Source organism: Lygodium microphyllum, chromosome 28 (assembly GCF_053477565.2).
Source record: "Lygodium microphyllum isolate KBCC chromosome 28, Lygodium_microphyllum_v1.1.10, whole genome shotgun sequence".
NCBI classification, from domain to species: Eukaryota; Viridiplantae; Streptophyta; class Polypodiopsida; order Schizaeales; family Lygodiaceae; genus Lygodium; species Lygodium microphyllum.
This window is the reverse complement of record NC_141162.1, coordinates 64,390,805-64,534,983: the sequence shown is the minus strand read 5'-3', so window position 1 is coordinate 64,534,983 and position 144,179 is coordinate 64,390,805.

Below are 144,179 nucleotides of genomic sequence, written 5' to 3'. Positions count from 1 at the left end.
TCCTGTTAGTTGTGAGACAGTTAGAGAAGCCTACTAAAATAATGATGGAAATAGACAAAACCCTAAATATCTGAAAGACAATATATGAATATACGGAGGTGTGTAAAAGGGAATTCTAATCCCTATAAAAATAGAAATGGAAAGAAGGAAAAATCCTTAAGCTATTGTTTATCGCCTTGCGAAGGCCTGGTAGGTTCCTGGGGACGAGTCAGACCTAGGCCCGATGCCTTGTCTTCCTAGGGGTGGCATCTAGCTAAAAAAGCAAAGAATATAAGAAGGTTGGAGTGAAAATAAAAGTGAGCATTAGAAAAGGATTTAGTGTCACCTTGCGAAGGCCTGATAGGTTCATGGGGGACGAGTCAGACCCAGGGCCGGACCCGGGGCCGATACCTTGTCTTCCTAGGGGTGGCATCTAGCTGAAAAAGCAAAGAATATAAGAAGGTTGGAGTGAAAATAAAAGTGAGCATTAGAAAAGGATTAAGTGTCGCCTTGCGTGGGCTTGGTAGGTTCTTGGGTATCGAGACAGGACCTAAGGCCGATGCCTTCTTACAGGATTACTCGAACTGAAGTAGACTTATCATTGCACTTGATTCAAAGAGAATGGGAGACGGAGGGGAGTGCAGTACATCAACCCTCCTTCCCATAAGGCAAAATCCCATTCTAGCCTCCTAAAACAATGCAAGTTGGTTCTACTTAACAACTAGTTGGCCAAATTATCATATTCCTATTTCTATCGCCGATTTAGGAAAGCTCCCAGCTAATTGGGACCACCCTACCATTGGATGGACCCGTCGGGGGTCATGCCCACCCACTTTCCTTTGGTGACGGTATCATCTTAAGTTTTTAATTACCTACAGAACATTTAATAAAACATATACAACCAACTTCCTTAATTAGTCCCTTAAATCAAAGGTTCCTTCATGTAATTTATTTCACAGACACACATATAATTCAAACAATCTTTGAATAAAACAAACTTCTTTATTATATTCAAAGTTTATTACAAATTCTATCCTTCCCTTTTTGTGAAAGTTTTACAAAATTCCTTGAGGGTATTCTGCCCACCAAGTTTCCATCCTTGTAACTAGTATTTAGGATTCCAGGATCCCATCCTGGTCACTCATGAAGGATCTCATCAGATTCTAGGAGTAATGTAGGATTTACGGCCAGAGCCCCCTGGCACCGACATCTCCTACTGTCAAGGCTATGCCTACGGATAGACCTCTTGCTACACATTGCCGATTTAAGCCTCTTAAAGTGATAACCATGACCCCCTTTGAGTAGGCTCTCACAGCTAGCCTGGGGGTAGCATGACCTTTTCTTTATCTTGGTTTGTCACATTGTTGATTTAAGCCTCTTAAAGTGATAACCATGACCCCCCTTTGAGTAGGCTCTCATAGCTAGCCTGGGGGTAGCATGACCTTTTCTTTATCTTGGTTTGTCAATGTATTTAATCAAATACCTAGATTTTAGCAAACACAAACAATCCAAACATATATCAAATGAAGCAATAACATCCACACCATCGTGCAATTCACAGCTTTACATAGCCAAGGTAGACCTCAGCCTAAGGTAACCTTACAACCTAATGAGGATTCTCCTCCCCAATGAGAAATGTTAAATACATTTCTTTCAACTTGTTTAGGCAAGGCATGAATCCCCCTTTTATGCTATCTTACCCAACATAAACAAAATTCCTTAAAGAAATATATTGTGCCAATAACTTAACAAGACGATTTACAAGACCTTTAAATAAAGTTGCTCTTTTTAAGCGTTAGTCAACACTAAACATTGTTGTGTTTGACCATAACTATATCAAGTGCACATAAAGACATATGTGCAATAACCTCTGGCAATTATTTTGAACATGATTCCATGATTTAGAATCTCAATCAATCTAATTACAATTCATAGTGATTAATCACTTATGTGTGTACTAGTATGCTTTCTAGATGAAGCTGTTAATTCGTGTAAGTGTAGAATATAGAAGCCAATATTTTATGTAAATAATTCTTACATGGATGTTATCCATGCAATCTAACAAGTAGCTCTCGTAGCATTTGATGCAATGGTGAATATTTTATGTAAAAATTTGACATAAACCCTATTAATTTATGTGGCGAAATAATAACCTGATAGCAAACAACCTGGTTTGGCACGACAATATTGGGAAGTTTGTCTTTGCTCACGTTTGCGTTTGTCAACCCGATGTTCCATTGGTAGTGGCAACTCCGACAACCTCACGCACTCATGTATCTCTGGAAATCCCCGTTCTTTGACCGGTTGTAGTGGTTCTCATAGTCTTTCCACCCCATCACTTTAGAGCTATCGTCCGCGCGAGTGTGTTTGAGGGATAGGGAAGGTAGAATGAATTGGAGATGGGGGGAGAGCGTGAGAGAAGATGGCTTAGACGAAGTTTGTGAGAGGGGGAGGTTGAGCTAATTCTCTTCCTCTCTAATTCTCTTACTAACTCTCTCTTTCTGCAGCCTCTCGGGGTGACTCCCTCTCTCTCTCTATCATTCCAACTTTCTTGAGCAACCCCTTGGGGTCTCTTGTGTCTCCCAACTAAGTAGAGGGCATGCTTTTTTATAGGGTGAAGGAGGAAGTGCAAGTTGCCTCTCCCTTCCCCTCTCTTTCTGCCCTTCTTTATGCGAAGACAACTCCTCCACTCAAAGTGGGGAGCTTCTTTCTCTCCTTTTTCATTTATTATTTTACTTTTTTAAATTAAAAGGAAAAGAAGAGGCCTGAGGTTGTCAACGCTTGCTTATGGGGATTAAAGGACATATTTTTATGCAAAGAGACTTTTTAAGATTTCCTGAGAAAAATTCCTGAGAAAGGAAATTTATGGTGATGATAAGGATGACAATGACGATGAGAAAGATGATGATGAGGATGCCATTGATGAAGATGATGATGACGATGGCATGGATTATGAAATGGTTGGTCTGATTTTCGGGTCTGATTTTTGACAGCTCAGTCATCTTCTTTTTCTTCTTTTAAATGTTAGTACTTAATTTTTGGTTAATTTTATTAAGGTTAGTTTCTAATTGTTAGTTTTTTTGTTAGTTATTAGCTTTTAGACTTAGTTAGTAATTAACTTACTAACTTAACTAAATCTTAACTAACTTACTAACGTATAGGCTAACTCAACTAACTAGGTTATAACTAACCTTACTCACTAGCTTATCCTCCCTACTAACATTACTAACTAACTTTTATTACATGAAAATATTACAGAGATCGAGCACCATAGTGTGTCAATGTAGAACACCCAAAATGCCTAGATGTCGATCGCAAAAACTCCACATCTACAATGTCTTTAAAGTGCACCATCTGATCCACATGAATCTGCATGAAAATCTGTTGCATCTCCTTATCTGTGTACTATCGGCTCATCCTCCTCTTTGAATTATCTCTTGCAACCTATATAACAAAAAATAGATATTAGAACATTCAATATAAAAGTGAAAGTGAATAATGATAATGACATGTATCTATGAATTTCTAATAAAAGATTCGAAATAAAGTATCAATATAAGCGAATAGTTAATGACTTTGACAATAAGTGAACATAAATATGATTGATCCTACGGCTCCATAACAAGAAAATATGATTGATCCTACGGCTCCATAACAAGATCTTGGCATAGCTTGGCATACATTGGAAGGTCTGTGCAAAGGTTTCCACAAAAAGAAGAATATATTTCACTCTCAAAGAAAATTTTTACACCTGTCTCGTCCGTTGGGTTGCACGTGCTTGTCTTCTCCACATGCCACAAGCCCTCCTCATCCTCCACTTCCTACAATGACTCCCTGACCTACAGATTCTCCATATCCATGCTAGGGACATTGGCTTCATCATACACTCGAGTCATCTGAGGTGTTATAGGCATAACATACTACCAAGGTGGTTGTAGGTTAGGGTAGAAGATCATCCGTTTGGGATCAATTAAAAACTTGTCACAAGTAAAAGGTATTTATGGCCTTTATTCTATGGAATTTGCCCCCGTCATCGCAAAAAGCGTCGTTATTGGCGACAACATAGAACAATCGATATTAGCATCATTATCAGCATCGCTATTTGCGTCGGTATCACCGATGCAAATAACAACGCTGATAACGATGCTTTGTGACACTAATAACAACGCTGATAATGATGCATGCAGTAAATATGAGACGCTATAATAGTGATGGTAACAGGGGAAAAAATTTGTGCCGCACTATGTGCTTTATTTGGGCCATACAAAATAGTTTCATAAATGTGTACAATGCTCATGTAAATAAAGACAAAGTGTACTTAAATCATAACACTGATACATGAAATAAATACATGATCACATGATGAAAGCGACTGGTACAATCATGGCAAGATATCACTACTACATAGAAAATGTCTACATAGATTACGTGACCAAAAAAGAAGGGTGTGTGAGCTCCAGGGATCCAAGGGCGAGCTATAGATCATCGCCATCCGAAACCTTGTCCTGCTCCACAAAGGAGTATCGAATGGACTCTGCAAAAAAAGAAACAACTACACATCAGTTCACTATACAATAATGCATTCTAATTAAACATGGTAACTATGGACAATAAAGATGAGTGACTTACAGGGCCGTCGCGTCTATACAATCGGTCGATCAATGTAGTGAGACCGTGCCTCTCTGCATATCGAGTCTCAAGGCCGGTCGAGTTGCGATTTGTAATGGAGTGTTGTAAAGAAAACAAAATACAACTGTTAGAAATACGATTGTCAGTATAAAGGATATTGCAAAAAAATAAGCAACCAAAACAAAAGAAAAACTTACAAAGTCCTCCAAATATGTCTTGTGACCGCCACTTCCAAGATGATAGACCACTCCGGCCTCTAGTCCTGCCCTCACCGCCTCCCACTGATGTCTCCAACGTCCTAGAGAATCTGTAGCCTCCTCCCTGAGTCGGCGCCAGCCGTCTACGTCTAGCCACTCATGCTTTGCAGCCCCACTCTTGAGTGCCTTGTGTGCGTCCGATCATGTATGTGACATATATGCATGCATGCAGTCCATCATCCAGCCCGTAGAAAACCTATCTGTTGAGGTTGTATCGAAAACTCCTCATGCAAGGATGCTACTATGTAGTCCTTGCTCCCCTCCCGTATGTTCTTCCAATGATCCAATACGTTGTGCCGAAAAACTTATTGGCACAACTCTCTCATGCGAGCCATCACCCTCCTCCCCTCATCATTCATGATGATGGCTCCTAACCTATCATCTATAAGGTAGGCATACCCCTCTGGGGTATGCCTAATATGGGTCTTCTCCCACCTGCGACCACGCTCCTATGCATGTCTAGGAGACCCCTGTACATCTGGAGTACCGACCGAGGTAGTATCTATTGGAGTAGCACCCATAGGGGTGCCACCTACGGACGGCTGAGTGAAAGCCAGAGTGAGAGGAGTAGAGGTCCCCACAGGTGTGACAAATCCCAAAGGTGATGCAACTCCAGCAGAACGACGAGGCGGAGACACCGCGTCCGTGCCTCCACAACAACCACCTGAGCTACGCTCTCTGAAACCACCATGAGAGTGAAGAGTAGTACCTGTATCCCGAGCCGACCACGGGCTCACTACATCCGAATCTCTACAGTATCCCCCTGAATCACTTCCTCCGTCTGGCCCAAGTTTGGAGCGTCGACCTCGTCTGCTCGAAACTGAACCATCATATCGCGCCAAAGTAGATCTAATAGAGCGACCTGACGGTGTCCTAGACAACTCCTGGTCCGCCATGTCTCTGAATCTCACCATCTGATCTGGAGACATGCGTGTGAAGATCTCCTGCAGCTCCTCATCGCTCATCCCTCGACTCATCCTGATGATCTAATTTTCCACTAAGGTCACCTACACAGGCAAAAAATGATGTTTGCATAATCAATTTAAATCATCCAAAGCACGGTAATATAAATCTTAAAAAAATGATCTTACTTAAAATGCATATCTTATGTACCCTTATAAGCGATTCGTCAATGAATTGAGTAGGCGGATGCTCCAAATATGAAGTATCCTATGGTCCCATATCAATCTCCTGTGGAAGCTCAATAGACATGTCACCACAAAAGGATGAGTCCACCTCATTCTTAAAGAATTCTTGGACTCCTATATTTCCATCATTGTTACCCAATGCTGGCTCCTCTACATGCTCCAAGCTTTTGGTGGCCTCCACCCCTTGCAATATCGACCCCTCTATTTGCATATTGTCCTCATCTATGCTTGGAACATCGCTTTTGATCATACACTCTCCCAGTTCGGGGAGCTGAAGGTATAACATACTGCCATCGAGATTGTCAGGGGTTTGGATAGAAGATTACCTGTTCACAATAACGTACAAGAGAGATTTAACTATTGTGACATGCACCATGTCGTAATACAATTAAAAAACAAATGAGTTCATGCACATGTTCACAATGGGCCAGCAACACAAAGGTGTCGTGTAAATCCGTCCATCTTTTTTCAGAATCTATTTCGAGAAATCCAGATGGACCTCATCGACCTGATCAACTAGGTCACACTCACATCGCTCCACTTGTATTTTGATTGCACACTTAGGAGTGCAAGCAGTGTCTTCAGGCAAGATACTCGGCACCCATCATATAATGGTATGGATACTTCCTCTCTAAGGGGACCAGAAGTCTCGACATCCATGGGAATCAATGCAATGATCATTGCCTCCATCTCAAGCTCCAAGATTTAAGTCTCGAAGGCTATCTATCTCCTCTGGTATTGATGGTATAGATTGGGTAGTACCTTCCAAGTGGTGTATTGGCTCAGGCACTCTATCCATCGCATGCCCACGAACTCTTCTAATTGGCCGCAAAGGGTGCACTCCTCCTTGGGACAAGACGTCACCTCCTTGGATAGAAAATTTGCCAGCCACACCCAATCTTTTTGTATATGGTATTCAATTAGCTTTTGAATACAATGCATGATTGATATTAACTTTTCTTACCATTTGCTCAAAATCCAAGATCGCCTAATCAATGATCTCAAATTGAGACTCGCCAAAGTGACGTATGTGTTCTACAGACAATCGACGTTTTCGTCTAATTGCCAGCTTACATTGAGAACAAGGACATGGGACATGCTGATTAAGATATGCCTCGCGATCTTGAACATCACGACCTTCATCATTTTCCATTTTGTCTACGTTATGACAAACAGTTTGTTTTTGTTATCATTCTTTTGTTCTTTCCTAAATTGTTTGAGAAGGGATTTCTTCTCTTGTAACTCAACAAAAATTAATGTATGTAAAGTCTCCACCCACCAACCCACAAATTAATGTATGTAAAGTCTCCACCCACCCACCCACAAATTAACGTATATCGGAGTGTTTCCCGTCTCGTGGTATTGCATCGGACCTCACCACCACTCTCTCTTTGTTTTTTATCCATTCATTATCTCCTCTCCTTCCATCTCTCTCTCTTTTTCTCTTTCTTTATTATGATCTATATTTATTCCCTCTCTCTCGTTCCTTCTTTATTTTTCTCTTCCTCCCCCTCTCTCATTTCCTTTAACAAAAAATATCTCTCTCTCTACTACAACAATAACAACAACAACTACTACTACTACCATTACTACTACTACTACAACAACAAACAAGAAAACCACTACTACTACTACAACCACGACTACGACGACTACCACTACCACTACCACTACCACTATAATAAACAAGAAAAGAAGAAAACACAACAACAACAACAACAACTACTACTACTACTACTACTACTACTACTACTACGACTACAATAACAATAAACAAGAAAAGAAGAAAAAACTACTACTACTACAACAAAAAACAAGAAAACTAAACAACAATAAATAAGAAAAAAAAACTATATATCCCTACATTAATGTCAAAATAGAGTGGTGGCAGGTGCTCTTCTTGTGATATTGGTTTCTATTTTAATAGGATTCACAAGAGACAGAGGTAATTATAGGTAGTAAGGAAGGCGGGGTCAGGACATGCTGCAAACTCATCTAGGAAGTGAGTGATGGAAGGCTAGAGGTCTTGAGCTCCAAAAATGAGGTACTCTTCAGGACAACTAGAGGCATTGATATTATAGATCAAAGGGAAGTCATAGCTGCCATGCTTCCCTTGGTCAAAATCCACCCCATGGCACCTCAAGTAAGCCATGTATGTGGGGTCATCCCTTTCATATGGTAGCATGTTGGCAAAAGCTATCCATGCCTCAAATTTATTGTCCCAAATTCTTTGGCGCCATTTAGGTTGGGCTTCATAGCCTTTGACCTTTCTAGGCTCTTTCGTGACCTTATCCTCCTAGTACCTCATAGGCTCTCTTCTCCATAATGTGGGTTTTCTTGTCCTCTCATCCAGCCGCCACTTTCCCAATCTCTTCACAACCTAAATGGCTCCTTTAACCACTGAAGGGGGTAGCACTCGATTTAGGGAAATAGGGTAGAAGAATTTGAGTTCAAATGGTGTGCCCCCTTCTCCCACTACTCCTAATGGTTTAATTCCAATGCTCAATTGATTTGTAGTTGTTCCTCGACTTGCGACATCTGTACCTCGAGCATGTCTTGTTGCTTGGCATTAAATTTTCTCCTTGTGAAGTTAGCCAACTCTTTGTGTTTTCTTTTGGCCTAAATGCTTCTTTCTACAATGGCTAGATCTTCTTCTTGGCCTTTTCTTCTATTCCAGTAGGTGGTCAGGAAGGGGGGGTGGTGGGCTCTCTTTTGCAACCTACCCTTTGGGGTCATCAAGCATCTCCCAATCTAGGCCTTCCTCTATTGGTGGTTCCACTTGGGTGGTTGTGGTTATTGTTGCTACTGTTCTTGGCCTCCAACTCCCACTTGCTCTAAGTCTTCTCTAGAGAGCCCTGCCTGTAGCAGAATCTACCTTTGTTTCTCTAGAATTGGTCTTGAGCTGGTTCTAGGGGTGTGTTCTTGGAGCCCATACTTTATGGCTCTTCTTATGATTTCCAACTTCTTCTTTAGGCCTTCTATGCTGTCCTCATCTCTTTCCTAAGTTACGTGAAGCATAGTATATAAGAAGACCTAATGTTGGATCTCTAGCCCCACCTCCGTTGCTTTGGCTCTTGCCTCTACCATGATCCATCCACTTCCTGCTAGAGCGAGGCATTCGGCTAGATATCCAACCCTTCCAATATTTCTCTCTTCCTAGGCTTTGGCCTTATCCTCCATCCTTCCTTTTGATTGTCACCCAGCTCTCTTGATAACATTGCCATCACTTGTTCTTGTTCTTGTTCTTTCTAGGTGTCAAGCATTTTTTCTTTGTCTTGTTTATGGCAAGCCAACTCTCTTTTTAGTCTTTCCTACTCTTGGAGAGTCTCAAGGAGTTGGTTCTCCACCTCTAGCAACTTTTTGGTTGACTCCTTATCCTTTTGGGCCTTAACCTCCTGCAATTCCTTGAATAGTAGTTCTTTTTTGCTTCTCTATTTACGTATTGTGCATGTGCTTGAGTCTTCACTCTTTTTAGTTCCTCTGTGAGCTCATCAATGGTGGTCTTTAGTTGATCAAGGTCCTCTTCCATGTCCTTTTGTCCTTGTAGGAGGCTTGAAAAATCTATTTCCAAGCTTGTTTCTTCCTCTTTCTCCAACAGGAGCTTCTTGGCTTGCCCTAACTAGAGTTTTTGTGTGTCTTCTTCTTCTTTTCTCACCTCCATCTCCTTCTTTTCTTCTAACATCTTCTTCAAGTCATTCAGCTACCTTCTAATATATATTCACTTGCTTTATCTTCTTGAGATGATAGACAACGAATGCCTCTTTTTCAATCTCTAGTTCTATCATAGCGATCTTTCTTTCCTCTTTCATATTTTCCAATTGTCCTTGGATCTCCTACACATATTCATTGTAATTATTTGCTGGTGGCAAGGCTAGCGGCATGGATGTCGTTGATATTTCCACTTTGGGCTTCTTTGGGTCCTCAGCCTCTCCTATGGCCAGTCTCTTTGTCCCTAATGTAGGAGCTCCACCACTAGGGATTGGTCCTAGCTACTTTGAGCTCAACAAGTACTACACCCACACCACCACATTGCTTTGGTCCACTTGGACTCTTGAGGTCTCTTGAATGGCAACAGGTGTGACAATCAAGGCTAGAGATGGTGGGTGCAACGGGGCCTTTCCCTTGCCCAACATGATAGATTCTTGAGCCCTATCTTTTTGCAATGATGCTTGATCGTGGTTCTTCTCTTGGGTTCCTCTATGTTAGCTATCATGGGGGCAAGAGGCCTCCTCAATTGATAGCCTCATGGCTAGGGCTAGCTTCTCATCATCTTCTTTTTTCAACCTCTCCTCCTTCTCCTCTAACTACTTCCTCTTTCTTTTCTCCTCTACTTTTTGTGATTCTTCTTCAATCTTCTTTAGCTGCTCATTCTCTTCCTCCTACTTCTTTCTTTGCTCATCCTCCAGCTTCTTCAACTCTTCTAGCTACTTCCTCTTTCTTGTAGCTTGCTTAGGTTCTTCTCTTTACACTCTTGCTGCTTCCCCATCTCCTAGGTTTCTTGTGGAGAAGGAGATTGGAGTCTACACCTATAGTGGTGAACGAGATGGTGATTCATGGGCAAGGGAGCACTCTGGAGTCTCTTCCACTACTTCAGGTTTTTCCAAGTCTCCAATGGCCTCCTAAATAATCATGGTAAGTACACCTTTAAATCCTATGCTTGAGGCCTTTCCTGATGGTTTCTTATCTGCTTTCCCTGCTCTGGAAGTTGGGGACTACTCGCCTAATGGTCTTGGATTTTGGCTTGTGACTTTACTAAAGCTTTAATGGTTTTCCACACATAGAAATTCCAATTCACTTCATTTAAGGACCTGGCCACGAGGCTCTCTAGCAATGGCACTCCAATTCTACTCATTAAAGCATTGTGCCTCTGACTGGAGAACAGAGCATGGATTGTCTTTGCCTGCAACTCAGGGTCTAGGATGTTGGCTTCCATTATTGGTGCAGACTAGGTCCTTGTCCATTCCTAGCATGCTGTAGACATCCCTTTTAGGCCACATCTCAAAATTTTTGGCCAAATCTAGTGCTCTTTCCACCAATTCGAGGCTCAGTTCAACTTTGACCATGCATGTTTCTTCTCCTTATTTGTAAAATAGCTAATTCTCATAGCAAGTAAAATAACTGGAAATATAAGAAATACACCATATGTACCAAGAAACCATAGCCAAGGTGGCTAGGCATGAAATTATATTTCCATGGAAGACTGAGAATCATAGATGAATGCTGCAACATGAATACTCACATCATGCCAAGGTGGAACATGGTATGCACCCCATGATCTTGGTGGCTAAGAGTATGCACCCTCTTAGATTGTGGGAGGAAGGAAACCTCAAATCTTGTATTCTTCAAAATGGCAAAAGATCCTTCACATGTTACATCTCCACCTTTTATACTTAACCTTAGGCTAAGGCATTTATGCTTTATTACAAGCCATCTCGGCCTAAAGGATCTTTGTCCTCAAAGTTGGAATTGGGATAATTTACAAGGAAATATTACAAGGATAGATTTGTAAGTAATGGATTCATGCTAAAATGAAACTCCAACTTGAAGAACATCTCATATGTCAATGAAGTACATGTATGAAATCTAAGCATACTGCTGGAAACTATCCAAAACAGGCTATTGCACAAGAATGGCCATAACTTGAAGAAGAAATGTCTAATCTCAAATTTCATACTTTTAATGGGCTACATGACGGAAAGACTGTTCTCGCTTTTATCAATCAGTTTGATGATTATTTCCATGAAGAATAGTATGCTGAAAAAGACAAACTCAAGTGTGTCACTAACCATTTAGTGGACAAAGCATCCTTATGGTGGACTATTGTCCGTAAGAGTATTGATTATCATACTACTTGGGAGGCTTTTCAAAAGAAATTTTTACATAATTTTCTTCCACCTCAATTCCATGAAAAAGCAATCAAACAGTGGTATCTTCTGCAACAAAGAGTTCATGAGCCTATTTCGCACACACTGAGCATTTTTCAAACGCCTTATTGCAAGTTCGAATGCTTGAAGATGTATCTAAGGCGATCCACAAGCGCAAGTTTATGTTTGGTTTGCTTTGTCACTTTTATACGGAGGTGAACATGTTCAAGCCAATGGCTCTCGAGGATGCGATTTCTTTGGCCCATGATGCTGAAGACAAAATTCGTGGACGAGAGAAGCAACCACAACAATTTCCAACTAACGGTAACCTCAACACAAAGCAATTCAATTCTAACTTTCGAAGATTCAATCAAAATCTCTTTGTTCTATCCTCTTTTTGTAAGTCTTAGACACGATCCCTCCTTTACCATCAAATACAAATTCAAATCCTAAGCTATCTTTCTAGCCAAATTCTAAAATACCTAAACTCCCAGCTATTACCAATAATGTTTCCAAAGCCAAACCCATAGTCTGCTACAAGTGCCATCAACTTAGACATTTAGCGATGAATTGTCAATCCAAAAAGCCAATTGTGCATATCAACTACTTGGGAGAAATTGAAGATGAAGACCATGAAGAAATGTCAAATTTCACAGAAGACGATGACGATATCAGTGCTACTTCAGATACTTTACCAGGTATGCCAAATCCTCATTCTTTATTAACGATGAAATGTCTTGTGCATGGTAAAAAAAAGATTGTGTTGCATGATGATGGGAGCACACATGATTTTATTTCTGCAAAATTGGTAAAAGAATTGAATTTACATATTGTTTCAACTCATGATCGCATCAAGGCTGCATTCTTAGGCACTAGACACAATGGTACATAAGAAGTTCATGATTTAGAAATTAAAATTGGCGATTATGTTGAGCACATAAATTTCTTAGTTGTGCCTTTGCAATCTAGTGACATTATTTTAGGAATGCCTTGGCGCCATAAATATAATCCCGATATAGATTATTCTACGCATTCAATGAAGATTTATTCTAATGGGAAACAAATCACATTATATGGTACACATACTTTAGATAATTTTCTATTGCTTAGTCAAACACAGGCTAAACGTGCATTAAGAAAAGGTAGCAAATCATACTTAGTATGGGTGAATGAAATTGAAGCTAAGAAAAACTATATGTATCCTAGGCACGCATAATTTCTTTCACAATTTAAAGATTTTTTTGCTGCTGACTTACCACCTGGTTTACCATCTACACGTCCTAAAGATCATAAAATAGACTTAATTCCTAGTTCACAATCACCATGTAAAGCACCTTAAAGACATAATCAAATTGAACAGAAAGAAATTCAAACCCAAGTTGAAGAATTGTTAGCCCGATGACTCATTAGATCCAGTAGTTCTCATTTTGGTGCACATATCCTATTAGTTTAAAATAAAAATAATACTTATAGGATGGTCGTTGATTATCGTGTCCTAAATAATATCACTATCAAGAATAGATATCCGATTCCTAGGGTAGATGGCCACATGGATAAACTACAAGGGGCCACAATATTTAGCAAGATAGATCTTAAATTTGGATATCACCAAGTACGATTGGATACACCTAATATTTTCAAAGCTGCATTTAGAACTCAATTTGGTCATTATAAAGACCTTCTTATGCCTTTTGGTTTAACTAATGCACCAGTCACATTTAGTCGTATGATGAATCACATATTTTTGAAGCATCAGCATTATGTAATTGTTTTCTTTGATGACATATTGGTTTTCAGTAAGAATGAGAACGAGAATTATGAACATTTATCTTTGATTTTCAAATTGTTGAAAGAGAATCAATTATATGCTAATCTTGAAAAGAGTGAATTTTTCCAAACCCAAATTGAATACTTAGGAGATATTGTTTCTTCTGATGGTATTAAAGTTGATCCTAAAAAGATAGAAGCAATTTTGAATTGGCCAATACCTAAAAATGTACATGAATTACGTTCTTTCTTAGGTCTTACTAGCTTTTATAGAAAATTTGTGAGAAATTTTTCATTGCTTGCATTGCCTTTGATAAAATTACTAAAGAAAGATATTGTGTATCATTGGTCTGATAATCGGAAAAAGTATTTTGAATTATTGAAACATGCCTTAGCACATGCCCCTGTATTGCAATTACCTAACTTTAATAGACCAATCTTCCTAGTAGTCATTGATGCTAGTGGATCTGGAATAGGAGCTATCCCTATGCAAGATTCACATCCCATAGCCTACTTTAGCTGCAAACTTAAACCATCTGAACTCAAGTATTCTACATATGATAAGGAATTGCTAGCTATAGTACCAGCTTTACGCCAATGGAAACACTATTTAATGGGATCTAAATTCATGATCAAACTAACCAACAAAGTATCAAACATCTGCTTAGTCAATCACAAATCTCTGGCCGTCATATTAAATGGGCCGCTTTCATTCAAAGTTTTCATCCCCTTATCCAATATCAACCTGGAAAAGAGAATGTTGTTGCCGATGCCTTAAGTAGAAGACCAAGTATCCATGATATCTCTGTTATATCTTTTGATTCCCTTATCCCTATGAAAGACACCTATGACCAAGACCCCAATTTTCAAGCTGATTGGAATAAATTAGTTGCAAATAACTGGATTCCAACAGATTCATTGTCTTATTCTGAAGGATTTATGTTTTATGAGAAAAGGTTGTGTGTAACTGTTACATTTAGATCATTTGTGTTGCACGAAATTCATTGTCCCCCATATCAAGGCCATAGAGGTATTATTTCTACTTTGCGTATATATTGCTTGAAGATTTTTATTGGCCATAGATGGAATCTGATGTTTCTAACTTTGTATCTGAGTGTTTAATTTGTCAAAGAGTTAAGTGACACTATGGTAAGCAATATGGTTTGTTAATGCCTTTACCAATTCCTGAACGACCATGGGAACATATTTCAATGGATTTTATAACTGGTTTGCCTAACACCCAAGCTAATCATGATATGATTTGGACTATTGTATATCGATTTAGAGAATAAGCATATTTCATTCCATACAAGAAAACATTAACTGCATCTCAAGCTGCACAATTTCACTAACCATGGTTTTCCAAAAGTTATTATTTCTGACCGTGATTCTAGATTTTGCAATAATTTTTGGACTACATTATTTGCTAATTTAGGTACAAAAATTGATTTCTCATCTGCATTTCATCCTGAAACAAATGGGCAAATAGAAGCTACTAATAGTACAATTTTAGATCTTTTGCATGCATACACAATTTCAAAATCACAAACATGGGATACACACTTGCATTTACTTCAATTTACATATAATAATACACCACATACAGCTACACAGAAAGCACATTTTTAAGTCATTTATGGACATAGATTGCCTGCACTTGTTACATCACTGTCAAACAAAGTTAAAGATGCTGATGATATTGCCAATATGCATGCTACTATTTTTGCTGAAGTCAAGGATATGATTGCGAAAGACCAGCAATCATACACCAACAAGCTAACAAGAAAACAAAAGCTATGAGTTTCACAGTTGATGATTATGTTTGGTTACGCATTGAAAAGAAAAGATTACAAAGTGTTGAGAAATACCCTGTTGTTAAGTTAGCCCTTAGATTTTATGGACCTTTCAAGATCATTCACAAAATCAATGACAATGCATTTAAATTAGAACTACCCCAAAACTGGAAAATCCACAATACTTTTCATGTAAGTTTGTTACGACCTTTTAGAGGCCAATTACATGTTTACCTTGTCTATGAAAACCCTCCTTTGTTAGAAGAAGAAACTGAAATCCTTGAACCTCAAACTATTCTAGACACTGACTTTATGACCACTAGAATTGGCCATAGATACTCTAGATATTTGGTTAAGTTTAAAAATCATCCTATTGAAGAGGCCCAATGGATGCACGCCCGTGACCTAAGTGCTTACCCCTCAGTGCTCGCTCCACATTGAGCTAATAGCAATTGAGGACAATTGCTATCCCACCCTGGGGGTATGATGCCAAGAGGCATATTCCACGGTGGATTCCGTGAGTTTTTATTTCACTGTGGATTCCATGAGGTTTTGCAGTGGATTTCTAAAACTATATTTATTTGTCGGCACCACTCGTACACAAGATGGATTCCTTGTGCAAGAAGTTGACAAAAATGCCTGTCCTTTTCGGGTATCATGTGAATTTAATGTGCATGTGGGTGATTCAATGGCGGGTGATTCTGCAAAATACATATTTAAATTAATGGACGTTTATGAGTTTAGAGTGCACTCGTATTAAATTAAGGTTAGGACATAGTTCCCACCTATTTATTTGTTTTGTAGCAGAAGATTGCTGAAGTGTGTTTTCCTTGGATAGTCATAGGAAAGAAAGGCATATAATTGCATTGTTTCAACTACATGTGAGATATTACTCAAATGTGATGTCATATTTGATGAGTTAGTATCTTGGTATGGTGCTAAGCAAGCTATAGTATATGATGACACTTCACAAGGCACGTATGCTAAAAATGGACAGCAAGGCAATTATTCTATCAATGGACCTATTCAACATGCCAGGCACATTTTCTCTTCGTGAGATCCGCCATTACCAAAAGACCATGCACCTCCTGATACCAAAGGCTCCATTCCAGAAGCTAGGGTGGGAGATTTTGAACAGCATACTGATTACAAACAATAGGACGTGCTTCCTAAATGGATCACACTCGCAACAACCCGATCACTGGACTTTCCAAGCTCTCCATGCACAATAGGAAACTTGGACGATAATAAGACTCATCCTTACGGATTACGAGAATCGTTCTATGGATGGGATTTGTATCTCAGTTGAAATTTTAGTATAGAGTTTACTTCTCCAGGAGATTTTCCGAAATTGTTTTCATGTCAGTGCATAAATTACGTAAAGGAACATGTGACTAATGGGTTAATTAAGGAAGCTACTTGAATGTGTTGCCACTAATGTGCCATTAGGTAAGTAGAAAACTAAAACTATCAAGGGAAGCAGGTGGACGGGGAACCTCGACGGGCTCATCCTATGGTAGGGCGGTCCCAGAGAACTGGGAGGCTTCTCAACATTCAAACCACGATGACGTATTGACTTAGTTAATGTAGGGTAAAACCATGGCTTGTATCGTTTTAGGGGACCAGAATGGGACTTTGCCTTGCGGGTAGAGAGGTCACGCGATGCATCCCTCTCATTTTCCATTCTTTTTTAACCAAGTGTGATATGAGTCCGCCTCGATTTAGATACTCTGCACAAAGTAGATCGTCTGAAGAACGACGCTAGAAGGCTGTAGTATGACTTGACCATTAGAAACCCAGAAAGATTTAGGTCAATCTTCATAGGGTTGGCCAATACGCTTCCTTGAGAAGTAGGCTCGAGATTCACTATTCGATAAACCCCATGACATTTTGTTGGAGTGCGAGGTAGCGTCTTCTTGTTCAAACTCTTGATGGACTACCAAAATGAGTCGCGACCCAGGCACATTACAATTTAATCATAATGTCAACAATATGCTTTGAGAAGCTACCTTGTAATTGGATCTATGTTTTTAGCTCAGGTTTGGTTGTAGATTGTAAGGAGCTTAGTTTTGGGTTATCTTTCTGGTAGACCTTCAAGTATTTGATAGTAGTGACCTGCAAAATGGAGCTAAATTTTTCTTGGCTCTAGTTGTACTTGGTGCGATGCACTATCTTCTGTGTATTTCATGATTTCGTAATGCCAAATCCGATATGTGATATTCTATTTTGACCATGATTTGCATTGTGCATATTTTTCATTTTCTAATTTTGAAAGTAGTTTCATTGAGGATAAATTCAATGCGCAATCACGCACATGTCAATGATCAGCTGCACATGGGCCGATGCACTATATCTTTACTGAATTTAGCGGTTTGGCAATACTATATCCAATATGTGATATTCCATTTCACCCATGACTTATTTTCTGTGAATTTTTAAGTTTCCAATGATTCATGTATCTTTTCTTTGATAATACATTTAACATGAAGTTGCACACACTTCGGGGTGAGTTTTTCTATTACCAGTGAAGTATAATCCAGTTAATGCATTTTCAAAAAATGATTGAACTATCAAGTTTATAAATCAAAATCTGGCAAAACTTGACCCACATGCCGGCATCATAAATACCATAATGTGTCCACATGTTCCTTTTGTTGAGATATCGAGATCCACTCGTGATATGCCAGGGTGACCGTTGTGCATTTATGTCACCGACTTGTTAGCTGCAGATGCGGTTGGTACACCGCCCATGAATAATAGCTAGATGACAGCTATTCTTATCTACTCTAGTTCGTGGCTCAGTTAGTATGCCACCTTAGTTAGTTGAGTTTGGTTTGAGACCCATATATAGGGTTCTTCTATTTCTATGTACTAGAGTTCTTTTTGGCTTACACAACTAAGAAGAGGAAAACTGTTTTCAGCCTCCACCTTTGTGTGTACTCCCCCATTGTGTAAGTGAGAAAGCTACAAGTGAGACTCCTTCCTTCTCTCCCACAATCTTGACATGGTATCAGAGCCTTGTTTATGGTAAGGAGCTCAAGAAAGCAAACCAAGTTCGTGGTGTTCTGGTAAGAGGACCAGTGTTGCTTTCATTTTTCTATTTTGGGAGCAAGTCTCTACAGGTAGCACAGCCAGAAAGTGCAAGAGTGTATTGTCTCAGATTGAGACGCCCTTCACGGTGTAGCAAGAGGGCAGTATATGTTGCGAGTAAGGGCTTTAGCCCTTGGTTGCTCTGTTTTTTTTATTTGAGGCCATTTCGGGGCCTGTTTTGGAGGCGGAAGTTTTCTGCACGCACTCAGGAAAAGGCCCTGTTTTATACTGTGTGACCACTGTTCTACAGGTCGGTGAGAAGTTACCGTAGAAATTGCATCGTATGCCTGTCCGCAGAGATATTGGGAGTTACAGAATCATCCTTGTTGCCTGTTGATGCAAAATCGTCACTAGGAAGTGACTGTGTGGTTAAATACCACTTTCGTCACTTTTGCAGATTTGCACTTGTGAGGCTGAAGCTGTGTTTTTTACAGTGATAGAATTTTTTGCAGTGTTCTGTAATGGTGTCTGATTCTCTTTCACAGATTATCACTGAAAAGCTTGACAAGAACAACTTTCAAGCATGGAAGTTTAGAATGACGAATTTCCTTATGGAAAAGGATATTGGGAATTTGTTGCAGGAAATGAAGAAGAACCAGTTCTTCCTGATGTTCCCAATCAATAGCAAATGCAGGAATTTAAAGGATGACATGAGAGAGCCAGAAAAGTTATGTACTGGCTGTCTATCAGTATTTCAGACTCTATGATTGTGCATATTCAGGATGCAAGTACGCCAAAGGAGGCATGGGATACTTTGTCGAAAATGTATAGCACAAATACGCAAGCCAGGAAAATGCAACTGAAGCAAGAGTTGCACAATGTGCAAAGAGAAAGTATGAGCATCAATGACTACCACATGAAGGCCGAGTATGAGCGTCAATGACTACCAAGTAGAGGCGCCAAGGCTAGCAGCCTCTTTCCTCTTGTTGTATCTGGGTCTTCTGTAGACCATGTTTTGGCAGTGGGCTTTATCCCACATATATCACTTTGGCATGCCCGTTTGGGGGCATATGTCTTTGAAGGGAATGAAAATGTTATCTAGTTTGCAGTATCTTCTGCCTTTGGACTATGCACGTTTTGACTCGTGTGATCATTGTCTTTATGGTAAGCAGAATAAGTCTACGCATAAGAAATCGGGTAGGCCATGCATGAGTGAGCCCTTGGCTTTGGTGCATTGAGATGTTTGTGGGCCCATGCAGTGTATATCTATGGGTGGCGCGAAGTACTTTGTTACCTTCATTGATGATTTTTCTAGGAAAGTGTGGGCTTATCCCATAAAGCAAAAGTCCGATGTCTTGGCAATCTTTCAGCGTTGGCTTGTTCTTGTTGAGAATCAGACTGGGTATAGGCTGAAATGCCTTAGGAATGACAATGGGGGAGAATACGTCTCACGTTCTTTTGAGCAATTTTGTGATGACAGGGGTATTAAGCGTCAGCTGACCGCCCCTTACACCCCACCCCAGAATGGTTTGGCTGAGCGCATGAACAAGACTATTCAGGAGCGTGTCCGCTCTATGCTTAGCCATGCAGGTCTACCACAGAGCTTTTGGGCTGAGGCAGTTAGTATGGCAGTGCATGTCATAAACCGATCGCCTTCAAGTGGATTAAATTTCCAGGTTGCAGAGGAAGTTTGGGCTGGTAAGTCACCCTCTTATGCGCATCTCCGTGTCTTTGGATGTGAGACATTCTGCCATGTGCCGAAGGACAAGAGGAGTAAGTTGGATCCAAAGAGCATTAAATGCATCTTTCTTGGTTATGGTGATTCAGGAGAGATGGGCTATCGCCTATGGGATCCGCAGGCGTGGAAAATAGTACACAGCCATGATGTAGTCTTCCAGGAAGACAAGATGCATAGGCAGCCTGAGAAGGTGGCTGAAATTTGCAGAGTGATCTTTCAGGAGGAGCCTAGAGCTCCTGCACAGCCAGTTGACAACCTACAGCTGCAGCAGATACTCATGGTCAAGGTGTTGGCCAGGCAACTAAGTAGGCAACAGAGCTTGCAGTGAGATGATCTGCTAGAGACAGACGTCCACTTGATAGATTTCAGTCCAATATGCATTATATTTTGGTTACAGATGCAGGAGAGCCTTTCACTTATGATGAGGCTATGCGCCTGGGTAACAGTCACTCCTGGGAGAGGGCTATGCATTCTGAGATCGACTCCTTGCATAAGAATGAGACTTGGGATTTGGTTGCCTTGCCTAAGGGCAAGAAGGCTTTGCCATGCAAGTGGGTGTACAAGTTGAAAAGTACCCCTGGACACCTCAAGCCGGCATACAAGGCTAGACTGGTAGCAAAGGGTTTTAAGCAGGAGCATGGTGTAGACTTTGATAAAGTCTTTTCTCCTGTGGTTAAGATGACCACCCTGCACTTCGTCTTGGCTTTGGTTGCTCAGCTTGACTTAGATCTATATCAGATGGATGTCAAGACGGCTTTCTTACATGGGGACTTGCATGATGAGATCTATATGGAGCAGCCTAAGGGCTTTGCAGAATCTGGCAGGGAGCACCTAGTGTGCAAGTTGAAGAAAAGTCTTTATGGCTTGAAGCAGGCACCTAGGGAATGGTATAATAAGTTTGATGCCATTATGCAGTCACAGGGCTACAGCAGGAGTGCTATGGATCCGTGTCTTTACATGAAGAAAGCCCGTGATGGTTCATTGCTTATTTTGGTACTCTATGTGGATGATATGCTGATAGCAGGGAAAGCTCATGATGAGCTAGATGCTCTTAAATCTCAGCTGAAAAAGATCTTTGAGATGAACGATTTGGGACAGGCCTCTCACATCCTTGGTATGCGCATTAGACGCAACAGGCATTAGGGACTCCTCTACTTGTCACAGAGGGAGTATATTCATAAAGTCCTTGAGTGCTTCTGCATGCAGGACGTAAAGCCTATTGGCCGTCCATTGCCTTCTTATGTGAAGGTATCACAGGCCGATTGTCCGCAGACAGATGAGCAGAGGGCCGAGATGGCCCAGATCCCTTATGCTTCAGCCGTGGGCAGTTTGATGTATGCCATGATAGCCACTCGTCCAGATATTGCCTTTGCAGTTGGTGTTGTGGCACGCTATATGGCTACACCTGGCAAGAAACATTGGGATGCCGTGAAGGGTATCATGAGGTACCTGAAGGGCACAACAGATATGTGTATTTGCTATGGCAGCCAGCATACAAGGGTCGTGGGGTACACTGACTCCGATTACACAAGACATGCAGATAGTAGGAAGTCCACTTCTGGCTATGTATTCACCTATGCTGGAGGTGCTGTCTCTTGGATGTCCTGGGTTCAGAAGTGTACGGCTTTGTCTACCACTGAGGCCGAGTATGTTGCAGCCCACTGAGGCTTGCAAGGAGGCCATATGGCTAGGCCGTCTAGTTGCTGACCTTGGGATTGATGCTATACCTACACTGCATTCGGATTCTATGAGTGCCATTCAGTTGGCTAAGAATCTGGTCTTCCATGCGAAGACGAAAAACATTGAGGTGAGGTATCACTTCATACGTGGTGTCGTGGAGGACAAGTCTGTTGACCTTGTCAAGATCTCCACTGATGAGAATCCTACAGATCTGCTCACGAAAAGCCTCGCTACTCAGTGCTTTGCCTTCCTCAGGAGATTGATGGGCATTGGATGAGATGTTGCCTTTTCTCATCCCTTGTACCTATGTACAATTGTACTATCTTTTTTTCTTTTTTTCTCTCTCACTGGGGCAGACTCGCCTTTAAGTGGGAGCTTGTTGGGGTAAAGGTGCCTCCGCCGTGCCGCCCCGTGTATTACTACACTGACAGTACCCGCCACTACACACTACAGGTGGCGGGAGCCCGTCACGTCACTTTATTCTTTACATTCATTTTAGTGACTAGTAAATAAAGGAAGGCCCAGTCACACATTGTGACTATTGGAGTTCCCATTTCTTGTCTCTCTCTTTCTTGCTCTTGCTCTCCCGCCATAGCTTGTGTGCAAGCTTCGATCCTTCTCACCTTTCAATACCCCACAACAAAATGGAATTGCAGAAAGAAAAAACAGGCATATTGGAGAGGTATCTCGTGCCATGCTCAATGAAAAAGACCTGCCAGATTTTTACTGGGCTGAGGCAGTTGCTACAGCAGTCTACATAATGAACAGGACTTCCACTGCAGCAATACATGGCATGACTCCAGAGGAGAGGTATACTAGTAGGAAACCAGATATTTCTCATTTGAAAATTTTTGGTTGCATTGCCTATGTTCATGTGCCAGATGAGTTGAGATCCAAGTTGGATCCAAAAGCTGAGAAGTGCATCTTTATTGGTTACTCTCTGCAGCAGAAAGGGTATAGATGCTATAACCCTTCTACTCGTAAATTTATAGTGAGCAGAGATGTTTTTGATGAGATGAGGAGCTGGTATAAATGAGTAAATGTGATTGATAATGTAGATGCACAAAATGGTAATGCTGCACAGAATTCACAGCAGCAGTCTCACAAGATATTAGTGGACCTGGAGTGTCCTCTAGCAGTGGTTCACATTCTTCGCCATGGACAGGCAGATTGAGATCAGGAGAATCTTCTCAAAGCAATGCAGATAGTGGTATGCAGGTATCACGAAAAGGAAAAGAGAAGGTAGATCAGCCCATGTTTGATGTGAATGCAGGTCACTCTTATGTGGATGGTGAATCCAGTGGCTCAGAACAGAGCATTGATGATGAGTTGGATATTCCTTCTATTGTTACACCTAGAGTAAGGAAGACCAAGGATGTTTTGAGAGCATCTGGAAGTGAGCCTACTTTGCACAGGTCTACCAGAGCTACGTATCCTATGGATAGGCTGAAATATGATGGATTTACAGCCATTCACTATGCCTATATAGTCAAAGTGATACAGGAACCAGAACCCACTTCTTTTGAGCAAGCCATGGGAAAAAAAAAATGGGAGAAAGCCATGGATGAAGAAATGGATGCTTTGGAAGCAAATGCTACATGGGAATTAGTACCTTTGCCTAGAGATAAGGATGCAATTGGTTGTAAGTGGGTTTATAAGGTGAAGCACAATGCAGATGGTTCTGTGAACAGATACAAGGCAAGATTAGTAGTCAAGGGGTATGCACAAACGTATGGTATTGATTATGAGGAAACATTCAGTCCGGTTGCAAGGATGGCAACCGTAAGAGCAGTCATTGCTATGGCTGCATCAAAGGGATGGTCTTTATATCAGATGGATGTAAAGAATGCCTTCTTGCATGGTGATTTGCAAGAAGAGGTTTATATGGAGCAGCCACCAGGTTATGTGCATGCTATTCATCCTGAGTTTGTTTGCAGGTTGAAGAAAGCCTTGTATGGCTTGAAGCAAGCACCTAGAGCATGGTCTGACAAGATAGGACAGTATCTTGTCACTATTGGCTTTCAGATTTCCAAGCCAGATTTCTCACTTTATGTGAGAAAAACAGAGAAAGGTATTATACTGCTTGTCATTTATGTTGATGATTTGATTATCACAAGTGATAGTGATGAAGATATCCTTCATGTGAAAATGCTATTGAAGCAGAAGTTTGAGATGGATTTAGGAGAGCTGCGTTATTTCTTGGGCATTGAGGTGATTAGATCACCAAGTGGGATATGGCTCTTGCAGAGGCAGTATGGATTGGACATGCTGTCCAAATATGGGATGACAGGCTGTAAGCCTATTTTAGTTCCTTTGGAGTAGAATGTGAAGTTGAGCGCAGATGCAGGTGAGCTTCTTGAAGATCCTACTATGTACAGACACATAGTAGGAAGTTTGATTTATATGACTATTACCAGGCCAGATTTGAGCTATGCTATTGGATTGGTAAGTCAGTTTATGCAGGCTCCAAGGAAACTGCATTTGGATGCGGCTAGACGCATACTCAGGTATGTGAAGTCCACATTGCAGTATGGACTATTTTATGAGACTGGGGTTCAGATACAGTTGCATGGATACACTGATGCTAATTGGGGCTGGTAGTATTTCTGATAGAGACGATCTACCAGTGGATATGTGTTCTCTTTTGGAAGTGCTGCAGTCACTTGGAGCAGTAAGAAACGGCCTACAGTTTCCTTGTCGAGCACAGAGGCTGAGTATAGGGGTGCAGCAATGGCTGCATGTGAGGTAGCTTGGTTGCATAAGCTAGTTTATGATATGCATCAGCCTACAGATGGGCCAGTTGTCATTTATTGTGACAACATGAGTACTATATATTTGGCAAATAACCCAGTCTATCATGCTAGAACAAAGCACATTGAGGTGCATTATCACTATGTGCGGGAGAGGATTTTACCAGGCTTATTGATCTAGTTTATGTCAGCACAGAGGATCAGGTAGCTGACATATTTACGAAGGCATTTCGCGCAGAGAACTACGCAAGTTCAGAGACCTGCTTAGTGTGCAGGAATTGGGATTGAGCTCGAGGGGGAGTGTTGAGATATCGAGCTCCACTCGTGATATACCAGGGTGACCGTTGTGCATTTATGTCACCGACTTGTTAGCTGCAGATGCGGTTGGTACACCACTCATGAATAATAGCTAGATGACAGCTATCCTTATCTACTCTATTTCATGGCTCAGTTAGTATGCCACCTTAGTTAGTTGAGTTTGGTTTGAGACCCATATATAGGGTTCTTCTATTTCTATGTACTAGAGTTCTTTTTGGCTTATATAACTAAGAAGAGGAAAACTGTTTTCAGCCTCCACCTTTGTGTGTATTTCCCCATTGTGTAAGTGAGAAAGCTACAAGTGAGACTCCTTCCTTCTCTCCCACAAACTTGACACCTTTCAGGACACTTCTTAGCAGTCCATCGGAAAGAAGGTCTAGAAAGCTCCGCCTGGCACTCCCATGGAATGTCACGGGGTTTGTGATCTAGGACTTTCCGCGTCTACCACGTAGCGGAAGTATTCTGGCCATTCCCACTTAGGAACCTGAATCACGGTTTTCCCTAATGGTCATTTCTTAAACGGCAACTAGCGTCGAACCCTGAGCGAACAACTTTATGCAAAAACGCCGAAGCAGAAGCGGATTCACGCTGCACTTGGTTCAAGGAGAATGGAAAACGAGAGGGATGAAAAGCTTGACTTCTCTGCCATAAGGCATAGCCCCATTCCGTTCCCCTAAAACAGCGTAAACCGGGATTATTATAACCTAGAGTCTAGGTCAGCACCTTTGATATTTATTTCCTTTGAGACAATCTTCTTGCTGTCCATTATGATTGACAAAAGTTCCCGGCCAACCGGGACCACCCATCCGTAGGACGACAGTCCCATGGCCACATCCACTGCACTTTCCTCAAGTTGTTTTAGTTGTCTAATTACCTACCACAATTAGTTGGACATGCATCAAGCAGCTTCCTTAGTTAGCCCGTTAGGCATCGATTCCTTAATGTAATCATAGCACTTGACATAGAAAAACAGTGTCAAACAAGTTCTTTTTCAACAGTTTATCATATTTATCTTTGGAATACATTTATAAAGTCCAACCCGCAGGCTTGTCCATAATCTGCCCAAAGGCTATCCAGCAATCCACAGGGATTACTAATCCAAGATTCCGCTCGTAGACTAATATGCGGGCCTCGAGATCCAATCCCAGTCACGTTGGCCTCTTGTGCAGGGCCCAAAAGGCGAGGGATTTACGGCCAAAGTCCCCCTGGCACCCAAGCGTCCTCCTGCTCCAAGTAGCACTCAACGGAGAGACCTCACACGGCGGGTTCGGTCTACCTTCCCGGTGTAACAACCCCCTTGGTTAGGGTCAGGCAGATAGTCGGGGGTCACTGAGGCTACCTCTCCCTTCAGGCCTTCAACCTGAAGCATTAGATATCTTTTCAACCTTTAGTTCCTTAGGCAAACAAAGTAAATAGTGCTCTCTAAACTGTTACAAGCACAATCATTTCCAGTGGTTGTTATTTGGCCAACTACTAAGGAGTGAATCCTTCTCTCTGAATGCATCTAGCATTCGATTCCGGGATCAATTGTGACTTGGCAAGATCCCCAAGGTTTTGTTTGTTAACCCTTATGTCCTTGGGTTAGGGTTGCCCTATTAACCCAACTTAACCAATACCTTAAGTTCTATTAACAAAAAATATGTTGCTCCAAATTATTGATTGGTCCTTTGCTTCCAAGAAAATATCTAATCCTCTTATCTTGATTACTTTTTCCAAGAAAGGTACTATATCAGGATGACTACTCATCCTCTTGCAAGATAAACTTGCGCAAGAATCTGCCAATCTCATTCCGAGGAATTGGTCATTCTCTTGTGGTCAAACCACAAGATCATGGGACGTTGCAACTTTTTGCACAAGAGTTGCATCTAATTTATGAGACTATTTTACCCATCGAACGGTGTCTTCTAATCACGGAATCGTGATTAGATAGGAAACAAGGTTTAAGGTGTCTTCATATCCAATCCACTTCCGATTGCACTAGGCCAATATCTTCGGTCCTAGGGTTCCACTCAATCCGAGTTTCGTCTTATTAACGAGCAATCCTTAGGGTAGAAACCCTAAGTCGTTTCTTGCAAATACGTCCTATTGTCCCTACATTTCATGAATGTGGTCAGGACTTAGGGTATGAGAGTTTCGACTTGGCAATAAGTGCGTCTAGGTCAAGTCCTTAACATGCTAAACCCTAGTTAGCACTTGGAGTATATTGTATCGATTTAACCATCCGAAGCGATTCCTTTGCGGTTTAGGTGTATAGGGTAAACCAATTTACTTGTCTATTTCTAAAGATATAGTCTTGATCAAAGAGGGGAAAAACTAGTTGCATTATGATACTATTCTTGTAAGCACACGATTCATTGCCTACATATGATTAGATTTAAAACCCTAGCTTTTCTGGTTAAGATCAAAGCGTATGTTAAGTTATGGCATAATTTCCATTGATGCATTCACGATTCATGCTGCGAAGCTTTTAGGGTTTTATGTTAAAACGAACCATGCAGCCTTTCCCTAACTTCATTTCTGAATGAAATATTCCTACGCTGAATGAGCATTACACAACCTTTCCCTAACTACTTACATAGTTGATTGAGATTTATGCCAATTGACTAGAGTTTAACCTACTTCATGCAGCCCTAGAATCATTTCCATGCCTTGCAAATTCCTACGGTTGTTAGCAATCTTCTTTAATGGATCATTACTAAGGAAGATTCGTCTAATAATGTGACATGCGATTTAATCTTTCCATGCATAGTCGAAGGTGTACTACAATAATTCCGACTTTGTAATGATAATCATTGTTGTTCTAGATTCGCTACTTTGCAATGCATAGAAGCCACTTGCTAAAAATGCATAACATCTTTCGTTCATTCCCTTTTTTTTTTTAAATACAGTTGACCAATCTTAATTCATGAGTTATTTCCTTTAAAATAGCCAATGTATTTCAATCAAAAAAGTGCATCCTAATTCCATAAATTATCCATGCATAATTGCAATATTTCGACGTAAACCAAAATTAGGAAGAAAACCTGGACTTGTGGGTTCGGTAAAATATCCACATGAATGTTAGGAGATGATCCTCCTGTGGTTGCGCCTTGTGCCTTTTTAGGGGCCATCGTGAATTCGACCTTCTTGCCTTGGCCGCAGTCTTATGATCTTGGCCCATTTGCCTCATACGCGAAATTCCCTTTGCGGTATGACTTCCTTAACCAAGGCACCGTCTTGCGGAATTTGGGCTTTGGAAGACCTTATAGGCTTCCTCCTCGAAGCTCAGAGGAAAGAAAAGTTATCTTTAGGAGGGTTCAAAAGAGAAGGGCCTTTTAACCGGCTAGAAAAATAGGCTTGTGAGAGTTGCAATAGGAAGGATGGTTTTAAATCCGACGGCTAGAGTGAACTTAATGAGAACCAATGGAAAAGAGGGTTTAAAACCTACTAATATGGCTTGTATGGGAATGCGATGGGAGACTTTAACGGACTTGTGTGGGAATCCACGGGAAGGGTTCACAACCGGGGTAAAAATGGATTTTGGGGGATGCAAGGGGAAAGGCCTTAATTCTCGAGGGAGGCAAGGGGAAGGGCTTAGTTCCCGGGGGTAAAAACCCATTGTGTAAGAATGCAATGGAAAACGGGGCTTAGAGAGCCCCCTTAGAAGCTTCCCAAGAAGCTTCTGGGGGCGTGATGAAAGACCACGTGGACGAAGAGAAAGGCCAGCCGATTTGGCAGCTGGCGGCATGTAGCTGGCTTATGACGATGGCAGTGGCGGCCTCCGGCTTCAGGCGATGGCTTCACGAGCCCAGGCGGCAGCTTCACGAGCCCAGGCAACAGCAGCGTAGCTCCTCCACCCACTCTAGCTATGATACCTCCTTCAGCTCCCTCTCCTTCACGATAATGGCGACCTGTACTTCCTCCTCCTCACGACTACCTCTTCACGCTCAGAATCTACCACCCTCCCCTCCTCACGACTACCTTAGAGGGGGGTTTATATAGTTGAAGGGAGAGAGGACCTCCCCCCCCCACGTGGCCTGTTGCATGGCCCTATCCCCCCCACGTCCACCAGCAAGAGTGCTTACGTATCCGCGCCTCACTCCCTCTCCTCCAGCATGGCCTTCGGCTAGGGGAAAAAGAAGGGATAATATAATATAAAAAGAATTTGAAATTTTTCTAATCCCCACATTATCCTTTTAACATCCTCCCAAGAGGAGGTTCACATGTAGATATGCGGGTTTTTAAACCTTGGTCTTGTTTGGCCAGTGGAGAGTCATGATACGTCATGTACCGTGTCGGTAACTTCAATGCCGAAATTGTCATTTGCTTGAGTCTCACGCGGGCTAGTAATATTTTTTAATAGAAATATTACAAATACTCATGGATATTAGAAAATTGGCCCCATCGAAAGCCTCTGGGACAGTTGTCTAGAGGCTTGCATCTGGGGTCTTGAATTTGGGGATTCAAGGCGCCAGACGCTAGCCTCCGAATAGGTCTCCTAGAGGCTTTTGATGGGGTCTTTTTTTGCATAGGTGATATGTCCTAGAGGAGTCCACATGTAAAATTTCACATCAATCGGATCACTGGTCATATTTTTCCAAAGCCTGAATACATTAATTCAAGTTTAAGGGTTTTAAAAAGTTTGGATATAAGTTTAAAGTTTCACCTCATTTTACACATTTCACTTTTGAGCTTTGAGCATAGGCTCAGAGACACCCCCCTAGAAATCTGATGCATAGGGCACCTCCCCCAGCTCCACCACCACCATGCCAGCATTGCAAGCATTAATGGAGGCCCGACACATTTTCTCTTCGTGAGATCTGCCATTACCAAAAGACCATTAACCTCCTGATACCAAAGGCTCCATTCCAAAAGCTGGTGTGGGAGATTATGGACAGCATACTGATTACAAACAATAGGAGGCGCTTCCTAAATGGATCACACTCGCAACAACCCGATTGCTGGACTTTCCAAGTCCTCCATGCACTATAGGAAAGTTGGAGGATAATAAGACTCATCCTTACAGATTGCGAGAATCGTCCTATGGATGGGATTTGTTTCTCGGTTGAAATTTTAATATAGAGTTTACTTTTCCAATAATTTTTTCTAAATTGTTTTCATGTTAGTGCATAAAGTACGTAAAGGAACATGTGAGTAATGGGTTAATTAAGAAAGCTGCTTGAATGTGTTGCCACTAATGTGCCATTAGGTAAGTAGAAAACTAAATCTATCAAGGGAAGCAGGTGGACAGGGAACCCCGACGGGCTCGTTCTATGGCAGGGTGGTCCCAAAGAACTGGGAGGTTTCTCAACATTCAAACCACGATGATGTATTGACCTTAGTTAATGTAGAGTAGAACCATGGCTTGTATCGTTTTAGGGGACTGGAATGGGACTTTGCTCTGAGGGTAGAGATGTCGAGCAATGCACCCCTCTCATTTCCCATTCTTTTTGAACCAAGTGTGATATGAGTCCGCCTCAATTTAGATGCTCTGGACAAAGTAGATCGTCTAAAGGCCGATGCTAGAAGGTTGTAGCATGACTTGACCATTAGAAACTTAGAAAACTTCAGGTCAATCCTCATAGGGTTGGCCAATACACTTTCTTGCGGAGTAGAATAAAGATTCATTATTTGACAAACCCTATGACTTTCCGTTGGCCGAGTGCGAGGTAGCATCTTCTTGATCAAACTCCCAATGGACTACCAAAACATGTTGCAACCCAAGCACGTTACAATTTAATCATAATGTCAACAATATTCTTTCAGAAGCTACCTTGTAATTGCATCTATGTTTTTAGCTCAAGTTTGGTTGTAGATTGTAAGGAGCTTAGTTTTGGGTTATCTTTCTGGTAGACCTTCAAGTATTTGATAGTAGTGACCTGCAAAATGGAGCTAAATTTTTCTTGGCTCTAGTTGTACTTGGTGCGATGCACTATCTACTGTGTATTTCATGATTTCGTAATGCCAAATCCGATATGTGATATTCTATTTTGACCATGATTTGCATTGTGCGTATTTTCGAGTTTCTAATTTTGAAAGTAGTTTCATTGAGGATAAATTCAATGCGCAATCACGCACATGTCAATGATCAGCTGCACATGGGCCGATGCACTATATCTTTACTGAATTTAGCGGTTTGGCAACACTATATCCAATATGTGATATTCCATTTCACCCATGACTTATTTTCTGTGAATTTTTAAGTTTCCAATGATTCACGTAGTTTTTTTTTACAACACATTTAATATGCAGTTGCCCATACTCAGTGGTGAGTTTTTCTATTATCAATGAAGTATAATCCAGTTAATGCATTCTTAAAAACTGATTGGACAGTTAATTTTATAAATCAAAATCTGGCAAAACTTGATCCACATGCGGGCATCATAAATACTCATGGATATTAGAAAATTGGCCCCATCAGAAGCCTCTAGGACAATTGTCCAGAGGCTCGCATCTGGGCCCTTGAATTTAAGGATTCAAGGTGCCAGACACTAGCCTCCGAACAGGTGTTCTAGAGACTTCTAATGGGGTCTTTTTTTTGCATAGGTGATGTGTCCTAGAGGAGTCCACATGTAAAATTTCACATCAATTGGATCACTGTTCATATTTCTCCAAAGCCTGAATACATTAATTCAAGTTTAAGGGTTTTAAAAAGTTTTGATATAAGTTTAAAGTTTCACCTCATTTTACACATTTCACTTTTGAGCTTTGAGCATAGGCTCAGAGACACCCCCCTAGATATCTAATGCATAGAGCACCTCCCCCAGCTCCACCACCACCATGCCAGCATTGCCAGCATTGATGGAGGCCAGGCATATTTTCTCTTCGTGAGATCCGCCATTACCAAAAGACCATGCACCTACTGATACCAAAGGCTCCATTCTAGAAGCTCATGTGGGAGATTATGGATAGCATACTGATTACAAACAACAGGAGGCACTTCCTGAATGGATCACATCCGCAACAACCCGATCGCTGGACTTTCCAAGTCCTCCATGCACTATAGGAAACTTGGAGGATAATAAGACATCCTTACGGATTGCGAGAATCGTCCTATGGATGGGATTTGTATCTCAGTTGAAATTTAATATAGGGTTTACTTTTCCAAGAAAATTTCCTGAATTGTTTTCATGTTTGTGGATAAATTACATAAAGGAACATGTGACTAACGGGTTAATTAAGAAAGATGCTTGAATGTGTTGGCACTAATGTGCCATTAGGTAAGTAGAAAACTAAAGCTATGAAGGGAAGTAGGTGGACGGGAAACCCCGACATGCTCGTCCTATGCTAGGGTGGTCCGAGACAACTGGGAGGCTTCTCAACATTCAATTCATGATGACGTATTGACCTTAGTTAATGTAGGATCGAACCATGCCTTGTATTGTTCTAGGGGACCAGAATGGGACTTTGCTCTGAGGGTAGAGAGGTCGAGCGATGCACCCCTCTCATTTCCCATTCTTTTTTAACCAAGTGCGATATGAGTCCACCTCGGTTTAGATGTTTTGCACAAAGTAGATCGTCTGAAGGCCGATGCTAGAAGGTTGTAGCATGACTTGACCATTAGAAACCTAGAAAGATTCAGGTCAATCCTCACAGGGTTGGCCAATATGCTTTGTTGTAGAGTAGACTCGAGATTCATTATCCGACAAACCCTATGACTTTCCATTGAAGTGCCAGGCAGCGTCTTCTTGATCAAACTCCCAATGGACTACCAAAACATGTCACGACCCAAGCACGTTACAATTTAATCATAATGTCAAAAATATGCTTTAAGAAGCTACCTTGTAATTGGATCTATGTTTTTAGCTCAGGTTTGGTTGTAGATTGTAAGGAGCTTAGTTTTGGGTTATCTTTCTAGTAGACCTTCAAGTATTTGATAGTAGTGACCTGCAAAATGGAGCTAAATTTTTATTGGCTCTAGTTGTACTTGGTGGGATGCACTCTCTACTATGTATTTCATGGTTTCGTAATGCCAGATCTGATATGTGATATTCTATTTTGACCATGATTTGCATTGTGCGTATTTTCCAGTTTCTAATTTTGAAAGTAGTTTCATTGAGGATAAATTCAATGTGCAATCACGCACACGTCAATGATCAGTTGCACATGGGCCGATGCAGTATCTCTTTACTGTATTTAACGGTTTGGCAACACTATATCCAATATGTGATATTCCATTTGACCCATGACTTATTTTTTGTGAATTTTTATGTTTCCAATGATTCACGTAGTTTTTTTTTACAACACATTTAATATGCAGTTGCGCACACTCCGTGGTGAATTTTTCTATTATCAATGAAGTATTATCCAATTAATGCTTTTTTGAAAAATGATTGAACTGTCAATTTTATAACTCGAAATCTAGCAAAACTTGACCCACATGTCGGCATCATAAATACTCATGGATATTAGAAAATTGGCCCCATCAGAACCCTCTACGATAGTTGTCCAGAGGTTCGCATCTGCGACCTTGAATTTTGGGATTCAAGGCCCCAAATGCTAGCCTCCGAACAGTTGTTCTAGAGGCTTGTGATGGGGTCTTTTTTTTGCATAGGTGATGTGTCCTAGAGGAGTCCACATGTAAAATTTCACATCAATCAAATCACTTGTCATATTTTTCCAAAGCCTGAATACATTAATTCAAGTTTAAGGGTTTTAAAAAGTCTGGCTATAAGTTTAAAGTTTCATCTCATTTTACACATTTCACTTTTGAGCTTTGAGCATAGGCTGAGAGACACCCCCCTAGAAATCTGATGCATAGGCCACCTCCCCCAGCTCCACCACCACTATGCTAGCATTGCAAGCATCAATGAAGGCCATGCACATTTTCCCTTCGTGAGATCCGCCATTACCAAAAGACCATCAAGGGAAGCAGGTGGACGGGGAGCCCCAACGGCTCGTCCTATGGCAGGGTGGTCCAAGAGAACTGGGAGGCTTCTCAACATTCAAACCACGATCACGTATTGACCTTAGTTATTGTAGGGTAGAACCATACCTTGTATCATTTTAGGGGACCGGAATGGGACTTTGCCCTGTGGGTAGAGAGGTCAAGCGATGCATCCCTCTCATTTCCCATTCTTTTTGAACCAAGTGCGATATGAGTCCGCCTTGGTTTAGATGCTCTGCACAAAGTAGATCGTCTGAAGACCGATGCTAGAAGGTTGTAGCATGACTTGAACATTAGAAACCCAAAAAGATTCAGGTCAATCCTCACAGGGTTGGCCAATACGCTTCCTTTTGCGGAGTAGACTTGAGATTAACTATCCGACAAACCCTGTGAAATTCCATTGGAGTGTCAGGCAACGTCTTCTTGATCAAGAACTTCCAAAACGTGTCGTGACCCAAGCACGTTACAATTTAATCATAATGTCAACAATATGCTTTGAGAAGGTACCTTGTAATTGGATCTATGTTTTTAGCTCAGGTTTGGTTGTAGATTGTAAGGAGCTTAGTTTTGGGTTATCTTTCTGGTAGACCTTCAAGTATTTGATAGTAGTGACCTGCAAAATGAAGCTAAACGTTTTTTGGCTCTAGTTCTACTTGGTGCGATGCACTATCTACTGTGTATTTCATGGTTTTGTAATGCCAAATCCGATATGTGATATTCTATTTTGACCATGATTTGCATTGTGCATATTTTTGAGTTTTTAATTTTGAAAGTTGTTTCGTTGAGGATAAATTCAATGTGTAATCACGCACACGTCAATGATCAGTTGCACATGGGCCGTTGCACTATATCTTTACTGTATTTAGCAGTTTGACAACACTACATCCAATATGTGATATTCCATTTGACTCATGACTTATTTTTTGTCAATTTTTAAGTTTCCAATGATTCATGTAGTTTTTTTATGACAACACATTTATTATGCAGTTGCGCACACTCCGTGGTGAGTTTTTCTATTATCAGTGAAGTATAATCTAGTTAATGCATTTTCAAGAAATAATTGAACTGTCAATTTCATAAATCAAAATCTGGCAAAACTTCATGCAGACATCATAAATACTCATGGATATTAAAAAATTGGCCCCATAAGAAGCCTCTAGGACACTTCTCCAGAGGCTCATGCTATAAGTTTAAAGTTTCACCTCATTTTACACATTTCACTTTTGAGCTTTGCACATAGGCCCAGATACACCCCCTAGAAATTTGATGCATAGGCCACCTCCCCCAGCTCCACCACCACCACGCCAGCATTGCAAGTATTGATGGAGGCCAAGCAGATTTTCTCTTTGTGTGAGATCCACCATTACCAAAAGATCATGCACCACTTGATACCAAAGGCTGCATTCCAGAAGCTGGTGTGGGAGATTATGGATAGTATACTGATTACAAACAACAGGAGGCACTTCCTAAGTGGATTACACTCACAACAAACCGATCACTGGACTTTCCAAGCCCTCCATGCACTATAGGAAACTTGGAGGATAATAAGACTCATCCTTACAGATTGCGAGAATCATCCTATGGATGGGATTTGTATCTCAGTTGAAATTTTAATACATGGTATACTTTTTCAAAAAAAAATCCTAAATTGTTTTCATGTTAGTGCATAAATTACGTAAAGGAACATGTGACTAACAGGTTAATTAAGGAAGTTGCTTGAATGTGTTGCCACTAATGTGCCATTAGGTAAGTAGAGAAATAAAGCTATCAAAGGAAGCAGGTGGACGGGGAACCTCGACGAGCTCATCCTATGGCAGGGTGATCCCAGAGAAATGGGAGGCTTCTCAACATTCAAACCACGATGATGGATTGACCTTAGTTAATGTAGGGTAGAACCATGGCTTGTATCGTTTTAGGGGACCGGAATGAGACTTTGCTCTGAGGATAGAGAGGTCGAGCGATGCATCCCTCTCATTTCCCATTCAATTTTGAACCAAGGGCGATATGAGTCTACCTCAGTTTAGATTCTCTGCACAAAGTCGATCGCGTCTGAAGACCGACGCTAGAAGGCTGTAGCATGACTTGACCATTACAAACCTAGAAAGCTTCAGGTCAATCCTCACAGGGTTGGCCAATATGCTTCCTTGCAGAGTAGACTCGAGATTCACTATCCAACAAACCCTATGACTTTCCATTGGAGTGCGAGGCAAAGTCTTCTTGATCAAACTGACGATGGACTACCAAAACATGTCGCGACCTAGGCACGTTACAATTTAATCATAATGTCAACAATATGCTTTCAAAAGCTACCTTGTAATTGGATCTATGTTTTTAGCTCAGGTTTGGTTGTAGATTGTAAGGAGCTTAGTTTTGGGTTTCCTTTCTGGTAGACCTTCAAGTATTTGATAGTAGTGACCTCCAAAATGGAGCTAAATTTTTCTTGGCTCTAGTTGTACTTGGTGGGATGCACTATCTACTATGTATTTCATGGTTTCGTAATGCCAAATCTGATATGTGATATTCTATTTTGACCATGATTTGCATTGTGCGTATTTTCAAGTTTCTAATTTTGAAAGTAGTTTCGTTGAAAATAAATTCAATGCACAATCACGCACATGTCAATGATCAGTTGCACATGGGCCAATGCACTATATCGTCACAGTATTTAGCGGTTTGGCAACACTATATCCAATATGTGATATTCCATTTGACCCATGACTTATTTTTGTCAATTTTTAAGTTTCCAATCATTCACATAGTTTTTTTTAGAACACATTTAATATGCAGTTGCGCACACTCCGTGGTGAGTTTTTCTATTATCACTGAAGTATAATCCAGTTAATACATTTTTAAAAAATGATTGCACTGTCAATTTTATAGATCAAAATGTGACAAAACTTGAACCACATGCCGACATCATAAATACTCATGGATATTAGAAAATTGGCCCCATCAGAAGCCTCTAGGAAAGTTGTCCAAAGGCTCGCATCTAGGGCCTTGAATTTGGGGATTCAAGGCCCCAGATGCCAACCTTCAAATAGGTGTCCTATAGGCTTCCGATGGGGCCTTTTTTTTGCATAGGTGATGTGTCCTAGAGGAGTCCACATGTAAAATTTCACATCAATCGGATAACTCATCATATTTTTCCAAAGCCTGAATACATTAATTCAAGTTTAAGGGTTTTAAAAAGTTTGGCTATAAGTTTAAAGTTTCATCTCATTTTACACATTTCACTTTTGAGCTTTGAGCATAGGCCTAGAGACACCACCCTAGAAATCTGATGCATAGGCCACCTCCCCAGCTCCACCACCACCATGCCAGCATTGCAAGAATTGATGGAGGCCAAACACATTTTCTCTTCGTGAGATCCGCTATTACCAAAAGACCATGCACCTCCTAATATCAAAGGCTCCATTCCAAAAGGTGGTGTGGGAGATTATGGACAACATACTCATTACAAACAACAGGAGGCACTTCCTAAATGGATCACACTTGCAACAACCCAATCGCTAGACTTTCCAAGCCCTACATGCACTATAGGAAACTTGGAGGATAATAAGACTCATCCTTACGGATTGCGAGAATCGTCCTATGGATGGGATTTGTATCTTAGTTGAAATTTTAATATAAAGTTTACTTTTTAAAGAAATTTTCCTAAATTGTTTTCATGTCAATGCATAAATTACATAAAGGAATATGTGAGTAATGGGTTAATTAAGGAATCTTCTTGAATGTGTTGCCACAAATGTTCCATTAGGTAAGTAGAAAACTAAAGCTATCAAGGAAAGCAGGTGGACAGGAAATCCCAACGGGGTCGTCCTATGGTAGGGTGGTCCCAAAGACTTGGGAGGCTTCTCAACATTCAAAGCATGATGACATATTGATCTTAGTTAATGTAGGGCAGTACCATGGCTTGTATCATTTTAGGGGACCAGACTGGGACTTTGCCCTGCGGGTAGAGAGGTCAAGCAATGCATCCCTCTCATTTTCCATTCTTTTTGAGCCAAGTGTGATATGAGTGTGCCTCGGTTTAGAGGCTTTCCACAAAGTAGATGTCGTCTGAAGATCGAAAGGAGAAGGCTGTAGTATGACTTGACCATTAGAAACCCAGAAAGATTCAGGTCAATCCTCACAGGGTTGGCCAATAAGCGTCGTTGCAGAGTAGACTCGAGAGACTCAAGATTCACTATTCGACATGTCAAGATTGTGGGAGAGAAGGAAGGAGTCTCACTTGTAGCTTTCTTGCTTGCACAATGGGGGAATACACACAGAGGTGGAGCCTGAAAACAATTTTCCTCTTCTTAGTTGTGTAAGCCAAAAAGAACTCTAGTAAAAGGAAATAGAAGAACCCTATATATGGGTCTCAAAACCAAAATCAACTAACTAAGATGGCATACTAACTGAGCCACGAACAGAGTAGATAAGGATAGCTATCATGTAGCTATTATTCATGGGCGGTGTACCAACTGCATCTGCAACTGACAAGTCGGTAACATAAATGCATAACGGTCACCCTGGCATATCACGAGTGGAGCTCGATATCTCAACACTCCCCCTTGAGCTCAATCCCAATTCCTGCACACCAAGCAGGTCTCTGAACTTGCGCAGCTTCTCTGCACCCAATGCCTTCATAAATATGTCAGCTACCTGATCCTCTGTGCTGACATAAACTAGATCAATAAGACCTAGTAAAACCCTCTCCCGCACATAGTGATAATGCACCTCAATGTACTTTGTTCTAGCATGATAGACTGGGTTATTTGCCAAGTGTATACTACTCATGTTGTCACAATAAATGACAATTGGCCCATCTGTAGGCTGATGCATATCATAAAGTAGCTTATGCAACCAAGCTACCTCACATGCAGCCATTGCTGCACCCCTGTACTCAGCCTCTGTGCTGGACAAGGCAACTGTAGGCTGTTTCTTGCTGCTCCAAGTGACTGCAGCACTCCCAAAAGAGAACACATATCCACTAGTAGATCGTCTATCAGAAATGCTACCAGCCCAATTAGCATCAGTGTATCCATGCAACTGTATCTGAACCCCAGTCTCATAAAATAGTCCATACTGCAATGTGGACTTCACATACCTGAGTATGCGTCTAGCCACATCCAAATGCGGTTTCCTTGGAGCCTGCATAAACTGACTTACCAATCCAACAGCATAGCTCAAATCTAGCCTGGTAATAGTCATATAAATCAAGCTTCCTACTATGCGTCTGTACATAGTAGGGTCTTCCAGAAGCTCACCTGCATCTGTGCTCAGCTTCACATTCTGCTCCAAAGGAACTGAAATAGGCTTACAGCCTGTCATCCCATATTTGGACAGCATGTCCAATCCATACTGTCTCTGCAAGAGTTGTATCCCACTTGGTGATCTAATCACCTCAATGCCCAAGAAATAACGCAGCTCTCCCAAATCCTTCATCTCAAACTTTCACATGAAGGATATCTTCATCACTGTCACCTGTCATAATCAAATCATCAACATAAATGACAAGTAGCATAATACCTTTCTCTGTTTTTCTCACATAAAGTGAGAAATCTGCCTTGGAAATCTGAAAGCCAATAGTGACAAGATACTGTTCTATCTTGTCAGACCATGCTCTAGGTGCTTGCTTCAAGCCATACAAGGCTTTCTTCAACCTGCAAACAAACTCAGGATAAACAACATGCAAATAACCTGGTGGCTGCTCCATATAGACCTCTTCTTGCAAATCACCATGCAAGAAGGCATTCTTTACATCCATCTGATGTAAAGACCATCCCTTTGATGTAGCCATAGTAATGACTGCTCTTACGGTTGCCATCCTTGCAATCGGACTGAATGTTTCTTCATAGTCAATGCCATATGTTTGTGCATACCCCTTGACTACTAATCTTGCCTTGTATCTATTCACAGAACCATCTGCATTGTGCTTCACCTTATAAACCCACTTACAGCCAATTGCATTCTTACCTTTAGGCAAAGGTACCAATTCCCATGTAGCATTTGCTTCCAAGGCATCCATTTCTTCATCCATGGCTTTCTCTCATTTTTCTTTTCCCATGGCTTGCTCAAAAGAAGTGGGTTCTGGTTCCTGTATCACTTTGACTATATATGCATAGTGAATGGTTGTAAATCCATCATATTTCAGCCTATCCACAGGATACCTAGCTCTGGTAGACCTGCGCAAAGTAGGTTCACTCCCAGGTGCTCTCAAAACATCCCTGGTCTTCCTTACTCCAGGTGTAACAATAGAAGGAATACCCAACTCATCATCAATGCTCTGTTCTGAGCCACTGGATTCACCATCCACATAAGAGTGACCTGCATTCACATCAAACATGGGCTGATCAACCTTCTCTTTTCCTTTTCGTGATACCTGCATACCACTATCTGCATTGCTTTGAGAAGATTCTCCTGATCTCAATCTGCATGTCCATGGCGAAGAATGTGAACCAGTGCTAGAGGACGCTCCAGGTCCACTAATATTTTGTGACTGCTGCTGTGAATTCTGTGCAGCATTACCATTTTGTGCATCTACATCATCAATCACATTTACTGGTTTATACCAGCTACTCATCTCATCAAAAACAACATCTCTGCTCACTGTAAACTTACAAGTAGAAGGGTTATAGCATCTATACCCTTTTTGCTGCAGAGAGTAACCAATAAAGATGCACTTCTCAGCTTTTGGATCCAACTTGGATCTCAACTCATCTGGCACATGTACATAGGCAATGCAACAAAAAAATTTCAAATGAGAAATATCTGGTTTCCTATCAGTATACCTCTCCTCTGGAGTCATCCCATGTATTGCTGCAGTGGGAGTCCTATTCATTATATAGACTGCTGTAGCAACTGCTTCAGCCCAGTAAAAATCTGGCAAGTCTTTTTCGTTGAGCATGGCACGAGATACCTCTCCAATATGCCTGTTTTTCCTTTCTGCAATTCCATTTTGTTGTGGGGTATGACTGCATGAATATTGCTGCTTTATGCCATGCTCCTGCAGGAACCTTGCAAACTCATTTGAGAGGTACTCTCCCCCTCCATCTGACCTTAGGCATTTTATTTGCAGGCATGTTTCTTTTTCAACCATAGCTTTAAGAGTTTTGAAATGCCCAAAAACTTCACTTTTCTTTTTCATAAAATACACCCAAAATTTCCTGCTATAGTCATCAATAAAAGTGACAAAATAATGACAGCCTCCAAAAGATGCAGCTTTAGTAGTCCACACATCAGAGTGGATTAATTCCAATGGGTTCTCACTCTCTCGAATATGTCTAGGAAATGGTTTCCTTGCCTGTTTTCCGAATTGGCAGGCTGCACATACCTTATGCATTTCTGCAACCTTGAATTTAGGCAATCCTGCAACAATATTTTGGGCCTGCATTAATTTAAGTCGCTGTACATTAACATGACCAATGCGTTTATGCCAGATATCAATATCTGCAACTACACCGGTCCCATGTGCAAACATTGCTGCACTCAATTCAGACATGTCTGCATCCAACGTAAACATTCTGCCCTTCTTCTTTCCTTTTGCTATCAAGTGACCTTTATTTTTCATATCCTCAACAAAGCATCCATGAGGATTAAATCTGACCTGCAAGCCTTGCTCAACCATTTGACCAACAGAAACCAGATTCTTGGTGATATTCGGGACATGAAATACATCGGACATGTATTTCTTTTTCCCATCCTGCATAGAAAAGGAATTTTTCCAATCTGCACAATAGGATGTGCAGTATCATCACCAGTCTCCACAAATCCTGGTTTTTCCATTTTCCTTGCATCCTCCATCCATTCTGCATGACCTGTCATGTGGTTTGATGCACCTGAGTCAACATACCACACATCGTTGCTTTCTTCTGTACTTGTCACAGAATTGTTCATGTGCTGCACCATAAACAAATGCTCATTTCTGTCATCACCCCGTCTACTAGAAGATGCATAATTCCCTTGTTGCAGTTTTCCATTCATTATGTCATTCTGCTTTTTATAGCAGTCTTTAGCCATATGACCCATTTTACCACAGTAGTAGCATTCAACATTACTGTTTGCATTTTGGCCTCTTTGCCATCCACCACGACCTCTTTGGCTCCCCCTGCCTCTAGAGTTACCACGTCCTCCTCCATAGGACTGGTTTTCTTGAGTTTGCTGCATATTCTGATTTCTACCACGGCCTCCAGATCGGCCTCCTCTACCTCTGCCTCTACCTCTTCCAGCATTTGAGTAGAAGACAGCTTCTTTTAAAGTTCCTCCTGAAGAAGATGCACCACCATTTCTCTGCTCCTCAGAAATTAGAAGAGCAATCAACTCCTCAAAATCAGGAAATCTTTCACGGACGGAAATGGATGTTCGGATTTGTGCATAATCCTTTCCTAGACCATTCAAGGTCACAGAAACTAAATCATCATCTTCCACTGGCGACCCAATGGAAGCAAGTGCATCTGCAATCTTCTTCACCTTCATGTGGTAGTCATTGATGCTCATATTTTCTCTTTGCACATTATGCAACTCTTGCTTGAGCTGCATTTTCCTGGCTTGCGTATTTGTGCTATACATTTTTGACAAAGTATCCCATGCCTCCTTTGGCGTACTTGCATCCTGAATATGCACAATCATAGAGTCTGAAATACTGATAGACAGCCAGTACATAACTTTCCTGGCTCTCTCATGCCATGCTTTAAATGCCTGCATTTGCTGTTGATTGGGAACATCAGGAAGAACTGGTTCTTCTTCATTTCCTGCAACAAATTCCCAATATCCTTTTCCCATAAGGAAATTCGTCATTCTAAACTTCCATGCTTGGAAGTTGTTCTTGTCAAGCTTTTCAGTGACAATCTGTGAAAGAGAATCAGACGCCATTACAGAACACTACAAAAAATTCTGTCACTGCAAAGAACACAGCTTCAGCCTCACAAGGGCAAATCTGCAAAACTGGCGAAAGTGGTATTTGACCACACAGTCACTTCCTAGTAACGATTTTGCATATACAGGAACCAAGGATGATTCTGTAACTCCCAATGTCTCTGCACACGAGCATACGATGCAATATCTGTGGTAACTTTTCACCGACCTGTAGAACAGTGGTCGCACAGCATAAAACAAGGCTTTTTTCTGAGTGCGTGCAGAAAACTTCCGCCTCCAAAACAGGCCCCGAAATGGCCTCAAATCAAAAAAACAGGGTTACCATGGGCTAAAGCCCTCTCCCACAGCATATACTGCCCTCTTGCTTCACCGCGAAGGGCGTCTCAACCTGAGACAATGCACTCTTGCAATTTCCGGCTGTGCTACCTGCAGAGATCTGCTCTCAAAACAGAAAATGAAAGCAACACTACTCCTCTTACCAGAACACCGTGAGCTTGGCTTGCTTTCTTGAGCTCCTTATCACGAACAAGGCTCTGATACCATGTCAAGATTGTGGGAGAGAAGGAAGAAGTCTCACTTGTAGCTTTCTTGCTTGCACAATGGGGGAATACACACAGAGGTGGAGGCTGAAAACAGTTTTCCTCTTCTTAGTTGTGTAAGCCAAAAAGAACTCTAGTACAAGGAAATAGAAGAACCCTATATATGGGTCTCAAAACCAAACTCAACTAACTAAGGTGGCATACTAACTGAGCCACGAACTAGAGTAGATAAGGATAGCTATCATGTAGCTATTATTCATGGGCGGTGTACCAACCGCATCTGCAACTGACAAGTCGGTGACATAAATGCACAACGGTCACCCTGGCATATCACGAGTGGAGCTCGATATCTCAACACGACAAACCCCGTGACATTCCGTTGAAGTGTGAGGCAACGTCTTCTTGATCAGACTACCGATGGACTACCAAAACATGTCGCGACCCAGGTGTTAAGATTCAGAGACAGAGACAAGAGTGAAGAGACAACTGTCAGAGCAAAGTGCTCTCTCTCATTTCTTTTCATTATCTCTTGACTACTAACATAACATAAGTGTATACAATAGTACTAAGGTCCGTAGGACACTGCATAACTCAAATCTAGCCTAGTGATGGTTAAGTAGATCAGACTTCCAACCATCTGCCTGTACATAGTCACATCCTGAATTTCAGCTCCAGTGCTAATGTCCAACTTGACATTCTGATCAAGGGGTGTATCCAATGGTTTGCATTCAACCATGCCATACTTTTTCAGCATTTCCATGGCATAATGTTTCTGCATCAGCCATAAACCATTTTCGGCCTTGATTACCTCAATACCCAAAAAGTACTTCAATTCACCTAAATCTTTCATGTCAAATTCAGATTTCAGCATCTGCATAACATGCTCTATCCCCAAATCATCGTCACTTGTGATTATCAGGTCATCAACATAGATGACCAGCACTACCAAGCCTTTGTCTGTCTTTTTCGTAAACAAACTGTGATCAGCCCTACCAACAACAAATCCCAATCTCTGCAAGTAGTTACTGATCCTAGCATGCCAAGCTCTCGGAGCGTGCTTCAGCCCGTACAATGCCTTTTTTAGCCTGCATACATAATGCTGAAAATCAAGGTGAACATACCCTTCTGGCTGAACCATATAGACATCCTCTGCTACGTCACCATTAAGAAATGAATTCTTAATATTCATCTACTGCAATTTCCACCCTCTAGCAGTAGCCAAAGCAATCACAGTGCATATGGTTGCCATCTTAGCAACAGAGCTGAATGTTTCCTCATAATCAAGTCCATACTCTTGGGCATACCCCTTAGCAACCAGCCTAGCTTTGTACCTTTCCACATTGCCATCCGACTTGCATTTGATTTCGTAGACCCATTTGCAGCCAATGGTCTTTTTTCCTTCAGACAGTGGCACAAGATCCCATGTCTTATTTTTAGGCAAGGCATTCATTTCTTCATCCATAGTTGCACACCAGTTCTCATCTTCCACTGCTTCAGCATATGTACCTGGTTCTTTGATCTCCATCACTTTTGTCATGTAAGCATAATGCTTTGCAGAGTAGCCACTGTATGTCAACTTGTCAACAGGGTATCTGACCCTCTATGAGCATCTAGGCTGTGGTGCACTGCTCGATTCTCCCCTCTCATGAGGCGGAACGTACCTGCTCTGCCTTGTGCTAGGTGTATAGACAATCAGAATACCAAGTTCACTGTCTAAAGTGTCATCAGACTCATATCCAGAAGTCATTCTATGAGGTGTCATCATACCAGATGCATCCTCAATAACTTTCTCTTTTCCTTTGCTGTCCAAGACATCATATCTCCCCCTCACTGATATACTGGTGTCAGTGGACGGTGAGCTCCTTAATCTCCCTATCCATGGGGATACTGTCTGACTACTAGGTCCTGTCATAGCAGTGCTTTGCTGCAAATCAACTATAGATACATGAGTGGAAGGCATATCCGATGGCACTGTAGCTGGTGATACATACCATGAACCCATCTCATCAAAAATAACATCCCTGCTTACCAAAGTCTCCGTGGTAGAGGGATCATAGCATTTGTATGCCTTCTTCTCCTGCGAATATCCAATGAAAACACACTTATGCGCTTTTGGATGTAGCTTCTTCCTTTTCTCATCTGGAATGTGCACATAAGCAAGGAAGCCAAAGACTTTCATGTGACTTACATCCGATTTATAGCCATATAGCTTCTCAAACGGTGTCATCTCATGAATACCTGCAGTGGGAGTCCGATTAAAGATATACATGGCTGTCATAACAGCCTTAGCCCAATAATAGAGCGGCATCTTCTTCTCATTCATCATGGCACGAGTAGCTTCCATCAACATTCTATTCTTTCTTTTAGCTACCCCATTCTGTCAAGGAGTGTAGCTGCAGGTAAGCTGCCTGCATACGCCATTTTTAGCCAAAAAATTATCAAACTCATTTGATACATACTTCCCACCACTTTCTGATCTCAAGCAAGAGATATAGCAATCAAATTCCTTTTGAACCTGCTTTTTAAACTGTTCAAAAATAGCAAACACCTCATCCTTTGTTTTCAGGATATACACCCAAGTATAGTGATTGTAATCATCAATGAATGTCACATAATACTTTGAGCCTCCCATAGATGCATTATGGGCTAGCCCCCAAACATCAGAGTGCACTAACTAAAATGGACGTGTACTCTGCCTTACATGCCTGACAAATGGCAACCTGGATTTCTTACCAAACTAGCAAGCATCGCATACATGACCAATATCTGAATATTGAGACTTGGGTAAACCTGTAACAAGCTGTTTTTTCTGCATAATTTGCAGCCTTTGCAAGTTCACATGCCCCACTCTCTTGTGCCAAATTTCCAAATCTCTGATAGTGCCAGAACCATGGGCAAACATAGGTGAATTTAGCTCTGGCAATGTATCATCAAGAGTAAACATTCTGTCATTCCTGTGACCGCAAGCTATCAACTTGCATCCATTGCAAAACTCTTCAATAAAATAGCCATGCTTATTGAATCTAATTTGCAAGTTCTGCTTCATCATCTGACCCCGACAGACAGTAAGTTCTTCGTAATCGAGGGAACATGCAATATATCATGCAAATTTTTCTTTCTGCCATCGTGAACCACAAGAGGCACTTTGCCTTTATGTTCAATGCTATGCTGCGTGTCATCACCTGTACAGACATAGCCATGTTTTTCAGCCACCATATCAGTGAACCAATCACCGTGAGGGGTCATGTGGTTTGATGCCCCTAAATCAATGTACCAAACTACATCATCAGCTCATTTTTCAGCAGCCCTGTCTTTTACATACCGCATGGCAAAAAATCTATCTCTTGAAGTATCATCTGCCTGACTAGACTTAGCAAAATGTCCATGTTGTTTGCCTTTTTGATTGCCCTGCTTCTTCCAACAGTCCTTGGCAATATGCCCATACTTCCTGCAGTAATGACAATCCTTATTCTTGTTCGGATTTTCAGATGGACGCTACTGTTGCCAGGAGCCTCTACCTCTAGGGCTAGATCTCCCCCTACCTCTAAAGTTCCCACCACCTCTTGCATTCGATACCTGCTGGTTGTTATTGCCATAGGATGCATTCTGCTGGCCTCCTCTACCAGATCCATAGCCTCTACCACGGTTGCCACGACCGCGCTGATTGGAATAGAAAACTGCATCCTTGTTTTTAGAACTGCTAGATCCTGTAGCCAAGCCAAGCTTAACCTCTTCATGGATAAGCAATGCAACCAGATCATTGAAATCATGCATTTCAGCCCGCACAGACACAGAAGTGTCAAAAGTCTTATACTCAAGCCCCAAGCCATTCAAAGTCACAGCAACCATGTCTTCATCTTCAACCTGTGAACCAATGGATGCTAGCTGATCTGCAATGGTCTTAACCTCCGTGACATAATCCTGTATAGATCTGCTCTTTCTCTCCATGTTGTTGAACTTCTGCTTCAACTGTATCTTCTTGGCACTTGTGGTTGTGCCATAGTACTTGACCAAAATGTCCCATGCATTCTTAGGAGAGCTGCAGTTCATTATCTGCATTACCATGGCATCTGATATATATAGAGACACCCAGTGCAACACCCTATGAGCTCATTCTGTCCAAGCTCGGTGTAATCATCTTTGATCAGCCGTAGATCTATCTGGGAGCTCAGGTTCACCTTCTGCTCTAGTCACCAACTCCCAGTAGCCTTTCCCTATTAAGAAGTTCTCCATGTGGAACTTCCATATGGCATAATTGTTACTGTCAAGATTTTCCCCCACTATCTGGGTTATGTTGTCAGTCCTTTCTGCATTAGCCATATTGTACCAGATAGTATCTAGTCACTGCTTGACTTCCTACAAGCCAACAAGTCACTCTGACCAACTTCAGTCCTTGACTATTTATGACAATTTTTTGCAGCTATTCTCTGCAAAAAACGATGGAATTTCAGCCCTTTACAACCTCAAAAACATCCACAAACTTGTGGTATAACCGGTAGGTACATCAGTCAGTACATAGACTTTGCAGGTATTGTAACTCTGTGTCATGCAAGTTTACTGCAGTGAAGAGAATACACAGTCTGAAACCTGTAATTTTTCAGTAACCAGCTGTGATTTTACTGTCAAAAACCACTTTAAAACATGTCATACATGCTCCAAACTTTCAAACATTTTCTAGTATATGTAGGCAATTAGACATAGTCATACGGGCACAAAACAATGCATATCCAGTAACTACAAGTGACATAAATCTACTCACAGATTGTTTATAGCCAATAAACTGTCAAACCAAGATGTATTTCAGCCCAAGAGATCCTCAAGCCACTTCATACATATGCCACTGTGTATACAAGTCAATACATGACCAAACAAGCATCCGCAGACACTCTATCTGTAAGAGGCAATGTCATTCAATGCATTCACTGTTTATGACCATCCAATACCCTGTGAATACATTTTTTTTCAGATTCAAATTTCAATTTTTAAGAGCCTTCAATGCTCATATCAATGCTTATAGCATTCAACAGTCATATCCCATACCATACAACTCCCAGTAGGTAACAAAAGGCATGTACTTCTTCAAGGCAATGACTATATGATGATGACAATTTTATGACAGTTTTCAGCCTATCATAAAATTTCAGATCTGAATATTTTATCAGTAAAATGCAACCCAAATGCATCAACCTCAGTACATATGCTTCCTGAATGAACCCTCACTTCAGTAGAGCTCAAAATGCTCATCAAATGGCTTCAAATCTTCAGGAGGACTCTAGTGTATGCCGCCCTGTTCAGTGACAATTTCCAGCCAAGTAAATACTCCCAAATCTGAGTATTTTTGTAAACAACCTTCAGTTTTCAAGCATAATATACAATACATATGTTTACATAGCATATATGTGCTCCAATAGGTCCTTTTGAGCATGCCAAGGAGCTCAAAGCTTTTGCCAATATGTTGCATATGCTATGTACACTCTATATACAGCCGTTCAGGCTTCTATTCTAGGTTTGTAATTAGTTTTCAGAACTCCAAGATGAGCTCATGCTCATGTACCAGCATGCCATGGTGATGAAGTGCCTTCCAAAGAATACAACCAAGTTGTAGATGACTTTAGTACTGATCATTACCTTCACAAGAAGCCATGGGGATCCATTATGTCAGCTGGCGCAATCACGCAGATTGCCCAGGAGTATACAGCAATAGCATTTGATCTTCATACTGATTAATGCCCTCTCTAATGTGATCAATGGCACCTCCAGATGCTCCAGACAAGAGCCAGACAATCCTCAACCAATACTTGAGCCAAATGGAGACCTGAATAAACCAATGCATACTTCAGAAAGACAAGGGCAGACAGCCCTTCTTCTCTTTTCAACCTTGGCAGGTCAATCTTCAGATCTTCTTCCTGCACGCACTCCATAGAGCCCAGTCATGGGTGCTCTGATACCATGTTAAGATTCAGAGATAGAGACAAGAGTGAAGAGACAACCGTCATAGCAGAGTGCTCTCTCTCATTTATTTTCATTATCTCTTGACTACTAACATAACATAAGTGTATACAATAGTACTAAGGTCTATAGGACCATTCACACTGGGTCTAAGACCACCGACTTATTTAATGTTCCACACTTGCTGATACAGCTGGACACATCTAATGTCGGTCATACATACTGACAGGAGAATAATGGGAGCTTGATATTCTAACACCAGGCATGTTAAAATTTAATCATAATGTCAACAATATGATTTGAGAAGCTACCTTGTAATTGCATCTATGTTTTTAGCTCAGGTTTGGTTGTAGATTGTAAGGAGCTTAGTTTTGGGTTATCTTTCTAATAGACCTTCAAGTATTTGATAGTAGTGACCTACAAAATGGAGCTAAATTTTTCTTGGCTCTAGTTGTACTTGGTGCAATGCACTCTCTACTGTGTACTTCATGGTCTCATACTTCCAAATCCGATATGTGATATTCTATTTTGACCATGATTTGCATTGTGCGTATTTTCCAATTTCTAATTTTCAAAGTAGTTTTGTTGAGGATAAATTCAATGCGCAATCAGGCACACGTCAATAATTAGTTGCACATGGGCCGATGCACTATATCTTTACTATATTTAGTGGTTTGGCAACACTATATCCAATATGTGATATTCCATTTGACCCATGACTTATTTTTTGTCAATTTTTAAGTTTCCAATGATTCACATAGTTTTTTTTTAACAACACATTTAATATGCAGTTGCACGCACTCCGTGGTGAGTTTTTCTATTATCAATGAAGTATAATTGAGTTAATGCATTTTTAAAAAATGATTGAACTGTCAATTTTATAAATCAAAATCTGGCAAAACTTCATGCCAGCATCATAAATACTCATGGATATTAAAAAATTGGCGCCATCAGAAGCCTCTAGGCCCCACATGCTAGCCTTCAAACAGATGTCCCGGAGGCTTCTGATGGGGTCTTTTTTTTGCATAGTTGATGTGTCCTAAAGAAGTCCACATGTAAACTTTCACATCAATTGGATCACTGTCATATTTTTTCAAAGCCTGAATACATTAATTCAAGTTTAAGGGTTTTAAAAAGTTTGGCTATAAGTTTAAAATTTCACCTCATTTTACACATTTCACTTTTGAGCTTTGAGCATAGGCCCAGAGACACCCCCCTAAAAATTTGATGCATAGGCCACCTCTTCCAGCTCCACCACCACCATGCCAGCACCGCAAGCATCGATGGAGGCGAGGCACATTTTCTCTTCGTGAGATCCGCCATTACCAAAAGACCATGCACCACCTGATACCAAAGGCTCTGTTCCAGAAGTTGGTGTGGGAGATTATGGACAACATACTGATTACAAACAACAGGAGATGCTTCCTAAATGGATCACACTCGCAACAACCCGATTGTTGGACTTTCCAAGCCCTCCATGCACTATAGGAAACATGGCGGATAATAAGACTCATCCTTACAGGTTATGAGAATCCTCCTATGGATGGGATTTGTATCTTAGTTGAAATTTTAATATAGAGTTTACTTTTTCAAGAAATTTTCCTAAATTGTTTTCATGTGAGTGCATAAATTACGTAAAGGAACATGTGACTAACAGGTTAATTAAGGAAGCTGCTTCAATATGTTGCCACTAATGTGCCATTAGGTAAGTAGAAGACTAAAGCTATCAAGGGAAGCAAGTGGACGGGGAACCTAGACGAGCTCATGCTATGGCAGGGTTGTCCCAGAGAACTAGGAGGCTTCTCAACATTCAAACCGTGATGACGTATTGACCTTAGTTAATGTAGGATAGAACCATGGCTTGTATCATTTTAGGGGACCGGAATGGGACTTTTCCCTGGGGGTAGAGAGGTCGAGCGATGCATCCCTCTCATTTCCCATTCTTTTTGAACCAAGTGCGATATGAGTCCGCCTCGGTTTAGATGCTCTACACAAAGTAGATCATCTGAAGACCGACGCTAGAAGGCTGTAGCATGACTTGACCATTAGAAACCTAGAAAGATTTAGGTCAATCCTCACAGGGTTGGCCAATATGCTCATTGTGGGGAGTAGACTCGAGATTCACTATCCGACAAAGCCTATGACATTCCGTTGGAGTGCAAGGCAGCGTCTTCTTGATCAAACTCCCAATGGACTACCAAAACATGTCAAGACCCAAGCACGTTACACTTTAATCATAATGTCAACAATATGCTTTCAAAAGCTACCTTGTAATTGGATCTATGTTTTTAGCTCAGGTTTGGTTGTAGATTGTAAGGAGCTTAGTTTTGGGTTATCTTTCTGGTAGACCTTCAAGTACTTGATAGAAGTGACCTACAAAATGGAGCTAAATTTTTATTGGCTCTAGTTGTACTTGATGCAACGCTCTATCTACTGTGTATTTCATGATTTCGTAATGCCAAATCCGATATGTGATATTCTATTTTGACCATGATTTGCATTGTGCGTATTTTCGAGTTTCTAATTTTGGAAGTAGTTTTGTTGGAGGATAAATTCAATACGCAATCACACACACGTCCATGATCAGTTGCACATGGGCCGTTGCACTATATCTTTACTGTATTTAGCGGTTTGGCAACATTATATCCAATATGTGATATTCCATTTGACCCATGAGTTATTTTTTGTGAGTTTTTAAGTTTCCAATGTTTCACGTAGTTTTTTTTTACAACACATTTAATATGCAGTTGTGCACACTCGGTGTTGAGTTTTTCTATTATCAGTGAAGTATAATCCAGTTAATGCATTTTCAAAAAATGATTGAACTGTCAATTTTATAAATTGAAATCCGGCGAAGCTTGGCCCACATATCGACATCATAAATACTCATGGATATTGGAAAATTGGCCCCATCAGAAGCCTCTAGGACAGTTGTCTAGAGGCTTGCATCTGGGACCTTGAATTCAGGGATTCAAGGCCCCAGACGCCAGCCTCTGAACAAGTGTCGTAGAGGCTTCTGATGGGGTCTTTTTTTTGCATAGGTAATGTGTCCTACAGGAGTCCACATGTAAGATTTCACATCAATCGGATCACTGGTCATATTTTTCCAAAGCTTGAATACATTAATTCAAGTTTAAGGTTTTAAAAATTTTGGCTATAAGTTTAAAGTTTCACCTCATTTTACACATTTCACTTTTGAGCTTTGAGCATAGGCCTAGAGACACCCCCTAGAAATCTGATGCATAGGCCACCTCCTCCAGCTCCACCACCTCCACCCCAGCATTGCAAGCATCGATGGAGGCCATGCACATTTTCTCTTTGTGAGATCTTCCATTACCAAAAGACCATGCACCTCTTGATACCAAAGGCTCCATTCCAAAAGCTGGTGTGGTAGATTATGGACAGCATACTGATTACGAACAACATGAGGCACTTCCTAAATGGATCACACTCGCAACAACCCGATCATTGGACTTTCCAAGCCCTCCTTGGAGTATAGGAAGCTCCTGAAGCTTACCTCATCGACTTGTTCTGAGACTCGGTCTATGCAGCAATGCATGCAAGGAGAGTCACCATGACCGATAGGGATTTGCAGATAGCGATGTTCTTCTGGTCATGGAAAGATAGTCCTCGTGAAGATCAACAATGATAGGGGTGTACTACTAAAACGTATACCGAATGTAGCTTCCAAATAGATTTTGTAAAACCCTAGTTGTAATGGATCCCATGTAAAATATTATGAGTATGAATACAAAATTTTTGTGCATTATATTTTTGTTTATTCTCTTGTTATTTGTTTTATTTATGTCTTTGAGTTATCGTTATGTGCGTTCAAATGAATACATTATTGGGCACGAACTTGATAAAGTACTATGTATTAAATTTAGGCTACGAATTATGTTGCATTCAAATCTGACAAATAAGTGTAACATTCAAGTAAAAAACAATGCTTATGAAATACAATAATGTCCCTCACAAGCTGGCCAATGTACTCTTTCAATGCCGAGTTATCCACCCTTCCTTGGCTACGAGATCGACCGTCTAGATGAAAATTCATCTATATAGACAATGTCCTGCATCACACAAGTTCAGTGTCAGTCTCACTGTGGCAAACTCACTATGCATGGAGTGTGCTAAAGATATATACATCGGATTTGCGCGCAAATTTACAAATAGAGCCTCTAGGGCATCAGGATAGTTGGGGTAAATTTTTGCCAAGATCAGGTCCCCAAAGTAGCCCTGGCCGGAGGCTCGTGTCAGCAAATTCAAGCCCCAAACACAAGCCTCTGGCCAGGGCTGCTCTGGTAGCCCGATCCATGCAAAAATTTACCCCAACGGTCCTGATGCCCTAGAGACCCTAGTGGTGAATTTGCATGCAAATCCGATAACATTACCTTCTCTGCATCATCTATCTGCTATTGTAATGGAGCATCCAAGTCTACTCCTACAACTGGGCCACCCTCGTCTCTCTCCTGGGAAGGTAGTGTATAGTCAGGTGGAGGACCAAAAATGCTTTCTTACAGCCGCTCAAACTCCTCATCTAAGATCTCATACTATGGCGTCGCATCCTCAATCTACTCTTGGATGCTCACAAAGGCAGAGATGTCATCGACACTCGTGCCATCATATCGAGCCACCTCATCATGTGTTGGGGCATCTTGTATATCAAAATCTATAAAATTATCATGTGTATTACACACCATGATACAACATAGTTTTTGTCTTAGCTCCAACTTTTCTAATACATCCTACATGAGTAGATATTCCACCCCCTTAATGGCGATAGCATGGAGAGAAGCGATGGGTGGCTCATCGCTTGTTGGTATCTCATCAAGGCAGGGAGGTGGGTGCACAATGGCTAAGCTCTGTGCTACCTCTACACTCGGATCGAGTGTGATCTCCTCAAGCTCCCTCTCAAAATACTCTAGTTGTGGCCGAGAGGGTGCGTTGATGTCTTCTTCATTGTCCTCTTGCACCTCAATGCACAAAACATATATGGTAAATGTTGCATCACGCTCGATGAGATCCATCGTGGCATGGTCCTAGGATGAGGTGGGCACTACTCTGGTGCGAAGATGCTATCCCACATGTATGAGGGCTTAATTTTTCACCTTTGCATGGTTTGATCTAGCATGTAAACTATACAAGAAATCTATGGGGACCCACTTGAGAGCAAAGTCCAAAATAGAGCAAGTGAGAGGGTTTGCTGCATCACAAAACGATGCCACTATACTAAAGCTAGGGTCTATGGCAAGAAGCAAGCTCTCTAGACAGTATATCTGGTCTCCTATGTGTGCATAGCATGTTGAGCTAATCCATGCGGTGAAGACGAGAGTGGTAGCGATGGCACACAAAGAGAGAAGAAAGGAGAGCACGTGTAGAGAAGTAGAGAATGAAAGTGAAAATGAGTTTAGAGTTAAAGCTTTTATGTATCTAGGGTTTTAAATAAAGGTTCTTTTTTAACACTAAATTTTCAAATTAAAACTCTTACCTTAGTTTCTTTATTTCAATACTTTAAAGTCACCGTTAAAATTACTCATGCAGACAAACACTTCATTCTACATTATTATATCCTCGGATCGCTGAGTATATTCAAGTCCAACTAGAGAAAATATAGAAATTTTTTAAGAAAAGATATCTAAAAGACATTCAAAATCCCTTTGATCTAATTTAATATTTAAATTTAAGAAATGAGTAGAAGAGATGAGCTATAATATATCATTATGCAAAGACAATATTGCATAGATTATAGAACTCCAGCCTAAAGTTTAATTATGATTTTAACTGGCACGATTGACTAATTACAATATGTATTATTGCATGTTTTGATCACAATAAACTAAGATTATCTAGATTGAAATTACTTAGAAGTTTAAAAAAAATTTGTATTTGTTTTTATGAAAAAAATTACAAGGATTCCATTATCTCAAGGATATGTGGAGAAGCACATTGTTTACATGTCATCATGGATTGCTCACTACGAATCTTGACTTTTCTATTATCTAACTTGAAATAGAAGTTACAGAGGAGCTCGTTGGACATTAATTGGATTTCTTGTCCATTTAAAAAATGGGCCAATGGCTCTCTACGCTGACCACAAAAGGATTATGACCATTCCACAAGATAACCACATCTATGAGAGCTATATGTGTCTCATCTCGGGTATCTTGATCCAACCTGATCCACTCCCCTCACAAAAATCATCATCTTCTATATCGAAATCCAATGCACATAGTCTTTCTAGCAATGAAATACCTATAATAAAAACAAAAATAATGGTAAATAAATGTGAGTAACACAACAATTCATCTAAGCAAGACCTATGTCAATTAAATCAAGGCATGCAAAGTAGTAAAAAAGATAAACCTGAATGTGAGATCAAATTGGTTGACCCTACACTCAATCATCTCATCAAAATGTGTTCTTTTGACTTGCTTAGACTCACCCAATAGTTGACTCATCCATTCATCGGATGGAAACTTGCATTGATAAGTAATCTTTGTTTTCTTTAGAACATCAATGAACCAAACAATTGTGCAAACAATGAGAATTGAATAAACCAACTAAGATGCACATCTTTGGAGCTTGTGGTGGGCTTTTTAGCACTATTGATGTCAGATTTTATCTTGGACTTACATGCTCCTGACAACTCCAAGCTACCAATTAACCATTCACCACTAGATAGTGGCGGCAATGGGACATGTTGCAATCTCTGGCTTTCTAATACATACAATGAATTATAAAATAAGATATTTTGTGTTGCAAGTTGACTTGTAGAGTTACTATCATAGATCAAAGAACCTATATCTTCATGCCAAACATGTATCTTACTGCTCAAACATTTCACATTTTTCCATTCAGGCAAAGTTGATGGATATAGAGCTGTCAGTAAAACAAGATTGAATTAGAACACTACAAAGATTTTTTTTTAACTCTGATGCAAAAGAATAAACAATGATAAAATTTAAAAACTTACTGTTTTTTTTATCATTTGCAATGTAGTTCTCATCATGTACAGAGATTTGTTTATGCATATAAATATATTGGATCAACACTTCTGTTACTATACTTGTTCGATTAAACACTTTTTTGAACTCTAAAATTCTACATTTCCAATGTTTGTTGGAGTTTGCAACATCCTTATGCCTGACCTTGAAACTCCCTCGAGTACTTGGGTGCATCAAAATCCAATCCAACTTATAGTACTTATCACAAATCCAATTATCGCTACTATCTTTCCTATTGAAGACCTCCACTGCAAGTATATTACTGATGTTTTTCCTCCGTGAAGACATCTATAATAACCAAATAGAAAAGTTACCTATTAGCATGTGTATAATTTGCAAATATTGGTGCGCAGATCGGATGCTATACACTCACGTAGACAATTACACAATACTGATATTTCAAAAATATACGATTCATCATTCTACTAAATGTAGCAAGTGCATTAGTCAATCCGAATGGCATCACTAAAAATTCATAATGACCAAACTGTGTCCTAAATGCAGTCTTGAATATGTCTGACTTATCTAGTCTCACCTGATGATAACCAGACTTAAGGTCTATTTTACTAAATATAGTAGATCCTTGCAGTTTGTCCATAAGGTCATCAACTCTAGGAATTGGATACCTATTCTTTACAGTGATCTTATTTAAAGCTTGATAGTCAATGCACATACGATAGGTATTATTCTTTTTCTTGACTAACAAAACAGGTGCACCAAATGGAGAACTACTAGGTCTAATCAATCCTCTATTTAGTAATTCCTCAACTTGACTCTGAATTTCTTTTTGCTCTATCTGGTTATGCCTATATGGTGCTTTGCAAGGTGGTTGAGTACCAGGGATCAAATCTATTTTATGGTCTTCCGGACATGAAGGAGGTAAACCAAGTGGTAGGTCTTCGGCAAAACAGTCCTTGAAATGTGCAAGAAATTCTTTATGCCTAGGATGCATATGATTTTCTTTTACTTGCAGTTCATTCACCCAAATGAGATAGGATTTACTACTCTTGCGTAATGCACGTTTAGCTTGAGTATGCGAAAGCAGTGGAAAAGCATTAGATGCATGCATACCATATAATGTAATAGGTTTTCCTTGAAAATTAATATTCATTGAATGTGTGGAATAATCTATATTTGAGTTATGCTGGTGATGCCAAGGCATACCTAAAATAATGTCACTCGATTGTAATGGAACAACTAGAAAATTTCTTCTTTCAGTGTATTGACCAATTTGAATCTCTAAGTCTTGCACTTCCTATGTACCATTATACCTAGTGCCTAAGAATGCTGCTTTAATGCGATAATGCGTAGGTACAGTCTGTAATTTCAATTCCTTTACTAGCTTTGCTGAAATAAAATCATGAGTGCTACCGTCATCATGCAAAATAATCTTTTCCTTTCCATGCACTAAACATTTCATGGTCAATAAAGAATGTGGAGTTGGCATACCTGGTAAAGTATCCGAAGGAGTAATAGTGTCGTCCTCATCTTCCGTGAAATCAGGCATATCTTCATGTTCTTCATCGTCCATTGCTCCAAGGCAGGTGGCTTCTTCAAATGGCAATTTGCTGCTAGATGTCCAGGCTGGTGGCATTTATAGCATACTATAGGTTTGGCTTTGGTTACATTGTTTGCAATGACAGGAAGTCTAGGGACATTAGGATTTGGCTGTGGAATAGGCTTGGGGTTTTGATTGACATTGGATGGTAAAGCAGGTGATTTTGCCCAATTTTTATGGAAAGATGATGAAGTGAAACGATCTTGATTAAATCTTCTAAAATTTGAGTTGAATTGCTTAGATCCATAGTTACCATTGGCTTGGAATTGCTGTGGACATCTGTCTCTACCTTGCAGCTTGTCTTCAGTGTCGTGAGCTAGTGAAATGGCGTCTTCAAGAGTAGCAGGCTTGAACATGTTAACTTCAGCGTAGTAATGCCCAAGGAGTCCAGACATATACTTACACTTGTGTGTCGCTTCAGGTACGTCTTCAAGCATGCGTAACTGGAGTAATGCATTCCAAAAACGCTCTGTATACTGAGGAATAGGCTCACGATCCCATTGCTGAAGAAGATCCTATTGCTTTATAGCTTTCTCATGAAATTGTGAAGGAAGGAAATTCTGCATAAACTTCTTCTTGAAATTCTCCCAGGTAGCGGGACAATCTATACTCTTGCATACTACAGTCCACCAAAGAGATGCTCTATCCACTAAATGATTAGTGACACACTTGATTTTATCTTTTTCTGCATAGGTTTCCTCATGAAAATAGTCGTCAAACTGACTAATGAATGCAAGAACAGTTTTTCCCTCTCGAGTGCCATTGAAAGTACGGAATTTGAAATTTCTTTTACTTATCTTTGATTCTTTGCGGATGGTTTGAGCTTCGAGAGTTGCGTCGATGGTACGTCGGATAAGATCTTCAGATTGAGGTTCCTCTTTGTTGGTAGACGATCTTTGTAAATTTTCCAATTGAACTTGCAATGCTTGCCTAGCCCTTCGTTCTTCATCCAATTGCATCATAATTAAGTCCAGCTTTTGCTCCATCGTAGGTTCAGGTAGGTCGCCTTCAACCATTAAATCATCCATATGTGGTTCCGTCATCCTGCAAAACTCAAAAGACCTTTCTCACTCAAAATCAAGTTAGCGGGATGAACGTAGCTCAAGTTCGGGAATACAAGGCTTATGTATTTTTGGGTGTGGCTTTCACAATCTTCGAAAAATCTGTGTTTTATCCTTCTTCATATGCTGAAAATGCTTCAGCAAACCTGCGTATGCGTAGAGTACCTTCCAATGAACAACTTTGCAGTTTGGAGTTTTTGCGCAGGAACAACCCTTCTATGAGTTTTGGACAGAAGTCAGTTTTGACTCCATTTGACTTGTCTGACTTGTAGAGTACCAGACTAATGTGACTTGCAGAGTTTGTAGACTTGCAAAACTTGCTTGGTTTACGAAACTTGCAGAACTTCAACTTGATAGACTTGCTGAATCTGATTGATTGTGTGTGACCTGTGTGGCTTATGACTTAGCTTAGTAATGTGACTTATGGCTTACTAAGCCCAATCTGATTTTGAGATATCGCGGCATGCTGTCGTCGCGTTTGAAGACGACGAGTTCATACTGACGCCGCCGAATTGAAATTTTGGGTTTTAAGCTTCTTAAAGCTTAATACTAAGCTTTATAGTTTTTGATTTTTAAGCTTTTAAGCTTATAGTCATGAAACTTATCTCTGGTTTTTTGATGACTTGTATGTGAGGATGTAGGAGTGGTTCTCCGCCTCTGCAGACCGGTCCCTCGCAGTTTGATGATGGAAAGAGGGGTTCTTGATCGCCAGGAATCTGCCTGTATCAACCGTTCGCGACGAGATTGACCGTAGAGCCCGATCGTTCCAAGAGCTCTGCCTTCGCACAAGATGGGTAGCGATTGGAAGCTCTTGATCTCAGCTTCGCTCTGATACCACTGGTGCGCAGATCGGATGCTGTACGCTCACATAGTGAATGCCGGAAGGTCCCCAAGAACAATAAAACTCTACTTTTTGCACAAATTACAAGGTAAAAAGCATGAACGACAAGAGCAAGAGACCAATTGGGTGCAATCTCCCCCCATGCCTTGTGTGAGCACTCCACAAAGCATGTATTTTATATATTATTCATCTTCAAGCTCAAATAATAGCCCAAATTACAAAATAGAAAGCTTTTAGCTTTTGAGTTTGCTTTAACACAAAATAGGAATAAAGCTAATGGGCGGTGCCCAAGAGTCTGGCATACCCAATACAATGTCCAAGTAGAAATAACATAATCGTGCGCCCATGCGCATACAAAAGAATAATAAATATCCAATGCCTCAATAAATAGGCATGACAAAATATAGGTGCCATGTATAAGGTATGCGCCCATCAAAATATAATCCATAAATCGAATACTCGCTATCCTCCAATGCTTTCCTCCGCCACTGCTGCTATCTCTACACATCAACTGAAGCATTCACAATCGTTAGTAAAATAATACAATTAAACCAACAAATACCTAGCAGTCTTCAGCTACATAAATAAATCAACTAGTTAGAAATAAATCCTAACCTTAATTTATTACGAGTGCGCACTCTAAACTCATAAATGTTTATTAATTTAATATGCATTTTGTGGAATCACCCGCTATGGAATCACCCATGTACACACTAAATTAATGAAATGCCCGAAAAGGACAAGCATCCCCATCAACGTCTCACACAAAGAATCCACTTTGTGTATGAGCCCCGGTCATCAAAGTTTACGGAATCCACCGTAAAACCTCATGGAATCCACCGTGAAATATGCCTCCTGGCATCAAATATTCTCTCCAAATGAAATGGAATTTAAATGGAGTAATTTTTCTTAAAAAATTCTACCTATAATTCTTTTCAGAAGAAGTTGACTTATAACAAGACCATTGTTCCTTCACTGACAAATTCCTGGAGTACAAAAACAAAAGAAATATTAGGGTCAATGCATACGTATAACTTACACAGGCTTTGTCCAAATGAGTTGAAACTTAACCTTGGAGCAACAAAAAAAAATGGCAATATACTTGTAGCTTTCTTTGCAAAGAAGCCCAAAGATATTGATATTTTTAAAAATCATTATTCTCCACCCTCGGAGACTCTTGGAGTTTAAAAAAACGAAATCTCCGTATGCATATAGCTTGCATACATTTTTTCCAAATGAGATAAAATTTAACTATGAAGCAACAAAAAAACAAGACAACATACCTATAACTTTGTTTACAAAGAAACGGTAAGATGTTGAAGAAGAAGTTGAGTGTTCAAAAGATCATTTTTCTTGATTGTAAGAGACTCCTAGAGTACCAAGACAAAAGAAATTACATGTCAGAGAAGAATGCACATAACTTGCATAGGTTTTGTTCAAATGAGATAAAACTTTACCATAGAACATCCATGGAAGAGACCAATATACATGTAAAGTTTTGTGAATAAAATCTTAGGGCTTTGGTAGAACAAGCTCTGCTCTCATAAAACATATGAAACTCACTCTATGTTTGTGTAGAGGAAATGAAATTTCACAAGGTTACAGATAGGGCAAGCAATAATGAGACTGTAAAATTTTATCATGAGAAAGAAGAAGCGAGGAAAGAGATATGATAAATTTGAGTTCTGCCTAAGAAAGAGGGGAAAACTGAAAAATGGGAGAAATGAAAAGTCAAACATAAAAATTTAAGAAAATGAAAACTCAAGTCACAAACTTCCAGGAAGTGTTAGCATTGTATTTCCTACATTTCCCCTTATTTTATTGTTGAGGAAAGATTTGGGCCAAGATATGGCTAGATGATTCATGCTACATGAATCTGGAATCCTAGCTCTCTCATTGGTTAGGCCTATATTTTTTTATTCACACCTTAAGGGGCAAAAAAGAGAGTCCATATTTCTCCTAATGCAAATGATAGAAACTAAGTCTTGGTTCTTATATGATACATCACATTCTTTTAATTCATGGGTCTTATTTTATGGAAGAACACAATCCTTTAGCAACTTAAGTTAGCAAAAGAATGGAAAAAGCCCCCTATCAAGCACATATATGTTACTTTCATGGCACAAGACACAACAACGGAGAAGTAACAAAAATCAATGTTCTTGAGCAGTTATTCAACTAGTTTTTTTAAAGACAAATTCAAGGATAAAAGAGTCTAACAAATGTTTATGAAAGATGAATAGTCGAAGATACAAAGAGCTACCTAGCTTCCAACACCATGTACATCCTCTTCCTCCTCGAGAATCTTTCCTTTGTAACGCAAAAAAATTCTCCTCTTATAGCCAGCTATGGATTTTATATTTGTTTGTTGTGCTATCAAAGCATAAGAGGATAATGCTACAAAGTATGTAGCTCTAAAGGTAGAGTAGCCAAGAGCATAATGAAAAATTTGAATGATTGATGTATTTTCTAAAAACATTACTTTGTGGGCATTATACTATAATTTTGAGTATCGAAGAAGCCTTTTAAGAAATTTTATATAAAGAATGGGCCATGAGGCCTCCTCTGAGGAAGTCCTATGTAAAATCAAAAGAATATGAGGATCAACCATGGTAATGTCCAAGTGTAACATCCTTGATAAAGCCACCACCACTTCTTGATCCTTTGTCTCTTTCCAAGAAATTATCCTCATTTGTAATCTCCAACTAGAAAAAAAGAATGTAGGATCAAAAGGAGATATGAGAAAGAATATCATGAAAAGAAAATATAAAGTATCTATGGATACTCATGAAAAAGAAATAAAGTATTACCATTCGCTTTTTATCATTCTCTAGTTTACTTGGATTCTATAAGTTAATTGATGATGTTTCCGACATGTCTTTGAGTTCCTTTATATACTATGACTAGAAATTCCAAGCCTTTCTTGTAGCTCTTCAAACTCCTTATTAGTAGTCTATAATTCTTTCTCAATATATTTTGTGTTGGTCAAACACACAGATAAGGCCTTGGGAACTTGCCATAAGACATTTGTGCATCTAGTAAAATAAATTCATATTTAGACATATGTTCAATATCAATCATGCCATCAACATCTATGATTGCGGTCCATCTTGTTTGACAATAGATTGTTGAAGAGTAGCTAGTTGAGCTGGCAAAGTTTGACGTGCTCTCCGTTCCTCTTGAAGCTACATCATAATTAGGTCCAATTTTTACTCCACCATTGGTTTCGATAAATCACATTTGGCCATCAAATCTTCCATATTTTGATGGGACATCCTGCAAATTTCAAACAACCTCACACACTCGAAATCTTATTAAGCGAGATGAGCGTAGCTCAAAGTTGGGTTTATAAGGCTTGCTTCTCTTTTTTTAAAAATCATGGCTTTTTGCAATCTTTCTTATTTTTACGAGTACAGAAATTGGTGAAGTCCTTCTTCCAATGAATACTTCGTCCGTGTAGACTATGTATAGCAATCTGTTTGCTGGAAATTGGCTCTGTCAGAGTGTAGGTACGAACAGGGGCTTACTGAGGCTTTCGATGGTAGTTCGGGGTAAGATCGGTGTGAATGCTTGCTAAGGAAGAGAATTAAGCTTAATTCTTTTAAAGCCTTTATAAAGCTTAGAAAGATTAAGCTTTAGATAAAAAGCTTGAAAGAATCCAATTTTTTGATGCCAGGACGACGGCATGTCCTGGATGACGCGGACGTAGTGGAGTACATCCTCCCACCACAGTCGATTAGATTTGGAGATCTTAAGCTTTATTATGAAGCTTATTAAGCTTTATAACCCCAATTAACTAATGAAAGTTTTCTGATCTCTAAGAAAAAAAAAGACTTGATAAAGTAACTTCCCGAGTAGTCCTTCGTCGACAGAGAGTGGTCCTTCACGATCCAACAGCATAGCAAGGGATTTTTCACCACTAAAAACATGTTGGTATTGACAGTTTGTTGCGAGACTGATTGAAGAGCACGTTCGTTCCAGGAGCTTTGCCTCGCGTGAGACGATAAGCGATTGCAAGCCCTTGATCTCAGCTTCACTTTAATACCACTAGTGCGCAAATCAAATGCTGGATGCATACGTAGCGAGCTCCGGAAGGTCCCCAAGAACAAAGAACTCTACTTAAGCTCAAAAAGCAAGAAAGAAGATTTGCATGACATGAGGCAAAAAGAAAAATTGGGTACAATCTCCCCCCATACCTTGTGTGAGTGCTTCACAAAGGCATGTATTTATAATTTTATTCATCTCAAAGCTCAAAAATAGCCCAATTTTACAATAAGTATGGTTTAGCTTTTGTGTTTACTTTTGTCCAAATAAAAAATAAAGTGATTGGGCGTCTGAAAAGTCCAGCTATGTCCAAATACAATGTCCAATTATGAAATATTTAAACAGTGCACCCATGCACATGCAAAATAATAAATATTTGTCAAGCACTTCAATAAATAAGCATGCCTAAATAAACGGAATCCACCGTGGTCTCACAGAATCCATTGTGGAATATGCCTCCTGGCATCATAGATGGTCTTGTATTGGTGGGTGCATTTGGGTGGTGGAGCTTGTGTTGTTGATGGAACCCTAAAGTTTGTGAGGTCATCTATCTACTACCAGTCCAAACTTCTATTGCTTGAGATTAGATAATTGGATTCTTGCATTGGTAGACCTCTAGAAGGTAGAGCCTATAGGATCTCCATGTCTCAACTGAGAGCTAGTATAGAAGGTCTTAATTTGACATGTAGTGTATTTGCTTTTAATGTATTAAAAGTTTTATAGATGTGATATTGAACATTTAGAAAAATCAAATTTCTTTAGATAAAGGTTGTGCTTTGGCTTTTTGAATTACACAATGTATTCAAAGTTTTATAGTAATTAGTTTTAAATAACATTACATGAGAGAGAGAGACACTTTTTTTCTCATGTTATAAAGTTATTTCAAATTGCCTTTTACATGTAACATAGTAATATGAACATGCAAAACAAAAGACCTATGATAATATTATATGTGTTTTGGTTCCTTTCCTATAAAGCTACTCCCTCATATAGATGCAATGTAAGCAAGGGTGGTGATCATTGAAGTCTTAGATAGAGATAGCTTCATCCTCAACTCTTGGAACTATATATAAGCACCTCTATACTCTTAGATAGAGATAACTTCATCCTCAACTCTTGGAACTATATATAAGCACCTCTATACTCTTAAGATCTCAAGGTTATATAGCCTTGTACATCAATTCCAAAAATTTATTATTGCATACTATTTTCAATCTTCTTTTGAGAAGTAATACATATGGATGCTAATTGTGTATACATGATCAGTACATGTCCTTTTAATGATTGTATCAAAATTATGATGATATAAATAGAAACAAAATACATAATTTTATCACACACCTCTGAATCCAAGAGTCAATTGTAACAATGAACAAACTTAGAAAATCATTTGATCAGTATAAAGGCATGACAACCATATTCATCACAAGATGAACTTGTTATTTAGTTTATGGCTTAAAGGCCATGGGAACCCTTCTAAAAAAAATTTACCCCTCCATGTGAAAATTTTTGCCCTTCCATATAGGGGTTATATTTAAATTTTTTCCAATGGTACTCTTCTTAAGTTAGTACAATGAAAAGTATATAATACCAATGCATTGTAGCCCAAGTGGTTTGAGCATGTGGGTGTGTACATGGGTGCTTGAGTTTAAGCCCTAGATACAACATTGATGCATCTTGCAAAATTTCAAAATTTCATGCCTTCTCACCAAGGAAAGTATTTTAACTTGATAGTGTGCATATCCCTTCACAAATGATACATGAAGATGTTGGCTAACAATGCATAAACTCCATAATTTGGGTTGTAAAAGATCCCTCTTGTAACCTTGAAATTGGTCGGCAAAAGGATAGGTGGAAACATCTCCTTATAAAAAGTTACTTTATAAGTTTTTTCATATTAATGACAAGAAAAAAAATCTTTTATGAATTTTTAAATATTTGAAAAATGGAACAAGAAATCAAAACAATCATGAACCCTCTAGAACAAGTTGATCTTGTTGGCATGGAGATTTCTATCTCTCCCATTCCCTTGATCGAAATCACCAAGGGAAAGCATACACAGACAACAATGCCTCAAATGATGATTCAACCACAACAACATGGCCTCAAACCGTTCCTCCAATGGTGACTCAACAACAGTGGAATCCTACCCACTGGAATCAACAACCCCAAGTCTCAACAGGAGCTATGAATCAGAACCAGAATAGAGAACCTCCTGGATCAACCAAATCCGTGTATGTAGTAATTACATAAGCTTCCCAAAATCCTACTACAAGTACATCAAGAGGTGAAAATCTGAAGGACTACTTATCCAACTCAGTCGCAAGTATCAAGAAAGAGCTTATGGATGTTATTACGGAGCAGCCTACAGATGTTGAAGGTAAATACCACCAATATATCCACTCCTACGGGAAGTGGGAGAGATGTGATGTGTTCTAATACATAGTGTGGAAATTTCCATCAAGCGGGACATTTAGCCACTGAGTGTACCCAAAAGCCAACCATTCCTGGAGCCTTATGTTCATACTGTTTGAGTAAGAACCATACAGAGGATATCTACTCTCTGAAAGTTTCAGATGCATGAACGAAGATAGAAAGATGAAAATGCAAGATTCAACTTGCTAGAATCCAAAATGATAGCACAAGGCATTGGATCAAAGTCTAGGGAGTTTGGTCCTAATTTTGGTCCACGGAGGTTTCTCTCTCAAAGTTACAGAGGACGACAGTCTGGTGGTGGTCAAAGATCTGAGGTCGAATGTTATAGATGTGGAGAAAAGGGTCATATCTCACCAAATTGTCCAAACCCTAGACGATCTGTGGATTACAAGCCCTTATGCAGCCGATGCAAAGGAGAAGGTTATACTGCAAAAGATTGTCCAAGTCCAACCCCTGTGAAATCTACTTCTGATACCCAATAGAAGACCCAAGAACCTACTTCCAAATTTGGTGGAATTGGAAGTGGCTGCAATAGCGCGAGCAAAGAAAGGAGAACCTGTAGTTCCAAAAGAGAACATTCCTTCTGCCAAGATTGTGAAGTTCAACCTCCCTCGGGAAAAACAGAACAATGCAATCCAAAATAAGAAGGTACATAGCACCACAGAGCCACAGAGAGCTACAGAGATAGTTGTAGAGACAGGACCCAAGGTCCAAGAAATAGAGGATATGGAAGTCCCTCCTCATGATGAAGAAGCACATATGTTGCTGATCCTGGAAGAAAAAGGGAATATAAAAGTGGACGTGGCCCCATTTTCCAGTTGATTGGAAAATCCTGTGGATCCTATCAAAGTGTATGATTTGGTCAAAGACCTAGACACCTTTAAACCAAACCTAACTTTCCGATGCTATCTCCCAATTGCCGAAAAAGACTCAAAAGCATCTTGACAAGAAGACGCGGACTAAGGATTGCTCCCCCAACAACAAAAAATCCCAATAGAGCCTCAGAACCTGCGAAGGAAGTGGATGTGGCTAACGCCTTCCTAGATCCTGGAACCCCAGAGACTAGTGTATGGATAGAAGGATGCTTTATTTCAAATGTATTGATTGATGGAGGCTCATCAGTAAACATAATGACGGATGTGATAATGAAGGATCTAGGTTTGCAAGGAATTCAACCTACACAATGGCTTATCAGATTGGCAGACCAAAGAAGAATTAAACCGTTGGGCATCCTCCCATATGTTAAAACAACCCTTGCAGGAAGAGACTATCGGCTGACATATTTGGTGGTCAAACCAAATTCTGATGGGACCTCATACCCTCTACTCTTGGGAAGACCTTGGCTTTTTGAAGCAAGAGCCAGGACGGACTGGTTCAAAGGCACCCTAACCCTAGGCAAAGGACCCAACAAAGTGGTGTTGAAATTTTATGGATCGCAAAAAGGCAATGGATCCACATCCATCGAAGTCATAATAGACTCCTCCAATGAAGTAAAAGATGGTACATCAGGAGACATAGAGGCTGTTAAATAGATATTTTCCAAGAAAACAGAGGCATAGTCCTTAAGAATGGGCACTGTAAGCCAACTACCGAAGGAAGCAAAGTCTTTGTCCATGGGAGAATACCTCCTACCTCAACTAGAATTGACTCTTGAAATCATCTCTAATAATGAAATAGAAGCATTGATGTATTGTTCTCCCTGTTACATGGCAGTCTCGCAGAGTCAGAAGTAGAGTCAGAATCAGAGACAGAAGCAGAGACAGAGGTAGAGACAGAGGCAGAAGCAGAAGCAGACACAGAGACAGAGGACCTGTTCTTCTCCTACAGAGCCTCTACAGAAGTAGAGATAGAGCCTCCAGAGGAAGAGGATGAAAATGATGAGGAGGAAAACAAAGCAGGTTATGAAAGTGAAGATGAAGAATTTTCTCTGATAGCGGATGATCTTGTTGATGTCCCTATAGAGACCTCAGAGGTTGTTGATGTCCCTATAGAGACCTCAGATCTTGTTGAAGATCTTGGGTTGTTGGATGGAATGGCCATGGTTCCATTTGGGTTGACCAATGGACCACAAAGTATGCAAAATATGCATAAGCAATGGATCAAAGATATAAAAATTAAGTTCACCAGTGGCTCCTGTCGCTCTAACCATTCATTCTGGAGAAAAGATGATGATGATGCCCCTTGTCAACAGAAGCCAGAGCCATCAGAGCCACGGCTTAAAGAAGGCCCGTGCTATGTGACATTCTTAGACGCATCCTCTAAAGATGAATCCCTAAGTGCAGAAGAAATCACCACTCACACAGAAGCAAACAAAGCTATGATACCCTTCCAGCAATCTCAACAAACAAATAAGTCGTTTGTTTAGAAGGAGGACACTGGTTCTAGTGGAGAATTAGACGATGACACTACTCCCTTGAAGGAGTCAGACCTCTATCCAGAAGCAATCCGTGGGACATTTATCCATGAAGTGGAAGGTGAAAGGCAAGTGATGTTCCTGGATACTGACAGTACTGAACGTCACCTAAAAGTGGGTCTCAATCTTCTAGAAGAAGAACTAGTGGTTCTGCGAGACTTACTAAAGGAGAACTTAGACATATTTTCTTGGTCATATAAGATCTAAAGGAGATTGATCCCACAGTATGCCAACATCACATTGACCTAGAGCATGATGGCAAACCTGTAAGGCAAAGACAATAGCGTATGAATCATAATTATTCAGCTCTGGTAAAGGTTGAATTATTGGAGCTTCTTGAAGCCGAGTTCATTTATCCCGTGGCTAACAGTGAATGGGTTTCGCCCATTGTGATCGTATCCAAGAAGAATAGGAAACTTTGAATATGTGTGGACTTTCGAATGCTGAACTCGAAGATGAAGAAGGATCATTTCTCTATCCCTTTCACAGACAAACTATTGGACAGAATGGCATGCCATGAGCTCTATTCCCTCTTGGATGGATTCAGTGGATATAACCAAGTCCAAATCGCAGAAGAGGACCAATCCAAAACAACCTTCACAACAGAATGGGGAACCTATGCCTATAGAGTGATTCCGTTTGGGCTTTGTAATGCTCTTGCCACCTTCCAACAAGTAATGATGACTGCCTTCTAGAATCATCTGCATGATTTCATTGAGGTGTATCTCAATGACTTCTATGTCTATAGCTTAATCCATGAGCATTGGGGACACCTAGAGCAATGTTTTGACACATGCTGAGAGTATGGGATTTCTTTCAACCCCAAAAAATGTGTCTTTGGCATCTCATCTCAGGAGTTCTTGTGGGCCATATTGTCTCGGCACAAGGGATTGCAACAAACTTGGCGAAGATTGAGAAGACTTTTGCCTTGACAGCACCAACAAACCTCAAGCAATTGAGAGTATTTCTTGGCCATGTGGGCTACTATAGAAGCTTTATTACACATTATGAAACCAAGGCAACCCCTCTACACAAGCTCCTAAGGAAAGATGCGGAGTTTCTTTGGACTGATGATTGCGAAGAAGCCTTTGATACCCTAAAACAGTGCCTGATCCAAGCACTTATCTTGCAACCTCCTGACTGCATACTTGAAGGGCTAGATACTGTCCTATGTCAAAAGGGCCCCTCTAAATTATATCAACAAATCTATTATGCAAGTCAAAAAGTAACTGCTGAGAGTGAAACTACACAGCGACGACAGAGCTTGAGTGCTTAGCAATGGTGTTTGCACTTGAGAAGTTTCGACACTATCTACTGTCAACGCATTTCAAGTTCTACCTGGATCATGAAGCCTTGTCCTTCCTGATGAACAAAGCAAATATCAAAGCATGATTGATGAGATGGTTGCTCCTGTTCCAGGAGTTTGATTTTGAAGTGGTCACTAAGCCTAGTTATTCCCATGTCCTAGCCGATCATCTGTCACGGATCCCTCAAACTGTAGAAGAGGAAGAAGATGATCCAAACCTTCCTGATGCTTCCTTCTTTCTAGTCGACACAGTTACTCCATGTTATGTAGACGTATGCAAACATAGCCAGCCTCCTGGCAACTCAACAGTATCCTCCTGGCATCTCAAGATGTGAGAAGAAGAAGCTTTTGTTAGAATCAGTCCCCTACACCTTGCTAGGCGGTGCACTGTACAAGAGAGGCAAAGATGAAGTATTGTAAAGATGTGTGCAGGAGACGAAATTGGCATAGTTTGAAAGCATGCCATGACGAACCTTGTGGTGGACACTTCGTAGGAGAAGCAACAGCCAGGAAGGCTCTGTTAGCAGGATACTAGTGGTCGACCCTCCACAAGGATGCCTATGACTACTGCAAGAGATGCGACGCTTGTCAGCGAATGGGGAAACCCACCAAAACAAGTGCCATGCCACTGCAACCTATTATTCCCCTAAAGTTGTTCGAGAAGTGGGGGATTGATTTCGTGGGTCCCATTGATATGGCTACCAGACGGAAGTAGAACAGATACATCTTGATATGTACGGATTATGTCGCAAAGTGGTATGAAGCTAAAGCTCTGAAGCAGGACCATTGTAACAACATAGCCCTGTTCATGTACAAGAATATTATCACTTGTTTTTGCAATCCCCTCAAGCTGGTAAGTGATAAAGATGCTCGTTTCCTTAATAAGATCATGGAAGAGTTAACGGAACTGTATAAGATCCACCATCGCAAGTCCACTCCTTACTACCCTAGAGCCAACGGCCAAATTGAAGTCACCAACCGCATCCTCTACTCGATCTTGACAAGAATGATTGCCACACATCATTGTGATTGGGACGATCGACTTACAGAGGCCCTCTAGGCATACAGAACCTCCCATAAGGTTGTTATAGGACAAACCTCTTTCTAGCTAGTGTATGGTACATAAGCCATCTTCCTTGTTGAGCTAGAGTTGCCTTCTTTGCGAGTGGCAATTAAAGAACGCTTGGGAGATTATGAGTCACTACAACGCCGCCTCCTGCACTTGGAATGTTTAGACGAGACTCGCAAGATGGCTCTAAAATGCATGGAAGCCATGCAAGCCTGACGTAAGGCTTACCATGATAGCTTCATCAAACACAAGGAGTTCAACGAAGATAATCTGGTTCTGGCCTATGATTCAAGATTTGACAAGTTTCCTGGCAAGCTTCAACAACGGTGGATGGGCCTGTACAAGGTACTTTCTCTCAACCCTAATGGCTCTGTTTAGGTGCAGACCATTTGATCCCTTCCTGATTAATGGCTATCGCATGAAGAAGTACTTCTCTCCTTGGGGATCCTGACAATCACAGTCACCCCATCCTTTCCCCCATTGGCATGGCACTGTAATTCTTCTGATGCTACTTTTGATAGCCGTTCTTCTGCCACTCCTAAAGAGGTACATGCAACCCTCTGTCCCCTCCGGCCCACCTCATGCCCTTGATATCTTATCCTCTATTTTCAATCAGCCGCACATAACGGTCTTCTAGAAGATAACATGTTCTATATTTGATATACAGTTTCGATCTGTTGACTATCTCCCTGGGTATGCCTCTTCATCAATAGACAAAGCAATCTTCATCAACAACCCCCTGAGTGATGCAAGCTTTCATCCTAATAGGATGGGGACATGAGTATGGACTGCCCTCTGTATCTATCAAAAGAGTATGAGACAGAGGGTGGGGTGAGTGACCAGTCTTTCCCTTCAAATCAAATGAGAGGTTAGATGTGTGAATGGAGTGTTGCACGCACGGGTTGGGCTTCTCAATGCACAATGCACGATCTCTTCTTGTGCACTGCACCATAAGGCTCCTTGGTCTTCCTTCTTGTACTCTATGCTGGAACAGGGTGGGACACACTTTTGCACCATCAAATGCGCACAAGGCATACAACCTCTGCATAAGTGAATGTGAGGATTACATCAATGGGTTTCAGGAATGGGCTGCCCTCTATATCTTTCAACAGAGTGTGAGACAGAGGGTGGATTGAGTGTGACCATCAACTACAATGCTTGATAAAACATGCCAAATTTTTCTAACCCTATCTTTATGATTGCAAGTGTATGAAATGTGTTAAGTGTGGGGACATTAGAGTCCATTCTGTTGATGAGTCTTAAGTTATCTAGATGCATTTTACTCTGTTCATTAAGATTTTAAGTGTGGGGACGCGTCCATGCGCGTCTGATGTGCATACCCCCTATATATGTTATTATCCAATTATGCATGTCTACCACGTACTAGTTTTTCCCTCATAGGGGTTCCTTTCCCACCCACCCGTCTAATTTTACCCCACCCTTGGAGCCGTTCCTTCACTATTTCCCTTTATCCCTTATTTTGACGTTTTGCATGTGAACGCATCCTACGTTCACCAGATCCAAATCCAACATTACAACCCTGTTCATCCCTTTGAATTGCCCATTTTTCCTTTTTAACAATCCCTGTTTTCACACACGATTCTTGAGATATTAATTTTTTATGCATTTCGCGTAAATTAGACAATTTTCCATGTGAACTTGTCTTTATTGCTTCGAAACCGTGATTTAATATGATAGCCCTGATAGCCACCTTTCCCTTGAATTTTTTATTTTACTATGTGTCATTCCCATGCACGGTTTGTCCGATATTAATTTTTGCGGGTTTTTTGGACATTTTCGTGCATAATTTTCACATTTTTCTCATGTGCACCTGCCGTGTTTGTACCGGACTTCTAGTTTAATTTGACAATAGTGTCTAGGCAACCTTTTTTCCCCTTTTTCCTTTTTTCTTCTCCTATTTTTACTGTTGAATTTTTAGCTATTAATTTTTTCATGTGTTTTCGGGTGTCTTTTTGTGTTTTTTGCATGTGAATCCCTCCTAATTCCCCCGGAACTATGTGTTGATGTGTAGCCATGTGAATCCCTTTCCCTAAAACATTTTTTCTTTCTGTTGCCCTTTATTCCACCAAATGGTTCTTTACATACTAATTTTTTAGTCCATTTTCAAGTCTGATTTTTGGGTTTTTCCCATGTGAACGTGTCCTATCTCAGTCGGAACCGTGTTTTGACATGATAGAGTTGTTGGGCACATTATTGTACACATTTTTTGCTTCTTCTCACACTTCATTCTGACATGTGAATTTTTCGAAATTAATCCCTGAACGTGTTTTCAGCGCTGTTTTTTGCCTTTTTCCCATGTGCACACTCTACTTTTGCCCCGGACATCCTGTCGTTCTTTTCCATCCTTTTCTCTTCGTCGCCCGACACATTTTTCCTTTTTACGGAATTACATTTTGACGAACGGTTTGCGAGTTATTACTTTTTCTTTGTTTTGTCGTGTTCTCGCATGTCTCACCTCGTGCATGAACACGCGCATTTTTGGATTTCCATGTCTTGAGACGCCCCATCCCCCTCGGACCCTTTCATACCAATGTCTCGGCTGTGTTCAATCCCGTCAATGTAACCCTCCCACACGAACATAATCAACCACAAAACCAGGGACAAAGCACACAAAATATATGTGTATGGCTCTGCTATTAATCTCAAAACTAAAAAGAAACCATAAATTTCTCTTTTATTAATAAGAAATTTCCTCATCTTCATCATACTCATCCATAGCTTCAATCATTATGCAAGAACAAAAGGGAAAAGAGGAATTTCTGCACAAAAGACAGAGGAGAGAGGAGAGAGAACAAATTTTTGCACCACTAAAAAGAGAATATGCGATTGGAGAAGAGAGGGAAGGGAAAGAGGCACATAACCACTCGTGCACTCCACCCCATCTCTTCCCCAAAAAGGACACCCCTTCGTATTTTATTATTTCTTTAAAACTTTGATACATTTGATATTATAAGGCCTTTGGCCTTTAATTTTGAGTATTCCTACCCTTTACAAATGCATGCACATAACACTTTTATAATGTATACCATTTATTTATGATGAATGTGGATGTGCCCCCCCCCCCCCCCCCCATGTGTAAGGGTGTATTTTAGTGCCTTTGTAACAAGGTAAATATTATTCCCTTTACAAAAGATGAAAGTGTGATATATGCATAGACATCTCATGCCTTGTTTTTATGCTTCTTTTGGTGTTATCATTTCCTCCCACACTAAAGCGTGAAGCGTCCTCACGAACCTTGTCAAAGAAAAACCACTGTCTAACACAAAACACTTCCAAAATTGTTAGTAATACAACTTCGATCATAAGGATGAGACCTAGCCATGGTAGGGTATGGGACTCCAAATTCATGACCACCAGAGTAAGGGAACTCCTGCCTCAGTCATACTCCCACACTGAAAAACTTGTATTGTCTCCAAAAGATAGGGTTCTATCTTCAATAAGGAATCACAAGGTCAATATCTCCATCCAATGGAGAAAGAAAAATGACTTCCTCCTTGTAGCTCCAAAGGCACTTGAAAGAGAAGGGTTTGGTTGTAGACACATCTTCATGTGTTTCATTAGATGGAGTTTAGTAGTGCTATGAAAAAGAAGAATAAAGCTATAACTCTTGTGAGAATAAATCTTAAAAGAGGTATGCCTTAGCAAAAGGTTTTTCTTTTGGTTGTTTTTAATATGATGTTAGGATTATTAAGCTTTAAGCTATAATTTTTAGTTACATTCTTCTTTTTCCTTTATTATTTGTTTTTCTTTTTGTGAGGGTGTCTAAGGAAAGGTAGAAGAGAAAAAGAGTTGGAGGTGTGGTATGTGGAAACAAGAGGGTCATGGAGAAGGGACATATAAGGCATTGACGAGTTTTCAAGAAGGAGAAGAAAGGGTAGGTAGAAAATCAAGGAAGAAAATAATAAATAATGATAAGAAAGGATTGTGTGAGGATTGCCTTTAGAATATAAGGTTTTAGTATAACACTTATCTTAAATTGTCGAGGCAGTTTCGAGGTGGAGAACAAAGGAAGGGGTGCGGGCATATTGGCTTTCTTTCATAACTTCTCTGCCTACCTTTTCACTCCTCGTACTCGTGCTTCCTCTCGCTACTTCTCTTTAGGATGGTATCATTCTCTACCTCCACCTTTACATCATTGCAATTCTATGCGCTTCCTTCGCACGAACGAGAGGAGTAGCAGTGGGCAGCTAGGAGTATAAGTGACCAAAGAGGGGGCCCTGAGAGAAGGAGGCGGAGGAGCAGGGGGTTGTCGAAGGCAGAAGAGTAGGAGTAGGCAAAATATTCGAGGCTCTCAGGGGGCAGAAATAGTAGTCGAAGCAGGCAAGGGGGAGAGGCCTCAGGAAGCGATGGTAGTCCAAGAAGCACATAAATAGGTACACTTGCTGGTTTCCCTTTTTCCTCGTGTGTACAACTGAATGACTTGCTACTACTATTGATGCACCTACTTCTCAATGGACGGGATAGATTTGCAAAAGAGATCTATCCAAAGAAGCTCCGTGGGGATGGCTTGATGGGGAGGATCAGAAGGGAAAGGGTAAGGGATAGTGCAAGGCCTATGAGTATTGCTGGCCCAGGTAATGAGAAGGAGGAATGGCACTAGCACAAAGTTGCTCTCCATAGCCTGTATTCTTCTTCTTCTGTCGATTCTTGCCCTTCTTCTTGTTGATTACACTGTCTCTCTCTCCCACCTGTAGACGCCACGGTGTTTAGCGTTTTCTTTTTCTTTTTCTTTCAATCTTCTTGACATGGAAGGCATTCTTGCTGGTGAAGAATTTGACGGCCTTGATGAAGCCGTGAAAGTGGCTCTCGCCTTCTGGGAGGACATGCAGGTGGATGGGTAGCTTCAAGTCGTAGGTGTACTTGCTGATGGGTTTCCATTCCTGGAAAGGCTGGATGGCCTTGCCGTCATGATTGGGACAACCTTGTGCATGCTCTATCTCTCAACATTCCTAGAAGAATGTGCATTCTTTCATCATAAGATGAAAATTTACCTTGGCAAACAATGAAGAGGGAGGATACTCGAATAGAGTATTGTAAAAAGGCCTTAATCAACAGAATCCCAGGTTGGATGCTGCTGCATAGTTGCAACTGTGGAGTCCCAGAACTAGAACAAATATGAAGGGCGAAGATGTGCTCTTTTAATCCAATTTTTGGGCAGTGCAGTTCCCCTCCAGGGACTTACACAAGATGCATTCAACAAACCTTATGAGTGGATCATGATACTGCACTCAGCTTATCTCCATGTGCATATAAACAACATCTATTTTTTTGTTTTTCTGTGCTGCGGTAAACATTACCCCTTTTGACAGTTTGTCAAAAAGGCGGCGCTGCGATGAGAGACGATGGGGTGTTGGTTCCTAGTGATTGGAGAGATTTTGGCTTGCTCTGATCTGCATGAAGATGTTGGCCTTGTTGACACAGTTGGAATTTGTCGTCGACGGTGACTGCCAAAATTGGGCTCTATTATCAGTTGAAGAACACATGTGGCCAATGGCGGCTTGATTGAGTTACGAACGGCCTGCAAGAGAAAGTTGTGCACTCCCTAAGGGGGTATCTGTCTCACGGTGAGGTGTAAGTTCATGTGCAGTGGAACTAGGAGGTGGGTCTAAGCCCTTGGTAATGTCTCACACTTGAGGACCCAGTTTGTGCATTGTTGGAGGTGTAGTGCAGTGCAGAGCTTAGGGTGACAGGTCTGAAAGTCCTGCCCTTGATGTGCCCTAAGCGTGAAGTGGGGAGAGGGGTTAGGGGTGATCCCTAGGTGCTATGAGCAAAGTGTGTGCTTCTCTCCTTTTTTTTTTTTTGGAAGGCATTTAGCTAATGCCGATCGTCGTCAGTTGAAGCGCAGGGAGGTCGCAGGCATTGGGATAGAAAGGCACGGCTTTGGAGATATTCTTTCATTGCAGCTCGGGCCTTCAGAGGGGTGGATGAAAAAAAGGGGTGGTTACAACTTGTGAATCGGGTGTCGTTCATGTTTTCTAAGAGCTCCAAGCAAAACGAGGGGAGGAGGGATGCACTCATCATTAATCGAGTCATGGCTCTATTATCGATGCCTAGGTTGATGTCAAAAAAGAGGGGGGGAATGTGAGCTGCTTCAGCGGTAGGCTTTTGGAGTAATAGGAATTTGAGCAACCTAAGGTAGTTGCAGGTGGTTAGGAAGGCAGGATCCGGGCAGGAGGAGAAATCCGCGAGGATGCGGGTGATGGATGGAAGAATATCCTACTGTCTAAAGACTAAGCATTCCTCAGGAGTTTGGGCATTTACATTATATATTTTAGGGAAGTCAAAATCCCCGTGAATGGCATGGTCATAGTCCACTCCATGTCGGCAGGGGTAGGGCGTGTGGGAGGGGTCATTTCACTCCTCGGGGAGTGAGCTGCAGAAGGCTATCCAGGCTTCAAAATTGGTGTCCCAAATCCTCCACTGCCACTTTGGCTATGCCTCGTAGCCTTGGACGGATTTGGGAATCCGGTTCACCTTGTCCTACCAGTAATTTGTAGGCTCCTGCCTCCATCGGGTCATAATTAGGCTCCTTTCTTCCACCCAATGGTTCGTTAGGTCATTGGCTAGCTCCTTGATTTTGGATAGGATACTGAGTGGCAGCGCCCAGTCTAGCGAGCATGGGTAGGAGAAGGAAATTTCAAAAGGCCTCGTCTGAAACTCCGGGTCACGCCAGATGACCAATTCCTGCGGCCAATCAATGGGTTTGGGGTTTCTTCGTAGTGGTACTGCCTCGTCAGAGAATTGTCTTGGCAGGGCTCTGCATTGTGCATCCTCTGCCAGCTCCTGTCTCCTTCTTGTGGTGGCTGCCACGATGTGCTCCGGCATGTGGATGTCTTCAGTTTCGTCTCGTGGGAGGTCTGGTAGAGGGGGACTGGGCACTTTGTGTAGTTCTTCATCGGCCTCTTGGTTTGAATCCGGGCCTTCCTTGATTTCTTGTTCGGCCACATGGCTACGATTGTTTGCGATGGTGGTGCGGCCAGCTTCTACTCTTCAAATCCCAGGTCATTGAGCTCAACAGTGGAGAGGCCGGCACTGCGTAGGTAGTTAAATTGTTGTTCCTTGATGAGTCCTGTGCTGGCGGGGAGCTCCCGTTCTTAAAGACCGTACCTGAGTGCCCGGGTAGTCAATTCTAGTTTTCTTCTCACCCTCTCCACACTGAATCATCGCCCTGTGCTTGGGTGACATATAGCACAATGCTGAGGAAGGCTTGCCTTTGTGTGTGGGTGCATACATTGGCTGTTTCAGCTCTAGATTGGGCAAGCACTCTCTCGCACTTTGCCACCGCCAAGCGTTCTATTAATTGTCTGATTCTGTCAAAGTTATTTGCTTCCCAAGCATTGGCCCTTTCATCCATCTTTTGTTTTTCCTCTTCCATCGCACTCGCCAGTGTGGTCATCATCTGTTGTTGTTCACTCATTAAAGTCTAGAGTTGATGCCACTCTTTGGACTTTCGAGCCAGCTACGCTTCGGCAATTTCCTTTGCTTGAGTTGCGATACTGAATTTATGATCTGCCTCATTAATTCGTTTTGACCTCTCATGTGCCAGCTGCTCATGGCTCTGGATTTCTGCAAGGTGCATTCTCCATTGCATGAAAGCCATGGCCATGAGGGCCTCAGTATCTTCATTGGCAACTTCTAATGCCCCTTGCAACTGTTGCATCTCCTGTTGTTGTTCTTGCACTTCCGTTGCAAGGGTTGTGGACCGGCCCTATGCCAGGAATTCTGTCTCTCTTTCTAGCCTATTTTGCTTCTCGAGCACATACTAAAGCTTTGCTATGGCGTCCCCCTGCCCCTCGCTCGGTTCACCTTCTTGAGTTGCCAATAGGCCGTACCCCTCTAGTCTGGCCGTTCTTTGCTCTAGGTTGGCATACTGCTGCACCAGCAACTTTAAACTCCATTGCTCGGCCACCAGGTTCTGTTCCTCATCCTCCAACCTCTATCGTAGGCGGTTCTCATTGTCCTGGGCCTCCTTTTTTGCCTCCAGCTGGTCTTGTAACGCCTTGACCTCCCTTCACCGGTTAGCCTCTTGCTTTGAAACTTCAAGCTTTAGGGCCGCCGAGGTTTCCCTTTCTTTCTCCAGCTCCAGTATGGCCACCTTCTTTTCCTCCTTTTCCACTTCCAGCTACGCTAAGAGCTCGGCCATGTAGGCATCGTAGTCTGCTCTCGATGACAGGGGGATGGGGGCTGTGGTGGTAGATGCTTTGAGTTTATGCCGTTTAGGGTCTTTCCTAGATTCAGCATCAGCGGTGGCAAGTCTTTTCGTGCTGGGTTCTGGGACAATCTCTACCACCTTACTGACGAGCATTTGCATCATGCTCATCAGTTGGGCCGTGTCCAGAGAAGGCGTAGGCTGTGGGGCATTTGGGGTGTCTGTGGGCATCGGGACGAAGGAGGGAGGCAGGGGATGGAGCAGTGACTTTCCCTTGCCTGTGGTCATCGGGGCTGCCCTCGCACTGCCACTTGCTTTGGCTTCATAGTGAGGACCATAGGAGTGGATTTCTTTTGGTCTGTGAGCTTCTTCAACAGACCTGCGAGTGGCCTCAGCCAACTCAGCCAGTTCCTTCATGCTCAATTCGTAGGCTTCCTCTTCAGTCCTCCTCTGCCGTTCCTCTTCTACCCTTTTTTGATTCCTCTTTAACTCTTGCAAGTTCTTTCTCCTCCTCCTTCTGCAGTTGTTCTTCCAACCCGCATGACTCTTTTCGAGCCCTCTTCACCGCGGCTCGCTCCCTTCTTTTGCACAGTGTCTTTGCCTTCTTATGGCCCTTGCTGTCCTTCGGTTTCATTTGAGGCCCGGCCTTTTGCGTAGTGTCTTTGCCTTCTTTTGGCCCTTGTTGTCCTTTGTTTGCATTTGAGGCCCGGCCTTTTGCGGGGGTGGTACTTCAGGGTTTCCTGCATCGCTAGTTGTCCTTTCAGTTGAGACTTCCTCCTCCTGATGTGGTGAGTCTTGGTGCTCAATCTGCTCTCCCTCCACGCCAGCACACTCTTGAAGGCTTTGTCAATGATTGCTATCAGTACACCTCCGTACCTGATCGTGGAGGCCTTGATGGTAGGTTTTTTCCTCGTGGATCGCGTAGTGGAGGCTGGGGATTCTCCACCGGTTGGCATTGCGGCTGGAGCTAGAAGGACGGCAGAACTCTTTATAGTCTTCTGGACGAAACTATTCCAGTCCACCTCCTTTGGGACTCTTGCCGCAATGCTCTCCAGCAGTGGTACGCTGATCCTGTTCATGAGGGCGTTGTACTTATGGCTGGAGAAGAGAGAATGGATCATTTTAGCCTGCATCCTTGTCACCGGGTCTGGAATGTCGGCTACACTAATTCCATCGACTGTGTGTACATCTTCCTTTTGACTCCTAGCATGGTGTATACGTCCCTTTTTGGGCGTCTTTCCTTTTTGGGCAAGAGTCCCAGGGCTTTTTCGATAGTGGTGGCATCAAGGGGCACCTATACCCATCTTTCTTGATTACCTTCCCTCACCGTGACTGCGTTGTAGCTTTGTCTTCCATTGAAATTTCTCAAGAACTCTGCGCATATGCTATAGTCGACAGCCTGCTCAACTTCCTCCATGTACTTTTGGAGGCTGCATTTGTTCACGAGCTCTCTTATGGCTGGTTCCTCCGAGATAGCCTCATCCAGGTTCATGGTATGCTTGAAAGTAAATTGGCTGAATCCCCATGTTTCTATGCTGATTCCATATTTCGTCATCTCTGCTTCCGTAAATGGAAGTCTGCCCTGTCGTGCCATGGTATGTGCCTGTCATTACCCCAGCCAACGTTAGAGTTAGGATTTGATTCATTCCTAGCATATCCAAAGAAAAAATATGTGCGCCAGTTTACCGAGTAGATTTAAGAAGATGAAAATTTTTCAAAAATAATTAACAACCAACATCTTTTCCTCCTTGCTTTCTTTCCTATTTGAATTAGTACAGCGTTGTTAGCCTTCATCCTTTTGCTACCTCACTTGGTCAGTCCCTTAGTTGTCATTGGCTCTCCCCCCTCTTTTCCAAGTGGCATGGGGGAGGGAAGGCTCACATGGGCTGTGTGGGGTGAGCTACTTGGCCATAAGCCAGGTATACAGGTTGGGGTTGTACTCAAACTGGGCATGGCGATCAAGCTCGCCTGGTTGCAGGGAAGCATGAGTAATGTAGGTTAAGACGTCATGAAAGATGTCTCCCGAGTTGAGGCGTCTAGCAATGTGCAACTCCTCCTCTGTGAGGAATTGGTCAATGTACGGATGGGCTAGTATCTGGTTATCTAAGTGCAGGTCGCGTGTAATGGCTAGGACTCTGAATGAGAGAGGTGCCACGTACGTAGGGTCGCGTTCAATTGTTTTGATTGCCCTCCTTTGCTCAACATTAGTCATGATCCGACGGCCTTTTTTCTCCCATTGGAGTCGTAAGGCATACCACAGTTGCAGGAATGGAGAAGCAGAGCTGGCAAGCTGCACAAGATCCTCCAGTTCATGTTTTGGCGGAGAGCGAGCGGGCTTGCGGTATGAGGTGACTAGTCGTCTCAGAACAACTTGTTCCTTCGAGATCTCTCCATTAGCTATTAGCTTGGCCACAATTTTGGGAAACTTGATGGTTATGAACTCGTAGTCCTCCCATGTGCGTGGCAGCGAATGAACATCGGAAGCGAGGGGTTCATCGAGAAGTCGTAGGTCAAGTATCTTGTAGCTTCTAGCAAATGTAGTGAAGGTGTCGTCCAACTCCTTAATGCATGTTACTAAGTCATTCCCAGATGTCTCAGCGAGATCCTTGGCCATTGATAGGAAGGATCGTCTTTCGTACAAAGGTTTCAGACCCACTGGTGGCGATGGAGCAGTTGGGCTGGACAGTAGTGACTCACTTGCAGGGGTTCTTAATGGAATTGTGCAGTTTGGATCATTTGGAAACGCTGGGTGAGCTCCCGTGCCCTAGGGAGCGTGTTGCAATTCATCTGAGCGGGCATGGGGGTGTGCACCTCCTCTGACCTGAACGGTGCTAGATCATCTGGTTTGGGACACTGAAGGTGTTGGGTGGTCTTAAATGTCACCAGTATTGGTTTGACGTTCCATGCGACTTGTGCTTTACCTGTGTCGGTCTGGCCTGCTGGAGTGGGGCTGCCCAAAGTTGATTCATTCGGGTGTCTGACCTTAGGCACCCATATCCAGGGGTTGCCCTCATAGTATCCATGTGCTCGCAGGATATCTTTCGGCATCCATCGTGGCGTGGTGGTGCACCCATGTCGATGGCGCCTGGGCTGCCTCTTAGGCCGCGACTGATAAGTTTTACATTTAGGAGCGTGTTTCTATGGTCTACCAGAGGCGGCGCTCGCTGTTTTGGCACCCATATGCACATGGGCTCCTTGGCCATGTGGACGGCTTGAGTGGGTTTGCTTCTGGCAGTTGGGATACGGAGTAAGGCATCCCTACCCTTTTCCTTAGGCTTAGCTGCAGGGGTCTCCATCGGTGGCTCTGTAGTTGTAGAAGGCGCAAGATGGCCTTGCTGAAAGTAGTTACTATATGCACGCTGCCCATGGTCAGGTGAATGCAGTCTAGGTTGTAGTCCATATTGTAGCATGTCTGCTTTTTGAAAGTGCACCCTAGTAGTGATTTATCACCGGCCCCTTTAGTGTTTGGTAACACATAAAAGATGGCTGGGATACTTTCAGACTTGACGGAGACAGTCGCTTGGCATTTCCCTAGAGAGGGTAAGTGTTGCCCCCAAATGGACTAAGTTTTGCATTCGTGGGCTGTAATTTGGGTTGACCAATGCGTGTCCAATGGTCATGTGTCAAGATATTCTGGTCAGCCCCTTCGTCGATCAGAGTATCAAAAGAGTACATTCACTCTCTGGCAACCGTGATTCGAAGGTAGGCGGGTGCCAGTGCTTCTTCCTCGTGATCGTTAGTTCGGTGATTATGGCCACGCAGACAGCAACAGGGGGTTCATGCATCGGTGGTTCGTGCAGCAGATGGGAAGGGGGATAGTACTTTTTCATGTGACTGCCTTTGAAGAAGCCCATTCCTTCCCTTCAAGTGTCTCCAACTCGACATTGCCTGTTCTACTAATTGCATGCACCTGGAGAGGCCCTAGCCCTGGAAATTTTATTTTTTGTTTGTGCCCTTTCACTGACTAGAGTAACACGAGGTCCCCGTGATCAAAGTTGCGTTGGTTGACGTGCTTGTCATACCACAACTTTTGTTGTTCCTTTTCACATATTAGAGCGTGGATGGCTAAAAGCCGAGTTTCTGTGAGACGCTCCAGTTCCTCTAAGCGGTTAGTCCAGGCCTCTCTCCCCTCCCAACGCTCCTGCGCTGCTATTCTCAAGCTAGGGACAAATAGTTCTAGAGGTAGAATGGCCTCCGTCGCATAGGTCAGCCTAAAGGGTGTTTTCCTAATAGCCATCTTATAAGCCATCCGATAAGCCCACAAGGCAGCCATCAGCTTATTATCTCAGTCTCTTCGTGATGTGGATACTACCTTAGTAAGCACGTTGACCATAATTTTATTTGTGGACTCCGCTTGGCCATTTTCCTGTGGGTAGTAGGGGGAAGACCTTCTATGAATGATCAAAAAGGTTGAGAGAAGATGGGATATTACTTCATTAACGAAGTGTGTACCTTGATCACTCACTAGTTCAATTGGACACCCAAACCATGAAAAGACCTGTTCCCACATGAACTTCGCAGTAGTCCTAGTGTCGTTCCTTCTGGTGGCTCCTGCCTCCACCCACTTCATCAGGTAGTCTATTGCCACAATGATGTAGCGCATCTGGGAGTATTGAGCTGTTGGACTAATAGGTCCGATGAAGTCAATGCCCCATTTCTCGAAGGGATGTCGAGCTATTATGGGGGTTAACTCCATCTTATCTTTGCGCATAGGTATCTTAGTTCTCTGGCATTCATCGCAGTGTTTGACGAACTTAGCGGCTTTGCGGAACAGGGTGGGCCACCAGAGTTGGGATTGTAATACCTTACAGGAAGTCGTGTCCCCACTAAAATGCTTGCCAGCTATCCTGCCGTGCGCCTCTCTCAATACATTGTGCATCTCATCCTCGCACGCACATCTACGTAATAGTCCGTCATGTCCCAACCTATAGAGTTGGCCAGCAATTAATTGGTATGGCTGAATTTTCAAGATGAGTCTCCTTAGCCTGGCTTTCTCAATAGGTCTCTCTAGCAGGCCATTTTCTAACACTTGGACAACATCGTCTGCCCAGTAGGGTGTCAAATCAGCTCTAAACAAGTCCCCTTCGCTAGACAGGCCAAAGAGGTGCGCGTCCGGTAAATCGTCAAGGATGCCTTGGCCAGCAGCTTCCCTGGTGGGTATGTGGGACATGTGATCTGCCATATAGTGCTGCTTCCCTTTGTACACAATCACTAAGAAATAAAACTCCAGCAGGAGAAGTAACCACCTTGCTATACGGCTTGTGGCACATGGCTTGTTTATGAGATACAGCAGGGCTTGATGCTCCATTTAAAAGACGAAGGGTGTGGCCAACAGGTAATGCCTAAATTTCTTCACGGCGAACACCATGGCTAGCCCTTCCCTTTCCGTAGTGGAGTAGTTCATTTCTGTTTCGGTGAGTTGCCTGCTAGCAAAGCTCACAGGGTAATCAAGACTATGTTCACCAGGTTGGCAGAGAACGGCTCCGATGGAAAATTTGGAGGCATCTATGTGTACATGGAATGCTACACTCCAGTCTGGGGGTCGTAAGATGGTTGCAGTGGTGAGGGCCTTCTTTAACTGTTCATATGCACATTGGCATTCCTCAGTCCACTCGAATACAATCAATAGCTTGTACAATGGTCTAGCAATCGGCACGTAGTTTAGTACAAAGCGTCGGTAGTATCCTGTGTGGCCTAAGAAGCACTGGACGCCCTTGTAATTGGTGGGCGGTGGGAGGTCGGTAATGGCCCTGACTTTTGACAAGTCAGTGGCAATGCCATTCTATGACACTACATGCCCTAGGATGCATCCGTGCTTCACCCAGAACTGGCACTTCAAGGGGTTCAGCAAGAGTTTGTATAGTCGGCACCGTTCGAAGACGGCTCCCAGTCTCTCTAAGTGTTTGGCCCAACTGGAGTATATGCATAGGTCGTCCACAAATGCCTCCAGCTCTCGCGTTGCAGCATATCCTTGAAGATCGTGCACATTAATCGTTGGAAGGTTGTAGAAGCATTCATTAGCCCAAAGGGCATAACGATGTAGGCAAAGACACCCCACTCCGTGGCGAAGGCTGTCTTGTGCCTTGTTGTCAGGATGCACTTGCACTTGATTGTAGCCTGAGAATCCATCTAGAAAGCTGTAAGCTTCTTTGCCTGCTACTCTCTCCAGCATGTGCTTAGTATATGGCAAAGGGTAGTTGTCTCTCTTCGTAGCGGCATTCACCTTCTTGTAATTTACGCACACTCGAATCTTGCCATTCTTTTTCATAACTATTACTATGGGCGATACCCAATCTGTGTGCTCGATCTCATATATGAATCCTGCCTTCATAAGCTTATCGATCTCTTCCTTCATCGCATGAGCGTGTTTGGGATTCATAGGGTAAGGTCACTGCTTCGTTGGCACCGCTTCTGGGACCATGGGAATGTTATGGGTCATAACCCTAGGATCGACTCCTCTCAGTTCCTCCAAGGACCAGGCGAATACATCGATATACTCCTGCAGGAGAGCAACCAGCCTAGCCTAGCCTCCTCCTCCTCGATCAGGTCGTTAGCAATGAACACGGGTCGTGGTTTCTTGCCCTCCTCTGCCAGGTCAACTTCCTTAACCCTGGCGGGTCCCTCAATTGGTTCCCTGGCTTGCCCTTGTCTCTTTGCTCCTAGCAAAACCACCACTCTATCACCCTTCTTAAACTTTGTGAAGCGTTTGGGTAGGTCCTGTGGTTTTCTTTGCCTCTCTCCTTTTGAGTCTCTAGTTTGCTTCCTGGTCCCCTCCTTAATCTGCTTGCGCCTTAAGTGGACAGGCAAGTCCCCTTTAGTGCGTCTGACATTAAAGCGTTGGGGTATTTTGGGGTCACTCTCTATACTAACTTCAGACTCCGAGTTAAACTTGCATCCATGGCTTGAGGAAGGGGTTTTGCCCAGGGGTCATAGTTCAGTAGGTGATTCTGTCTTTAGTATTGGGACTACCAGCGATTGTGCCACCCCTACCTGCTCATAATCCATAGCTCCCACCTGCTCCAGCCAGGTCCTATCGCATTCCATCCGCACGACTCCTTTTCCATCCCTTTCCCGTTTTGGCCTAGAGTCTACCTCAATCTGCTCGATTGCTCTCCCTTCAATGTCATAATCTATCTTGTTAAATCCTTCCTCACTCTCATCCGTCTCAGAGCGACAGTGCTCATACTCCTCATCGCTAGAATCTTGCCCCTTCGATCGCTCATCATCCCCTAGGTTTTCCTCTCTAATATCTTCTTCGTTGGTGATTAAAGCCCAGCTGTATGATAGGTTGAGATCATGCACTTTGGTCCATTCCCATTCAGGCCGAGCCAAGAGATCACTTAGGGGCTTTAGATTAGCCGCTTCGCTGCCTTTCAGTTTAGTGGTTAGGTACCCTACGATTCCCTGAAGCTCGAGCTTGTTCGTGGGGGTGTGGAATAGGACAGGTCTCCCTAGATCCTGCGAGCTCCTCACCATCATGCAGAGCGGCACCGTGGGCTCCTCTGCTGGCATGCTTGGTGACTTAGCCACTTGCTTATACAACTCTTTCTCATCCGAGAATGGCAGGTCAATGGTTGCCAAGACATGCATCCAATCCCTCTCGTCCTCAGGGCAGGGAATGTACTTGGTCAGCGTCCCATAAGGCTTGCGTGCCTAGGCATCGCCTTTTAGCATGGTCGAGATAGCATCGAGGTCGACTGGGGTAGTTTTCCATGTGTCCATCTCAACCCTTACCGCTTCCGACCTATTCCCCAAGAATATAAGGTTGTTTCCCTAGTCTTCAACCACTCGTGCATTCCTCATCCATGGCCGGCCTAGCAGTACGTCGTAGTCCACCCCCTTCATGACAATGAAATTTACAGAGAACTGCACACCTGCGATCTTTACTGGCCAGTTTTTTAAGACATCGAATGGTCTGACCTTCATTCTTTTGACCAATGTAACATTGAACCTAGCTGCTTCCACAAGTGGGTTTCCCCAGGCCTGTAGAACTGCGTGGCTCAAGACACTGACCCCTGCGCCGGTGTCCACAATTCCTTTCCGTGTTGCATCCCCTAAGGCTAAGACAGGTAGGACTGCATGCATCTCCGTGCCTTCCCAGAAGGCGTTGATAGTGACCTTGGAGCCGAGTGCAGCATTAGGCTTGGAATTTGCGTGACTGCATCCTGCCCGTGTAAGTCAGCGGCAGCATGCTCCCCCTTCCCCTCCACCCAGTGCCTCAATTCTCACCACAATGGAGGGTGCTGCCGAAGCAAATCTCCCAAATTAATGGTCACTGGGGTAGTCATTACGGTGGTGAGGAGGTTGCTGGGTAGTTGGTTTTCCCCTCGGTCACCACTCTTCGGCCACATGTCGTGGCTAGCTTGTTGATAAGCTTCTTCTTGGTCTTGCCTTTGTGGCATCTCTTGTGGTGTTAGAGCATTCCCCGATTGAGGTCCTCCATCGGATCCTCCAATATGGGTTCTACATCTTTAAGGTTTTCTTGGGCATCCTTGACCCACTCCTTTACCTTGGCGATAGCCTCGAGTTGCCACCTGGGATGAGGGTATGCCCCCACCTTGGCCCTACCTAGTGCTGTCGTCTTAGGGGCGGAGGTCTCTGCCTCGGCGTCTATGACCCCTCTTCTCAGCACTAAGGTTGTATCTTCCTTAGTCTCAAGAGTGATCCTTGTGTTTGCTCTCTTTCTCCTTCTCCTCTGGCTCTTCTTTTCCAGTGAGGCTGCGTCCAGGTTACTTGGCCCAGGCAATGAGATGCATGTTCATCTCATTTGCACTCGCGTCATGACATGCAGCGGGATGGGTGCATCCTCTCCGCCAAAGGTCTCTACACTAAAAAGCCCCAAGGGCACAGAGGGCACATTGGCCGGACTGGCTGATGGCTTCCGCCTAGGGCAGTCAGGAAACAAGTGCGTGATCCCACATTCGGCGCACCTAAGGTCTGCCTTATCCTGATTTGCATGTTCCCTTTCTGGGCAGGTGATGATATATGGCTTGGATGACCGCAGGTCCAACATGAGATTGGGTCATGGCTTGATCCTCCAAAGCCTATGCCTCTTCCTCTACCCAGTGCCATCACCAGTATCGATCGATAGTTCATCAGGACCGGATTGCCCTCCTCGTCATAGGAGATGTATGGGTTTATGTAGCTCTCTTCTTCACTAGGTTCCTCCACAAAATGAACAAGAGCGTCACTCGATGGTTGGGTTAGGTAGGGTCCTGGTGGTTTGGGTATGCCTGCTGGGTTCATCTCTAGCCTAGGGATGGCTAGTCTTGTGTCATTTGGTCCTGGGAGGGCCAGCTGGGCTCCCCTACCAAGGAAGTTAGATGGCATGTTGCCTAGGTATGGGGGGTTGTATTGCTGAGTGTATGGAAACCTCTTGGGAAATCTGTAGTGCAGCGCGTCATGTCCGAACCTACCACAGTTTGAACACCATCTAGATCTAGGATCTTGACACTCGGCTGGAAGGTGGTTTTCCCCACAGTGTATACACTGCACATGGGCTCCCGTGGGCTTCCTTATTTGTTCTTGCAAATGCGCAAGCTCCATTCTCACCTCTGCCAGGTCCTGGCCTTGATCAACTCCCTTTCCCTTATCCCTCGCGCTAGAGCTCTCTCTCTCACCCAACGTCGTTGACCGCTCTGAAGCCCTCTCATCTACACCGTCCCGACTGGTGTTCCTCATGTTTCGCTCCCTGAGCTAGTCGTCTACTCTTATTGCTTCATCAAAAACCCTAGCTAGCATGTCTCTATGTAGTGTGGAGTTACTAGCCAAGGCCTTGTAGAGTTCCTCGCTATTCCATTTATGAATACTGTAGACACAACCTTTTCGTTAGGTCGCTCATTGACCGGGATCCTCTTGAAGAGGCTACGTTCATGTGTGGCGTAGTCTCTTACGTCCTCCTTTTCTCTCTGGCTGACATTCATCAAGCGGATGATGAGGTTGTCGGAGTATCCTGCCTCAGAGAACCTCTTGATAAAGTGGTCCTTAAGATGGGCAAAGTTTCCGTGCTCGATTGCATCCAGGCTGGTGTACCACACCCTCCCTTTGTCACCTAAGCACAGCACAAAAGCTTGGGAGCGTTGTGCAGGGTCTGTGAGGCCGTTTGCTTCACAAACCTGTTCAAACTGCTCCACAAAGCTATATGGGTCATTGCTAGGTTCGTACTTGTCCAATTGTTTCGCCACTATAGGGATCCTAGATTGCCCCTTGTGTGACCCCTAATCCTGAGAGTAAGGCTGTTGCACCCTGCTCAGCGGACGTGTTGTCCATGAACCGCCTGGCTACAAGTTCACTTAATGACAAGTCAGTCTCTACTGCCCGCTCTCTCTCCGCATTTGGTCCTGCCTTTGCTGCTCCAGCCAGGGCTAGCACGCGACGGGCCTCGTATATATCCACGTCTTGTTGGAGTCTCCTAGTCTTCTGCTCATGGTTATAAGCGATCATGCTCTCTAGCTCCCTTCTGATTGCTTTTCGTTCCTCTTCTAGGGCCGCTACTACTTCCTGTACTGGCCTACCCTGAACTACCGTCTTGGCCAGCAAGTCATACTCGTTGACTAACTCCTGTACCATGACTAGAAATTCTCCCAAGTCCAGTCTATCCTCTCCTGGTCCGCCTTGGGATCCTAACATTGCTTCCGCTTCCCGGTTCATTGGGCCGTCGATCAGCTTGAGTAGCTCTAGCGGCGTCCGATTCTCTATGTTGCGGTCCTCCGGACCTTCGTGTCCTCTCAGGGCCCTACAAATGGAGTTCCCTAGTAGCCCGCTATGCCTTCGGATCCTCTCCTAATAGTGGGTTCCTTGATATTACTATGTTTCCTGTTAAGCTCCTTGTTACTAAAAATCATCATTAATCCTATCCACAACTTGTGCTTAGTGCTTTCTAGTACTCAGTGTGGAGGCAGGCTTTTCCTTTGCTCGCAGTGCACCCCAGGTGATGAAATCAGAAGGTGAGGTGAGGATGCAATAAATGCCTGATGCAGGCTCCCCCCCACTGCCTACGGTTGTGGCCTGATGTGGCGTTTGGTGCAGGTCATGGCCACTCTAAAGTCTTACAAAAAGACCCTGCTGCATTCCCTATCCTGCTTCAGGGATGGTTAGTTGGTTGACTACTCGGCGAACATTGCATCCAATCTCGATTATGTCAGCCCGGTGTCTAGCTATTTGGGGTGAATCTTCAGTCACCTTGTCTGGTACCCAACTTCTAAGGTCAAACTGGGTTCCCTAGGGGGGTCAGAGACATCACCAGGGCACCTAGGACTGTGGCCTAGGTGAATCACCTTCTATTCAAGCTCTAGTACTCTGGTTCGATTCTGGGAATCGGACGGGCTAGTTTGATTCTGGGAGTCGGACGGGCTGGTCCGATTCTGGGAACCCAACAGGCCGGTTTAGTTTTCTTTGGTCCGGCCTCCCTTAGTCAGACGGGGGGTGGTCCAATCACTGCAATGGGTCGAGTGACTCAAGTTTGGGACTCGAACACGTGGCCCGACTTGGTGGCCTGGTCCGATTATGGGGATTCAACTAGTCCGATTATGGAAATCGGACGGTCCGACTCTCGCAATCGGATGGTCCGACTCTCACAATCGGACGGTCCGATTCTGAGAATCGGACGGACTAGTCCAACTGCACAGCCGACGGCCCATAAGTTGCGCACGACGCCTTTAGGTTAATGTCTACTCTATCAAATCGTGCCGCACTTTCCAAATCAATGCGAGCGTCAGAGGGGAACGTCTGGCATACCTCGAAGCGATGGGGCGCTCGATCGGTCAGCACTTCGCGATCTCCCGCAGCTCTCTCGCTCTCTCTCGGGCTCCCAGTCTCACAGTCATCTCAGAAAACAGGGTGTCGAATGTGGGCACCCTAGTCTGTTGTGCCCCTTATTACCTCCCACAGTCTGTTGTAGACTCAGAGACTAATTTCATACACTCCACTAGCCAGATGTCTGAATCTGCGCCCCAACTTTCTTGTCTCCAGTAACAACAAAACCCTTCTGTTCCCTTCTTTCTCCTATTCCACCCTTAACCTATTGCAAGAGAAAACAAAAATAGAAATAAAGACAGATTGTCCTACTCTACATTCAATAGCAAATCAAAATACTTACTTGCTCCAGGGATTAAAACCTCCTAATCCTCCTAACTATCTCAAGCACCGGTTCAGGCTGCAAACCCTATTGCCATGCTTGATACGACGCGCGTGGCGCTCAAGGCTCGATTCCGTCGGTCCCAACAACGGAACCAAAATGTAGGGGAGCTACGGAGCTCTACCCCGAGACCTATGGACCGCTTATTGATCAAGCGTTTCAAGCCGAGCCGCCATGGCTACCTCTCACATAGCCGACGCGCAATGCCTACCTTGTGGGTGTAGTGAGCTTACCTTGATGCTCGATCGAGTTTCCTCCTCTCTCTCACACTCTAGTAGCTCCAGATCCTTGTGGCAAGCTTAAGCAACCTCAATCCCTCTCCGTCAAGCTCCATCCTCCATAGCCGCGCGCGACAAGAGGAGAGAAGAAGAGAAGGGAAGATGAAGAGAGAAGATGGGGAGCTTCTTCTCCATGATCCCTCACTCGCACACACTCACTCATTCACTCCCTCACACTCCCTAAATCCCTCACTCAAGCACAAGAAAGAAGGTAAGAAGCAAGAGAAGAAGAAGAAGAAGCTTTAGCCACACCCAAGAATGAGCTTCTCATTCACTTTTGAACTTTATATACATGCCCTACTTTTTGGGCGGTCATCCCCACTTTTTACATGTCCGGCCATTAGCCTAGGCCCTCTTTTCCTATTTCCCACCATTCTAACTTATCCTGTTTCCACTAATGCATACAATTGGCATGGGAGTGAGCCCAACGCTCCTTTTACAAGGATTCGGGAGCACCTTCATATTTAATGGTGCACTTTTACTCTTTTCTTTTCTCGAGGCGACACCGTCGTTCAGATTTTCAAAGTCTAACCTCTATCTAGGATGCCTTTCCCTTTCTTTGTCTTGTGCCTTCTTGGTTGTCTCCTTCTTCCATTTCTCCCGCACTTCTGCTCCATTTTTCGTTTTTCTGTGCTGCGGTAAACACAGCCGTCTAGCAGGTCAATAGAATAGGGTCACTAGAATTCACATCTAAAACAGGTCTTACAATGCTTGGCAATGCCTTATAGGAGGCAATGACTACTCAAACCTCCCCCAAACATACAGAGCCTAATCCTGGGACTTCATGCCTTAAGTGCCAGTCCCCAATAAACAAAAGAAAGTAACCTTACACGCAATATATCATTAATTGCTTAAGGGAAAAGACTCGAAACGGGGACGAAACCACCTGGAATGGCCACAAGAAGCTCCTTCGTAGTAAAGGCTCCCTCCAATGACTTCGTTAACCTGTATGATGCAATTACTACAACAAAAAACCATTAATTGTACCTGCACCAAACAGACGAATGGCCCTCTTGGCCTAAAGAAATAGCACATTTCACTGCAAACTAGTTGGCCCTCTTGGCCTAAGGAAATAGATCATTAAAACCTGAAAACAACTGGCCCTCTTGGCCTAAAGAAATCAAGCAAACCTGCTCATATAGATCCCTCCTTGGAAGAAGGCACATATACAAACACACACTCCACTCCAAGGGGAAAGACACGGCGCTCAACCATAAACTAAATGCAACAAGTTATGATCCATACCTCCTATATATACAACAAGAGGCATACACATAACATGTCGTCAAATCAACATATGGGTCCAAGATAATAGTGGTAGATGGGTCTCGGCTACTCTTCTCATTACCCATATCAACCATCGTCTACCATATAACGCGTGGTCTGATAACATTCCCCACAAGCGACCAGGTCCCGTTTCATTATCAATAACAACATCCAGACTAGGAACATAGTTGAAAAAGAGGTCCTCCTCATAAGCAAATTTGGCTAATGAATTTGCAAACTGATTCCAATAACGTGGAATGAGCTAAAGTGATATGCTCTCAAATTCATCAAGTAGGGTTATAGCAGTTCGATGATACATACGAAGGATAGGATTCCAGACTGTATATGTCCCATTAAGTTTATTTAAGATTAGATGGGAATCCCCTTTTACTAACAACCGCCTAATGCCACCTTTTTTGGCAATATTCAATCCCATAATCAGAGCTTTATACTCCGCCATGTTGTTAGTGAATCCCACCGCGAGATAAGCAGCTAATTTCATTGTAACTCTACGTCGGGGATCTCGGATAACTACTCCAACACTCCCTTTTCTATTAGTGATGACCTCCAAATATGTGCAAAAATAGGCACCAAAATGTGCTCAACATGGAAACATCTTTTATGAAATGGCATTTGGCTTTTGTACTCTCTTGTAAAAAAATCAAATATGAAGCAATGTAAAGTGTGTAGTCAAAAGGCTCACATTAAAAAATGTTGAAAGGAAAAGGAAAGGTCAAACCCTTTTGTCTCATTCCAAAAATTGAAAGGTCCTTAGACCTTAGCCAATGTATGCAAATTTGAATTTTTATAATTCAAGAAAGGAAAAGGAGGTGGTTGCAGTCGTGGGATTTGGGGAGGTGGGAGGTTGAGGTGGTTACACCCTCTCTCTTCCTTTATCTTCTCCTCTCACGGTTCATTTCTCCCTCTCTCATTTTGGCACAACTCTCATCTTTCTTGTTCTTGCTTCCCTCTCTTGTGCTTCATGCTCATTTCTAATGGAGAGTGAGGAAGAGGAAGAGGGTGGGATGGAAGAATTGTTCAATTTCTTGTGTGCCTTCCTCTTGTGTGTTTGGAGAGCATGGTTCTTGGTGAGAAGAAGGAGAGTTTTCTTGCAGGTTTTGTGGCCAACAAATGTATTTGCAGCCTCTCTTGGCCGGTTTGTGGTTTTCATGGTGCCGTGGCAGGGTGCTCTTCATTTGGTGCACTGGCCGGGAAAGAGGTGGCTATGAAATCTCCAAGAAGGCATATTTTGAGTAAAGAACTTTGATGACAAGAGCTACATTCTCAAAGGTAGATTTCATGACAGATCTGTTCATAGCCTTAGTTATGATGGTTCAATGGTTTCACAAGGCTTTAAGCTCTTCAAAATGAAAGATCTCTCAAGAGAGAGAAAGATGTAAGAATAAGAGAAAAATTTTAAGAAAGAAGATGATGCCGTAGCCTGTGCTTCCAGCAACCCCCTCATTGCTTTTCGTGGCCTTATCTTTTGGCTCCCCAATCTCAAAGGCAATCACTCAAGGACGCTCTCTCTCTGCGTCTGTGCTTCTGCAACAGTACGATTGAGAGCAAGGCTGCGATGATGATGGGGATTTTATGACGGGGCTGTCTGCAACTTTGCGATTGAGAAACCCAATCTGCAACAGCGGTCACAGGGCAGCTGAGGGGGAGTGAGAGCATCGGTTGCATCAAAGTGGTCAGGGCAGATCTTTACGATAGTCATAACGGCATCCTCACCTTGCCCTGCTCGCCATCATCCATAAGGCATTATTCGTCGTCCTCGGCAGACTATCGTCATCTTCTTTCTTAGTTTCGTCCACACAGCGCCACGAACAGTTATTCACTATTATCCTCTTTCTTTTGATATTCTCTAATTCCTATAATTTTCAAATCTTGAAACCTTCCAAACGAAAAAAAAATCAAAATCTAAACACTTAAATACCTATAATACCCATTCATATGCAATGCCTACCTACAAATGCCTTTCTTTGCCAAGATTACCTTTCGAAACACACTAGAATCCAATTTAGTTTGTCTTTTCTTTTTGAACCTATCTCTCCTTTCCTCTTTCAAAACAATCGGGTGGAGTGCTTTAAATTGACTTATCTTTTGTGAGGGTGTGCATCAAGGTTATATCTTCTTTGGGTTTATTTGTCGAGCTTCATGGTGTGGTTGTTTTTCTTTCTATCCTTAGTATGAAGTGATTCTTGTGTGCAAATTGGTTGAAAGCCGTATCTTTTGTGTGCTTGGTGAATTTCTCTTGTGGAGTGTTTGTGACCTAGGCTTTAACGTCCTAGTTGTGATTCTATTTTGTGTGTTATTTCCTTCCTTATCCAATGGAAATTAAGAGATCCAAGAAGAAAATGAAGATTGAAGATGAAGTTTTCCAAAGAGCTGATGGTGGTTCTTCTTCAAGTTTGTTCGCGGGGATGCTTCACATTTAAGCGTGGGGAGGAATGATGACCTCCAAATATGTGCAAAAATAGGCACCAAAATGTGCTCAACATGGAAACATCTTTTATGAAATGGCATTTGGCTTTTGTACTCTCTTGTAAAAAATCAAATATGAAGCAATGTAAAGTGTGTAGGCTCACATTAAAAAATGTTGAAAGGAAAAGGAAAGGTCAAACCCTTTTGTCTCATTCCAAAAATTGAAAGGTCCTTAGACCTTAGCCAATGTATGCAAATTTGAATTTTTATAATTCAAGAAAGGAAAAGGAGGTGGTTGCAGTCGTGGGATTTGGGGAGGTGGGAGGTTGAGGTGGTTACACCCTCTCTCTTCCTTTATCTTCTCCTCTCACGGTTCATTTCTCCCTCTCTCATTTTGGCACAACTCTCATCTTTCTTGTTCTTGCTTCCCTCTCTTGTGCTTCATGCTCATTTCTAATGGAGAGTGAGGAAGAGGAAGAGGGTGAGGATGGAAGAATTGCTCAATTTCTTGTGTGCCTTCCTCTTGTGTGTTTGGAGAGCATGGTTCTTGGTGAGAAGAAGGAGAGTTTTCTTGCAGGTTTTGTGGCCAGCAAATGTATTTGCAGCCTCTCTTGGCCGGTTTGTGGTTCTCATGGTGCCGTGGCAGGGTGCTCTTCAATTAGGCCCCCTGGACGCTCCATCAAAGTATAATGTGTACGTCCACAATTGGTTTACACAGCCAGCCATCATGAACTCCTCTATTCATAATTATGATAGTCAAAATTCAACATATTTAGAGGATGAACTGATGGCTCCATTCCACCTTCTTCATTAAAATCAACAAGGATGCTTGTCAAGATTTGTAAATAGTGATGGCAGAAAACTTTAATATCCCACACAAAGGTACTGTCTTCTTGCACAACCACTTTGTACCCCTTGCTCCATCAGATAAGCCTCCCCTGATGATATCTTTCCTCTAGATATGGGTGCTCCAAATAAGGGATTAACCGCCCTATCGACCAGTTTAAGCTCTCCAGCAGGTCTCAAATCAGCCCCAACATGGACCTGTAATGCATTTTGTTAGCATATTTAGAAATAATAAGGTTTAATCTTATTAAGATTAACTTTATTCTTAAATTCCACTCCTTGTAGATCAGCTAATAAAATCGTGGACTTATTTTTACCTATCCGAACTATCTTGTAAGGGCCATCCCATCTAGGTTCCATCTTTCCTCGAAACTACATGCATCGTAATACAGAACTAATTGCTCTTTTTTAAAGGTATACTTCTTCACCTTTAGATCATGCAACCACTTCATCCGACGTTTAACTATCTCTTGGTGCAACAAACTCTGCAATTTGAGCTCCTCCAAGTGGGCTATAGTTGTAAACCACTCAAATAAGGCATCTTCATCACCCAAAGAATGATTGATTGAGAAACTTATGGTTAGCAACTCAATTTTTAAGGGCAAGACACACTCCTCCCCATAAACTAATTTGGATGGGGTGTGGCTAATGGATCGTTTAAACGTCGTATTATACGCCCAAACCGCCACATATAATTTTGTATCCTAGTCCCATTTCTTTTCAAAGACTATCTTGGATAGGATACCCACAAGCTGCTTATTGATACTTTCAACCTGTCCATTGGCTTGCTAATTATAGGGGGTCGTCTTGTTATGCTTAATGCTCCATGCTTCAGCCAGGCTTCTAATTACCTTATTCAAAAAATGAGTTTCACGGTCTGATACTATTTCCTTTGGGGGACCAAAACGACAGATGATCTGCTCAAGTAGGAAGCTAGCAATCTCTTTTGCATTGTCTTGCCTTGTCGCCCGTGCTTCTGACCACTTTGTAAAGTGATCAGTTTGCTACTATAATGTATCTTTTCTGAGTAGTAGACGGCGGGGTAATAGGTCCCACAAAATCGATGCCCCACTTCTCAAATGGAAGGATAGCCATAATAGGCATAAGTGGATGCTTCCTATTCTCTCGGCTGTCATGTCTTTGACATGTATCACATCTCTTAACATAGTCAAATGAATCATGGAAGATGGATGGCCACCAATAACCAGCTCGTAAATCCTTTTGTACCGTCAACCGCCTAGCAAAGTGCCCTCCACAAGCAGAGTCATGGAACTCTTCCAAAATAAAGGGAACCTCGTCAGGCATCACACATCGGCGATAGATATCATCAACACCTTGCTGATATAATGTCCCTGTGATCAAGGAAAATTTCAATGCCTATTGTTTAATCTTCCTCTTCTCGGGTTTTGATAGAGTATCTCCAATCTCTCCCCTAGAAAGATAGTGCGTTATAGCAGCATACCAGGAGGGAATAGACGACGTATCAACAATGTTTCCATGTCACTTTCTTCAGCCACAACCTCTTTTGGCTCTCCGAAATCCACAAGACACTCGACAATGCCCTGAAGCTTCAGCGACTTACTCTTAATCTCGTAATCAAACTCCTGCAAAGTGATTAACCACTTTGCTAAACGATCAGGCGGCTATAACTTATTCAACAACAATCGAAGCCCTTTCGCCTTCGTATAAAAAACCACCCTCTCATAAAGAATGTAGTGCCTGAACTTCTTGGTCGCAAATACCATCGCAAGGAACAACTTCTCCATATAGATGTAGTTAATTTTCGATATGCCCAACTTTCGACTAGCAAAAGCTATCGGATGGTACCGCTTTTCCTCCCAAATTTGGGCCAAACAGTAGCTAAAACTATACATAGTTGCTGCTGAAAATATATAGAACATTTCACCCCTTTTAGGTGTTTTTAAAATAGTTACTTTGGCAAGCTCCTGCTTCGCATTGTCAAAAGATACTTTGCAAGCATCACTCCATGAAAACTGACAATAAAGGACAATAGGTTCATCAGTGGCAACGTTCTTTTTGCCATGGCATTGATAAACCTTCGATAATACCCTACCGATGACAAAAAGCTATGCACTTCCTTTGGAGTACATGGAGGACTCATGGCGACTATGACCTTGATCTTTTCAGGATCAGTCGCAATCCCTATAGAACTGACACATGGCCTAACAAGATCCCATAAGGGACTCTGAAGACGCACTTCCGTGGGTTGAGAGCTATGCAAAATTGTCTGCAATGCTCAAAACACTTCCATAAGATAATTAACTGTCTATCCCTTACGGTGGCTGCCCCTAGATCGTCAATGAATACTTTCAATTCCTCTGGGGAAATGTCACCAAAGGTCTTGTCGCTACCACGAACCTGGTGCATTACATAACCCAAATGCCATCACATGGTACACAAAGGTACCGAAGACAGTAATAAACGTCATTTTTATATTGTCTTGCTCAACAATCACCATTTGGTTATACCCTGCAAAAAGCAGTCCATAAACGAATAGATTTCCCTACCCACTAGTTGATCCAAAATTTGTCGATAAACGGCAACGAGTAGTAATCTTTAATAGTTTGCTTATTCAACTCTCTAAAATCTACACAAAGTCGGATCTAATTATTATTCTTCTTCCTGATCACAACTGGTGAGCACCATTCAGTATGCTGAACAGGGAAGATCAAACCTGCTTTCCGCAACTTCTATAGTTCCTCGAACAACGCGTCCCTTAATTCAAAAGGCATATGCCTTACTTTTTGACGTACAGGGCGGGTACCTTCCTTTACAGGAATAGTATGCACAGCTAGACTGGGAGGAATACCCCTAAGTTTGTCATAGCTCCAAGAAAAAATGTCACGGAACTCCTGAATCAGGGACACATAGTCCTCTCTCTTTCGAACTGAGCATAGAACCCAATTTGATTGGCCGCGAATCATTAGTCATACCAAGGTCCAGCTCAATAATATCCGTGTCTCTTATTCAATCATGAGGCTCTATTGACTCATTCAAGGTTATCTGATAAATATCCTTTGTAGTGGACCCTTCCTTAGATCCATCACTCACGGATGTCTCATAATTAGATGGATCATCTACTATTTCTAGTTTAGCGGGGGATAAAGGAGCTCTCTCACTCTGAGGAGACTCAGGGTAAGCATCCACTATTACACGATGGGCACCTCAACCTAGAATCACTCAACCAACGGGTATATTGACTTGATAGTCTGTTCATAAAATCCAGGGCCTCCCTAGCAAAACTCGATAGCTAGGACATCCTGCAAACCTTATCACCCTAAAGTCCAGATAGCATTCCACACTTGCAACAATAACGTGGACTTTAGTGATGCAACCTTCTGGTTGTCGTAGACTATCATTCGCCATCCTAAGAAGTGTAGAGATGTCTTTTTGAATTTCGAGACCTAGCCGGTCCATCAAGTCTGGAATTATGATATTGACCGAGGATCTAGTGTCCACACGATAGCATGCTCCACTAATATTCCATCCACATATGCTGGAACTCTAGGGAAATGTTTTTCAACATGATCGAACCAATCTTCTCCCACTCTAGCTATGCCCAAAGGTTCTACTATATACCTGATACGCAGGATTTTCTTGAATTCCTTGCATACTCCTGGAGAGAGTTTAATCAATTGCAGGAGATTCACATCTAGTTTGACTTTTCAAAGAGAACTTGCTAGGTCAAAGTCATGGTAGTTAGCCAAAGTTCTCTTCTCGCGCCAAACCATTCTTTCCTTTGGTCGTTGGACCGTCGGCTTTAGTGCCTCTTTTTTGACTTTTTCTTCTTTCTTGGCACCTCTCTATCCTTCTCGGGATCCACTTTATTGTCAACAGGCCTTAGAGGTCCACCTTCCATATTCAGATTCAAGACTCGCTTTTTCCTAGCATCCTGCTTAGGGTTTCCCTCAACAAGTTTTACAGTTCCTTTATCACCCTCTTTAATCTTTTTCCCTCTTGTTACGGCTCATAGATTAGAAGTTTCAACATCATTGACACGTATAGCCTCAATAAGGCTGACTCCACTGCCATGAGGCAACTCCTCTACAACAACCTTTCCTCGTTGCAGTATTTTTCTTGGTCCCTCATCTTGCTGGAGATTATTCCCTTGTGTGCGATGATTAACTAGGCCAAGGTGTTTACTTCCTTGTTAGAGAGAACTGATCTTACTCCAACAGGTAGCAGCTAAGTGGCTAGACTTTTTGCAAATATCACATTTGACATTCGGGAAATTCCTAGGGAAATGTTGGCCACCACACCACTTACAGCTAAATCTTGAGGGGCCACCCTCTTCAGGGCATCGACTCCCTATCAAATTCTATTGCTTCTTAAGGAAATTGACATCCACAGCTATTTGTCGATACTGTTCAGAGATCATATCGGTGTAGTGCTTCATCATTTCCTTAACTTCACCAAGGACATTAGAGGCACTCGACTCATAGCCGCGTTTGTCGTCCCATGGGCCTAACCACTTGATTAGGGATTGGTCATTGACCTACTGGGACAACATTAGGACCTATCTAGTAACATAGGCAAATTCAGCATGATACCTCCTCTCCCATTCGCGTTTGACATGGGATCCCCTTGACTCCCATTGGTCAAGGCCAAGTTATTACCATTCAAATTTATCCTTGCTACATAAGCTGCTTGCAAGCGGGACTCTACTCCTTCTGCTTGGGTAATAGCAGTGTCAATGTTGGCCAAAGCAACACCACTCAGCTGCACCTGGATATTAAAATCCAATCCATGTAGGAAATATTGTAACTGGGCAGCCACTGGAATGGGGATATAAGTATTTAGTTTATGAAGAACTTGCTTTAATTTCTTGGCATAGGCCTGGACATTCTCATTTGGCTCTTGGCGTGTTACATTCAAGACACACAACCAATATTGTCCACCCTTCTCAGGGGAAAACTCTCTACCAAAAGCCGTAAAGAATTGGGCACTGCTAGTTATGGTTCCGGCTTCAAGACCGTGGTACCATACTGCCACTCTTCCTTTTAACCTCATGTTGAAGAACATCATTAGGTGTCCTTCGTCTTGGATTCAATAATTGAACATGAGTGTTTGAAACTCCTTAATGTGGAGTTCTCCATCTTCTTCTGCTAACCCATGGAAAATGGGCAACAATGCACCTAATTCCAAAAAATCCGGTGTCTCTGCTAGAATTGCGATAGGTTTTGCCATGGCTACAACCGGATTGACAACAGGAGTTTGTGTAGGTAAAACTACACCCCCACTTGTTGTGGGTTGATTAACTAGAAGTAGGGAAGTACTAAGACTTCCACTTGCACTCAAAGAGCTACTCGTAACACTTGGGTTACTAGAACCATTGCCACTTATGTGCAACGGGCTGCTTCTTTGAGGAGAATAACGACTTACAATCTCCAACCTCCGTCTAGCCCTCTCAGCATGTTCTTCTTTTTGTATTTCGGCTCGACGGTCCTTATCAGAGGAGGACATAAACCAACTATTTGGTCCCTAGAAACCCTAGATTCGAGAACCACCACTTGTTGGCGGCTCCCGACAGACGCACCACTGATGGGACCTAAAATGGTCCGAAGGCACTAGCCAAACCTCATGCCCTCAACAAACAATCCCACCACACGCCTCACGGGCCAAGAGCATCTATCAAGGGATACACTATCCCAAACACTAATCACTACACGTTTATAGTCTGTAATCCAATGAATATTCCCTTTTCCGTCTCCTTAGAGGGAGATTATACACATATCGGCAATAAATGCCACATATCACAGACACAGGAGCACCCCATCGGCGGCTGATTGTTGTGGCCCTACTGCAGCTCTCCTACATCTTGGGGATTGGCCCCTTGATGCGCTGCTTCCACATATAGACACATTCGAAACAAAATCCCCTCTTGGTGCCAATATATTTATCATTCTAGAAATGCACTGATCCTCACTTATCTGTCCCATTGGACCCACCATCTAGACCTACAGCCGGGTTGCTCACTCTCTCTACGGGGGTAAGTCCTAAAGAAACCAAGTGCTATGCATCCAGTAGCTTGTAATTGATACCATTTAACGATGCTTGATGCAAATGTGTATATGATTAAGTGCTCAAACAATTGAAAAAACTGCCTCATGCATTGTGCAAATCCATTCTTTTCATGTTTTTATACACTAACGCGTAATTGCTGCAATGAGAGAAGACATCGAGCCTTACACTCATGCTGTACTTCCCTTTATTTAACTTAGCGTCATCCTATATGAATAATGCAGCAAATGCATCAGATTTTATATTATATTTCAGCACTCAAACTTCCCTCCTCCCCTACCGTTTAAGGTTTTGCCTCGTTGCATAGGTAAAGGGGTGGTTTCATGTGTATTTCGCACGAAATAAGCAGTAAATACTCACAAAAATATATAAATGGGGATAACCTGAGGCAAACCCTCATGCTTTATCCTCATTATACACTCACAAACACATCCACAATTTTCCATCATTTTCCTCATCCGTTCCCTATTTTTTTCCCTTTTAAAAAGCATTTTTCCTTATTTTTATTATTTATTATCAATAAAAATGGAAGAAAATTAGTATTATTTCAGAGCTGTGGCTCTTGATTCCTTGAATAGCAAACATGTAGATTTTATTGGTGTTTTCTTTCATGCTTTTCCAATTTTAAGCCCAAAAAACCCCATTTTTTCCTTAAAAACCATGCTTTTTGGGTTTTTCCCATTTATTTCCCACACTTTAAGTGTATGTTTTCTGAGTTTTTTATTATAAAAATAGGAAACCAGCAAGAAACAACATATCCATCAATTTTCAGCCCATAAGAACATTGTTAACCCCATTAAATGCAAAAAAAGAGCCATTTTCTTTGTAAAAATGCCATTATCGGGTTTTTTTACTTATTTCGGGTTTTGAAACTTGTTGCGGGTCTAAAAATCAGGCCCTATTTGATGCTCACTCTGCCTCCACACTGCCATCTTCAAGCCACCTTTGGTTTGGAAGCGATCCAATACCGCGCGAGAGCATTCACCAACCGGGCTTCATTCTTCTTCACACGCAGGAACTGCCCCTTGTAGGAGAGAGAGGGAGGAGAGAGAAAGACTGGAATCTGATCTCCACAACTAGGCAGCCATTTGACGTGCGGTCTGGAGCAATTAAGAGCAAAGATCAAGGGTATCTCAGGCATAAGATCGATTGGGGGGTTTGCTTACAGCCACCATAGACCCCCCATCCACAAATCATCGCATGCACAAGGAGGTGCCATCATCCCATTTTTTCCAGCTGAAAAAACAGCCCCCCCCCCCCCCCCCCGAAATCAAATTTAGGGGGTGCCCAAGAGCCCCAAAGGGTGGCACCCCCTCAACTCTCAAGTGGTTGGCCAATTTTTGGCACTCCTCCCGCGTTTGGCATCCAAATCAACCTCCAAAAATTCCTAGGCATCCGTTTCAAAGTCCTCCACTACCGAGCATCTCCCAAGGTCTCATCTAACATGCTAAAAATTTATGAAAATTCACCAACTGTCGTCAAGTGGGTCTTTAAAGCAGTATTGGGCATTGCCGCTTAAAATTGTACTGATTGCAGCTGTCGCCTTCGACAAAGTCTATTTTTCCCCTGAAATTCAAATTTTTTGCTTATTTTTAAGTACTTTTCATTTTAAAAAATCATCTTTCAACATGGTTGCAGCGAGAATTTGGATGCTGAACTCTTATATCCTTTAATAGTTTGAGTTATTTTGGTTTTATGCTATTGGAATGGTTTTTGATGTTATTAGTTTTCCTTTCATATGTGTTTTAGACACAGGTTCTATGAAGCTGATATATTGGGGTCGTGATAGTAGCTGGTGATTTGAGCTGGATTGAAGATTCTTTTTAGCGAATATTAGAGCTTTTATTCCTTTTTTTTATGAGGTCGTGAGGACGCTTCCTTTCCAAGTGTGGGGATTTGTTGAGTGCTGAAATGATATGTTTTTTTGGACTAATTTTTTGTTGTTTTTGTTGCTGAATGGTTGTTTTTTGTGATGGATCATTTTAATTTGAAGATGTTTTGAAGTGTTTGAAATGGTTTGAGTATGTTTAAAGGGTTTATGATGGTTTTTTATGAGGATATGTTGTTCTGTAGGGTTTTGTAATTTTTTCTGTTTGGTTCTGTAAGGTCTGATTTTCTTCTGTTTTCTTCTATTTTGTTTCTGTTTTCGTAGTTGAGATGGTTGAATGAATGTTTTGAGAGATGGTTGAGGTTGTGTTGAAAGGTTTATGAAAGATTGAATTGCTTTTGGTTTGGTTTTTATGGTTTTTATGGTCTATGTTGATCTTTTGTAAGGTTATGTGGTTCTGTTGTTCTGTTTTTCTGTTGCTCTATGGTCTATGTTGATCTTTTGTAAGGTTATGTGATTCTGTTGTTCTGTTTTTCTGTTGCTCTATGGTCTATTCTGTTCTTTTTGTTGAGTGTTATGTTGGATGTATGGATGTTTAGGGAAGTGTTTTTTTTTTAGGAAAGGATTAATGGAAGCTCTATTTAAGCTAATTTAAGTGAAGAAGTAGCTGGTGAAGATTCACAGAAGGTTACAGAAGAACATTGACAGAAGCCAGATCTCACAAGACACTATGATGTCTCTGGTGTCTCTTCGCATCTGACATACCTTTTGGGTGGTGTATCCATGACCAAGAGAGGAGAATTATGTATCATTCTTGAATATTATAGTGAGGCTATGATGTATTATTGAGAGAGTAAGAGTATGTGTGAGAGAGAAGTAAGAGAAACTCAGTTCTATGCCTAAAAACAATGTATTTACTATGAGAGATAGAGAGAGAACTATGAAGACAATGAAAATGAATACTATGTGATTATTTCCATTAAGAAATGGTGTATTCTTTTGTGTTCATTGTTCTATTGATGGATTCTATGAAGAAATTGAAGATTATAATTGATTCTATTTAATCCGTGGGAGATATCTACTATGATGCTGCGTGAAGATTTGTTATTTTCCTTGTTGTGATTCTCAAAAGAGTGAAATAAAAGCTTGTTGATGATACAAGATAGATTTTCTTGCAGTAGAAACCCCTTTTCCTTGGTGTCTTTCTTGAGGCTCCATTGATTAAGGAAGCTGCTTGTATGTGTCACCAGTAATGTGCCCTTAGGTAAGTAGAAAACTAAATATATCAAGGGAAGCGGGTGGGCAGAACCCCCAAAGGGTTCAGGGTGGTCCCAGAGAACTGGGAGGCTTCTCAACATTTAGACCATGATGACATATTGACCTTAGTTAATGTAGGGTAGAACACTGGCTCATCTTGTTTTAGGGTATCGAAATGGGACTTTACCCTATGGGTAGAGAGGCTAAGCGATGCATCCCTCTCGTTTCCCATTCTCTTTGAACCAAGTGCGATATGATTTTGCTTTGGTTCAAATGCTTTGCATCGATCCTAACAGGGTTCGCTGATATATTTCGCTGCGGAGTAGACTTGGAAGTCGCTAACTAATAAATCCTATGACATTCCATTGGAGTGCCAGCCAGCGTCTTTTAGATCAGACTTCTGATGGACTACTAAAACATGTACACTCTGACTCAAGACAGGCTTGAGAATAGTCAAGTGGAGATATTCCCAAAGCTAGACCCAAGAACTACAAAAAGAAGCAATGGGGGAAGAGAGATTGGGAATAGAAGAATAATTGCTCACCATAATTCTAATCCTTCATCTTAATATGAAGGAATTGGTTGCTCTCAACAAAGAGATGGAGTAAATTTTTATCAAAATATTGAGAAGAGATTGTAGCAAGGAAAAGCTTTCTGCATGCTCCTACGGCCTGTTGACATACATAGTGAGAATAGAGGCCAATTTGTTTTTATGAGCATTAGTCATAATGTTCAAGAATGAGAAGATTTATTCCATCATCAAGAATTGTGCAGAAGAGCTCCAATACTAGAGGTGTGCAATAGTAAGACTCTCAAGCAACATGTAGAAAACAAGGCTACTAAGCAACATTAGTACGTGTGCAAACACACATGACTAGTCTTCTTGTTTATCATTATTTAAATTATAGTCCCTTGTCTTTGTAAGATAATGTCTTGCTTTGTATAACCTGAGACAAATCCTTCCATCTTATGTACCTTTTCAAGTTTGGTCCTGAAATGTCCCCATTTTGTTCGTAATGTACACAAGCATGTCATAGGAACACAGAGTCTCCATGGAGAACCTCTTAAGATCCTTTTGAAGCAAAAAAAATTTAAGCAAGGAAAGGGTGTAGCTTTTTAAACCAACAAGAAGAAAGGCCATGGATGTAGGCAAGCATCCAATCTTGCAAGATCCTGAAGAATTGTTTTCATGAAGCAAGAAGTATTTTAAATTTTATCATGGATATTATCTCCACTCAATCTTTTAAAATGCCATATTTAAGGGTCTACAAGACAATGCTATGGAGACATAAGGACTCATTCTAGTTCTTCTCAAGGTAAGGAAATTTAGAAAAGAGAAGGTGTGTGTTTTCTAAACAAAAAGAAAAAAGAGGATGGACAAAAATTGAAAGAACTGCATAAGCTCGTTCTCTCTAACTCAAGTACAAGTGTGAGAATAGTAAAATGGAGATAATCCCAACAACTACGAAAAGAAGCAATGAAAGGGAGCATGGGGAAGAGGGATTGGGAATAGAATAAGAAATTCTCACCACAATTCTAATCCTTCATCTTAATATGTAGGAATTGGTTTCTCTCAGCAAGAGATGGAGTAGAACTTCATCAAAATCTTGAGAAGAGATTGTAGCAAGGAAAAGCTTTCAACTTTCTCTTTAAGGATTGCCGACATACATAGTGAGAAGAGAGGTCAACTTGTTTTTATAAACATTATTCATAATGTACAAGAATGAGAGGATTTATTCCATCATCAAGAATTGTAAAGAAGAGTAGTAGAGGTGTGCAACATCAAGATTCTAAAGAGAAACATGCAGAAAACAAGGCTATTGAGCACCATTAGTACTTGCAAATACACATGAATAGTCTTCCTCTTTATCATTCTTTAAATTATATTCCCTTACCTTTGTAAGATAATGGCTTGCTTTGTATAACTTGAGACAGTTCCTTCCATCTTGTGTGCCTTTTCAAGTTTGGTCTTGAAATGTCCCCATTTTGTTCATAATATGCATACACATGTAATAGGAACATGGAGTCTCCATGGAGCACCTCTTAAGATCCTTTTGTTGCAAGTAAATAATTGAGCAAGGAAAGGGTGTAGCTTTTTAAACAAACAAAAAGAAAGGTCATGCATTTAGGAAAGCATCCAATCTTGCAAGATCTTGAATAATTGTTTTCACAAAGCAAGTAGCATTTTATATTTTATCATGGATACTATCTCCACTCGATCTTTAAAAACACCACATTTTAGGGCTTACATGAGAATGCTATGGAGCACAATGACTCATTCTCGTTCTTTTCAAGGCAAGGAAATTTAGAAAGAAAAGGTGTGTATTTTCTTTTAAAAAAAGGAAAAAGAGGATGGATACAAATGGAAAGAACTACATAAGCTCTTTCTCTTCAACTCAAGTTCAAGCTTGTTGAGAATAGTCACGTGGAGATAATCCCAAGGCTAGACCAAGAAACTACAAAAAGAAGCAATGAAAAGGAGCATGGGGAGGAGGGATTGGGAATAGAAGAAAAATTTCTCACCGGCACAATTCTAGCCCTTCATCTTAATATGCAGGAATTGGTTTCTCTCAGCAACAGATGGAGTAGATCTTCATCAAAATTTTGAGAAGAAATCATAGCAAGGAAAAGTTTTCAGCCTTCTCCTAAGGCTTGCTAACATGCACAGCCAGAAGAGAGAAGAATATGTTTTTATGAGCATTAGTCGTAATCTACAAGGAGGAGAAGATTTATTCCATCATCAATAATCGTAGAGAAGAGCTCCAGAACTGGAGGTGTGCAACAACAAGATTTTGAAGAGAAACATACTGAAAAAAGGCTAATGAGCACCATTAGTGCTTGCAAACACACATGACTAGTCTTCCTCTTTGTTATTCTTTGAAGTATATTCCCTTTCCTTTGTAAGATAATGGCTTTCTTTGTATAACTTGAGACAATTCCTTCCATCTTATGTGCCCTTTCAAGTTTGGTCTTGAAATTGTCCCTAATTTGTTCATAATATACATATGCATGTCAGGGGAACATGGAGTCTCCATGGAGTACCTCTTAAGATCCTTTTGTTTTCAAAGAAAAAATCGAGCAAGGAAAGTGCATAGATTTCTCTCTAAACTCAAGTACAAGCTTGTTGAGAATAGTCAAGTGGAGATAATCCCAAGGCTAGACCCAACAACTACAAAAAGAAGCAATGAAATGGAGCACGGGGAGAAGGGATTGGAAATTGAAGAAGAATTTCTCACCACAATTCTAATCCTTCATCTTAATATGTAGGAATTGGTTTCTCTCAGCAAGAGATGGAGTAGAACTTCATCAAAATCTTGAGAAGAGATTGTAGCAAGGAAAAGCTTTCAACTTTCTCTTTAAGGCTTACCGACATACATAGTGAGAAGAGAGGTCAACTTGTTTTTATAAACATTAGTCATAATGTACAAGAATGAGAGGATTTATTCCATCATCAAGAACTGTAAAGAAGAGTTTGAGTTAGTAGAGGTGTGCAACATCAAGATTCTAAAGAGAAACATGCAAAAAACAAGGCTATTGAGCACCATTAGTACTTGCAAATACACATGAATAGTCTTCCTCTTTATCATTCTTTAAATTATATTCCCTTACCTTTGTAAGATAATGGCTTGCTTTGTATAACTTAACTTGAGATAGTTCCTTCCATCTTATGTTGCCATTTTGTTCATAATATACATAAGCATGTCATAGGAACATGGAGTCTCCATGGAGCACCTCTTAAGATCCTTTTGTTGCAAAGAAAAAATTGAGCAAGAAAAGATGTAGCTTTTTAAATGAACAAAAAGAAAGGTCATGCATTTAGGCAAGCATCCAATCTTGCAAGATCTTGAAGAATTGTTTTCATGGAGTGCAACACTTTTTTCCAGTATGAGGCCCGAGTTCGTGGAACCTGAATGCATTCTGGCACAGCTGCTATACCTTTCCCCTAAAATAATGATCAGCCCGGGTTCTAAGACTCTGACCCTAGGGTAAGTCATCGTGTCAGCTCTTATCCTATTTTTCCCTTTCAGGAAAGCACTCTCGACTCATGAGGTCCACCCAGCCACCCATCAAATGCCTTTCATCGGAAAAGGTCACTCACTCGCTTCCCCTTGGACGATGTTTTCTTTAGTTATCTAAATAGAGCATACTACCACACTGTTGAACACATAAAAACAGCTTCAATTACCCTTTTAGCATAGGGTTTGTTTCATGTCTTTGTTAATTCACGACACGAAAATAGTAAAGCCAATCCTTTCAAAACATTGGATAAAAGCATATTTATATATTTTTAGTTCCGCCCTCGAAACCAGAGGTGCGTCCGCCCTCAAAAATCAAAGAAGCATTTCCAGCCTGCATTTTCGGGCTCCAATGCAAAATCGCATTGATAACAGTACCGATTTCTTCTCCGACTGACTGCATATTCTAGGAATAAGTTCCGACCAGAGCCCCTCATGGTTATGAGTTGCCATAGGAGGGAACCTTTCGTACTAGACTGTTCGTCCTAGGCACTAGTCAAGACACTCTAGGTAGACTAAAAAATATATCCAACTCATTCGAGCTCCAGCAGTTGATCCCAGGGGAACGTCAACCACTAAAATCACCCTTAATCTGGGTAAGAATATTTCCTTTCATTAGTGAAAAAATCACAATCACATCCAGGTTTCAAAAATTAGAAACCATCAACCATCCAATCATTTACAGTTAATATTTCTTGAGCAATTAATGCTACTAGAAAAAATAATTTATAAATTTGGTTATAACTTTATTGAAAAGATTTTTCAATGACTTTGATTTTGACAGCCAATAATTTCTAAGAATTGTCATTTCCTACTTCTTTCTTTTTGTAGCTTATTGAATTTTCTATGGAAAGACTTTGCTTGAATTTTTTTTTCAATTTTCTAAATTTTCAAAATTATGACAACCAATTCTTTTCTTTCTTTGATTACCTTGTTTCCCTATGATATTTTTTTCTGAGTTTACTAAATTAACCATTTTCTATACTTTTATATTTATCTATTTTGTCACCCAAGTTAGAAAATCCATTTCCAAGTAATAATCTATATTTCGCATGTCGTCCAGGATAGTTTATGATTATTCTTATTTAAAGGAGTCTTCAATTCTATTAACAATTATCATTATCATATAAATAAGTCCTATATGTTTAAACGTTCATAGAAATCATTAATTTTTAGTTAAGAGAATAACTCAAATTTCAATGATGCGTCTAAATAATTATTACTGTAACTATAATTAACTTTTAGAGATGGACTTAACTAACTTATTCTTAGTTAATATTTAATATTTCTAAGGATTCCACTAATATCATTCTTATAAGTGTTATACTAAAATTTATGGTTAGCTCAATCATGGAAAGATTTCTAATTGTTCTGCCATATTTAGTAAAATAGACCTTAAATCTGGTGATCATCAGGTGAGACTAGATAATTCTGACATATTCAAAACTGCATTTAGGACACAGTTTGGTCATTATGAATTTTTAGTGATGCCTTTCGGATTGACTAATGCACTTGCTACATTTAATAGAATGATGAACCGTATATTTTTGAAATATCAACATTGTGTTATTATCTTCTTTGATGATATTTTGGTGTTTAGTCAAAATGAGAAAGAACATTATGAGCATTTGTCCTTGGTTTTCCAGTTATTAAAAGATAATCAACTGTATGCAAATCCGGAAAAGAGTGAGTTCTTTAAAACATAAATTGAATATTTAGGTCATATAGTATCATCTGATGGTATTAAGGTTAACCCTAAGAAAATAGAAGCAATATTGAACTGGCCTATACCTAAAAATGTGCATGAGTTACGATCATTCCTAGGTCTTGCTAGTTTCTATAGGAAGTTTGTGCGTAATTTTTCATTACTTGCTTTACCATTAACCAAACTTCTGAAAAAAGGTATTGTTTATCATTGGTCCGATAATCAACAGAAATCCTTTGACTTATTGAAACATGCATTAACCCATGCTCCTGTACTACAATTGCCTGATTTTAATAGACCATTCTTTTTAGTAGTGGCTGATGCTAGCAGATCAGGAATAGGAGCCGTACTTATGCAGGACAATAATCCCATAGCCTATTCTAGTTGTAAACTGAAACCCTCCGAACTGAAATATTCCACATATGACAAAGAATTATTAGCTGTGGTACAAGCCTTAAGACAGTGGAAACACTACTTAATGGGCTCTGAATTTATGATTAAGACCGATAAAAAAAGTATTAGACATTTACTTAGCCAACCCTAAATATCTGACCGACATATCAAATGGGCAGCCTTTATTCAAAGTTTTCATCCTATCATTCAATATCAACCCGGTAAAGAAAATGTAGTGGCTGATGCATTAAGTAGAAGACCTGCCATTCATAATATTTCTGTTATATCATTTGATTCTTTGATTGCTATGAAAGATACTTATCATCAGGATATTACTTTTCATACTGATTGGAATAAATTAATTCAAAATAACTTGATTCCTATTGATTCACTATCTTATAATGATGGATTCATGTTTTATGAAAAGAGATTATGTGCTATAGTTCCATTCAGATCTTTTGTTTTGAATGAGATTCATTGTCCTCCATATCAAGGTCATAGAGGTATCATATCTACTTTACGTACATTAAGTGAAGATTTTTATTGGCCGCATATGGACACTGATGTATCTAACTTTGTTTCTGAATGTTTGATTTGTCAAAGAGTTAAGAGACATCATGGTAAACAGTATGGATTACTTATGCCTTTATCTATTCCATCGAGACCATGGGAACAAATTTCTATGGATTTTATTACTGGTTTACCTAATACTAAATCTAACCATGATATGATTTGGACAGTAGTAGATAGATTTAGTAAACAAGCATATTTCATTCCATGTAAGAAAACTTTAACAGCATCACAGGCAGCACAATTGTTTTTGAAAACTGTTTTCACTAACCATGGATTACCAAAAGGTATTATTTCTGATCGTGATTCTAGATTTTGTAACAACTTTTGGATTACTTTGTTTGCTAACCTAGGCACAAAAATTGATTTCTCATCTGCATTTTATCTTGAAACTAATTGACAAATAGAAGCTACTAACAGTACTATACTAGATCTTTTACGTGCTTATACTATTTCTAAACCACAAACATGGGACACACATTTTCATTTATTACAGTTTGCATATAACAATACACCACACACATCTACAAAGAAAGCACCGTTTGAAGTGATTTATGGTTATAGATTGTCTACACCTATTGCATCTTTGTCAAATAGAATTCAGAGTGCTGATGATATTACTAGTATGTACAATACTATTTTTGATGAGGTTAAAGACATGATTGCCAAAGCCCAGCAATCATATACCAAACAAGCCAATAAGAAAAGACAAGCAATGAATTTCAAAGTTGATGACTATGTTTGGTTGAGAATAGAAAAACGTAGATTACAAAGTGTAGATAGACACCTAGTTGTGAAATTAGCCCCTAGATTCTATGGACCATTTAGGATCATTCATAAAATTAATGACAATGCATTCAAGTTAGAATTACCACCTCACTGGAAAATTCACAACACATTTCACATTAGTTTATTAAGACCCTTTAGAGGCTAATTACCTGTACACCCTGTTTATGAAAACCCACCTTTGTTAGAGGAAGAGACTGAAATACTTGAACCTGAAGCTATCATAGACACTCATTTTATGACCACTAGAACTGACCGAAGATATTCTAGATATCTAGTTAAATTTAAGAACCATCCTATAGAAGAAGCCCAATGGATGCACGCTAGAGACTTAAATGCTTTCCCCACTTTGTTAGCTCCACATTGAGCTAATAGCAATTGAGGTCAATTGCTATCCCACCCCGGGGGTATGATGCCAGGAGGCATATTTCACGGTGGATTCCGTGCCATGGTGGATTCCGTGAGGTTTTACGGTGGATTCCGTAAACTTTGATGACCGGGGCTCATACACAAAGTGGATTCTTTGTGCGAGAAATTGATAGGGATGTCTGTTCTTTTCGGGCGTTTCATTAATTTAGTGTGTACATGGGTGATTCCATAGCGGATGATTCCGCAAAATGCATATTAAATTAATAAACGTTTATGAGTTTAGAGTACGCACTCGTAATAAATTAAGGTTAGGATTGATTTCTAACCAGTTGATTTATTTATGTAGTTGAAGACTGCTAGGTATTCACTTTTGTTGGTTTAATTGTATTATTTTACTAACGATTGTGAATGCTTTAGTTGATGTGTAGAGATAGCAGCAGTGGCGGAGGAAAGCATTGGAGGATAGCGAGTATTCGATTTATCATTTATATTTTGATGGGCGCATACCTTAGGCATGGCGCCTATATTTTGTCGCGCCTATTTATTGAGGCATTGGATATTTATTTATTATTTTGTATGCGCATGGGCGCACGATTATGTTATTTGTACTTGGACATTGTATTGGGTATGCCAGACTCTTTGGGCACCGCCCATTAGCTTTATTTCTATTTTGTGCTAAAGCAAACTCAAAAGCTAAAAGCTTGCTATTTTGTAATTTGGGCTATTATTTGAGCTTGAAGATGATTAATACATAAAATACATGCTTTGTGGAGCGCTCACACAAGGCATGGGGGGAGATTGCACCCAATTGGTCTCTTGTTCATGTCGTGCATGCTTTTTACCTTGAGTTAAAAGTAGAGTTCTTTTGTTCTTGGGGACCTTCCGGCATTCACTATGCGAGCGTACAGCATCTGATCTGCGCACCATTATGAGTCCAAGTCTCAATCTTGGAACCTAATTCACTTGTGTGATAATTAGTCTTGTCTGTGTCCGTGTCTTCATGAGTTTGGTCTTCATCTTCCAACCTCCATAACTTCTGCATTGCCATGTCCTAGATCCATGTTTTGACACTCCAATCCACTATGTGGACAAGCCTAGCAGCGATAAGCCTTATGTAAACCCATATGCATTGTACGATGAGAAAGGCAACGCAGTCCTTATGGACTACTGACCAGTGCCTATGAGATGGCATTAGGGAGGAGGAGAGGCAGAGGCCTAGGAGCACAAACCCAAGAGCCAATCTTGTGTTGGAGTTGCGGTCACCACGGACACATTTCTTCGCGTTGCCCTGAGAGGGAGCAAGCAAATAGAGATAAGGCTGACCTGAGATGCATTGAGTGTGGAATCATCCATCTCTTTGTCGATTGCCCTAGGCGGAGACCATCCTCTAGTTTAGGAAATGAACCATCGGTTCTGTTGGGGTTGTTCGGCGTTGAGACACTCGACGAGGATGCCACTCCTATCCCATTGCATATCATGACCCACGCGCAGATAAAGTAGACTGGCATATCACTACCAGGGCCTAGCAGCCTCAGTTGGAAAGAAGAGTTAGAGACAAAGGAAGAAAAGACCAGATGCTAAGGTCACCCTCAAAATCGGAACTGCCATAACACTACCTGTGGGGAGGAAAGTCATTGATGCACAGAGGAAGAAAGGTCGGCTCCATAGATGGCTGAAAGGAAAAGTGCTAAGGTCGGGGAGTACCCCAACCCAAAGTACCAACTCGAAGTGAAAGCTAGATTTTAGGATCCGATTTGGATCCGTTCTTGAAGCACTGGAGCCAATTTTGGAGCTGAAAAGTGCTCGAGAGGCATTAAAAAGCCAATTTTTAAGAAAACCATGGCAAATGGTTGAGCTAGAGTTTTCCTAGATGCATTTTGATGTCAGGAATCCAACGCAAGTCTCAGTTCGTCGATTAGAGGTCGTTTGACCCCCCATTTAATCCTTGCAAGGTTTGGCGTTGTAAAGCAGCCACTAGATTCGGGAGCCAAAAAGTATACAACAAGGCCTAAGTTTATAGATTTTGATGTCACAAAGCCAACTGTCCAGTCGGATCGTGAATCGAAGTCTATTTGCACCCCTAAACAGGTCGAAAACCCTTCCACGTTAGTGTGAAAGTGGTTTTTTTGAAGTGGACATTTTACAAATGAAATGAAATGAAACTCTAAATGAAGAAAACATGCAAAAACGTGTTGAGATGCAGGGAGGGGGCGTTTTTTGATTGAGGGCCCATTTTTTGGGGGTTTTTGTGTCTCTTGGATGCTCAATCATGTAGACAGAAAGGGAGGAATCCTTGATCTATGCATAGAGGGCAAGATTTTAATGGTAACCATGAGTAATATGATGAACGGAATAAAATTCTGATTTTTAGTCTTTCTCTCTCCTCTCCTCTCTCTCCTCTAACATGTAATTCATGTGGAAGAAGCCAGATTAATGAATGCTCGCCCGGTGTGGTACCAGATTGCTTCCAAATCAAGTGGGGCTGAAGATGGATGATTGGAGAAGGGTTGAGCATCCCTATTGGACTATTTTGATGTCCTGAATCAGATTTTTAAAAACCCTACAACAAGGAGAAACCGACCTCTCTTTTATGAAGGAAAATGGCTCTTTTTTTATATTTTATTAGTCAAATGGTGTTCATATTGGATGAAAATTGGTAGGAATATTTGTTTATGTACATTTGATAATTCTATGTCAAAAAAATCAAAATACATAATGCCATAATACTAAAATAATTTGTTAAAACCTAAAATACACTCATTTTACAAAGAAAATAGGATTTTTCTCATTTTGGGTTTGATAAAAAGGATGCATGAGGGATGAAATGTGGGAAATGAGTGATTCTCAATTTTCATAATTAAAAAAACCAGTAAATGATCTTTTTTTTATAAATAAATATGAAAAAATAGGAAAATTTAGGTTTTTTGAGACAAATAAATAAAATAATACGATTAATGACCATGTATGTTTGGCAAGATTGAGGCATGGGGTTAAGCCTCAGCTCACCCTTGTTTTTATGTTTTAGTGCATCTTTATTGCCTTTTATATCGAAAATGATAAAAAACAAAACCCTACACCTATGCAATGCAGCACAACCTAAACGTTAGAGAAAAATGATTATGTTAAGAGATTAAGAGCACTGAGAGGGTTTGAATATTTCAAATGTGTGACTCTGCATTTCATTTAGAATTGTGATATTTTAGTTTAAGGGGCTAGTAGCACAAGAAATCGGTGCTAGTCTCCATACATCAAAGCATACGTTTAGTGAAGATCATGAAAGGGTTGTTTTTCCACATCAAAAAATGCTGATTTGATAAATATTGTTTGTGCACTAGGATCATATGCACTATGCATGATGCATGCCATATGGTATAATCTTCTAGAATGCATAGCATTGTCTTTCTAGGACATGACTTATATGTGGAGTGGAAAGGAGCCTAAATTGTAGGTTAGTTGTACGATCTTCTTGGGACTGTTTGGTGAGGATCTATATACTCCTGGATCATACAAAACAAGAAAAGAGTGGATTTTGTGCATTATATTTTATATGTTAGGCAGCACATCTTGGGGCCAATCCCCTTGATGTAGGAGAGCTGCACTGGAGTCGCAATAGTGAGCTGAGAGGTGCTTTCCTATGTTTGTGCTATGAGGTATTATACCTATATGTTATGGGATCTCCCTTTGAGGAGTAGGGAAAGGAAAATGTTGGATTGTATCCTATTACAAATGCAAGATTGATATTAGAGCTTAGTGTAGTGTGAGCCTTAGACGCTCCTGGCCATGAGGCCATGTGGGGCGTCTTGTGTGTCTTAGAGGTCCGACTAGTGCTAGAGAGCCAGTGTCGGGCCCATTTTAGGTCCCAACAAGTGGTGAGTTTGCTGGGAGCTGCCTATAAGTTGCGGTCTCAGAATCTAGTTCGTGAAGGGACCTATGTTTATTGTGTCCATTAGGAGTGTGCTAAGGTGCCCATAAAATGGGGTTCGTTTAAGGATGGAAAACCTTGGCTTTTCCTATACAAAACTTACTGATGGACTTAGTTAGTTATGTAGAGCATGAGTCCTCTACAAAAGATAATTTAGGTTATGAGAAGAGTAACCAGTTAGTGGTTACCCCATCCTCTAATGCGATGGCATGGGTCGAGGTTCGTCTTGGTGTGGTCTCTACCCAAGAGAAATCATGTATAACCATCCATCAATCTAGAGGGCATGGAACAAGTATGTTGGAAGTTATGGCGGTCATGGCATCAACAAGTGATTATGCTAAAGCCTTAGTGCCATGGAAAAAACTCGACCTACAATGGAGTACAGTTATGGCTAAAACATCCCATGTGGTGGGGCATCGTGCCAAAATTTTAGGTATCACAAGGATGTTAGAAGCCCTAGATGTAAAGGGAATACCTTTGCTTAAAAGACATTGTCCCCAGGTCCTAAGTGCTAAGAATAAGTTTGCTTTTGATGAGGGGCAAAAGCTTTTAGCTAAAGGCATCATGGAACTACCGATATCCTCTAAGAAAGGATTGGAATGACATGCTAAGAGCTATATGCCTACCTAGACCACTTTATGAGTTGGCAGGAAGGGACATTAAGGATAGTATTAACCTTCCTACACCAATAGAGGTGGAAATGAAAGAGGTCAGAGACCCTAAATGGCTAGAACTAGGTCATGACAAATATGAATATTTTAATGACCCAGTGCTAATCCCAAGAAAGAGGACTAAATGCCCTCCTTATAGGTATCTCCCAGTATTTCATGGGCTGGTAAATGAGGACCCGATGTTGCACTTAAAAGAATATGGCCTAACTTGTCTTGCAAGCGAGTATGATGATATACATCGGATGCTCGTATTCTCAAGTATCTTGAAAGGAGAGGCTAGAAAATGGTATTGGACCCTCCCAAGAGGGTCAATTAAATCATTCGAGGATCTGCAAGATGAATTTTTAGATGAATATGAAAAGAAGGTGCCTATGATCTAGGTCTTAGGGTAGCTTATGCAGATAAGACAAGAGTCTTACCCTTCTACTAAAGAATACGCTAGAGCCTTTGACGATATCCTAAGACTTTGGCCAAGAAGAGCTACTATGTTGCCTAAGGATGTGGTATGTGAGCTCTTTAGGAGTGGCTTAGAGATTAATACGCAAATCCAAAGGAGGATGTGAGATCCTAAGTTATTAAATGAGGCCAAGAGGCATGCAATTGACTATGAGCAGTATATTCAAAGATGTTGGGAAAACTTTTGGAGTTTCCCTCGCTCTTGCAAGTGCATCCAAATATCCAGCCTTTTTTACAATGAGAAAATTCATTTGCTAATACCAAGACAACTTTAACAGGGGAGCTTGGTAGCCAAAATATCCAAATAAAAAATAGCAATTCGATGAGTAGTGATAATATGCCTCTTGGGGATACAAAGATTCCAATCCGAGCAAGTCCCATCAAGGCTTGCAATGCTTCCATGAGAGGTAGTTGCGACGGCCACATTGATAGAACCAATGGGCCTACCTATGTGGATGTGTGTCCAATGAGTGGTTCCAATTTTTCTCTTAGTAAGGCTCTTGATAGACCTTTCCAATTTAGTGATGAATCATGATTTCAAGTAGATGCCATTCCTTTTAGTAAAATCATGGTTCCTATGGCTAAGCATTTTTGCAGAGTGGACAAAGGAAAGGGAAGACATCTCATATGAAGAAGATGTACCATGACCAAGGTCCACCTAGGATGAGTAGAAGCCCTAAGGATGAGAGGCCATCTGGCTATAACAATAAGTCCACTTTGAGTCCATTAGACCAATGCGACAAAATGAGGTAGTATAAGAACATAAAAATGAATATAAGATGGGTTTGGAGACCCAAAATCCCTAAATGTGTGGTTGGTGTGCCAGATGAAAGGCCAGGAATTCCATGTGGATATGCCTTGAGGATTTCCCAAGTGGATGAGATCAACGGCCATAATGACACATTTGACAATATGCACAGCCCTAAGTTGCATCTAGGTGATGGGCCTAGGGTTGAAGTTCCACCTAGTTTGGGTTGCAACATTGACCTATGCCAAAATCCAAACAGGGAAGGTTCGAATGAGCGCAAAGTTATGATTCATGAGCCCAATGAGCTCATTCATTTAGCTCATAGTACCCAAGAGGAGATGGACCTTATTACTGAGATATTAGTAGAAAGGCTTGGGCTAGTGGATCTACAAAGGGTCTAAATCAAGCTTTTAGCTAACTCACTTTGAGTAGCATGGGGGTATTCCTCCTATTTTATGCTATCCTTGGTATCTCGGTTAGTTTGATAAGATGTAGTGTATATGCCAAAAAGATCATGTATTGCATGGTTTAAAATGACCTATGTATTTTAGGCTAGGAAGGCTAGCTACTTTGGATATTATGATCAAATTACATTAGGCCAAGAGAGCCCGTTAGTTTGCAGTAAAATGTGCTATTTCTTTAGGCCAAGAGGGCCGTATGTCTGTTTAGTATAGATACGCTTAATAGTTTTATATTTTAGTGATTACATCATATAGGTTAACGAAGTCACTCGAGGGAGCTTTTTCTGCGAGGAGCTTCTTATGGCCATTCCAGATGGTTTCTCCTGCTTTTCGAGTCTTTTTCCTTAAGAAAATAATGATGTATGTAGGGGTTACTCTCTTTTTGTTTGTTGGGGACCAGCAATCAAGGCATGAAGTCCCAGGGTTAGGTTATGTATGTCTGAGGGAGGTCTGAGTAGTTATTGCCTCCTGCAAAGGCATTGTCAGACATTGAAAGACCTATTTTAGAAGGCAATCCTAGTGACCTTGTTCTACTGACCTGCCAGGCGGCCGTTCTAAGAGCTTCTATTAGGAGATAGTTAGAGAAGCCTGCACTTAAATATCAAGAGAAGAACAAGTTCTGAATCTAGCTAACAATAAATATATGAAGGTGTGTAAAAAAGGGTTCTAACCCCTATAAAAATAGAAAATGAAAGAAAGAAAAAATCCTTGAGCAGTTGTTCATCACCTTGCGAAGGCCTGGTAGGTTCCTGGGGACGAGACAAGACCCGGGGGCCGATGCCTTGTCTTCCTAGGGGTGGCATCTAGCTGAAACAATAAGAATAAGAGACTGTTGGAGAGAAAATAAAAGTGAGCGTTAAAAAAGGATTAAGTGTCACCTTGCAAGGGCTTGGTAGGTTCTTAGGTACTGAGACAGGACCTGAGGCTGATGCCCTACTCTCCTTTGGTCACTATGCTCAGCTCCCTCCTTTTTACATGCCCGAGTATGGAAAATAAAAGCCCAAAAGGAAAAAGTGTTAAAAGACAATATTTCTTGATCAGGCTATAAGAGTCCTCACCTAATAGGAGCTCTTGGTTGAGTTGTCCTCAGTTAGGAAGGCAGTTCAGACCACCACTTAGGATGACCTCTCTAATAGTTATTTTTAGCTTGGACGTGTTGGAGCAGTTGGTTAGTGACTATCTTTGGGCTTTCTGTCAGATTATGCTAAGCCTACTCCTTGTGGATTTCATACCTTGGTTTTGATAGGGGGTAGGGTGAGAGCTTTGATGTCTTTTGTTGTGTATCTATTTTGTATAAGCTTGATGCTCTTTACGATTATGCATGTGCAGATTCATTCGTGGGATTTCGATGGGCTGAGTTGCCCTATCCCGTAGTCGTCAATGAGTGATGGATCTTAAGACCCGATTTGGATCCGTTCTTGAAGCGCTGGAGCCCATTTTTGGATCCGAAAAGTGTTCGAGAGGCATTAAAGAGTCAATTTTCATGAAAAATAAAATGGTGGTAGATGACAGAGCTAGAGTTTTTCTAGATGCATTTCGACGACAGGAATCAAAGCAAGTCTCAGTTTGTCGATCGGAGGTCGTTTGACCCTCCATTTAATCCCTGGCGTTTTTTGATTAATGGCCCATTTTTTGGGGATTGTTGTGCCTCTTGGATGCTCAATCATGTAGAAAGAAAGGGGGAGATCCCTGATCTATGCATAGAGGGCAAGATTTTGATGGTAACCATGTGTAATATGATGAAGAGAATAAAATTTTGATTTTAGTCTTTCTCTCTCCTCTCCTCTCTCTCCCCTAAGAGGCAATTCATGTGGACGAAGCCTGATTGATGAATGCTCGTCCGGCATGGTATCAGATTGCTTCCAAACCGAGTGGGACTGAAGATGGATGATTGGAGAAGGGCTGAGCATCACTATTGGATTGTTTTGATGTCTCGAATTGGATTTTTAAAAACTCCGCAACAAGAAAAAATCGGTAACTCTCTTTTATGAAGGAAAATGGCTCCTTTTTATATTTTATTAATCAAATGGTATTCATATTGGATGAAAATTGGTAGGAATATTGTTTATTGTACATTTGATAATTCTATGTCAAAAAAATTAGAATACATAATGCCATAATATTGAAAATAGTTTTTTAAAACCCGAAATACATGCATTTTACAAAGAAAATGGAGTTTTTATCATTTCAGGTTTGATAAAAAAGATGCATGAGGGATGAAATGTTGAAAATGAGTGATTCTGAATTGTCATAATCAAAAAAATTAGAAAAATAAATAAATGCTCTATTTTCTTGATAAATAAATATTAAAAAAAATAAAAAAATACAAAATTTTAGGTTTTTTGCAATAAATAAATAAGGAAAATATGATTAATGTCCATGCATGTTTGGCAAGGTTAAGGCATGGGGTTAAGCCTCATATCACCCTTTTTTTAATGTTTTAGTGTGTCTTTATTATTATTTAGATAAAAAATGACAAAAAATAAAACCCTACACCTATGCAACGCAGCACAACCTAAACGTTAGAGGGAAAGGGTGATGTTAAGAGATTAAGACCACATAGAGGGTTTGAATCTTTCAAATATTCGACTATGCATTTCATTTAGAATTGCAATATTTCAGTTTAAGGGGCTAGTAGCACGAGAAATCGGTGTTAGTCTCCATACATCGAAGCATATGTTTAGTGAAGATCATGAAAGGGCTGTTTTTCCACATCAGAAAATGCCGATTTGATAAATATAGTTCGTGCACTAGGATCATATGCACTATGCATGATGCATGCTATATGGTATAATCTCCTAGAATGCATAGCAATTGTCTTCCTAGGACATGACTTATACGTGGAGTGGAAAGGAGCTTAAGCTGTATGTTAGTTGTACGATCTCCTTGGGACTGTTTGGTGAGGATCTATATACTCCTGGATCATACAAAATGAGAAATGAGTGGATTTTGTGCGTTATATGTTATATATTAGGCAACCCATCTTGACAATCAAGGCATCTGAATATGACCCAACCTATGTTTCTCCAACTTCCTATAAGGTATTGACTTACATTCGTAACCGACCCGTGGAAGAGCACATTGGGGGATATCCTTATTTATATTGCATCCTCATTGAGGAGGAGTTGCATGTCGCTAGTCGAGTGGACTCCAGTGACTTATTGCTTGATGTCCTCACTTACATTACACATGCAGGAATTGGCCCTTTTGACATGGATAGCTATGCTAATTTTGAGTATAATCCGAATTTCTACGCTTGGCTCATGCAAAGGTAAAGCACTAAGATTATGTGCTGAATGCCCTTCATCCTCTAACTCTTTAATCCTAGGTAGGATTTTTCTAAATTCAAAGAGGGGGAGGTAAGGTGAATCAAACAAAAAGAAAAAACCATAAAGAAAAATCACATGTAAAGTGAACCAAACCAATTACATAAAGAAAACAATAAAGGAAAAGCACACATTGTGAGGGTAGAAGGCGACAACTTGTGATTGGAAAAAATAATCAATAAAATTTAAAATCAATAAACTACTTGGAGGAAAAAGTTTACTTCTACACTCAAGCATTTCAATTAGCAAGTATATAATCATTCCCTTTTGTGTAGGATTATTCTGAATGACATTAATGGCAAACATGGTTTCATGACAGGCATCCATCATGGCAGGCCAAGAAAAGGCTAGCAAATTGTATTTTTTGGAAGAGGAACATGCAAAATATGGACTTTTGGTGGAGACACGGGCCTTCAACCAGTTCAAGTTCCGACATGTCTTCAACCTACAAGATCTAAACATTGAAGAGCAGGCCATGAGGCAAATCATCGAGCAATGCAAATTGTAGAAATACATGGAAGCAGTGAGCCAGGGGGTGGACTACTTCCACTGTGGAGAGTTCTTGAGGACTTTCCATAGGAATCGCGGCACCATAACGGTGCATGAGGGAGAGGGAATTTGTCAGGTACAGCCGAAAAGAGATGTATATACCTTGCTAGGAATGGACAACATAAAAGTCCATACCAACGATGGCATCAGCTTGGCAGATATCTCTGACCCTGAAATCCAGCTCCAAGCCAAAATGATGCACACCTTGTTTTCTAGTCAAGGATACAATACCATCATGAGCCGCATCAACGTCCCCCTACTAGAGAGCGTCGTAGCAAGGTTGCTGGATAAGGTGAACCTCAATGGTTTTGTGAGGAAGACCATTGAGACCTTGGCAAAAGCCTTGGCTACGGGAGGACAAACCTACGAGAGGGGAATCTCCCACCACCAAATAAGAAAAGCTTCACCTTTAAAGGCTGCAACCATTGGATTTGGGGAGTCCTCACCGCAATCATCATGGAAGCCTTGGGGCAAGGGCAAGAAGAAGGAGGAGAATGGGTGGATGAAACACCAATCAGGTCGCCACCTCACGAAGAACAGGAGGCATAGTTCAGCGAAAGGACACTGAGTAAGGAAGAAGAAGGCAAGGAACAACAAGAGCAAACTAGCCCAGGAAAGACTAGGAAGACGAAGAAGAAAATTGAACAAGGACAACAGGAAGAGGAGAGGAGGAAACAAGAAAAGGAAGATTTGCAAAAGGCCTGTAGTAGAGAGTCCAAAAAGGCCGAGGAGGAAAGAAAGAAAAAGTAAGAAGAGGAGGATGAATATTTGAGAAAAAAGGAGGAGGAAGACATAGCCCTCGCTATGCGTAGGTCCATTGAGCAGCAGTCCCAGGCACAACGAGCCAGAACCTATGAGCCCAATCACAAATGAAGGGCTGATCTCAAGCACCCAGGTGTCAGAATTTGTGCCACTATAGTGCAAGAATGCAAGGGAAAAGCCCCAATCACACCCATTCCCACTCTCCTAACGCCCGCAATCACTACCACCATCTCCACTCCTAGCTCTACGACCCAAGTGGATGCTAGGAACCTAATGGCTTGGGTCCAATACTTTGTGAATAAAGAGATGGGCCAAGGAGCAGGAGAAGGAACCCCCCTTGTAGGAAACAAAAGGCCAGCTGCGATAGACATTGAGTCGAGGTGAGACCCTAAGAGGCAAAAGGTGGCATGCCCTACAACCTTTGTACGCACAACAGAGAGGCTGCTCGGAGAATACGACAAGTACGTCAAGGAGCTTCTCTCTCAATTAGAGAGAGCCAAGGAGGAGAAGAGAACCGTAGTAGTAGAGCTCGAAGAGGAAAAGGAGGCCATGGTTGCATCCTAGTTGGAGAGAACATGCCAAATGGCCATGGCCCAAAGGGAAGTCAATGAGCTAAAAGAGCAACTACAAGCTAAAGAAGAGATAGAAGTTGAATGGTAGGTGCACTTGAATGAAGAAACTGAGGCCACATGATGCCTACGAAAGCACAATGAAGAGATTGTGGCACACTACAAATATCTACAAGCTGAAATGGAGAAAATCACTAAAGCCATAGAAGAGCTAGAGGAGCTGAGGGAGAAAAGAGCTCGCATGTATGAAAGGGAGGTGGAAAAACTAACCCAAGAGGCTACCACAGCACAAGAAGAGCAGAAAAGCTAAAGACATAGATGGAAGACCAAGAACTCAGATTGACAGTGTTGGCTCAGAGGCAGAGGGAAAGCCTTGACGACATGAACATGAGAGCAGAAGAATGGGCTGAACGAAAAAAGAATTAAAGCCTTGACAGGCCATTTTTCTCAAGTAGAAAAAGAAAAAAATACTTGCTAAAAGCATAGTAGAGGTTGCATAAGTGAGCTTCTAGACCCAGCAACGCGCCTTCTTAGACACCCTATTGGATGTCACCCAACCAGAAGAGGGAAAGTCCATAGAGGCAATGAAAAGGAAAATGGGAATGGCTCCTAGAGCACTGAAAATAGGATTGTAGATGTTGCTACAACCTAGCGGGGTCCACCCAAGCCTAGAAGAGCAACACCATTACCTCTTATTGGCAGCCCTAACCTCACAGGAAGTGGATGCACTCAAGCTCATCGAAGGAGAGTAGCAAGAGCCAAGCCAGGAAAGAGAGGTGGATGTGAACTTGGAAATGGGACCACGCGAAGAGGAGCTTGTTCCACCACCTTCTTCCCCACGGCTTGAAGAGCAGCAACATGTAGACAGTTCCATAGAAAGAAAGGTAGCACTGAGGTAAAAAAGAAAACAAATGCTAGAGGAGACAAGGAGAAAAATGGAACGCTAAGGGAGTGAGGGTACCCTAGGCACCCATCCCACCATGTGAGGACAATGCCCCAGCAAGTTTCCATGCTGACCTTGTAATCTGGGAGAGGCAAGAAACGTCTAAAATCCCCTTCAATTTTAACTTCTAGTTCCCCACCACCTTGCATAGGATCTTGCCCGTCAAGGTGGTGGGGGAGGTAATTAACATCGAAAGCAGGCTCGAGTAAAAATGGCTGGATGAGAGAGTGTAGAACCCCACATTATGGGCCACTGAAGATGCCAAATTTTGGAAAAATAAAGTTTTTGAAGTACGAAGGTCTGTGCCCGGCTATGAATGCTAACCTACATGGAGAAGAAGGGATTGCTTAGGATACTCCTTAGGCAAGATCCCACCCCGCAGGAGTGCGGCCTCCTAGTACTCCATTTTGATCCTAACACTATAGATAGTTGCGTGATGGCTCGACTAATGATGCGAGCTGCTCTATTGCCTTCATTTTGCTTAGCTCTACTAGAGGACATGAATGATGGCCGCTTCACCCGCTGCAATCATCGATTCCTCTCCACCACTACCCTTCAAATCCGCCTAAACCTCAAGGGGTATCTCCAAAGCCATCAATTCCTTAATAAATCTATTAAGCCCCCTTCTCCACCTCACTCCGATGATGAGAATTAAACTTCTGTCACGAATATGTAACTTTTTGATATTTAAAAAAAGGAGAGAGAGAAAAAAGAAAAAAAACACATGTAGCCACCAGAAGTTGCACATCAACCATAGTCACTATACCTAGGGGTCCTCAAGCTAGGTACGTCCGGTGGCCTCGATCGGCCAAATCCATCCCTAAAACCCTAGTCTCATTTTAATCCCTCCCCCTTCACACTTAGGTCACATCAAGGGCAGGACACACCTAGGGAGGTAACACTTGCCTATTGTTAGACTTGTGACCCTAAGCCCCCTGCACCGCACCTTTGTTATGCACCAATTGGGTCCTCAAGTGTGGGACACCACGAAGAGCTTGCCCAAGGTAGACCCATCCCCCCGTTCCACAAGCACCAAGAAAAATCGGGAAACACAAGAAGTGTGAAAAAGCCCTAAATCAAGGAGAAAGGTGCACAAGAAAAAGTGCAAGTCAATACTTTTGTAAAAGAGTACAAGGCGCACCATGATTTATTTTAAGAGCACGGGCTCTCACCCGTGCAAATTGTAAAGGTAGATGGGCGGTAGGGAGGAAGCTAAGAAGATAGGAGGACAATGGGAAAAAGGTCCTAGGCCATGGCTAGTAATGTTAAAAAAGGGGATAAGGGGATGACTGCCCAAAATGGATTTAGGGTTTTATATATAAAGTTTAAAAGTGAATGAGAGCTCATTCTTTGGTGTGTGGCAAAGTGGACTCTTCTTCCTCTCTTCTTCTCTTCTCTTGCTTGCTTGTGAGTGCTTGAGGGAGGGAGTGTGAGTGAGTGAGGGAGTGAGTGTGTGAGGGTGAGGGATCTTGGAGGTGAAACCCTCCTCCATCTCCTCTCTTCTTCTTCTCTTCTCTTCTCTCATCTCGTGCGTGGCTATGGAGGATGGAGCTTAGAGGTGGAGGTTTGAGGATTCTTGAGCTTGCATCAAGAATCGTGGAGGTATCAGAGTGCTTGAGAGAGGAAGAAACTCAATCGGGCATCAAGGCAAGCTCACTAGACTCGTAGGGAGGTATGGCACATCAGCTATGTGAGAGATAGCCATTAGTGCTTACTTGAAACACTTGAACAATAAGTGGTTCGTGGGACTTGGCAATTGAGCTTGTGTTCGCCTCTACTTGCTTCGATCCTTAAGGTTGGATCTGAGAAAATTAAGAGGAGACAAGCACTATTTCCCATACAATGCCTGAAAGGGAGTCATATCAATGCTTTGCTGGTATGAGGCATTATAGGCGAATTCCACTAAGAAAAGATATTGGATCCACTTCTTAGGCTCTCTACTAGAGTAAGCCCTTAAAATGTCCTCCAGTACTTGATTGACCCATTCAGTTTGCCCATCTGTTTGTGGATGATAGGCAGTACTGAAGCACAATTGGGTTCCATTAACCTGGAAGAGACAAGTCCAAAATTTGGACGTGAACAGTGAGTCTCTATCACTGACTATCCTCTTTGGCAGTCCATGCAGTCAGAAGATCTCCTTGACAAACAACCTAACAATGTCAGATGCTTTGAAGGTAGTCTTTACTGGGATGATATGAGCAACATTTATCAGCAAATCCACAACTACTAGGATAGAATCATAACCTCCCTGCACTGTAGGAAGGCCAACCACAAAGTCCATACTGATACATTTCCATTTGTGGAATGTCAAGTGGATGTAACTCTCCAGGAAGTTTGATCCTTTTTACCTTGATTCACTGGCAACTCAAGCATTGAGTCACGTACCTCAGAATATCATCTTTCATTCCTAGCCAGTGACAGCTTTTCCTAATAGCATTGATAGTCTTAGCATAGACGAGGTGTCCAGCTACGGGACTATCATGGGCCTCCCAGAGAATCTTCTTTTTGAGGTCCCAATTGTTAGGCACACATAGCATGTGCCGATAGTACAACAACTCTCCTTCAAGGTGATAATGTTTGTATCTGGGCTCTAATTTTGAACCATCACCTCCTGCTTTGATGGTCTTTCTTAACTCCAGATAATTTGTGCCATTAGGAATCTCTATAGCCATTGCTTCCAAGATGGGATTGCTTGGCATGGAAATTAGGCTAGTGAGAAATCCTCTGTTGCTAGGATATTCTAAGAATAAAGCACTGAGGAATGATTTCCTGCTCAAGGCATCAGCTAACCACATTTTCCTTTCCAGGGCAGAACTTAATCTCATAATCAAATTTCTGAAGCACTTCAATCCATCTCCTCTGTCTCATGTTCAAATCTAGTTGTGTGAATATCCATTTAAGACTTTTGTGATCAGTCACACGTGTGAACCTTCTACCTAGTAGATAATAATGCCAAAGTTTCAAGGCATGGATGAGTGCTAAAAGATCTAGGTCATGCATAGCATAATTCTTCTCATAAGGTTTCAACTTTCAGGAAGAATACGCGACTGGATGACCCTCTTGAGTAAGGATACATCCCAATGCCATGATACTTGCATCTATGATGACCTCAAATTCCATTGAGAAGCCAGTAACTTTAGGACAGGAGCAGTGGCGAGACACTCTTTTAGCTTATCAAAGCTTTCTTGCTCTCGTTCTACTGTCCATACAATCTTAACTTGCTTCTTGATCAGCTTAATGAGATGTGCCCCAATCAAAGAATAATCCTTGATAAAAATCATGTACCACTCTATCAAACCTAGAAATCCTCTGATTTGTTTGACGTTTTGAGGTGGTAGCCAATCTTGGACATCCTTGATCTTTGCAGGATCTACGAACATTCCTTCCTTCGAGATAATGAATCCCAAGTATTCTATCATCTTCTTGAAGAAAGAACACTTCTTATTCTTAGCGAAGAGCTTGTTCTCGCGAAGCAACTCGAGAATAATCTGTAGATGAAGTGGATGTACTTCTTCTTCCTTGGAACAGGTGAGAATGTCATCAAACAATGTGAGTACAAACTCATCTAGATAGGGCTTGAAGATATCCTGGACCAACCTGTTGAAAGTGGCAGAAGCATTTGTCAGCCCAAATGACATTACTATGAAATCATCATGGCCATACCTAGTATTAAAAGCTGTTTTGGGAATGTCCTCTTCTTTTATCCGGATCTGATAATATCCAAATCTCATGTCAATTTTTTAGAGGATCACAGCTCCTTGTAATCTATCCCTAGCAATTCATCGATTCAGAAAATCGAATACTTATTTTTTATTGTAACCTAATTCAGACCCCTATAGTCAATGCATAATCTAAGGGTTCCATCCTTCTTCTTTTGGAATAGGGCAGGTGCACCCTAGGAAGAATTACTGGGATGAATGAAGCCTAACTCTCTAGCAATTTCTTCAACTACTCTTTTAACTCAATAGCTTTGGGTATCGACATCTTGTATGGCCTTCTTGCCACTAGTTCAGCTCCAAGGATTAATTTTATTTCATGGTCTACTTCTCGTTCAGGAGGAAATTCAGTTAGATCCTTAGGGAAGACATCCGCGAATTCACCCATCAGCCATGAAAAGGTTCTTTTTCTTCTTTGTTATCCTCCACTTTGTTTAACTTTATCAAATAGACAGGGAGTCCTTTCATAATACCCTTCAGGATCCGACTGGATTTAGTTAGCTGGATTTTTGGCTTGCTTGACTGTCCTTGTGCTTGGACTGTTTCATCTAGGAGATTCTTAAACTCGTCCTTCTCCATAATGAATATTTTCCTGATTGAGACTCAACCAATCCATTCCTAGTAGACAGTCGTATATCCCTAAAGGCATAACCCAAAAATTTGCTTTTGCGGTTTTCCCATCTAAATCAAACTGTATGTGGCTTATGGCATGAGTTGAGACTATTTCTCGACCATTTTCTAGCTCTATCATCAGTTTTCTAGCATGCTCAGGATTTAACTTCAGCCTCTTAGCACATTTTGGGAAAATAAAGGAATGAGTTGCGCCACCATCAATGAGGACTTTAAAAGGAATACCTTGATATTCTGTTGGTCTTTGGATGACAAAAAATTGTTGTCTAGCACCTTGATTATTCACAGACGCGTGAATGGATCCTCTCTTGACTTCTTCTTCCATAGTTTGATCCACTTCTTACAGTGTGACCGCGCATGTGCGGATTCTAGCTCCACATCATGCTCCTTGCCCCATTCCACAACCAACTCCTTGCCATGCTTCTCACCTAGCTCCATGTCCACGTTCTCTATTATTAAAATTATCATTTCTTCAAGGACATGGCGAGACGTTGGCATTGGCATTGGTCCCTTTATTTGGGCATTCAAAGTGAAAATGACCTGGCTGATTACATCTCCAGCATTGTGGCTCAATATTCTAGTTTCTATTTGTGTTGCTATCTCTGCCACAATTTTGAGGAGCACTAACTGCATTAGCTTGTCCTTCATTGTAGCTCCTTTGCTATTGATATCCTACCCATGCTCTTTGGAGTAGGGAAATCTATTATTGAACCATTATTTGACTTAGAGTAAGCCTTCCGGAAAGGTTGTGCCCTTAGTAGTGCATCTTCCAAGTTCATAGGCCTCATTGCTTCTAGCTGTTCATTAAGGGAAAAATTTAGACCTTGGCAGACATGCGACTTGTTGCTTCATTGACAAGTGAAGAGCGTACTTTTGCAGGGTCACAAATCAAGAATAGTACCCTTCCAAGGTCATTCCCAGCTCCTTGAGGTCAAAGAACTTGTTCATCTTGAGTGTTTAGGCAGGGGGTAAGTAGCGATTTTGGATAGCCTCCTTAATCTAATTATAGATAACAGTAGGCTCAGAGACTGATTTGTCTTGACAACATTGTTTCCACCACTGTCTACTGGCTTCACCTGTAAGCCTCAACTTTGCTATCATTGCCTAATTAACAACACTTGTGCCAGCAATAGAGAAATAATCCTCCATCTGCTCTATCCAGGTTTTGGCATTATGGCAACTTTCACTCCTTCGCCATTAAAATCTGGCAGCTTCCCTTGTTTGAGCAAGAACTTTCTTTCTTTCTCCTCAGCCACCAATTCCGTGACTGGGACAACAACCTCCATCGGTGTAGGATTGGAAGGAACCTGAAATTCAATAATTTCTTAGCGTTGAGAAATTCATGATTTATAATCCTTACAGATGATAAGTTTTATTTATCTTAAACCAATATTTTTTTTCAACCATGACAGAATCTTTCCAAAAAAAGAGAGTATATTATATATTTTTAACAAGCACCATAGGCTTTACAAAAAATTTTGTTTTCATGGGCTTATCCTACTAACTACTAAAGCTCCATACATATTTTTTAGCTTCTTGTATTTAAGAAAATTTACAAATTTATCCATGGATTCTAGATAAAGACAGTGAGTAATAAGTAGGAGGTTCTTTGGACATATCCAATGCCAAATAGCTATTGGGAAGATTTGATAGTTCCTCCACCTCATAATTACCTTGATGAGTACGATAGGCTACCATCACTAGATTTGGTTGGATGATGTTGACAATGGAACTATAGATCCATTGATTTAGAGACATTGTCTTACCATTGCTGTGCACTATCGGATTCATATCACTTCTATGAAATATATAGAGTCTAACCAATTGGAGTCTTTCTACCCAATGTAATGCCCATAAGCTATACTCAATACTGCTTGTTCTATTAGCATAAATTGGCCAGTAGTAAGTAGATGTCTTTGCTCCCAATTTTCCTCTAGGGTCCACCGCTCAGGATCAGCCTGAATTTTTTGGGGAATAAAAATATTTTTCATAATGCAGAAAATTTTCACTCTCAGTGAAAGAGAACATCGGTTTCCATGTTGATATATTTCCTGAAATATTTCACAGAATAATCGTTCTTCATCCTGCACATAATTTCCAGGATGAGCAATGTTATTTAAGAAAAATTCCAGTGAGAGATTAGTAATATTTTTCTGACCAATAATCCTTGGACTCAAAGTGCATCATTTTACCCATAGATCCATTTGTAAATAATTCCTACGAATTTCCTTTCCAAGATGTTTTCCAAGGATTGTGCTTATGGCAGTTTGGCCTTGGTCATCCTCTCTTAATGCGTGATTATTCTTTACAACATTTAAAAAGTATCTTTTTGAATTTTTGAAAAATAAAATTTTCTTGCTGTGATACTATGTGTGACATACCAATCACTAAATATAGTTGATAAGGTTTGGTGGTCGTTTGGGGTCTTTCCTAGCTACCGCCATCCACACTCCACTGGAATGTTTGGACTTTGATCAATCTAGGCGACCCGAGGTCTATCTTGCAGGGGAACGTCCTGCCTCATCCCACGAGGATCGACTTGGAATGTTTGGACTTTGATTAATCTAGGCAACCCAAGGTCCACCTCGCAAGGGAACGTCCTACCTCATCCCACGAGGATCAACCTGAGTGTTTCCTGCTAACCTATAATAGTCTCCTATCTTTAGCTAGCTCATATTCGGAGCTGTCCTTCGAGAGGCTTCTCGTCTGAACAAAGAGTGAGCAGAGATGTTGTGTTTGATGAGATGAGGTTTTGGTATAGTGTTGAAAAACAAATTATTTCAAATGATGTAAAAGAAAATGTGATTTTCAAAAATGTGGATCCATAGTCATAGACATTGAGTGGGCTAAAAGAATCCCCTTCAAAAATGTGGATCCATAGTCATAGACATTGAGTGGGCTAAAAGAATCCCCTTCTAGTAGGTCTATTGAGAGACCATGGAGTGGTAGCTTGCATGAGAATAGAACTCTCAAAAGTGTAGAATATGTATCACACAAAGAAAAAGAAAAGATGGTTGCCTCATTTGGTATGCTAGATATTTATATAGGCTATTCACATATAGATAGTAAGTCTAATGCCTTAGATAAGAGTATGGATGAGGAGTTTGATATTCTAGTTATTCATACGCTTGGTGTAAGGAAAACCAAGGCTAATGTAAAGGGATCATAGAGTGCTTCACAAGTGTGCAAGCCAATGATAATAAGATATCCCATAAATAGGTTGATATATGATGGTTATGTTACTATATATAGCAAGGTCAAAATTAGTGAACCCACTAATTTTGAGGAAGCTATTGGCAATGATGTGCATTTGGAAGAAAGCCATGGATGAGGAAATGGCTATATTGGATATAAATCAAACTTGGGATTTGGTGCCATTGCTCGAAGGAAAGAAAGCTCTAGGCTATAAGTGGATTTACAAAGTAAAATGTAATCCAAATGGAAGTGTGAGCATGTACAAAGAAAGACTGGTTGCCAAAGGTTATGCATAGACTTATGGGATTGATTATGAGGAGACATTTGTTCTAGTGGCAAAGATGGCAATTGTAAGAGCTATCGTTGCAATGGTTATAGCAAAAGGTTGGATTTCAATCAAATGGATGTAAAGAATACATTCTTGTATGGTGAGTTGCATGATATACATGTAGCAACCACAAGGTTATTAGTGCACAGTTGACCCCGATTACATGTGTAGGCTACACAAATCTTTGTACAGGCTTAATCAAGCACGGGGAGCATGGCAAGATAAGATAGTGCAATATCTTGATTCTATTGGTTTTCATGTTGAAAATGCAAATCACTCACTTTATGGATGTCAAGGTGCTAGGGGCATTGCTATGATTATCTTGTCATGTGGATGATTTGATTGTTGGGGGTGATAATATTCAAGATCTTGAGTATGTGAAGAGTCTCCTCAAGCAAGAATTTGACATGAAAGATTTGGGAGAGCTGAAGTAATTTCTTGGTATTAAGGTGATAAGAACAACTTAGGAGATATGGCTCTCACAAAGGCAGTATATCTTGGATATGTTGATAAAGTATGGCATGGTTACTCTTAGTGCCATTGGATCAAAATGTAAAGCTAAGTACTAATGTGGATGAGATATCAAAGGATTCCATGATATACAAGAAGATGGTGGAAACTTTGATCTTCACCACTATCAAATTGTAACTAGACAATTGGCTTGGAGAGTCAATTTACGCAAGTGCCTTGTAAGCCTCATTTGGATAGTGTGAGATGTACCTTGAGGTTCATTAAGGCCTCATTGGATTATAGTATCTTTTATGAGGTTGAATCCATGGTGTAGTTATTTGGTTACACTAATGTAGATTGGATAGGCAATGTGTTGGATAGGAAGTCCAATAGTGGCTATGTATTTTCCTTTAGGAGTGGAGCTATGACTTAGAGCAATAAGAAACAACCCACTATTGCATTTTCGAGTATAAAGGTAGAGTACATGGGTGTTCCTATAGTAGCATGTGAGATAGCTTAAATGTGAAAGACACTTAATGATTTGGGAATATAGATAGATAGAACAGTTATCATTTATTTTGACGAACATGAGCAACATATAGTTGGCCAAGAACCCAATCTTTTGTACATGCATGAAACACATTGAGGTTCATTACCATTTCATTAGAGAGTGGGCCTTGGTAGGTGACATTGATATCATATATGTGAGCATACAGGAATGCCCATGGTAAAAAACTCTCATAGCTTAAAACTATAGAATTGGAGCACTTGAATGCTGAACTAAGGGTGTTGGACTTGTTGTGCCAATATTTTCATTCAAATCCACTCTACACACCTAGTGAGAATTGTGGAAAACTACCCTTTAATATCCATGGGTTTTTAAAGACTCTTGTCATCCTTTTAGATTTACTATTTCCATGAGCACGCATCATTAAAAACTATTTGAGCAGTGGGTTTAAGGTTTGGCCTACTATTTGTGTTGAGATGACAAGCTCTCACATGCGGACATTGATGATGGACTGCCTGGTTAGATGGGTCCACACGTCTACACTTAGCACGTCGGTGGTCATTATGACTCTCACATGGCCATTGACTCAGTACTTATTCTATTCAGGTTGTTACACCTATTTACAGCTGGCATAGTTATAGCACCAGTCGACTAGTGTAGTCGGTTATGCATTGTTTGACTTAGTAGGCCACTTTCCTTTATGTTGTATCTTATCTATACTTTGTGTACATTGTAAAGAGTGTGGAAGAAGAAGAAAAAAACCAGCAAGAAAACGTTTTGTCCTCCATCTCTCTTCTTGTCTCTTGAGTGAGCTTCTCCTTGTGCATTCTGTGTGTGTTCGGTGCAGCATCTTGAGCAAGTCTCCTCACCACGTGATTCTTGACAATTTGTGCAAAAACTAATCATTTTTAATCAAGAGGAGCACCAGATATAGTGGCTCCTAACTATGCAGGGGATGTAATAGTGATTCTAGCACTACATAGTGTAGGTAATTGCAATGTTATATACAGTGAAGGAAATTGTGTTTGTGTGGCATTACAAGCCTTACAACACTAAAATTTGCATACATTGAAGCAAGCTGTCATGCAGTATCTAAGGGGTTGATTTAGCAGGCTTTCATGAATCAAAGGTAAGAATCTAAAGAAAGAACATGTAGACATTGAAGCACGCTGTCATGAGTATCTAAGAGGTCCATTAGATAGTGAGCAACTGCTCGATAAACTCAATCATGGCTCATAGCTTCAACTCCTTTTCTTACTCTTGGCATCCCAAAATGAGTGCATTGAATGCTACTCTATGGCAATAAGAATCTATTAGGGCTAAGAGACACAATCGAATAATTGGGAGTTATAATAAAGTAATATCAAATATGGATCAACTAATCTCGACCATCTTTTCCATCACCACTCAAGCCAAGGAAACCAATGACAAACTTGCAGCCCTTGCAACTCAAGTTTCTCAAATGGTTGCACTTAAAAGGATGGATCAATGTAATTATGAGTAGTAACATGGTCATTCTCATGAATTTTATGAGTACCATTATCATTGTTATGGGTCTAATGAGAAAAGGAAGTAGCATGTGCATACTTATGGTCAGCATGCATATGCTAATTGTGCATACTATGAGCAACAACATACATCTAACAACTATGCACATTCTTATGAGCTACATTATGGTCACGAGCTTGGGCAGCCATCTAGGTAGCCTTATGTACATGGATAGCATCATGCAAATGTATATGAGTGTATATGGGGAACATCATCACTATTAGTACCGGAGTGCTCAATATCATTAGCCACTTGATCATTACTATGAGCAGCATGAGTATCCTTATGAGAAAAATGATGCTTCCCATAGACGATGCCATGCTAAGGACATCTCACTGCAGTTTCATGAGAAGGAGCCCCTTTAGTCCAAGGCCCTTAACTTTTCTTGCCTAGTAGTAACCATGAATGTGGGGATCATGGACATGCAACACCTAGTGGTTGATGTAGTGAATGCAGTGGTGATTGTAGCTTCATTTGCTCTAGCCCTACATGGCACAATGGTTCTTGATGAGTTTATGGATGAGCTAGTTACCGTGCAGATCATTGAGGATCTTTGCACCACAATCAGTGCTTGAGGATGACACCGTGAATCACTTCTATGATAAAGTAGATGTATTGCATCCCAATTATCCTTTTGAACCTAGTGGTAGTGCAGAGACCCATGCTTCTATGGATGACCCTTATGCTTCTGATGCTTGCCATCTAGGTTATCCATTTGATCCTGGGGGAAGGAATGGGTTGGAAAACCCATATCTCAATCAACATTTCACCAGTGCAACCCCCCTACTATTGAGAGTTATGCAATCACACCCATGTGACAGCCTCTTTGTATGGAGAAATAGGGCAAGACTCAAATAGTTTACTAGAAACGATGCCTGAAATGTAGGATGCTTGAATCCCATAAGCACAGTGGAGAAAAAGGAAACCATCATGAGCCTATAAAGTGATGTACCTTCTTATCATTCAATGATGGAATACAATTGTACTTTGTCATTTTAGTCATAGTAAGTGTCATACTTAAGATTGTGCTTATGAGTCCAAGCTTGCATCCTGGAACCTAATTCACTTGAGTAATAGTTGGTCTCTCTAATCTATGTCATCATGAACATTGTCTTTGTGTTCCATCACCATAGCCATGCTCTAGATCCATGCATTTCAACATGCTATCAAATCTCACTTGAGCATGGCTAAGCTTAATACAACTCTCTTCTCTGCTCTCGCGGCTCCTCTTTACTTTTGGTCACCTCATTGTCAGCTCATGAACTCAGTTTCCACCTCTATCTTCACTTGACCTTCTAAGGTAGCTATAGCCCTAGCAGCTTGCACCCTACCTCCTTTGAGCTCTTGGATCTCTTCATAGAAGCCATATCTCATCAAAAATCTCCCTAGAGATTTCTTCCTCAGCTAAAGACACTTCTTTTGGCATATCAAAGTGTGATATTTCTCAATGTATGCTCCAGCATTACATGAATTCAAGCTCGCTGCCTATTCTGTGTCATCATCATGTCATACTACTATCACTACGTGCATAGGCCTTGATCTTCCCTACAACCATAGGGAAATTGAAGGCTGGCTCATGAACTCTTTCCCCATCAAAGGTTTCATCAAGTGATTGCCTCTATAGGCTGTTGCGACCAAAAAACTAGTCAATTGTTAAACTCTAGAAGAAGACTCCATAGCCATTTCACTTGAATCATATTTTTTTCTTCATTTTCTCTCTCTTGCCACTTAAATCAAGCCTACTACTACCACTCCGATTCAGTGATTTAATTAGTATCCAACAACATTTTCCCATCAAACCAACAAGGAGGAGAGACTTTGGAAGATTTGAAGACCTCAAGACCAAGTATCCAACACCAAGCTCAAGTCCTTCTCCCACTTCAGTTTTTCACTTCATTCCAAATCACTGAAGTCTATGCCACTTTGATCTGAGTTCTTACTCAGTTCCTAGCAAAGCATCATTCCAAATCAGCAAGAGGAAACAAACATCAAGCAACAACAACATCAAGAATCAAGCTAGTATCTTTTGATACTACATAGTGGGATTTGACACTGCCATCTCTTGTGTTTTTTAGCACATTCAAGAACTAACTTATTGATGATCTGATCTCATTCATTTGAGGTTGATGTTGATGCCAAACATGAAATTTTTTAAGTGGATGCTTCTCATGAAGAGTGACATAATCATTGTTTCTCATTTCAACTACATGGAAGACTTGTTTGGCCGATTTGCAGGAAGAAATGTAGCTGCCCACATTAAAGTGCAATCAATGATCTTATTTAAAGACTTTAAAGACATTCTAGTTTCCTTGGTAATCATGAAAATCTCAAAGATGATGATACCTTTGCTTGAGGGGAGACATGGACATGAAGATTAATCCAAGAAAAGTCAATGAAGAAGAAGATCATAAATACCATAAATAAGAAGACAAAAAGACCATTAAAAATATTGCCAAGGAAAAGAAGACCATGAAGACAAAAAGAACATCAAAGAAAGCAAAGTGGACTACATCAAAGAAGAAGAAAAAGAAAATAAGATTTGTTACGCCTACCATGACATATCTAATGAAGAAAACCACAAGGGCCTATCGGTCCTTGTCTCCATTTTTCACTAGAACTTTTTATTGTATGTACTTGCCATTAATGCTCTTGGCATATGCCTTGTAAAACTCCTCATGTAGCCTATGCATAACAGCCCCTATACACTTAGTGAGGCCTTCTAATAGCCCCTAGATATTGGCCATGTTTTATGGTACCCACACTTGACCTTTTTTGCAATAGCCTCTGGATGATCACCATCTTTGTGGCATACCCACACTTAGCAAGGTTCTACTCATGAAGCCTCTATACACTTAATGCATTTTTTCATGGTTGTGATTGAGGAGGGGTGTTGAGAGTTATGCAATCACACCCATGTGACAACCTCTTTGTTTGGAGAAATAGGGCAAGACTCAAACAGTTTACTAGAGAGGATGCCTGAATCCCATAAGCACAGTGGAGAAAAAGGGAACCATCATGAGCCTATAAAGTGATGTACCTTCTTATCATTCAATGATGGAATACAATTGTACTTTGTCATTTCAATCATAGTCGGTGTCATACTCAAGATTGTGTTTATGAGTCCAAGCTTTTATATTGGAACCTAATTGATGACACTCAAAAGAAGCATAAAAACAAGGCACAAAAGAATCCAATCATGCATCATATTCTCATTTTTTGTCAAGAGAATAATACTACATTGTTACAAAATCACTAAAATAATATCCCACATAAGGGGGAGGGGGGCCACATCTATTAAAGTCAATGGTATGCTTTCAAGTGTTATGCGCATGCATTTGTAAAGGGTAGGAATACTCAAAATTAAAGGCTAAAGGCCTTATAATATCAAATGTATCAAAGTTTCAAAGAAATAATAAAATACGAAGGGGTGTGCTTTTTGGGAAAGAGGTGGGGTGGAGTGCACGAGTGGATATGTGCCTCTTTCCCTTCCCTCTCTTCTCCAATCGCATACTCTCCTTTTTGGTGGTGCAAAAATTTGTTCTCTCTCCTCTCTCCTTTGTCTTTTGTGCAGAAATTCATATTTTCCCTTTTGTTATTGCATAATGGTTGAAACTATGGATGAAGATGACAAATTTTTTTATTATTAAAAGAAAAATTTATGGTTTCGTTTTAGTTTTGAGATTAATGGCAGAGCCATACACATAGATTTTGTGTGCTTTGTCCCTGGTTTTGTGGTTGATTATGTTCATGGGAGGGTTGCTGTCACTTTGGTGCTGCGCAGCCGGGGAAGAAGCTGCTCTCAACAACAACTTGAGGGATATTTTTTATGATAAGAAATCTTGATGCAACGTTAAATTGAGAAGCTGGTGGCACATTCATAGTACAGAAAAGAAGAGGAAAGAGAGATGAAAGGAGGAAGAGAAAGAAAAATAGGAAGATACACAAGAGGAAGAAAGAAGATAATGAAAGTCAAGCTAGAAGAAAGAATCCTATTTCTTTGTAGTCTTTCGTCTTGCCATGGTTTTGTGGAGCCAATGGCCATGATCAAGAACATGATTTTCTCATTATGAGATATGAAACATCGAAAAAGAAAATAGTCTGCGTACACCATAGCAAGAATTGATAGGAGGAGAAGAAGATAAAGGCATATGTGTTAGACATAGAAGAAGAGTCACACCCCATCAAAGCCTATCTTTTCAGGATCGTGATCAACACCTTTCTTTGAGTTTTTCATAGCTCTTTTGCTTTCAGAGGACAGAGAAGATGGCAGTAATCAGTGTCAAACCCAGTTTGATGCTTATAAAGAATGCAAAAAGCAGGAGGTTAAATATTGTTGGCCTTATTTACAAGGTCAACAAGAAAACAAACCGAAAAGAAGAAGAAGAAGAAGACATGCTATGGAGAGCAACTTTGCACTAGTGTTGTTTGGCCCTACAAGAAGAAGAAGAAGAAAATGAAGAGCATTTTCATCTTCTTTTGGTGATTGGAAATTTTCCTCTTCGGCAAATACTCTAGGTTGAGATCCCAAAGTCCTGTGGAGCAGTGCTTGTCCAAAAACCCTACAACAGGAAGAGATAATGGAAACAATAATAGGCCAACCAACCTTGGAAATAATACTTATGTGAGACTGGGCTATCTGCACGAGTTGATGAGAAGGATCTAGAGGATCATTTTTCAAGAGAAGGGTAGGGTTCCAACAGAAGAACAGGAGGAGCAAACTGTGATGCTGCAGACAGGCAAAGAAGAAAGGCGAGATGAACAAAAGAAGCAGGAGGATGTCTTATCATTATCATCCTCATCCTCCTGCTCTCACCCTTTGCACCATATTTCTCTTCTACTTCCTCAACTTTTCTATCCATTCCCCAAGAAAAAAATATATATCTCAAAACCCCAAGAAGAAGAAACAGAAGAAGAGGATACAATGTCAAAGGAAGAAGAAGCCACGTCTTTTGGCTGTGATGAAGAAGTTACCTAAGGAGAAGAGGTCACGCCTTCCACAAAGACAGGCAAAGAGAGAGAGAGAGAGAGAGAGAGAGAGAGAGAGAGAGAGAGAGAGAGAGAGAGAGAGAGATAGAAAGGGGTCATCATCATCCTTCTAGCTCTCATCAAGCAGGAGGGAAGGGATACTAGCATAGTAATGAAGACGGAGGCATGGATAGTTATGAGGACGAACGCATGCACATCGCAATGATGTTGATTCTACTGGCATTAACAAACAGATTTCAACTCCTGTGTGATGTGAATGAGGAGTTGGAGGTGCACGTTGATGTGTGGCTAGGAGGAGGACACAAAGTGGGTGCAAACCCAAGAAGACACAAAGATGCACCGATTGGAGGTGAGAGAGAGAGAGAGAGAGAGAGAGAGAGCCTAGTCTTTCATGTTTGGATGTAAGCAGGCTGCGCGAGAGCCCATCGGAAGTAAAGCCCTTCGTATGGATATATGAATCTCACACAGAGACAAAGAGAGAGAGAGAGAGAGAGAGAGAAAGATGTTGCTTCTCTGACACCCAGCGTGCCTTTAGAGGACCCATTGCGGGTTCTCCTCCTACTCTTCCCCCTCTCTCTGGCATGGGGGTAGTCGCCTCCTCTGTCACTGCCAAATTCACCTTCTTTCCTTCCACACTGCCATCATATCGCATTGTTAAGGACGAGACCACTGGAAAATTAAAGCTTTTCGATGTTCCTGAGCATAGAGAGATCACAGAGACAGGCAAACCAGGACGAGAGATGTTGAGAGAGAGAGAGGGATAAATGGCAAAGGATTTGAGAAGCAATACGGAGCTCCACACAGGTCTCAAAGAGGGCAACTCCCCCTACTTGCACTTTTGGGCCTCGTGTGGTGCACTGCCTTGGCTCAGATGGACACATAGATAGAGAAAGAGAGAGAGAGAGGCCTCGTTTTGGAGAGATGGTATTTCTGCAGTTCAACATTGTGCTCTTCACCCGGGACATGACGAAAACCCCCTACCCCAACGGCAACTCCTTTCTCCCACCCTATCGTAGCATGTTCACGAGATCTCCATATCTGCAAAGTGATATCTTTTTTTTTTCTTTTATTTACTTATGCCCAAAACCTTAACTTAAGAAAACAATGAAGACATTAGTTTGAGCATTAAAGTTAATTCACCAACCATCCATATGAGCTTCTTCTTATTTCCCTCCTTTCTTTGTCTCCCTAGTGGATTTCCCTCACAACATTTTTCTCCACCACTCAAGCCCCTTTCAATCCTTCACAAGATCTAGATTTCTCATATCTCCTCAATAACCCCTTTGTCTCATAGCATGTGCCTTACTAGATTTGTTACATTTCTATCTTCCAAAAGCCACATGTTATCTTCCCTTTCCTTTTGATATGATACCCCATTTCAACCCTACAATCATATCCTTTAAGATCTCTTAATGTAATAAACATAATTTTATCTAACAATAACTAGTTCAAATGAATTTGTGATCCTTTGAAGTTAAAGCGTTGTTCCCATAGCACAATGCTAAGATAGATAAGACCTTGAAAAAGGCATAAATATAACATTTAAATCTTATTTCTATTGAAAAGGCCCTTTTCACAAGGTTCTACTCTCTTGCTTTTGATTTTCTCCTTACAAAATTTATCAAGAGCTCCATCACATTGATGGCTTCCCTTAGCCTTCAAAAGATGAGACAAAAGTCTAATTTGAGAGCACCTAAGAAGACTCATTTATCAACAATAGTCTCTTTCTTCCCTCACCCTTTGAGCTACATAAATGGGGAGTCATCCTTATTTCCCCTATTGGGATGGAGAAATTTGTGCTTGTGATTCCTTGTGGAAGACAAAACCCTATCCTTTGAAGACTATACAAGTTTTCAGTGTGGGAGTATAGTGGAGGCAGGAGTTCCCTTACTCTAGTGGTCATGGATTTGGAGTCCCATACCACTCAAAAGAAGCATAAAAACAAGGCACAAAAGAATCCAATCATGCATCATATTCTCATTTTTTGTCAAGAGAATAATACTACATTGTTACAAAATCACTAAAATAATATCCCACATAAGGGGGAGGGGGGCCACATCTATTAAAGTCAATGGTATGCTTTCAAGTGTTACGTGCATGCATTTGTAAAGGGTAGGAATACTCAAAATTAAAGGCTAAAGGCCTTATAATATCAAATGTATCAAATTTTCAAAGAAATAATAAAATACGAAGGGGTGTGCTTTTTGGGGAAGAGGTGGAGTGGAGTGCACGAGTGGTTATGTGCCTCTTTCCCTTCCCTCTCTTCTCCAATCGCATACTCTCCTTTTTTGTGGTGCAAAAATTTGTTCTCTCTCCTCTCTCCTCTGTCTTTTGTGCAGAAGTTCATATTTTCCCTTTTGTTATTGGATAATGGTTGAAGCTATGGATGAAGATGATGAAGATGACAAATTTGTTTATTATTAAAAGAAAGATTTATGGTTTCTTTTCAGTTTTGAGATTAATGGCAAAGCCATACATATAGATTTTGTGTGCTTTGTCCTTGGTTTTGTGGTTGATTATGTTTGTGGGAGGGTTGCTATCACTAATTCACTTGAGTAACAGTTGATCTCTCTAATCTATATCATCATGGACATTGTCTTTGTGTTCCATTCCCCATAGCCATGCTCTACATTCATGCATTTCAACACCTAATTCAAGGTTGCAAGTTTGACTGAGGATTAGGTAGCTTTTCCTTAGTTTGGAAACATGTAGATATCACACTATTTTAGAATATTTTTTTACTATGCATTAATGATAGTTGAGTGTCACCTATATGGGCTGAAAGTATACTTTACAAGCTTTGTTTTGACGTGTCACATGCCTCAATTGGCACTGCCCATAGAAAGTTATGACCACTTTTCTCTAGCAAGCCTATTGTGATGCCCGCTCCTAATTTTCAAAATTGATGTACACTGTTTGTTAGGGGCTAAAAAATCGTGGACAACATGTATTGATGGCCAAACTCATATGCTATCAACTTGCATATATTGTATGCATCATATACATATCTATACATCCCAATTCCACATGAGATTTTACTTTCCCATACCTATATTATCCTTTGAAATGTTGAATAGAGTAGTACTTTGCACCAGTCGCAAAAAGGCCCTATAAGATGTCTATTCCTTGAGTTAAAGGAACAACTCAAAGAGCTATTGGACTAAGGGTACATACGGACCACACCATCTAAGGAAGTGGATCATGAGATTAAGCTAATACTAGGAGTTGCACCAGTCGTAAAAAGGCCCTACAAGATGTCTATTCTTGAATCTATTGAGTTAAAGAAACAACTCAAAGAGCTATTGGACCAAGGGTACATATTATATGACCTAGCAGTTCTCCTTGGGGGGCTCTAATCTTGTTCCAAAAGAAGAAGGATGGTACACTTTGCCTTTGCATCGATTATAGAGGCCTGAACCAA